Source organism: Chelonoidis abingdonii, chromosome 16 (assembly GCF_003597395.2).
Source record: "Chelonoidis abingdonii isolate Lonesome George chromosome 16, CheloAbing_2.0, whole genome shotgun sequence".
Lineage (NCBI taxonomy): Eukaryota > Metazoa > Chordata > Testudines > Testudinidae > Chelonoidis > Chelonoidis abingdonii.
Window position 1 is genome coordinate 13680705 of NC_133784.1, and position 136389 is coordinate 13817093.

A 136389-nucleotide genomic window follows, 5' to 3' on the forward strand; every position below is an offset into this window, starting at 1 on the left:
AACTTCTATTGAAGGAGCAGTGTGAGTCCTTGCAAAGTCCTTTCCCAAAGTGTCTTTGAAGCCAAGAACCCATTGAAAGGAAGAAAGGCCTGGAGAGGGGATTAGTTTGTTCAGCAGCTGTGAATTTCAGTGGGAGGCTGATGAACTCCAAAGTCTTTGTTTAAATTTTTTGTAAGCAGCTCGGCTGGAGTGAGAGACCCACACAGAGGCCGCGGCCTAAGACAAGAAGGAATCCGAGCAGCGGGGAGTTGAAAACGCCCCACAAGGACTTTTCCCAAACACTTTCGGAAAAGGTGTTGTGTGGAGAACGGCAGGGATTAGCATGTGAAATGGGGTTTCCATTGACTCCGCACAAGGGAGGGGAAAGGGGCTGGCTTGGGGAGTTATTAGCATTTGGTTCCCGTCTGTGCTTGCCCGTTAAGAGGTTGGGCCTGGAAGGCAGCTGTTTGTGTGTCATCTGGGCAGAGGTGACCACCTGGGAAGCCGAATGTAAATATTTCTCCTCGAAGGAATGCACCTTCATTAAAGCGCAATGAATACGGGGAAGCATCCAATACTGCAGCACAATGGTCTGCTGCCTTTGCCGCTGGGGCTTCTTGTGCCCGCCTCGCCCCTGGCCTGCTGCGTGGGTCAGTGCCCTTTGCAGCTGCTGGGCTGGCGTTTCGTTCCACAGAAAGGGGCAGGCGGAGGGGGCTGGACCTCCCGGCTGTGGCGCTCCCAGCAGGCCGCCCGCTCTGCCTTGGCGGGAGGGGGAGATGGGGCTACCCCTCGCCAACAGGTGTCACTGTGCTGAATGGCAGTCTCTGGGGAAGGCCAGAGCCTGGAGGCACCAATTGTGTGGGGAATAATACTGCCAGTGAAAGAGGGGTCCAGTTCCCTGTGGACTTGGCCTTGGTGCATTCCAAGGCAAGGGGGGAGGGGGGCGTGTAGCAGCTCTCACAGCGCCCCATTCTCCCCTCGCTGGTGGAGCAGCAGAGGAAATGGAGAGAGAGCTCCTGGCCAGGAGTGGGGAAAGCAGCCCTTTGGGCCTTGCAGACATGTGGGCTAGTCCTGAACCCTCCAGCTCCTTCGGGTGCACTTATGCAGCCAGCAGCAGGGAGCCTCTGTCCCCAGACTTGGGCTCGCGGGGCTCAGGCTCCCGTGTTAAAAACTGCTGTGTAGATGCTGCTGCCAGGTGTTCAGGCGCTGACCCCACCCTCCCCCAGGCCTGAGAGCCTGAGCCACGCGGTCAGCACAGTTGGTTTAACATGGCAGCCCGAGTCTGTCGTCCCAGGCTCGGGGCCTTGCTGCCGCAGGCTCTGTGGCCATCCCCGCAGGGGCCGGGAGAGTTCTGCAGGAGAGCAGCTGCTAAGGAGAGTGGGGCTGGAGCATGGGCTGCTAATGCAGAGCAATGATGTTGCAGCAAAGTGGGCAGGGGCCCTGACTATAAATGGGGCTGGGAAGTAGAAATATACTGATGGTGCTGGGAGGAATCCAGGGCGTTGTTTAAGGCTTTGGAATGGGAAATGCACAGGCCCAGTTGCTCAGCTGGTGGCAGTGGCCAGGGTTCATTGAGCTGAGTGGGATGCTGGCTACTGACACCAGCTCAGGGGCTGGCCCAAGGTATTTACTCTGTGAACTAACACCCCGGTGGGGGAGGGGAGCCATGGTGAGGGGGCCTGGAGGGTCCCAAGCCAGAAGGGCCCACTGTGATCATCTAGTCTGGCCTCCTGTATGATGCCAGCCATAAATGGAGGCCTGGGGAGGTTGCTTTGTCACACAGGGAGTCTGTGGCAGAGCCAGGAACTGGACCTGCTCTCCTGGGTCTGCTGGCCAGGCTTCCAGTCCAGCCAGGGCCTAAATCAGTGACCACGCTTGTCTCGTGACTTTTGGCTAGCAGAGGCCTGGGATGGGTTTGAAGCAGTGACTGGGCACTGAGGGTTACCACCTGGCTGGTATTTGACTGGCTTAGCTAGGTTTTTTACGGATTTGCCAGTGTCCAGAAAAATAATTTAATCTGCCGGGGAGATGGGGGTGTTACATGGGTCTGAAGATTTGCATTATTACCACAATACAGAGGGGTAGCTAATGGTAAAAGCTGCTGTGTCCAGCTAACGATGCTGCTGTGTTCCCACTGCCACCGTTCATGTGATAACAGATCAGAACTGTTAAACATACAGCAGCTGTCTGCCCACCAACATGCAATGCACCACGCATGTGAGAGAAAACGTATGAGTCTCAATCTTATTTATATGTGTTCTCTGGCTAGACACTGTCAGTGGCTGTTGAAGAGGGGGTTGCAGAGTTGCCTTGTGGCTGGGGGTTGGGGTTGTACTGGTGGGCTTGCTTTGGATGGCGGGCGGGGGGGGGGGCCATTTTTTTTTGCATTTCAAAGGTGGTAACCCTAGGGTCTGACCATCTGTATGCCACAGTCCCAGCCTCCAAACCAGCCAGCCCCCAGGAGGGGGGCGGGGGGAGCATGGTGGAAGCCATTTGGATACCATAGTGAGGAGCATGCTATAAATCTGAAGATTAGGTCAGGCTTTGACTAGAAGGGACCCTGTATGGTTTTGGAGGGGAGTACATGGGGGTGTTTGTCCATCTCTGTGAATGGGGCCGTCTGATGGAGTGAAAGCAGCTTCCTGGGGTGCTGCCTGCCTGCAGTGTGTAGGAGAGAGACAGGCCAGGACTTTACTGCCCCTGGCTCCCATGGCTCTGAGGCAATCTTGCTTCTTTGCATATTGGGCCTAAGCCCAAGGTCTTGCCGCTGTGTGCTTATCGCTGCAGGGTGCTATTGACCAGGATGGATGTTCCCTCCTGGTGGCTGAGAAATTATATTCTCCAGTTCCCTCCCCAGGACAATGCCTTGTGGAGCTGCTGTCGCGAGGTGGTTGCATTTGTGATGGCCGAGAGCTGCCTATGGCTAGTCTAGGACACCTCGGGGCCCCTCCCACTGAGAGGAGGCACCTAACAAGCAAAGGCGATGTTGCCAGTTCTGAAATGCAGCCGTGCTGGGCTCCGGGGACAGATCCAGGAGCAGAACGAACTCTTCTCCTCAGCCAACCAGCCCATCACAGTCCACCTCACTTTGCCCCCCTCGCCTCCTTCTCTGAGACGGAAGCTAGACCTTGCAGTCTAACTTGAAGAGCAGCAGGCCCAGGGTGTCGACGCCGAGGACCTCCCACTGGAACTGTTTCGGGGTGTGGGGAAGGGAAGGGTTTGAGCCACTTGAGCAGCCTCGTCTGCCCCTTGGACACATTGATTCTCCTTCGCTGTCAGCAGTGTGGGAGTCAGCTGCCCAATGGGATTGAATCCAAGGGACACTTGCACATGCAGACACACCCATGCTAGCTCACTAACAATACTGGCAAAGCTGCAACAGCCTAGGCAGTGGCATGCATGTGCTAGACAGCTGGGTCCATACCTAGTGTCTGGGGGGGGACTGTACGTGGGCGACTAGCCTGTCGTGCTACTCGTGCTAGGGTGGCTGCACCACTAGCGTTATTCAAGCAAGCTGTACCAAAGCTAACTCGGGTATGGGCACACACGCTGCAGTCACACCGCGGATTGCTCTGTAGCCCCTCCCTGGAAGATCACTGGGAGCAAAACCGCACCAGTCTCCAGGTCTCAGGCTGGGTTGCCTGGGAGCCAGGAACGCCAGATATTGGCCAAGATGCATTGGCACAACCTTCTCAATGACCTGGTCTCAAAACAGTGAGTTGCGACAGGACCATAGAGGGTGACATCGTCCATCTCACAGGTGGTTTCCTATGCCAAGGCCTGACCATTGCTTGAAGAGAGGCTGTCCCCTGACATCCCATCGCACAGCACTGGCAATCTCCTCCAGTACCAGACCCAGTTCCTTTCTACTGGCCTTCCCCAGGCACTGAGGACATTGAGCCAAGTCACAGGCTGCAGCTCAAAGCTCCCTCAGCGTCTCCAGAGCTCAGTGCGTGAGTCCAGCTGCAACTCATACCGGGAAGACTCGGTGTTTGTTTGCCCCCCTCTACCAGAGGGAATACTGCTGCCACAGAGACAGAGCTTGATCTGTATCCAAGTGATCTCTTCTGAGGTCACTTGGACACTCACGGCATGACCTGTAAGCAGCTGGAGGCTGCCTAGATTGCTCACCCCTGGCACGGTCTGTCCACTGCTGCTTGGCAGGTGCTGCATTGGAGGCAAAGGACCCATTTCATGCCTCCCGCTCAGCCATGTGCCCAGTTTTCAGTGTCTAAGCCACAGGTGGCACAGGAGTTCCCCTGCTCTTGCCACCTCCCATGGCAGCTGTTCCAGGCCATCTGTCTGCTGCGCTAGCTTGAGAGGCTGATGCCGGGGAAGAGGCTCATTAGGGACTATCATAGGGCTACACAACAGGGAATGGTGACATCATCCAGGCAGCTGCACCATGATTTTCCCTGGCATCTCCCACAGCCCAGCCAGGGCTGCTGCCTTCAGAGGGTGGATAATAGAAGGGTCTCCCCAGTGCCACCGGGAAACATATTCCTGGAGTCAGCCAGTTCCAGGCAGGGGTAACCCCCACCCATTCATTGCCCAGCCCAGCCCCCGAACCTCATTCTGCACGTGGGCAGCTCTAGGAGCTGAATGTGACAGACGTGCGCTAGCAAGTAAGCCCCAAAGAATCCTCATCCGCACTCTCCTAGGTTTCCCAGGTCAGGGATTTGCAGGGGGGGCAGGTGCTACCTGAAATAAGCTGGAGGGATTCCGTTGCTTTGTAAGTGTCCCTACCACAAGCCATGCCCATGCATACACACACACACATGCAGTGCAGGGGAGCCTGGAACTGGAGACTGAACTAGAAGAAGACTGAGAGACACTGGCAGGGTAGTGAGGAAGTGTCTTTACTCCCAGACAGCTTCCCAATGGCCCCCACAGGTGAGATGAGTTGTCAGGCCTCAGTCTGGATCCCTGTGTAACCACCTCGCAAATACCAGCAACGTCTGGCTCGCTGACAACAGAGGTCACAGCCTAACTTCTCATCCTCTCCGGGGCAGGGCTGAGGGACCGGGTGAGCAGTACGGAGGAAGCTTGTCCTCCTGCTGCTCATGGTATCTGCTGAGCAGGGCCAGACAGGGGACTTTGCTCTCCAGACCTCTAATCACCCAATTAACTGTACAGCTGCTAGTGAAAGAAAAGAACCCAACGACTTAAGACACACCAGTATTTTGCAAGCACTTGGCTACTGATTTATTGCATTGACTATTGGTTTACAAACATGGCTACAGGAGAGGGCTACTGGCCAGCAATTTATCTAGGCTGGCTCCTGATCAGTCTACAAGAGATTTCAGACAGAGGCCACTGCAGCAGAACAGGCGACAAAGGCACAGCCCCGCGGGAAAGCGTTCAATCGCGGTGCCGGTGCAGTGAACTCCCACGTCCCGCGGCTGACACAGCGTATCTCACCCCCGGCTAGGACCAGAGACATATCAGCCAACTCTTTATAGTGCGCACTCTGCCTGCAGCATATATACAATCAGTGTCAAGGCAAATTGTTATGTATACATCACAGTCACTGTGCAATAAATTAAACATCAAAGTGCTCAACTGTCCTATTTACACCACCATTAAATAGTTACCACCGGTGTTCTCAGCCTAAGGGGAAGGGGTTAGTAGTTAGTGTGAGGCATAAGAGTGCTTGGCAATTGCGGGGGGAGGGGGTGCTCGTCTGCTCAAACCCTCCTTTGAAGAGCCTTGGGAAGATGCGGCGGGGCTGGAAAGCGGCAGTCGAGGAGCCTCTGTGGGGCAGCATGTGAGAGCCGTAGGCGTGGCGGGGAGCCTTGATGCAGTGTGAGCATGAGAGCGTGAGTCATGGGATCCCTGGCTGGACGCAGCCAGACAGCAGCTGATTAGGCAGGTCAAATGGCACCCTGGAATCTCACCCCACTAAGGCGCTTACTTACATTGCGGTGCACCGTAAGGAATGGCAGAGCTGAGCCAAGGGGGAGGGGCGGAGCAGGGGCTGAAAGCAAGGGCCTTTCTCACCCGGGGCTGGCTGCACCCCTTCTGTCTCCCTTCACCCCTCATGGGAGAGGCAGTGGGTTTTTTTAAAATGCCTCTGACTGTTGAGAGTCCTGCACAGGGAGTATTAAACAAGGCCCGCAGACAGTTGCCGAGCCCTGATCTGCAGTCGCTGAGCCTGCGATGCTGCTACCCAAACTCAGCACTGGCAGCTTGACTGGCTCAAAGTTTGCAGGACTGCTTCCCAAACCCAGCTTTGATTGCTGCTCTCTCTAGTCTAGTAGTCTGGTGCACAGACCTGGCAAGCTTTGGGCACTAAGGCTCCCTGATGCCAACCTTGTGTTTGCCCCGGGACACTGACTGGAACAGCAGTGTTTCCATCTGGTGTTAACTAGCTAGTTCTTGGTGTTGCTAGTGTAAATCCAGAGTCACCCCCACCACATGGCAGGCCGGAGTGGTGTGGCTCTGGATTTAGGTGTGCAAATCCCAGCTGGCTTTGTCTGTGGTGGGGGTGTGGGCCACAGATTGCTGGAGGTGAGGTCCACTTCCCAGTGCAGGCAAGGCCCTGCCAGCAGCAGCCTGTGGCCTGCCATAGTCATCAGAGGCACCGTTTCAAGCACCAGCTGGACAGTGCCCAAGAGCCGACGCCTTCTTGGGGCTGTGCTGGGGAACAGAACAGAGCCAGGAGAGAATGCTGCTGGGGGGCAGGAGACAGGGCACCAGGATGGCATTAGGGTTTCCTCTTGAGTTTGCGAGTGGCCCTGCCACCCCCACTCCGTTCCCGCTTCTCCTTGCGGACGCAGAAGTACTTGGTGACCCTCTTGCGGCACTGCTCGCACCGCACGGCGCAGCACCAGTGGAACTTGCAGTTGCAGCTGGACACCATCTCGGCCCGCCTCTCCTCCACGACCAGCCCACAGTCCCCACACAGCCGCCGGCAGCTCCGCTTCTCCCACCGACTCAGGGCCTTGCCCCGCTTGAGGCACTCCCGGCCCTCGGTCCCCAGCAGCCCCAGGGTCTTGTTCTCCAGGCAGTAGTCGGGGGAGTCTTCCAAGTGGACCAGCTCCTTCTTGGAGATGGAGCTGAAGGTCTCAGCAATGGCCCCCCGGCTGGCCGCACTGTTGCCCACCCCTTGCAACAGATCCACTTTCAGGGCCTTGTGGTACTTCTCCTTCAGGTACGTGCCCACCTCCCGGAACTCGGGCAGCTGCAGCCAGCAAGTCTGGGTGGTGCAGCTGCCTGACACACCATGGCACTTGCAGGTCCGCTTCATGGTCCCCTTCACCGCCTAGGAGACAGAGAGGATGTAACAGCCCATCAGCCAGGACACTCCGGCATCCCCGGAGACACTGCACTCAGCGGCAGCTACCAGGAGAGCTTGCCATGGGCCCTTTTCTAGTGAAAGGGGCTTTGTCAAGATAAAATCACAGTGTGCAACTCCCCACACATTTACCCATGTCTCCACCCAGTGTCTGAATGGAGTGATTTGCAGTGCGCGTGTGTGTACATGCACAAACCCTCCTCATCCAGCCAGCAGATGATTAAAACCAAAAGGATTTGCAAAACCAAATGCAGAATTCAACTGTTGCTATTGCTGCTGCACGTTTTATGGTGACAATTCAGCACTTCCTGCAGTGAGGCCAGTGATGCTAGCCTGGGCCAGGTTCCCTCTACAGCTAGCAAGTGGGGTTTGCCTGCTAAGGCTGCACCAGGCTGCTGTGTTTGCATTGCAAACATGACAGGGCAGATTTACATTTCAAGAGCCAAGCTGAATGGATCAGTGTTTGTAAACTCTCTTCCCTCTCCTCTGTTTAAAGGCTGGACCTCAATTACTTGACAATCCTTTCTGAACCACAGAAGGGTTCCCTATACTTTGCAGCTGCTCCTACACATTGCTGCTGCTTCCAGAAAGGAAGCTTCCCCTCCAGCTTTCCTCAGTAGAGCTTCTCCAAAGTAGGGAGCTATTTTCACTGTCCACAGCTACACTGAGCCCTAATCCTGTAAATTCATCCACTGACTACACTGTGGTGCCATGCAGACGAAGTGCCAGGATCAGATCCCTAATCGGCACCCTTCTTCCCTTTCCTCCAGGGCTGTCAGCGCCTTGTCCCAAGAGACGGTTGTGAGCCAGTTACTGAACTCTTTCACCCTCTGGGGAGCGCCCAGAGGCCCCAGTGGGGAAACTCATCCTGTTGGAAAATGTGCTGCTAAGTGCATTTTAACCAGCCTGATGCTAGCCACCTCGCAGCGCCCAGTGTAGACACAGGCGAGTTGGGGTTAAAAACATGTTAGCCGGGTGGGGGGGAGCTGTCCTTGGGGTTCCCCACCAGCCGTCAACACCTTTTTGAAGCACGGCTGTCCTCCACCGTATTAAGGGCCAAATCCTGGCTCATCTCACGTTAGTCAAGACATGGTAGTGCCCCAACTCCTAACACAGTAGGTACAATCTGATCTGCCTGAAGCCAATGGGAAGTTTGCCATTGATGTCAGTGGGTCCAGGATTTCATGCAGTGTGTTTTCTCAGGATAGACAAGGCCAGAGGAGGGAGAGAGATGCTGCCCAAAGGGCCTGGGAGTTGCGTAGGGATGACTTGGATTGTACTGGCACCTTCAGGGACAAAAGAGTGCAATAATGTGGCTTAGTATATAACTCAGAGGCACACAAGCCACTCATCGGCCAGGGCGGACATTGAGCCTTTGCTCCTGGGGAGGCTGGCTCTTTAGACCTGCAGAATCATTGCACATGCCGTCCCAGCTATCAGATGCCAGCGATCACCAGTGAGACCGAACTGCACTGGTGCAATGCCCTGCGTGGCCTGGAAAAACACTAGAGCTCAACAGAGGTACAGCTACCTTGAGCACTAGCATCCGACAGCGGAGCAGGGGCTATTTCCAGCTGCATGCCCAGGCCCCCCAAAGCTGCCACCCCCCCATGCCCTCCTGGCTTCACAGGCCAAGACCTGCAGTCCCTTCATCTGCCTTTCTCTGGGGCAGCTGATCACTATTACAGAGAGATGCTGGGTACCAGAGGGCCCAGGGAAAACCCTCGCTTCCCAAGGGCCTGTTGGCGAGAAAAGGGCTCACCTTCCGGCCAGCTTCGTTGTTGTGCAGGTTCATGGCCGCTCTGGCATCCTGTCCCGTCTCCAGGGCATCCACAAACTGCTTGGAAATGGCCTCTCCAAAGCCCACGTTGTCGCTGCAGCCACCCCACAGCCAGCCTTGTCCCCCTGTGGAAAGACAAGAGATGGGCAGTTCCAGGGGCCTCCCACATGGCAGCCCCTGCCTGCCCAGCCCCAGGGGGTAAAGCATGGCATGGGTCCCTGGGTGAGATGACTCTACCAGGGGATGGGGAGCAGCTGCGGTGCCACCTCTGGGGTATAGCCAGCCCACAGCCTGGTCACACTTCCAGATTCTCTCCTCTCACAGCCTCACGCCATTTTCATCCAGGTTTGGACACTAAGTGAGCTGGAGAGAGATCTCCTTAGGGAAAACTTCTGTGAGCATCGGGGGTTGTGCTGGCCTTGGCTAGCCCAGAAATTGGAAGCTGTTAACTAACACATGTAAACAGCCTAATGTAGATGTCACCTCGAGCCTTTAACAAGTGTTAAATCCTTGCAACTGGCCCAGTTAAGGCACACTGCCAGAGGAGTAAAGAGTGGCGTCTCCGAAGGGCTTGCACTGGGACTTGTGCTGTTCAACATATTCATAAATGATCTGCCAAAAGGGGTACATAGTGAGGTGGCAAAGTTTGCACGATACAAAATTACTCATGATAGTTAAGTCAAAGCAGACTGCGAAGAGTTACAAAGGGAGCTCCCAAAACTGGGTGACTGGGCAACATAATGGCAGATGAAATTCAGTAATAAATGCAAAGTAATGCATATGGCAAAATATAATCCCAGCTATACATATAAAATGATGGTACCTAAATTAGCTGTTCCCATTCAAGAAAGAGAGCTTGGGCTCATTTTCAGTACTCTGGAAGCACTATGTTTCCAGAGCACTGCAAATTTAAAATAATTCTTCTCACTGTGCCTCTATCATCCTGAACTCATTCCCCAGCTTCAAAAGACTCAAAAATTATCTCCAGTCATCAGTGGGACAGACACAACTGAACAATGTAGTTGTCCTTAATGTGCATCCAGACAATATCAGGGAACCTAGATGTAAATAAGATTGCTGAGAGTTTTAGGGTGACCAGATTTCCTGATTTTATAGGGACAGTCTCGATTTTGAGATCTTTTTCTTATATAGGCTCCTATTATCCCCCACCCCTTGTCCCCATTCTTCACACTTGCTCTCTGGTCTCCCTAGACACTTTCATCCAGAACGCTACAGTGAGACATAATGTCTTTAAACTGGGACTTTAGTGAGGACAGCTTGTAGGTGATTGCAATGATTTTAATATACTGCAATTCATGATACTGTAATTACGTAGTTCATAACAATTGAATCATTATTAAATAGTAAACATACAAATGAGAGACACATTTAGTAACTAGAATATGAAAGAAGTGTATAAATATGCTGAAAATAGCCTCCCCCCAAACTGGCAGAGGTCCCCGGCCCCCAGCACACACACATACCTTTTGAAAAGCACCCACTGACAAAACCAAAACTCAGCACTTATGCTGCTGGGTCTACACTAGGCTGTTAGTGTGGGAGCTAACACTTTCCAAACCCAGCCTAGATAGGCACATATCTCCTCAGAACAGTTGGGGGTCTCGAGCCCTGCAGGGGAGAGCGCAGCCTGAACACCCAACTAGGTGGTCAGAGCAGAGGCGTCAGGCTCCCTCAGCATAGAGTGCGGCATCTTACTATGAATTACGGCTGTGATATAAGTGTAGGCATCAGGCTCCCCTCAGTACACAGCATCTCTCCCACCATTGCCTGGGGCACAAAGGCAAGGGCAGACCAGGGTTTTTATGCAGTAACTAAACTTGTCCTTATAATTCCTCATTCAGCGGTATACTGTCTCATTCAGCCTCATGCGGTGCGGAAATACTCTCCCCTTTGGGACCACTGCTACTCCAGCCCCTCATTTCACTTCCTTCAGCCCCCTTTCTGCTTCTTCCCCTTTCCCCCCTGACTCTGCAATGGGGTGTCTACCCTACACAGGGGTTCTCAGCAGCAGGAGAGCAAGCATCCCACCCTGGAGGGGTGTCAGGCTGGATTTGATATTAGACTCAGCTGGGGGGGAGCTGGGGTTTCTTCACAAAAGAAACCAGTGGAAACTAGGAAAAGGTCTGGTCCAGGGCAAGCCCTTGGGAGACAGAAGCTCACTCTCCCTGGGAAGGCAGACTGAAGAAAGCCACAGGGATCGAATTAATCCCGTGGTGGGCCCTGGAAAGGGGGCTGGGTGCACAGAGGCAGTCTTTGGGGTCGGCTTCCAGCACAGAAAGACGGAGCCGAGGGAGAAGCCAGAGGCCCAGGCACCAGAGGAGAGGCAGTGTTAAGCCAGGGGCGGCTCTAGATGTTTCGCCGCCCCCAGCAGGGCAGCGTGCCGCGGGGGTGCTCTGCCGGTCACTAGGAGGGCAGCAGGCGGCTCCGGTGGACCTCCCGCAGGCGTGCCTGCGGAGGGTCCGCTGGTCCTGCAGTCCGCTGGTCCCGTGGCTTTGGTGGACCTCCCGCAAGCATGCCTGCGAGAGGTCCACCGGAGCTGCCTGCCACTCTACTGGCAACCGGCAGAGCGCCCCCCCGTGGCAAGCCACCCCAAGAACATGCTTGGCGTGCTGGAACCTGGAGCCGCCCCTGTGTTAAGCACACGTGGCAGGGAACTGGCACATGTGGCTTGGTGCCCAGGCAAACACAGCCTGTCTGAAGGAGCAGGGATAGCTGCTTACTGCAGGGTACCTGGGCTGGAACCCAGAGCAGAGAATGGGGCTAGAGCAACCATCTAGGAGGTGCTAGAGGAACATGGCCAGTGATGCCACAACCACTGCCAGGCGGTGCTGCAGCTTCTGTACAGCATCCCTCATCTCTTCGCCCTGCAGTAACCCTGAGGCCCAGCTCCAAAAGCACAGTGCCCTACTCTCACCTGAACTAACGGAGAATCTCCATGAGTTGTCCTGGGGCTATGACATGTAAGTGAGCAGCACTGAGTCTATCAGGGGCAATGGTGCACAGTAATGCTAGCCAGCTCATTTCAATAATAAGCAGAAGTTATTCACAGATCAGGCTGTCCCAGGGTTATCTCTGTCTGAACCCCACCTGGGACTGATCACAATGTTACCAGTAAATGGGATCCATGTGTGGTACATAGAGTCTGGAGACACCCCACTAGGCAATCAGTAATGAGAAACTATTGAGAGTGGTGTGACTATCTGCTGCCTTTTAGCTGTTTGGCTTTTTAAAAACAGAATGCACTTGAATAAACAGTAGAAACCCCATGTACAGAGAAATCCTGCTCTGAAAAGGATACAGAAATGCTTCCTGACTCAGCCAGTCTGAGCCCTCTGTGTATTTGGGATCACATCTGCTGACTTCAATGAGTAGAATGACTGTACGTGACTCCCATCAGCCCTCCACAGCCAGCACATCTAAGAGGGAGGGAGCTGGAGTCATCCCAGCTGGGGCTTGATTACTAAGCTCCACTCAGTTACAGCTGGGCAAACCCTCTGAAGACAATCAGCTTGCACAGGTGCCACTGATCCCACAATTGGCCTGCTGAGCCTTTTTGATAGGGGGTGTGTGGGAGCTGGAGAGAGCCCACCTTGAAAAAACCCTGTTGTGCTTGTAAACAAGCCCCTATAAAGCTGAAGTCCCTGTGAGCGCTAATAACCACAGGACCACATGTTTTATGTACTGCAGAGTTGCACTTCCACAGCTTCCCGGATACACATGCTGGGAGGCTGGAGTTTGGCGTGGAAGGGAAGGTGCCTCTTGGGAAAGTTCCATAGTCTCTGACTAAGGGCTTAGATTTGTGGCCATTCGGTGTTGGGTGAGTAGCAGCCCTATGGTTTGTGTGGCATTTTGAGACTGTTTTGGCTGGAAGGTTCTTAATGAATGGAAAGGATTCCCATCAGCTGCCAGGTTGGGGACCAACTGGGGCACTCAGCAAACAGATGGGCTCCTCTCAGCTCAGTGCAGAATGGCACGTGTGTCTTGCTGGTGTGATTCACTCCCCCTGCGCTCTCATGCTGTGATCCCCCAAAAATCTGACGATAACCCTGGTGTCTTCCTACGGGTTAATTCCTGGAGCATGGGCACCCCATGGAACTGTCTGGCTTCTACTGCGATGATCTCCCTGGGCCCTCTGTGAGTGACTCTCCCACAGGGTTTTCCCACTGCGCTTTCTAAATAATGCCAGAGAGTGCACAATAACGGTCACAATTAATGCAGCAAATAACATGGACATTGAGGAATCCATGCTGATCCAAGGTGCATGTAACAGGGTTGAGTTGCAATGTACAGAGAGAGATGGTGGATTGCAGGAGTGAGAAAGACTAGAATAAAAGGAGAGAGGAGGATAACTAGAGCTGGTCAGAATTTTTCCCATGGAAAATTTTGAGTTTTGAGCAAAAAAATCAAAAACTGAAATATTTTATTCTGAAATGCCAGTGCAGTGCCTCATTGGAACTATAGTTCAGGAGCCTCATATGCCCATTCTTCTCTATGGTCTGGGCTCCGTGGTGGGACTACATCTCCCATGATGCATCACTCTCCCCCTTGATGAGGAGAAGCCATGTATCATGGCAGTCACATGGCATAAGGCATCATGGGAGACAAAGTTTATCTGAGGACCCTGGTCCATAGAGAAGAATGGGAACATGATGCTTCCAAACTACAACTCCTATGAGATATCGTGGTGGCATTTAGACTAGACATATTTTTGTTTTTGGCTGAAAATTGAAAGGTTTTTTTTACTTTTTCAGGCATTCAGTTTTTTCGACAAAAAGTTGAACTTTTCCATAGAAAAGTTCTTCGCAAAAAAATTTTTTTGCCAATTCTCCATCAAAAAACAATTTCAGTGTAAATTTTTTAACCAGCCCTAATAACAATAATTCCGCTCCAAGCATTAATATCCTATGTGCTCTGACACTGACTTGCTGAGTGATTTCCGGCAACCCCTTCAGCCAAAACTTTCAAAAGTGGCCATTGAAATTTGAGTACCTCAATTTCCAGATGTCAGTTGTCCTGAAGGCTGGTCATTCTACCACCCCAACATACTTAAAAATTTGTGGCCACTTTTAAATCTATTGGTCAATAAGGCCAAACTGGCAATGACTGGGCTGCCATGGTGAGTGTGTGAGGTGTCTGTGTCTGAGAGTTTGTGACTGGTTAGACTTGTAGAACTTGATTATCTCCTCATTTTTACACTGGTCTTGTTCCATTGGCTTCAATGAAATTATTCCTGATTTACACCAGTGTATGTGAGGAGAAAATCAGGTCAGTGTGTGTGTGTTTGTTTCTTTTGAGGGAGTTAAGAAAATTAAGCAAGGGTTGGGCAATGCTATAAATTCAGGGCTAGCTCCTGGGCTGGTCTGAATTGACTTGGCTCCATTGACTTCCACAGAACTACATCAGCTTACACCAGGTGAGGATTCAGCCCTGGAACACTTTCTTTCTGGAGCCTTTTTGCCACTAGGGGACCAAGGGAAGGAGCTGTTTCTCCAGGCTCAAGGGGAGAAGTGGAGAGACACCCAGTGTGGTAGAGGGTGAGACACTCAAATCACATCTGATCTGCTTCTTACCGAGCTGTCCATTGCGGGAGTCATCACAGCCGCAATTGTCGAAGTCCCCAAGGCTGCAGTTCCTCGTCAGCGTGTACATGACGCCCGCCGAGCTGATGGCATGGACAAAGGCTGTCTCTCGGTTTGCTGCCAGGCACAAACACATGGGGAGGGAAAGCGCTAAAGGTTTCACTATGGGCTGGGTGGAGCAGAGCCAGCTCCTGCTGTAGGGGAAGAGAAGATTCCAAGCGCAGGTCTCTATGGCTGAGGCTAGGTGGATTGGGTTAACCTATATCTTTTCACCCCTGCTTGGGGCCCTTTGGAGAGTGAAGGGCAGAATGCTGCCCTGCCTGAGCTATCCCATTGTAGACAATACGTCAGTGGATGTAGTGCTGGGGAAATGTGCTGGATGAGCAGCACTGCCATCCATCCCCAGACAGGGTACAGCATAGGCACCAGCAGGGCGAGCCTCACCCACGTGGCTGCGCCAATATGCTTCATCTTTGAGCTGCAGGGACTATCTCTAGGGTCGTTTCCGTGCAGAGTCATGGCCTCTGCTGGGATCAATAGCAAAGGGTGACCATTCAGGGCCCCTTGTGGTGCTGGGATCAGCCCACTAGGACCTGGGCTGAAATGATCAACTCATTTCCCTGGGGCCCCAGGTGATAATGACATGTGTTCATCTCCAGGACCAGCTGGGGCAGGATTTCAGCTGGCAAGCTAGAGAAAGGCCTGCTAGCTCATTGCCAATTTCCACACACAGACCCCCAGGCTCTAGCTCTCTAGCCTGCTACTGATCCCCCACGGTCTGGCCCTTGAGCCTAGTGCCAATCCCCAGGAGCCAGCTCTGTAGCCCATTCCCAGTCCCCTGGGGCCTGGCAGCCACCCCATGCGGAGGCAGTGAGCATGGGTATCTATGAGAGTCAGGTCTGGGGCAAAGGCGTTTCCTGCTGGTTGCTGGGGGGTAGGGTGAGGGGGGTGGAGTGGGGGAGCCATTTCCATGCTCACCCTGGAAGGCTCTGGCAGGCCCTAGCAACCCACCCGCCCTGCAGCCGTGCTGAGGTAGGAGAGCCGCACGGGGCAGCGATTGGACCTCCACCCTCTGGAAGCTGCACTAGGGAAGCCCCCACGTCGGCCTGTTGGCCCCAGAACCTGATCACCAGAGCAGAGCCGTGGAGAAACTTCTCTTTAGCCAGCTCCCACATCTGCTTTCCCAGAACTCCAGCCCTGTTTTCAGTCTCTGTATCCACTCACCGGGCCACCTCCCCATCCCTATGCGTGTCTCAAGGGCAGAGGCCAGGGCTGGCTCTAGCATCTCCTCCCACAGGGTCTTTCAGCTGATTTGTCTCAGTTCCTCCTCACAGGAAGTGGCAGGCACTGAGGGTGGAAAGCTGACCCAGCTGTGTGTGTGTCTGCTGAACCCAACCCCATCCTTGGCCAAGTGGGGGCTCAGCAGGCACACAGCCCTGGCGTGGTGATGTTTGCCATGACCTCGTGCTGCTGTGCCAGCCGTGGTCCAGACACACCTCCCCAGAGCAATGCCAGGGCCAGCCATGGGGGGAGCAGGAAGGACAGGGCCAGCCATGGGGAAAAGGGCCTGGGAATGATGTGCCCAGAGAGAAAAGGGAGACAAGGAGATCCCCAGGAAAAGCAGGGGCCTGTGGGCTCTAATCTGTGGCAAAGGGGTCCCATGAGCTGTAGCCAATGCTTTCCTTACCACTGCGCAGCCCGCCGTGGCTGGAGAGCTGCAGCGCTCTCTCGGGGCAGTTCCAGCGGTCCCATGCGAATTGGAACTTGCACTCCTCAATGCCGCTCTGAGCCCCGGCCGCCACGCTGCTGGAGTAGATGAGATACGCCTGCACGGGGAGGGCAGCGGGTCACAAGGAGCCACATGTCCTCGGGCAGCTGAACCCCTGGCACAGGTGTGTCCCCCACGGGCAGGGCTTGCTGTTGGGGGCAGAGCTCCAGCACAGCCCAGCAGTACCTGGGAACCACAGCTCCGTTTTGCTCCTGGATATTCACCGAGAGGCGGCGACTTCTGAACACAGGATCAGGAGCTAGGAACTGCACCATGCTATTCCCAGATGTGTGGGGCCATGGGCCAGTTATTTAACTGCCTGGTGCCTCAGAATCCCCCGGGGTAACAAGACAATGATAACCCAGACCCACCTCCCAGGGAGTCATAAGGCTAAGCAGCTGGTGGCATGACCGGGCGCTGACAGTGTGCAGTGCTGTGTGTTGCCTGTATTTCAGCTCTGGAGGTTATGTGGGAGGAGCTAAGTGGCAGGAAGAACCAGTAGGAGAGTCCCAGAGAGGACAGCTCTTGCCCTCTCCAGCCAAGAACAGGATGGGGTTTGCCCCCAATTGACACTTCCGGTGTTACTGAAACAGTGCCGAAAGGGACTGATGGGGAACTAACTTTCCCGTCTCCCCTGGGATCAGGGATCCTCAGAAGCAGAAGGACCAGACAGCATTGGCTTTGCTCTGACAGAACAGCCATATCCTCAGCTGGTGTCTAGTCCATGGAGCAACACTGATGTCCCCCAGCTGAGGATCTGTCCAACAGGATCTGACTGCCCTGCAATGGAAGCCCAGGGTTAGCAGAACTGGAGTGAGCAGCCCCTGGGTTTGCTAACCTACGGCTCAAGTGTCTACACTCCTTTGTAACCCCAGGTTAGTGACTGTTGAAACCTGGGTTCCAAGCTGGGGCTCCATTGTCTACACCATATTATGTGGGCCCAAGTCCAGCCACCCATATCCCAGACGTCCTAGTGCCCTCCCCAAACGTGGCCACTCTAACCCTTTGCCCGTTGTGCAGTCATGGGCGCCAACTTCCCCTCTGTCCAGTGGTTGCTTAACCCCCCTGCCCCCACCCCTGCACTGCTTCTTTCTGCCCCTGCACTACACTCGCCCCACCCCCATTCCACCCCTTCCCCAAAGTCCCTTTCCCACCCCCAGGGTCCGCTCCAGGCCCCAGCACACCAAGCTCGTGCTTGGGGCGGCAAATCGCAGGGGGATCTCTGCCAGCCTCACAAGGGCAGCAGGCAGGCTGCCTTCTGCGGCTTGCCTGCAGAGGGTCCACTGGTCCCGCAGCNCAAGAGCCTTTAAATCACTCTTATTGCTTCTCATGCTGCCCATCATATTGTAATCATCATATTGCAAGTCCCCGAGTCTGAACAGCTACCCTGCAGTTTCACCCCCCCCCGTCTCCCAAGTCCCTGCCCCTACCCTGCCTCTTCTCCGCCTCCTCCCCTGAGCATATTGCTCCTCCTGGAAAGTCCTAAGTGCTGGCAGACAGCTGTTAGGCAGCAGGGGGGCAGGAAGCACTGGGAGGGAGGAGGAGAAGCAGGGACAGCGCACTGTCAGGGGGAGAAGGAGGCAAGGAGGGGGAAGCTTGGCTGCTGGTGGGTGCGGAGCACCTCTTAATTTTTCCCCGTGGGTGCTCCAGCCCTGGAGCACCTATAGGTGCAGTGTTGGAAAACTTGACTGCCTGGAGCACAAAGGAAGACAGCCTGTGGGATAGTTTTGGCAGAATCCCAGAGCACATGTCCATGGGGCTGTGTCCACGCTGCACAGCAATAGGGCTTGAACCCTGGGTCCTGGCTTGACTCAGGCTTGGACCCTGGGTCTAAGGGTTAGCACGATGTGTGTGTGGATGGAAGGGGGGTTAGTGATTGAACCCTGGGTCTACCTGGCAGTGTAGACGTATCCAGAAAGACAGCCTGATATAACGTGCAGTCATTAGTGCAATGGGGCCTAGTGGATAGAACACAGCACTGGGACTCAGAAGACCTGGCTTCTATTCCCAGCAGAGTGCTACATGATCTTGGGCAAGTCACATCCCCCTCCCTGTGCCTCAGTTTCCCTCTGTGTAAAATTAGGGATCATGATACCGACCTCCTTTGTAACGTGCTTCGAGATCTGCAGACGAAAAGAGCTAGGTATTATTGTAACTTGCGACGTGCAAAGTGGGTGTCAAAATGCAGACATTCAGCACATGGCAGAGGGGTAAATGATCACACTGCCATACTTCACATGAGGAATCCAGGCTGGGATGGCTCTGCTCACGCTAGTGTCAAAGGCCTGATTCTCCCTAGCCTCATTTACATCCATGCAAAGCGAGTGTGAAACGCTACCTGTTGTGTGAGTGAGTGGAGGGCAGGGGTCTGGCCTAAAGGAATTATCTTCTCCACTCTCATCCATCCTGACCCCATCCCTATGCTGCTTCTGGGGCCACACGCTTAGCCTTGTGCTCGAGGCAAAGCCCTCACGTCATGCTGTTGTGATGCTGTGGGTCAGCGGGCTGTAACTCCAGTGTTACCAGGACCCATTTCCTTACAGGCCAGATTGCAACACCCTTCCTCCCAGGCCGATCTGAGCCTAAGGGACTGCCCCACCTGAGGATGGGTGTGTCCTTGCAGGGGGCACTATGGTGCCCCCCCGGGGGGGGGGGCTGTGCCTGATGTCCCTTAGCCCTCCATGGGGGAGCCTGGCATTGCAACAGTGGACAAATGGACCCTGTCTCTGCTGCAGGGTGGTGGGGGGCCTGTGGGAACAGCCAGCTAAGCTGGGTTATGTGGGAGCTAGAGGCCCCAGAGCCTGGTGTCAATGGGCACAGCTCTGGGATCCGGCTCCCAAGACAGACGCTGGTGTTCCCAGTGAGCAGAACCGATCACAGGCCAGAGCGCAGTGATGGGCACTGGACAAGCAGCCTCATCTCCTCCGCACCCTCCCCCAAGCTTCCTCCAGCTGGCACGCTGGGTGGGGAGGCCAGGGAGGCTGCTGGAGATGGAGGAAAGGAACGAGATGCCCTTGAGGGCTGAGTGGAATCCAAAGCGCAGATCAAAGGGATTTCTCTTACCTTCGGGCCAGTCATCAGGAAATTATTCACTGACCTGGAAGAGAGAGAACAGGCCTGAGTGGCGAGGAATCAGCACAGTGCCGACCACGGGAATGCCTGGAATTCTGCAGTGCCCTCACCAGCTCAGAGCCTCATTGACCTCCCAGCCCCTCCCCCCGGGGCAGAGAAGCCCCTTACCCCTCCTCAGAGCCGTTCCACATTGGGAAATCACCTGCTCACTGCTGGCCCATCTTGGGTGCAACAGCTGCCCCCACCCCAGAAGCTGTGACCCCTCACCCCTCTTCGCAGCCTGGGTCAGGGCCCTCCTCCCCTTCCTCATAATTGCCCCCACTTTAGGGCAATTCCCCTCTCCCCTTATCACCCCATCCCACCCTCGGGCAATTCCTGCCCTCCCATCCATGCCCTCATCCTCTCTCCTTCTTGCACTGTCAGTCTTTTTCCAGTCATGTGATTTCCATTTGCAGGTGTTTGCACAGCTGGTCCCAGTGGGAATGACCCTCCTGCGCATGACAGAGCCCAGCCCCTGCCCTGGGACCAGCCGCACATCCCCACTGCACAGCCCCTGGATGCTGCCACAGCATGCTCAGGATCTGGTCCCATGTGCGTTAGCGCCACCAAGGCAAACTGGAAGGTAGCGCACATCTAGCTCAGTAAGCGGACAGACAGGAAGGAGGAATTCCTGTGTTCTAGGCTTATGCCCTAACCACCTCCTTGTTATGTGGGACCCTGTGACCTCTAATCTAATCCAACTTGAACCAGGGTAAGTAGTTGCAGTGTTGTCAACTTCTATATATTATTCTGAGTCTGACGCTATTTAGTGGTTGTCTTAAGGCCCCAGCTCCTGGAGGCATGTGATTATGAGAATCTCAGCTCTCCTCCTGAGACAACAATAAGGCTCTAGCACTTGTGGTTACAGAGAAAAGCTTGAAAACAATGGCTATGAGGCCAGAAGGCAAATAAAAATAACATCAGTATTGGGTTTTTTTTTAAATCATGAGCTTTTCTTTAAGCCTCTTACTATCTTGGGCCAGACTTATGATTTTTGGAATCCTCTGGGGTGTCCTTACTGTGCTTGGGATCATTGCTCCCACTTCTAGCTGGAATGGGAATCAGACGTGATGAAAGACCATGAGAAAAGTTGTTCTCCCAGCTCATGTGGAAGGAGAAAGTAACTGCAATCTCGTAAAAACACTTTCCCCTGACACGGCTTTCATCTGACTCTCCCTGACTTGAGGCAGGCAAAGGATGTTCAGAGAAGTCCTGCCTGGCTTTTCCAAACGTAACCATCAGGCCTTTCAAGAGTCCTCCACTATTGCTCTGTTCCCTTTGCTACACCCACTGCTCCCAACTTGACCTAATCTCTCTCTCTCTCTCTCTCTCTCTCTCTCTCTCTCTCTCTCTCTCTCTATAGGACCAGGTCCCCATTGTGCTTGGCACTGTACGTAGCCATAGTGAGAGACAGCTGCTACCCTGCAGCACTTAGAGTTAAGACAGACAGGGAGTGGGAGCGGAAATAGATATGGTGCTTGCCACAGGAAATCCGGGCAGAGCCAGAAATTGAAGCCAGTTGTTTTGTCCTAGCTACTGGTGTTGTAGAGTTTGAGGCCAGAAAGGCCCACCAGATGATCCAGTCTAACTTCCCGTATCTCACAGGCCATCATCCCTACCCAGCACCCGCACGCTAAACCCAACAACCAAATGAGATCAAAGTATCACAGCCCCCAGGTGCAGCTTTCTCTGCTAGCATTTCTGAATCTTCTGAACACCCAGCAAATAAGGATCTTCTTCCATTTCATCCACTGCTGCTTTAACCACATGAGCCCTGAGCCACAGGAAATGAGGGAGGTGCACCCTAGTGTACAGGGGTCAGTCACACTCTGTCTAGTTGAGGTATCCCCATCATTGACCCCATCACTATTGTATCCAATCAACTCACAATCAGTTTATGTAGCCTTATAACAACCCTGTGAGACAGGGTAGAGCTGTTATCCCCGTGGTGCTGATGGAGAAACTGAGGCACAGCGTGAGACTAAGTGACTTGCCCAGGGAGTGTGTGGCTGAGCAGCAAATTGAAGTCCGGTCACCCAATTTCCAGGCTAGCACCCTAACCAGTGGCTCATCCTTCCTCTATGCTTCTGTATCTCAAGAAGTCTTTAAGAAATAACAACCTGCATGTTCTTTGGGGATAGATCAATGGAGCTATTTCACTGTGAAATAATATAGGAATTGCCAGACCAGATCAGACCAGGGGACCATCTGACAGTAGCCCGCTCCAGTCACTTCTAAAGAAGGTATAAGAAACCCTGTAATGGTCAATGACGAAATAACCTGCCCATAGGGGAAGTCCCTTCCTAACCCCTGTAAATTAGAGGTTGACATATGCCCTGAAGCATGGGGGTTTACATCTCTTATACATTTTTATTCTATTTAATATAATTGTGGTTGTGGTTGTTATCCACAGAAATGTCCAATCCTTTTCTGAATCTTACTCAGTTCTGGGTTTCAGCAATACCTTGTGGTAAGGGGTGCCACAGGATATAGATGCATGTATGAGAATGATCAGTATCCCTGCTACCTCAGTCTTAGCTTTGTATCTACTGAAATCTGGCATGTGTATCCTTTGGGCAGGCAATGCTCAGAGCCAGCTCTTCACCAGAACTCTGGTTGACTGAAGGGTCCAAGGGCTGGAGTTAGTGGTTTGAACATTTTCTCCTTCCCAAAAGTGGAACAGAGAGCCTGTTCTCCCAATGGCATCCACAGATACTGGCTGCTGTCAGTCCAGGGACAGCCTATAACACAGGTGCTGCTGCTGTGGAGCTGGCTATGGTGTATTGAAAACTGTAAAAATTGTGATCTATCACTTTAAAATTAAATTCTCAGAGGTTTTCCTGATTCTGCTTGCAGGCTAGTGGGCTCTGGGAAAGCATGGGATCAGAGTCAGTCTGCAGCCAGGCAGCCTAGAGTAAGGTGGGGTGAGTTGTGCCTCTCTGTTTTATGGAGCAGCCTGCTTTGTCTCTGTCTGTTTTGGGGCTCTTGTGTGTTTTTGTTCTAGATTCTAAGAAGTAAAGTAGTGTTACCTTGTAACCTTCCAGGAAGACTATTTGATGTTTTTATTTAAATTCTCTGTCTATGCTGTAAACATAACACTGCCAATCCTCAGTAAAAAGCTAGTAGGCCCCTACATCTAATGCCCTACTTTTGAACATGTTGGGCAAGTGGAATTTGGGGACGACTGAGGCAGGACTAGAGCTTTCAGCTCCATTGACAGGGTGGTGGTAGCAGAGTGATGGGTAGGAAGAAACACAAACCTGGCGGGTGTCCACCTGAAATGCACAAACAGCTCTCTCAGCAGTTTAGAGCAGAAGTTCCTGCTCTAATCAGATAGCAGAAGACATGGCTGGAGGCATTCATTGCTTCTAGAGGTTCAAGGGCTTCCTACCAGTAAGCTGCTCTGGAGACATACAGTAACCACATCTCATGTTTTTGAAGCACTTCAGTTCCTCCCATGTCATAAGTAGAAGAGGGGGAGAGTAGGAGGCACGTCTGCCTTCCTTGCCCCAACTCCCACGGGATTAGTTATTTGGATGTATATTACAGCTGCTTTTAGACCAAGATCAGGACCCCCTGGTGCTAGATGCTGTGCAAACACATACCCCAAGACAGCCCTGCCCCAAAGAGCTTACAGTTCACCTAAGGCAATAAAGAGAAGAAACGATCTGCCTAGGGTCACACAGCAGCTCGGGGAATAGCTCCACAAACTGAACCCCTGCCCTCAGCTGCTAATCCAACACGCTGTCCACCAGGCCACGAGAGAGCAGGACCCTCCGGGAGCATGTGACACTGAGGGGGGAGTTAATGAATGGCGGAGCGCTAGAGAGGCCCCAGCAGAGAGGAAGGGAGTGATAGTACAATGGAGAGAGACACACAAGAGAAAGTGAGAGAGGCAAAAACAGTGTGAAAACAACAGACAAAGAGATCACGCGTTAGACATTGGTGCATTCTACAGGCACAGGCTGAGCCCATGTCAGCTGTTCAGGTCGGGGGAGCATGGCTGTGAAATACCGTAGGGTTTTTATAGGGGCAGAGCGAAGAAACAGAGGGGCACAGAGACTATGTAACAGACCGATGCAAACTCATCTGTTATCCTCGTGAATCAGCAGCTCCATCCAACTGCCAGCGACATCAGTGGAAGCCCTCATTAGGTCACTCGAATCCACATGCCAAGGAACTGGAAATCCCAGGGCACAGCACAGCCTCCACTCGGCCTGGCCCGTGGTGGTATTTAATCATTATGATCATCTCAAAGTGACATGGTCTGATTCTCCTCTCTTTTAGTCTGGCAAACCAGGAACAACTCTGGGAGTCCCAGGGCCAGATCCTCAGCTGGTGCCAAGCTGCGCAGTACCATGAAAGACAACAGACCTATACGCACAACGTCTTCAGCTGAGGATCTGCATGAGGGAAAACCCTGTGGGAGTGAGAAATGAATCAGGCCCACAGCCTAAGCCTCAATGCAGACCTTACACCAGCCAAAGAAAGAGAACAAGGTGCCTCACAGGCTCAACAATTCTTACCTTATCAAAAAGATATGCATAGATCACTATCCTCATTTCTACTGTAGAAAGACAGACCCATAGATCCAGGCCCCCTTGGGCTAGACAGTGTACAGACCCATAGTTATTGACCATTCCTGCCCCAAAGAGCTTACACTCTAAGTAGACAAAGGGGGGCAGAAAGGAAGCATCCGAATCCTCATTTTATAGCCTGGGGACACTGAGGCACAGAAAGGTGGTGACGTGGCAGGAGTCAGAAATTGAATCCAGCTCTCCAAGTTGAGGGCCCCTCTAACTGGATTTGGCTGTTTGGGTTCTGATGCTCGCTGACCAAATTGTCTAGAAAAATAGGGAAAGTACTTTGGGGGATTTTTTTTCCTATTAAACCAAACAGTCACCCCTAGGAAATTCCATCGAGAAAACTCTGTTAAGAGCGTGCATGTTAATATTGCATGGTTAAGTACTCAATAGTCACAAGATAGCCCATGATTACAATCTAACCCCCGCGAAAAACGACATAACTCTTCCTGTGTCATTACACTCAAGGGGGGCAGCTATCCAATATCATCATGCACCTTGCTGTATGTGACTGCCTCAGAGGGGCAAGATACCCAGTACAACAGAGTATCTTGTGTTCTGCCTTTTTGCACTGAGATGAGACAGCATCCAGCACAACTTTGCAATTTGGTGTTACTGCTTCCAGCTAAACACAGATAGACTCTCTGTAAAGGTAAGAAATTACTAACGTGCTGTACCAACATAACCAGTGAATACACAGGAATCACCTAACCCTCCTGTGAAATGCAGCCAGCTCTGGGGTGGAATGTGGCAGCTGGTGAACGGCGCCTGACTACATTACACCGTGGTTTATGGCAGGGAATTAGGAATGCTGTTTCCAGCTGAAACTACAGGGGGGGATTTTAATATGACGAAAGCTGGGATTTCACCAGGAATCAGGGAGATTTGCCCTTCATTTTGCAACAGTTTCCATGTTACCTTTAATGAACACACAGTCAGGATTTTAACTTTAGGTCTCGTACCAGAGGCAGCCCCTCCAATGTACAGCTCTCCACGATGCCAGGTTGGGGTTAGGAAGAGCTCCCCTACTGAATCAGTAACACCACCATGGGTTTTCAGCACAGCACTGACCCAACCTGCCCTTGCTTTGCCTGGGAGAGCTAAGGGGCTCACAGCTGGACTACTGACTTTATGCAGAACATGCTCTTTATTAGGAGCACTGACAGGCCCCAGCTGAGCTCAAGGCTACATTGTGCTAGGTGCTGTATACATACAGATAAAGGAAATATAATTTCTATTTTGCTGATGGGAAAACTGAGGCAAGCTCAGAGTTAAAGATTTGCCTGAGGTCACAGCGAGATCATGTAGCAGAGCCAGACAGTGAACCCAGATCTTCTGAGTCCAAGTCTGTCCTTCCTCGCAGTAGCCATACAGCACTAGAAAGAGCTCCTTGTAGAGACAGAAGAGCAAAGGCTTGCTACCCCCTGAAGCATCCAGCTGCATGGGGTTTTTTCCAGGCTGCCGTAGCTGATCGTGGCTGAATTTTCCCAGCCTCCTTGGTGTTTGGGCTGTAGAACTCAGGGGGCCGCTTGCCTGTTTCAAGTAGCTTTGCGTGAGAAATGCTGGAATGCAGGAAAGTGACTGAAAACCCCTTCCCCGTGCAAACAGCATATTGCGCCAGGGTGCCAGGGAGGGCGAGCCGATCGGGCAGGCTGGGCGGGAAGGCAGCTACTGAGTGTTTGCCTGTCTCGTCTCGTGCCTTGAATACTGTCATCTCCCCTTTTCCGGGCCTGCATTCCAGTCTATTCAAAGGCTGCTTCTGGGTACATCCTTCTGCTTCTAGCTCTCCCCACCTCTGACTCCCTCTTCTCCACTGCCTCCAACACAAGCATCCCATCCTCCCCTTGGAGGCCCGTCCCTTCACCCCACCTTCCCAAGCCATTCCAGCCACTGACCCCTCTCTTTGCTCTGCCAGCCATGCCAGCCTCCATCTCCTGCTGGTCCACTTCTCCCGCCGTCTCCTGCACCCTTTCCCCCGGCCTCTCATGGTGGTGTGAGAAAAGTCACTACTTTACTCTGCTTGCCATCCCTCCTTCAGACTGACCTGGTCCCTACAAACTCTGCCAGCTGGTCCTAGGCTGAAATGACAGCCCGTGTCAATGCTACCTGTCTCACACCCACCTGCTGGGTCTTATCCTAAATCCAGCCTGGGCATTGTCAGGGGAAGGGACTGCTTTCGTATTGCTTGGCTGGACAGCGCCCACCAGGACTGGGTCCTGGGCCTTGATCGGTGCCCAGGGGAATGACTGTCATACCATAAATCCCACTAAGCAGCTGAGATTGGCCAGGATATGGGGCTGGTTTGGCTCTGGCACTGGTGTAAATCAGGCGTAACTCCAGCAGAGTCAGTGTTCTGTTGCTGATCAGAATCAGGCCTCATTTTATTAAAGTTATGTACGTGCTGCTGCAGCTGGGCTAGTGGTCTGAGGCCGTGCTGAGCTCTCAGTGCTCCCTGTGCTCATGCTCCACTGGCTAGTGGAAATACTGGTGCCACTGGCGACTTGGCGATTAATGAATTATTATTATTGAGGTAGTGCCTGAGTCCTCGACATGGCCCAGAACCCATTGCACCAGGTGCTGTATAAACACAGACCAGAAAGACTTCCTCTGCCCCAAAGAGCTGACAGTCTCAGTGCATCTGGCCAGATCTTTAGCTTGTGTGAACTGACGTGGCTCCATTAAAATCAATGAAACAATGCTGATTGGCACCAGCTGAGGAGCTAATGGCAAGTTTCTGGAAGAGATCTAACCTCTCCTGCTCCAGGGCATGAGCCAGCCTCAGATAACAGGGGCCAGAACTGCCTGCTGCAGGGGGTTCTTGCCCCTTCCACTGAAGCAGCTGGTGCCTGCTGACATCAGAGACAAGTCGCTGGGCTACACGGGCCATTGGTCTGATCCAGGCTGAAATTGTTCTGCTCCCAAGGATTTGCAAAATAATAATTCCAATCAGACCTACCACTGTCACCTTTTCACCAGCCAATCTCAAAGTGCTTTAGAAAGATGGGTAGCCATGATACTCTCCATTTTACAGGAGGAGAAACTGAGGCACTGAGCGGTCGACTTGACCAAAGCCACAGAGTGAGTCAGTGACAGAGCAAACCTGACAGCAGCGTTTTGTGCTGAGAGAAGCCAAAATGCCATCTCTTTCCTGCCAACCTCTTTGCTTCTGCTCAAGACTGAGTGCCCCTGGAGAGACATATATCCCTCCCCTGGGCAGGCAGGCAATCAAATTATTATAGATTGCTAGATTCCAAGTCCAGACATGACCACTGGGATCCTCTCAGACTTCCTGTATAACAGGCCAGAGACCCAGAAAAACATCCCATCTGGATTTTAAAATTGCCAGTGATGGAGAATCTGCCACACCCCTTGGTAAATTGTGAGAATGATCTTTAACTGCATGGATCCCACTCCTTTTAAAATAGAGCACTGTCCATTTTATGAATGATGCGGATATTGTGCAAAAGGCCGTACAACCCCACTTACGCCTACCCCTGTATTTTAGCAGCTAATGGACTCGGGCTGTGTCTCTCTCCATGGGCTAAGCCTGTGGCAGGGTTGAACTTGGCTGGAAAAAGCAGTGAGGTAGTAGGTGTGTCATCTTATCAATCTGCCTCTCGGGGACAACGTGGTTTTAGCAGTGCAGAGGGGAACAGGGCGTGGCTTGTGGACTCAGCAGATTCCCAAGAAGTCAGGTGGTCTAATCCCCCCACAACTCCCCTGACAGTGCAGATCCAGAGGCCGCCCTGCTGCTGTCCTGTGCTCCCCCAGCCCGATTACATGCCACGGCAGGGGCTCTCTGGCAGTTAATGCTGCTTTAAGCACCTGCTCAGATTTCAGCTTGGAGGCTCCTCGGGGAGCATGTCTTTGCCTATGTCCCAACCCTAGCCCTCAAAAACCCAGAGCACCCTGAAGGCTTGTGGGGTGGGGTCATGCATCTGTGAGGGGATGAGCCTGCAGTTTTGGCTGGCTTCCCACCCACTGCCTTTCATGGCTCTTCTCTCCTCATTCCTTTGCCCCCGTTTGGACCAAGTAACAGAGGGGAGCAGGGAGCTGCCCATAGCCAAGAGTGGGCTCTTGCCTCAGGGCAACTTGCAGAGATCTAGGGCTGCATTTGCAATGGAACTGGCAGGTGAGGTTCCCAGATGGCATAGAATTACCAGCGTAGCACTGCAGCCAGGCTAGCACACAGGTGTCTTGGGCTGGCTGCCGGAGCACATCCTTGGGTGACAGCCCGAGCCACCACCCATGCGACTCCAGGCATACTGCCATGGTTAGTACAGCTACGCCACCTGGGAACCTAACCTCCCAGCTCTGATGCAGATGGAGCCGATGCACCTCACTCCTCTGGCCTACCAGGTTCCACCTCGTCCATTAGCATTAGGTGCAGCCAGCAGCGTCGCTGACTCAGCAGAAGAAAAATGGCTATACAGGGCTGCTTTCCAGGTGTCACCATCTCTCTCCCTCACCCCACCACCCTCTACTTGGTGCTGGGCACCAGGGGCCAACCCTGCTGCTGAGCACCAACTCCCACTGGGTGTCAAGGGTGCTCAGCAGCTGGCGGGGTCAGGATCCAGGGGCTCAGTTCTTTCACTGTGTCTGGACTCCAGGAAAGCTGCTTGCCTCCCAACTTTTGAATGCAGAATTCAAAGGGCTTTAGCCAGAAACCCGGCAAAGTTCTTCTCCTCACTGATCCCCAAGCTCTGGCAGCAGTGAGGGAAAGTGGTCCCTGGAGAACTGGTGAACAAATCTCAGGGACAGAGCAGCTGCCTTGCCAGACTCTCAGTCATCCAGGGAATGGCTTGCACTTTCTGAAATATAGGCTATTTATCAGTGGGGTGGTGGGATCTGCATGGGGCAGCAGGATCAGGGAGATCTGTACTAAAGTGATCCGTGCTTGGAGCCCCGACTGGCCCTGCTGCTCCTGGGAGGTTAGTGTGAGAGCAATGGGTCTTTTCTCACGATGTGTTTGCAATTCAGATTGCCTGGCGCTGTGGCCTTGACGTGTGTGGAAATGCATGGGGTGATGTCCTGCCATGGGGAGGAAATGGAGCCTGCTGGGGGCCACCCTGGCTGGGCACCTTCTCAGGCTCCCAGAGAAACACCGCAAGAGGCAGCGCCATTCATCATAGCTGGGGGCAACCTCCTAACAATACCAGGCCAAATGTCACCCCAACCCTGGCAGCACAAGCCCCTGAGCGGGCCCCTGTCAAATAGAGCAGAGAGGATTCCAGTTTGGCTTCCACAGAGTAGGACGCGGCTGGTGTCAGTGGGCAAGGAGTCCTGCCCAAACCGCTCACCTAGGCCTCAATGACCAACCCCCAGGAACAGGCATTTCCTCCACCGAAATCAGGAACTCTGTCAGCTGGACTCGGATTTCACAAGCCAAAGACTTGGGTTCTGGTCTGGGAGTCCAGCAACCTGGGGTCTAGTCCCAGCTTCACCTGTTGCATGAGTGAATCGTGTCCTTTTCTCCTCCTGCCCTTTGTCCAGCTTGTCTGTAAACTCATTAAGGCAGGGACCTTTGCATACTATCTGCATATCCTGCACCAAGCACAACAGGGGTTTGGTCCCTGCTGGATGCTTCTATAATGTAACGAAAGCACATAGTCTTGCCAAGCAGTGGCTGGACAAGGGAGGAAGAGAGGAGAGGCCACAGGGTTTGCAAAAACTGCAGAGGGGTGAGTCTGGCTGAGCCCAGGTCTCGGTCTTATATTAAAGGCCTTCCATGTTTGCTGACTACAGCTCTGTGCCAGACTGCTTACCCTGTACCTTGCATGGCTTCTCTGTCACCGTACGGGGGGCGATGTCTCTTCACAAACCCCTGGGACTACTGGTCCTTCAGCAAGTCTAAGGCATAGATTGTGAAGGTTTTCGTGCATGGTTTTGTGTGTCAGATGGGGACACACAAACACAATGGAAAGCCCTAGTGGGCCTTCAGGGCAAACAACACCTTCCCTTTCCTTGTCTCCACTTCTTGAACAAGATTAGAGCTGTATTAAAATCGCCTACCACCAGCTTAACTCCAGCATTGCACTAGTGTAAATAGGGCACCACCCTCTCACCTAATCCTGCTCAGAGCACTTAGAGAGGACATGGGGAGAATGCTGGGCACACTCGTATTGACTTGTTCGAGCCAGGACTTCACCAGTCAGGAACAGAATGCAACACTAGCACACTCAGCCTGGCTCCCAGGGGTGAAGCTAATCGAATGGTAGCAACAGGGGGAATATTTAGGCAAAATTCCCTGGTGGAGGCAGACCTAGGAGAGGGAAGGAAGCCCGTCCTCTTCTGTCATCCTTTAGGATCAACAGAAGAGCTGCCTCCAGTCTGAAACTCCTCTCTGGCATTGCTAGATACTTTGCTTCCCATCTCCTTGGGAGGAAACCCCAAACGCTTCCTACTCAAGAGGCATCAGTTTCCGAGCAACCTGCAGTGATCTCTGTTTAGGGACCACCATCATCTGTGTCTGAACTGCAGTGGTGGTGGCTTTGGTCGAGGAGGATGGTATTGCACGAGTTCAGAGTTTATCTAAAACATAAAAGACCAGATCGTCAACTGGATCAATCAACATAGCTCCACTGGTGCTGAGGATCTGTCCCTTTAAGGAGCAAAGTCAGGGTTTGCTACAAAGGCTATATATTCCCATTCACCATCTGCAGCTGAGCAAACAGGAGAGTCCAAATGCTTTTATTAATTTAAAGGGACAGATTTTGTCTGTGTGTGTCTGTGCTGGCTGATCAGCAGTTCAAATGGCCTCAGTACAGGATCATAGCCATCAGGGATGGAACAGACCCATTATGATAATATACTCTCTAGTACCAGCAGCCTCTAGATGTAACTGTTAAAGCTGCGAAGGATTTGGTAGCAGGGCTATGGGACGGTTTGGTTATGAGGAAGATTGTTTTCTTCAGAATGGACAAATCTATGGGTGGGAGGGTAACTGGACACTCTTCATTGCTTAGTCTGAGAAGCAAATAAGGTTAATACCAGAGCCAAAATCTTTGTGCTTCTTCTTCGCCCGTATGATCTGATTAATGAGACCACATCTCTGTGCTGGCCACACGCTACAGGAAGGTATGTAGTCCATTTGCCAGTGGTGATGAAATGTGATGTGATATTGACAATACCCATTCAATAATTTCTTTATTGTTTGCAGATGCAAACTGCTGCAGATCTCATTCCCCGTTTGCATACATCTACGTTACACTGACTTCAGTTACTATTTATCCACACCCATTGTAAAGGAGAACAGAATGTGGCACTATGCCGGATCCTCAGCGGGTCTAAATTAGCACAGCTCCTCTGACTTTAATGGAGCTATGGCGCTTTACATTAGCTGAAGATCTGGCCTAGTGTACACAGAAAGGCAGGCTCCTGTAATCGCTCCTGTGCGGCAGCAAAGCTGTCGGCTGTTTCTAGATACCTCACACTCCTCCTTTCATTCCTCCTTCAAGTGCCAGGCAAGCATGCCTTGGAAAACGTATAATCAAAAGAGCTCAGGAGTTAGAAGGAGAAAAGTCCTATCTGGTATTTCAGTCCATGCCTGACCCCTTGCCTAGTACAAGTTGTTCCTCTAAATACTGCCATATTCATTTAGGTTAAAAAACAAAATCTGGATAAGGTGCAGGTGATGGTGCTTAGTTGCATCATGTTTTACAAAATTACAACATTAAAAAATAAATAAGTTCTGAAGTCCAGCTGCTCAGCTCGTATGATCTGATGCCGCCCAGTGGAAGCCAATGGCAATTTACACCAGCTGAGGATCTGGTCCAGCACATTTTACATGGCTATAACGCAAACAAGCCTTTGGTGCTTTCGTTGTGTTTACGCTCTATCTGACCAGACACATAGGCCCAGATCCTCAGGTGGTGCAAATCAGTACTGAGATCAATGGAGCTACACCAGCTGCAAATAGGGCCTGGGGACCAAGGGCGGTTCCAGGCACCAGCGCAGCAAGCATTCGGCAGTCCTGCGGCTTCAGCGGCAATTCGGCGGCGGGTACGCCAAAGGCGCGGGAATGGCAGATCACCCGCAGAAATGCCACCGAATCCGCGTGACCAGTGGACCGCCCGCAGGTGTGTCACTGAAGGCTGCCTGACTGCCATGCTTGGGGCAGCAAAAAACAAACATAGAGCCGCCCCTGCCGGGGATTCTGAGGCAATCTTGTTTTAAGGTATTTCTTTGATATCTGCTCCTCAAGTGACTCTCTTAGAAAATGGCTATAAATTATTTACTCATACTGATTTCTTATTTTACTTATTGCAAGAATAAAGAATGGACCCAATTCAGTCCCAAAGCCACTCACTTGCAAGAAACCTTCCTTCCACCTTCGGAATAATGTAAAACCAGCGACACTGGAAATTAGCGGCAAAAATCCTAATTTAAGAGTAAAGAGCAAGTTGCAATGCTAAAGACTGACACATTATTCCCAAAGGCTGCAAAAGGAGAAGTGACTTCTTAGCATTTGGGTCTTTACATTCACTTTTTTCCTTTTCCACTTTCCCTCCCTTACCGTATCTTAAAAAATAATTTAATCTCATTGTTTTGTTCTGACACAGGCACCGTCCAAAACAGCCATCTTAGCAACAGTGCCAGATGGGTCTGACCCACATCCAGATTGAGAAGAGAACATGGATTTAAAGGTTTTAAAAAATACACACACACACAACACCCCCACACCCACACGCACACAAAAAAAGCCCATCTGCTCTGATGATTAGAAAGAGGAATCTAGTTATTTTTAAAGTTACCAGATCAGGTGAAGAACAGCAACGGGGTAGAGGGATAATGTCCTTAGCAACTAAATTTGAAATAGTCCCTGAAAATCCCTGTCTCTTAGACTGTCAGTGAGCCCTTCAGTGAAGCAGGATGTTTCTGAGGCCACAACTTTTTCCATCAGATGGACACAGAGGGCATTTAGGCATGAAAGTCAACAGGGTATGAGCTCGTAACTCCCATTTGTTCCTTGATCTTTTCCTAACAAACCCTGATAATCTTCTTTAATGTCTTCTAAACCTGTTCAGATTGGATGATGAGGGATATGTACATACAAGGGCGGGGAGGGGGGAGAGAGAATTAGCCCCTATAAGAAGAGTCACTATGAAGCGTTACTACAGAATAACACCTCTTCCTGCTACCCTCTAGTTTGGCATAGGAAAGTATTTGTGAGTTTGCCGTGTGTGAGGGATGAGGGAAGGTTGGAGATGAAAGAGGATTCCCTCCTTGTTTGTAGCAGACCAGGAGTAACTCTCAGGTGGTGTATTCCTCAGTCCGGGTGGCTGTATGGTTCATATTCTTTCATTTATACACGAATAGCTCTGGAGCCCAGGCTGGGGCTCTGAAGGTAGGTTCTGACCGATCAATGGAAGAAGCCTTTCCTAGTGGGTAGGAATGAGCCTGTAACTCGCAGAGCATATTCCCCAGGAGGAGGAACAAACAGAGGGTCCGACAGAGACTTTGGCACCTGATAGGAATTTCAGATGGACAAGAACGCCCAAAACTAGGTCATGGGAATCCATCCCCCAGCCAGGGCCAGGCAGGTGCCTGTCATCTATGGAATGCTGCTGCATCCGTCTAGCTTTAGTCTTTGCATCCCTCTTTGGAACATTTCTGGAAATTAAACACAGACTGACAGGACCAGGCACTTGGCCCCGGTGACATGATTGCCTGTTCGTGTGATGAGAAATTGGGTTTGATTCGGCTGCCGGGTCCAGACAAGGGGGGATAATTAGTGACACAGAACATTTAATTATACCGTAAAGCTAAACTCCAGCAGGCTCTACAGTGAAATCTTCATCTTGGACAATCCAAATATGCTCATTTCAGACCATAAGCCCCCCTACCCGTTGCCAGCTGAGCCGCCTCTGGGTTTCATCATGTTCCTATGGCTGTATCTGTCTAGGCATTTATACCGCACTGTAGAACCTGAGCTCCTAGCCCTGGACTGTTCTACGGGGGAAAAAAAGAAGCCCTGGTTGATTAAGAAAAGAACCACACAGACTGTGAACCTCTGGCAAAGGAGAAGTTTCTGGCTCTCTGCTTAAGTCTTCTTCCCAGTTGGAAATGATGGGCTAGGTGCCCCTGGACTCTCCTCTGTGGAGCTGCGCTGCTTTACCCCCGCTGACAATGAGTTTTAGAAAGGGACAGAGTCTTTCTCTGCTAGATAAAACCTGCCCAGCAATGAGAGAGTTTGGACTCAGTCAGTATCAGACCTTAATAAAATGCCAGGGAAGGAAGGGCTGATTTCTCAGGAAGGCAAAAGGGAACATTATTAGCTGTCTCTTGAGATGCGTCCCAGCCACCTGCCCATGGCACAAAGCGAGATGCTCTACTTACCAGGCCTGGCAGAAGCAGAGGAAGGAAATGAGAAGGAAGATGCATAGATAAGGGTCCATGTGAAACATAATCCAAATGGCGAGGGGAGAAAGGAGATCCTAAAATACTGGGCTATTAAAAACAAAATAAGGAAGGGATAGGGCTATTTTCCACCCGGCACTCCCAGGACAATAAGAAGCTGCATGTCCCAACTTCTATGGAGGGTGACCAATCCCAAAGTGAGAGCTAAAGGGGGTGGTGAAATGGAGCTGCAGAACTGCCGAAGAAGAGATTATCTACTTAATTAAAGATTTTTTTTCCCTAAGTCCTTCAGCCAATCAGGACACAAGTGCCAGAGAGAGATTGAGCTGATCAAAAGAACACCCCAGGTTCCTCGAAGACAAATGCACCACGAAAGGGATAAGAGGGGGAAAAATAAAAAGAGAGAAAGAAAGAGACAAAGCAAATCCCTCAAAATAATCACTGGATGCAATCTCCACCAGCACCACCCCGCCTCTCCATCCCCCCAAAGGCAACTGGGAAGGGCTTGGATTGCACGCCTTGATCTCCTCCTGCCTTAGAGACTTCATTTGCAACCAGGAGTTGTGTGGGTGCGTATGCATGGGAGAGAGAGAGAGAGAATGTGCTCTGGTTCTGGGAGTGGGGGCCACTCAAATGGAGGTTGGAGTGGGGCACCCTGAGAGTCTGCGGGCCAGGCTGGGACACGGGTATATTAAAAATATCCCTGCTGAGCTAGGAGGAAATGGAGCCAATTCCTAGAGCCAGACGGCCTTCCTCTTTCAAGGGACCTGCCCTCAGATCTGCTTATCCCAGCTCCCCTTATGGAGCAGGCCCTCCTTTGATTGGCAAAGAGATGTCCCCTGGGGGTCACCACCGGGCTTGGCAGTCACCCATCTCACCGTCTTCCCTGCTATTTGTTTCTCTTCACGTCCTCCTGCAAAGTCCAGAAAGAGGGGATGTCACAACCCAGAAACATCAGAGCTTGGGCAAGGTACGGATCCCTTACTGAGGTACTGAGGGACAGCTGCGTGTCAGGGGCTGACAGAGTCCAAAATAGCTCACTCAGTAGCTGCTCTGAAATGCTTGTAACAACTCCCTGGCCTCCTAAAACATCACATATGTCAGTATGCCCTCATGACCACTCTGAGCTTCGCAGTGACTGTGGGGACAGAACTTTTCCTCCATTCTGCCCATCCACTGTGGCTAACATCTACCCTGGAGGATCCCCCTCTCGGGGCCAGGAGCTCGTCCAGGCCCCCTGGCTCTGGCCCTGCCGCAAGAAAGGATTTTGTAACTGTGGACCCCTGTCTGCAGGGAGCTGGACTGGGACCTGCCAAACTCATCCTGTAGTTACAGCAGTTGTCAGCAGCTCACTGCCCGGGCAGAACTGGAACCGGTGCCCGTGAGGCGAGGAGCACGACAAGAGCGTGAGAGCAGCGGGTGACTGTTCAGAGAAGGCTGGCTGGAAACTGGATTTTGCTAAGTGCCTCTTCAGAAAGACAAACCGTTCTTGGTTGGGTCCCGTGATCTCAGACAGAAGCATAAGCTCTGACCTAGGTCACTGGGTAGCAGTCATGCAGCCTTCCTGACCTCAGGGCTGAGGCCGCTGGCGTCTGCAGTGACGGGGAGATTCGATCTCCCTTCAGAAGGAGGATGCTGATTGGGAGCCTGCAAAGAGGTGCTCCGAGCTCCTGGTCCCGAGACCATCCCTGTCCTGCATCCCATGGACACAAGGGGAGTGTGCAGCCTCGTGGGGCCCTGCACTCTTGGGGCCTGACATGCAGAGTGCTGGAGCTGAGAGGGCCAGCCAGCCCAGGGAGCCCAGATCCTTCTCCCACTCCCCTATCCCAACAGACCAGCGCTCCCACTCCAGTGTGCTGCCTCTTCCAGTCCCAGCAGGTGGAATTCTCCCCTTACCCTGCACACCTGACACTCTGCAGCTCCCAGCAAATGCCCGGGGGCAGCCCAGCTCCCAGGTATCACACAAGAGCCCCTGGCTCACAGCATGGGGGCATATGTTTAGTTCTGTATAGCCAGCCAACCAGGAAGGAACCGATCAATAGAGCTACTGGCTCTTTATCTTTATCCCTGGGCCAGCATTGCAAGTTCTCATGATTTTTATCACTGGTCTCATGATATTTGGTGTTACTTAGTGCCGTAGCTCCTGGAGTCATGACATTAAGGGAAAGGCTCAGCTTTAAGAAAGAAGTATGTGTCTCACCCTCATGGCAGCAAAGAAAAGCCTAAAAACTTGGCCCAAGTGTGCCTTAAAGGCTCAGAACAGAGCAACAGAGAAAATAACCCCCAAACGTATTATTATTTGTAATAATCGCATGATTATCAAGCCAATCTCATGGTTTGGGGCGGGTCCAACATATGAATTTTAAATGTTTGAGGTCAGCCATATTGCACACTGAGTAGTGCTGCTGGGTGAGTAACTCCTGTTTTGGTTCCCTTGCCAGGGAACCAAAACAACAACAATACATTTGGGTCAAGCAGAAATGAAATTTTTTTGAAGTTTTTGGTGAACTGAAAAAGCCCAAAATATTTCATTTACTATTTGCCACCTTTTAAAAAGAAATACAATTAAATGAAAATTTCAAACAAAAAATAATTTCAAATTTAAAAAAATCAGAAGATTTCCTTTCAACCAAAACCATCTGGTGAAACCAACCCAAATTTGTACAATGTTTCAGTTGACCTACATCTGTATAATTATTATTATTCTTTTTTTTTTGGCCAAGAAAAAAAAAGTTTTGGCCAAAAATGTTGCCCTCACCCCCTTTCTCTCACTGAGGTGTAAATCAAGAGTCACACCACTGAAATCACTAACCTAAAATCAGTGTGAGAGACGAATCAGGCCCTGGGTCTTATTCTTCATGCTTCCCAAACGCCCACTGGCTGGAGTTTTGGGTGCACAGAGAATACAGGCTCTGTGCCTTAATGCGTTCAGTCAGCCAGCCACTACGTGCACTCATTCAAAGGTCCTAGTAACAGAGGCATATAATATGTAAGTATTTAAACTGAACCAAAGATATTGACTTCATGGGAAGTTAGGTGCCTAAATACCTCTGGGGAGCTGGGCCCGAAGCTTCTGAGACACATCGCAATCCAGAAGAGACCCACGTAAATTGCAATAGCAGCTCCTTTATAAGTAAATGCAACTTTAAGACCCAACAAGCCTGAGGCAAGGCCACACACAGAACAGTTCCCACCATGCCCCAAGACATAGAGAAATATTTCCCTCAAAGAGGGCAAACAGCTCTGAAAAGTGTCCAGTAAGTGCCTTAAAAAGCAACTAAAACGGATCTGGAGGGCCCAGGCACCGAGCAGGGTTCCAATTGTTTTTCAAGGGGTCTAAAAATGCTGCGAAAATTGTCAAAAAATGTGTCAAAAGAGTATGAAAAATCTCTTCACAGTGGCTGAGAAGGGCTCAGAAGGGCCTAAAATTGATAGATTGACAGAGTGGAAGGCCAGATGGAACCATTGACTGAGCTTGTCTGACCTCCTGTATCATACAGATGTGATGGGGTGTACGCCCCCACACAGGCAGCAAAAGGACTAACAGGAGCCTAATTATCCCCCAGGTGGCAACTGGAAGAGGGGAATCGATTCATTACCAGACCCAGCTGGGGAGGAAGGGAGCCTTCTTTGTAAGTGCTCCAGCTCTCACAGTACTGAAGAGGATCTAGGGAGCTCAGGGCTTGGGATCCCCATTAAGACAGGCAGGAGAAAGACTGGAAGCCACAGGGGTGAGGCAAGCTCTTGTGGATAGCCCTGGAAAGCTTTGCTTGGTATTAGAAGCCGGAAAGAGCTCTGCAGAGCGTGGGAAGGGGGTGGGGAGAAAGGGCCTAGAGGCAGGTCAGGATGAGGAGTAGTGCAGTGAGGCAGCCAGGAGTCTGATGGAGCAGAGCTTAGCTGCTCACTGCAGGGTCCCTGGGTGGAACCCAGGGTGTGGGAGAGTGGGGTTTTCCCCTGCCAGGCCCGAAGAAGATTGCATGACCCAAGCCCCCAGATGTAAGTGCTATTGAAAGCCCAGAGGACATGGGGGTCAGAATGTCAGGCCTGAAGAGTGGCTGAAGGTCCTGGGGCAATTGTTTGTAGGACTGACCATGACCTGGCTGAGTCATAAGAAGAGGCAGACCACAGCAAGTGGGAGCGGCTGTTGCCTGGGGCACCAGACTGGGAGAGCATGCTACACTCAGCCATGAGGGGGTGGCATCAGCTGGGGAGTCACTCTGCTACAACAGGCCTTAGAATTACACCCAGTTGTGATGGGTCTCCCCTGGAGTGCCACCTGGAACTGGGGTACCACTGAGCCCTCTGATGCATCAGCCTGGGTGGGCTCCCTCTTACACTGTACTGCTGTGACAAATTGCAAAGCCTTCCAGTCTGCACTTTCACCAGCATTCATACAGATAGGGACACACCCAGCTGCAGTTACATACAGACTCTCTGACCAGCCCCTGCATAGAAAGATTACAGCTAGGGCAACTACCAGCTCCTCAGGCATGCATCCCTTCTGGAGCATAAACTCAAAATTATTCCATCTTGCACTGCACATGGAACTGTACAGCATAAGCTCATAAAATTCACCCCCTCTCTCAGTGTGGAGAGGAATAAGCAACAGCCTTTTGCCCCTGAGTTATGATTCTCACACACTGGTTTAGATAAAGCAAAAACAAGTTTATTAACTATAAAAGCAAACAAATCAAAGCAGATTACTTCACAAATAAAAAAAAATGCAAACTAAACTTAATATACTAAATAGATTGGCTACGAATAGCAGATTCTCACCCTAAGAGATGATACATGCAGGCTGCAGATGGACAAGGTGCACTTGGTTATAGCTTGGAATCCCCAGGTGTTCCATTCACAGGCTAAAAATCCCTTTAGCCTGGGACCATCACTTCCCCCAGTTCAGTCTTTGTTCCCCAGGTGTTTCCAGGCGTGGTGTTGTAGAAAGAGTGAGGTACCATCATGATGTCATTTCCCCCTTTTATATCTTCTTCCCACTTGCTGGAAAGCTCTTTTGCTGTGACCTGGGTCAAACAGTTCCCACTGTGCAGTGCTATCTCTGAGAGGTTTCTATTGTACACAGTTCCTGGGGTAATCCTTGTGCTTGTGGGCATTTCCTCAACAAGCCATTAACATTGTTTGGCCTTTTTACTGTTGTACCTGAAAGGCTGCGTGTGGGTGTTTTCAGCCTCACCACATGTTTCAGTAATACACACATAGCCAAACTTCATAACTTCACATACGACGATAGCACATACAATCCAATGAAATATTCATATCTAGCAGATCAAGACTTTTAGAATGATACCTCACAGGGCATACTTTGCACAAAACATATCCTAATTACATGACAGTGGTGAATATTGGTGCGTCAGGGTGTCACACCAGTTACCCCACAGTGAGCTTATAACTGGTATTTGGCTAAAGCAGCTCTTCCAGAAAGGTATCTGAAAACATCGCGAGATGGAGAATCTACCGCTTCCTTTGGTAGTTTTTCACAGAGGCTAATCGCCCTCACTATTAAAAACCTGGGCCTTCATGAATTTGTTTTGAACTTCCAGGGTCCAGAAAAGTCCTAAACTTGCCCCAAACAGCTTATAAAAGGGATAAAAAATGGTGAGCTCTCAACGCTTCCCAACGTGCCCATTAAGTATGGAAAATGGGTCCAGAAAGTGTCCAGAAAACAAAAGTCAACAACTGACCCCAAATCATCTAAAAAGTGCCCCAAATGGTACAAAAGTCATAGTAAATTGTTCACAAGGGATTAAGATTTGCCCATTAAGTTATCTAAAAAGAGCCTTTAAAAAGTACAGCAGGGTATGAAATTGCACCACCAGCTATCAAATGTCTCTAGAAAGGTCCTGAAAGTGACCCAATGAGCTCTGGTAGCGTAAAAAGTGAAAACCAATAGCCCCCAAGTACCAAAGAAAGAATCAAGGGGGGCCAGATCCCCAGCTGGTGTAAATCAGCATAGTCCTTTTGACTCCAGCAGAGCTACATCTATCTATACCAGCTGAGGATCTGATCCAGTGTCTGAATAGGGCCCAAGAAGTGTCAAAGCTGCTTCAAAATGTCAAAAAGGGCTCAAAATACACTGAAATAGAAGAAAATTGTTAAATTAGGGCACAAAGTTCCCAACAAGTTTCCAAAAGGTCTAAAATATGCCCAAGAAGAGGCTAAAGCTTGCTTAGATTCAGTTTTAAAAGTATCAGAAAGAGGTCTCACAGGGTGCATTTTAGACTCCAAGTGCTTAAGTCTCATACACTGCAAAAGGCGAGGGGATGGGGAGGAATTTGTAGGACATCATAGAGACCCTACATAGGTGGAGCTAGCCAGGGGCATTTATGTAAGACAAGCAAGCTGAGTTTAATGGGAGGGCCCTAATCCAAGCTCCATGACCTCGAGGGCGGGCGATCAGGTGCTGGCAGAACATGGCACTTTTCAAAGTTCTCTCCTTTCCTTACAGCAAGGGTGGCACTGATGTGTCCGGCTCCCCGAGGACACCACAGGTCCAAACCCCTGGAAATCAATCAGCCAGTCTGAGTCAAACGAGAGCAAAGCACAAAGCACCGCCTGTGCCCCAAAAGAGAGGTGTGCCAGCCAGAGACCCCACAAAGTCCACAGGGACTTTGCTGTTGCTAGCAATTTTGATGGGGCAGGCACTCAGATGCTGCGGTGCTGAGATAAAGCCTTATGCTAGCCAGATCTGTCTGCTTTCTGCTGCTGGTCTAGCTACCTTTTCATGACCTTTCGCCTAAGGCCTTTCAGGGCAGTTCCCATAAGCTCAGCTGCTAGGCTTGGGAGGTGGGTTCTGTCTTTCCCTAGATATGCACATGGGCCCTGACAATACAGCAATCTAGCCTCTTCCTCCGCTTATGGAGTTGTCGCATTAGGGATCGCTTTTCCTTAAACGAAGTCCAGCTTTAATATGGTATTCCCTCCACACATGCCACACGTTAAACCTTTAAAACTTCATAGTAAAATTTTGGTGCAGATGAATTCCTCTGGGTATGGGCTAGATCCTCAGGGGTAGGCTGATTTACACCATCCCAGGATCAGGCTCTCCATGGGAGCGACTGCTGTCAGTGCCCCAGGGTGGTGGTCTGATGTCCATTATCTTCCCTGCCAGGGGTGAGGAGGGTTTGCACCATTGCAAACGGGAGGGGAGTTCTCCACAAGACAGTCTCCGTTAATCAAGACTGGATGGTTTAGTAACAGATCCGCTCCATGAATTATTGCGGGGCAGATCTCTGGCCTGTGCTGTGCAAGTCGGACTAGATCACAGTGCTCCCTTCTGGCCTTGGACTCTATGATCTATTACGATGTGCTCCCCTGACTCCTGGTTTAAGAGGGACAAAGCAGACAGCAGCAGCACAGGTCCAAGGATCTTGGCTCTAAAGGTGAGAGGTGGTCTAGGGTTCACAGCCCATTCAGTCTTCGGCATCTCTGGCGAGATACCTGTCCAGTAGGAAGTGGATTGCATCAAGAGACCATCAGACAGCTGTCAGATGGTATCTACTTCCAGGGTTTGGATTTGACTAGGCAGCCGAGAAGGGCAGAGCCCCAAGCCCCATGGCTAAGGCTGCGTTATTGATGTGGTTGGTCACGGATTGCATGAGAACTGTGACACTGCCTGCTTGCTGTGGGGAAAAAGCTTGGGTCTCTGTAGATGGCGGGAGGCAGCCTTGGAACCAGTTTTTCATTTCCTTACTGGGCATGTGGAGAAAAGCCTGAGCATGTGGCCTTACAACAGTAGGGCAGGAACGCAGGCACTGCCCCACTGGATCAGGCCGGGCCCTGGCTGCTCACCCTAGCTCTTATACAGCACTTTCCCCCTGCAGAGCTCAACACACTTTAGAAAAGATATAAGCATCACCTGCTTACAGATGGGGAAACTGAGGAACGGTAGGTACAAGGTAGCCTGGGAATAGAACTGAGGTCTTCTGAGTCCCAAACACTAACCTACCCCTAGGGTCCATTGTCTAGTCAAGCTCTGTGCCTATCCTGGCACTGACAGTGGCCAGCACCAGCTGCTTCAGAGGAAGGTGCAAGACCCCCCCTCACTTTTCTGGCAGTGCCCCCCAGACCCTGGGGTGCATGGGGTCTTTGTCCCCACACCTCTTTTTTCTACTGCAGGGGTAAGTTAGGGGGTAGCCTTCCCCCAAGGACCCTCAATAGTTAGAGTTCAGCTCCTGCCCTCAAACCAGAGGGTTTCGATCCCTTCCCAAACTCTAGGTTGTTTTTAATCCTAACCATGATAATTCTGGATGTTAATATTATCCTGATAACACTAAATCCCTGCTGAGCTCTTGACCTCAATGATACTTTGTGGCAATGAATTACACAGGCTAACTGTGTTGCGTGAAAGCCTTTTGGATTAGGACAATGGTTCCCAAACTGGGGTTCGTGAACCCCTGGAGGTTCATGAAATGTTACAGGGGGTTCTTGGGAAAAAATTCCCTAATGGCAGACAGAGCTGTCCATAGGGACCCCGGGCAGCATGGGCCAGCAGCCTGGAGCTTTGGGGACTTCCAACAGCTAAGCAGATCAAAGCAACCAGATCTATTACACTGAGGCGATCTAAACTTCAAGATTCCTTCTATGAAATAGAAAGGGAGGTGGATATGTTTTGCTGTTTTTTAAAATTAAATAGGCTGCTACTGTTGTTTTTAAATTATTATGAAAAACAAGTTTAAGCTTTGTTGTAACATGCATTGTTTGCCTGGACTGTTCAAGCCCTGAATGCTTGTGTAGGAGGAACTCTTTGAGTTGGCTTCTTAAACACCTTCATGCTGTTTCACATCAGATACTCCTTGATGAAACATAGGAGCCAGAAGCACCAGTATAGGGGGTGATGAGGGTCATGTGCCGCCCCCACATCAGGGCGCCTTCTGTTGGTCCCTGCCCTTTTTTCCAGAGGCCCCTGTGGGCCCCCTCACTTTTCTGGCAGTGCCCCCCAGCCCCTGGGGTGCATGGGGTCTTTGTCCCCACACCTCTTTTTTCTACTGGCACCTCTAATAGGAGCCTTGTCTTATAACAGGCTTAATCAAAAGTGATACAAGCTACAGAAGTGAGATCTTGGAAGAATGTTGCCATTTTCATAATGTAATAAAAATACTGTAGTGATAAATAATAATTAATAAATAATGTGTAATAAGCATGTCATAAAAACAAATTTTATATGTCCAAGATCAATGCTTTTAATTTATGCTGAGGTAAGGGAGAAAATCCATGGAAATTTTCATTTTTAGAAGGGGGTTCATGAGACTTGACATTTTGGTGAAAGGGGTTCGTGAGTTGTTAAAGTCTGGGAACCACTGGATTAGAATGATATAGTGAGAGGGTGTGGCCTCCCTCCAAGACTGGAAGCAGCAGGATGGGACAGGAAGTATAAAAGACGGGCCCTGTAGCTCAGCTGGGCTGGAGCCATCAAAGGAGACAGATGACTCCTGCCTGCTGCTGGGGCTTGAGCCCAACAGACACCTCTACAGCGCTGAGGACCTGCAGGAGCTACCAGAGCTGCCTGCTGCCAGGGATGCCAAGAAGCTTCTGGGACTGCCATTAGTGGTGTACCTACAGGAGACAGAAGATGACCCTGAGACACAGGTACACCATGAGGGGAGTGTAGGAAAGTAGCCTATAGAAACTATAGTCTGGTTGGGTTGTTGCCTGAATACAGGTCAGCGTGTTTTGACTGAATCTCCACTGACCCAGTGGCAGAATCATTTGCCACTGTTAGGGCCCAGGCTGGGACTCCCTACCCCCTGTGGCTGTCCCACCACCATGTTAGGCCAAGAGTACTGTGTTTGTCTGCCATCTGCCAGAGCTAGGACATAAGGTCCTAGGCTGTTTGGTGCTCCGCGCCCCGCCTGAGGGTCGGAGCCCCTAGACTAGGGGTGGGCAAACTTTTTGGCCTGAGGGCCACATCAGGGAACAGAAATTGTATGGTGGACCATGAATGCTCACAAAATTGGGGTTGCAGTGTGGGAGGGGGTGAGAGCTCTGGCTGGGGGTGCGGGCTCTGGTGTGGTGCTGGGGATGAGGGGTTGGGGGTGCAGGAGGGAGCTCCAGGCTGGGATTGAGGGGTTTGGAGAGTGGGAGGGGGATCAGGGCTGGGGCAGGGGGCTGGAGTGTGGGAAGAGGCTCAGGGGTGCAGGTCCCGAGCGGCACTTACCTCCCAGAAGCAGTGGCATGTCCCCTCTCCAGATCCTACACAGAAGCGCAGCCAGGTGTCTCTGCACACTACCCTATCCGCAGGCACCACCCCTGCAGCTCCTACTGAAGTGCTGGACTGGGCGATTGGAGCACGTAGGAGCCAGAGTGGGGCCATGCCATGCCCCCAACCCTGTGCCCTGGCTGGAGTGGGGCTGACCTGAGTGGTGCGGCCCCCGACCCAGCACCCAGGCTGGAGTGCCAGAGCAGGGCAAGCTCCAGACCCCATTTCCCAGTGGGAACTCGGGGGCTGGCTTAAAACGGCAGGCTGTAGTTTGCCCATCCCTGCCCTAGACTGTTTGGAGCTCCGCCCTACCTGAGGGCCTGAGAACACTAGACCGTTGGTTGCTCTGCTGTGCCTGAGGCCAGAGTCCTGGACTACTTGCTGCTTGGCCCTGCCTAGAGGGCCAGGGCCTTAGAGAGTCCTAGTTCCCCAATAACCCTTGCCTTTCTAGGGACCTAAGAGCAAGGGGCCGTAACCTCCCTCCAAGACTGACGGGGAGGGATGGCCACGCCCTCCTTCAAATGAGAGTCCAGGAGGCAGTTGGGGCTCTCAGACTGAGCCAACAGAGCAGAGCATGGAAGCAGTGAGCAGAGAAAGGAAAAGAAATTATAGGAGCTCAGGAGAAAGGGGACACAATTTGGTGTCAGACCCTTGCTCCACTCAGCACCTGCTGAAGAATCATGCCAAATAAAGTAGCACCATATAATTATGTGCCTGGCAGGATTTGCCAACAGGGGAAGAGCCACCATACTGGGTCAGACCACGGTCCTTCTTGCCCAGTATCCTGTCTCCAACCAAGGCCCATAGCAGAGCTTCATGGGGAGTGTAAACAACTGGGTGGTGATGGAGGGTTTTACCCTTCTCTTCTGCTCCCAGCTTCTGGCAGACAGAGGTTTAGGGCTGCCCCGAGCATGGGGTTACATCCCTGACCATTTTGGCGAATAGCCGTGGCAGAACCTATCCTCCATGGACTTCTCCAGTTCTTTTTTGGATCCAGTTGTGCTTTTGGCCACCATTTTGGCCAAATTGGAATTGTCTAGGAAATGGAAGCTAAGGTGTGCTCTGAGGGAGAGAGAGGAAATGCTCAGGGTGTGACAAGGGAGAGGTGGGATGAAATGTCTCAAAAGCATGTTCTAGGCCAACCAGCAGGAAACACTCCCAGTGGTGATGGTGGAATGTATCAGTAGATGGAAATGTCTCTTAGGGGAATGGCAGGAGCCCTGGTGCTAGGATATTTTAACCAGACTGGGAATAAGTGTAGGGCACCATCCTGCACTGGGACCTGGGCACCAGACTGAATGTCACCTCACAGGTCTGCAATGTGGTATATTCCTTATTTTGGTCCCGAGACGAGTCTGGACACTGGGTCTGGGGCCACCCAAGAAGAGTCCAGCTCTAAAACCTTCCTGCTGTGCTTGCTGGTGGACCTGGGGGCCAGGGAGGGAAGGGTGAAGGGTCTGGAGGTGTCAGGCAGCCAGGGCCAGCTGCTTAGGCCCCAGACAGGAAGGGGCAGCTGGGGCCACAGGGCTGGAGGAGCGGGAGCTGCAGTGCAGAGAGAAGAGAGCTGTTCGGCTTGGGGCTGGGTTTGTAACACAGAAGGGCAGAACTTCATCTGGGGCCGGGTTTGCTGCCGACAGGAGTGGCGGGAGGAACCCTGCTTGTGTCTAGGGATTTCCATTGTGAATGTTCATATTTATACAGTTGTGACTCTCCACCTTTCCAAACTGCTGTCCCCCTTTCAGGAGGCTCATTTGTCTTGTGTACCCCAAGTTTCACCTCACTTAAAAACTACTTGTTTACAAAATCAGACACAACAATACAGAAGTGTCACAGCACACTAGTACTGACACACTGCTGACTTTCTTGTTTTTACCATATAATTATAAAATAAATCAACTGGAACAAAAATATTGTCCTTACATGCCAGTGTATATAGAGCAGCATAAACAAGTCATTGTCTGTATGAAATTTCAGTTTGTACTGACTTGGCTAGTGCTTTTCCTGTCGCCTGTTGTAAAACTAGGCAAATACCTAGATGAGCTGATCTACTCCCTGGGAGACCTCTGCAGATCCCCGGGGATACGCACACCCCTGGGTGAGAACCACTGTTCTATAGGAACTGGCCTTTACAGGGATGTTAATATTTAGCATCACGCCGATTGCTATTGCAGCCACCAGAGGGCGCGCCAGGCCTGTGCTGCTCCAAGCAGCCACCATCCTCTCTGGCCAAAACTTTCTGATGCACCTGCTGACTTTTGCCTGTTGCTCTAGTTGAGGACTCCTGGGCGTGACTTTCAGGGGCGCTGCACCCCCGCTCCAGCTGAAGGCCCTGGGTTTTGCAGCTGCTCAGGGCTCCTGATATCCTGGCTTGTATCCAGGTGGGCACCCACCTCAAGCACTCGGAATTAGCAGGTGTAACCCACACTCACACAGGATGGCACTCAGTCCCATCTGGGGTGGAGGGACCTCAGAGGGGCTGATGAGCCTCTGATAGCCTTGGCTAACAGAGATGGGTCTTGTCCCAGGTTCAAATGCCTGCTGACTAAAAGGCAGCACTCCTGAAAACTTGTTTCTATGGGCTCAAATTGGGAGACTCTCCAAACGTTAGAAGCCAGAAGATGGTCCTGTGCTCAGTAGGTTGAAGAAAAGGACAGGGAACACAGTCTCTGTCCCTTCAAGATCACATTTCCTCCATGGATTTGGGTTTTCCATATAGACAAGGTCAGGGAGTCAATATCTTCTATTGGACCAACTTCTGCTGGTGAGAGAGACAAGCTCTCAAGCTTCCACAGAGCTCTTCTCCAGGTCCAGATTTTTCAGACAGACAGATCAAAGTCTCAGCTCTCCATCCCCGCGCAGCTGATACAATTGGGCTGTGTTTGCCACTTTCCCTGGTGTAACATCAGTGCAGTTCTTCCTGCTTTATCCCTCCCAGGGATGAGGAGTAGGGCCTGCCCGAAGCATTCAGATCCCAGGAGTCAGGCCCCAAAATCAGGAGGCTGACTTGACAATCATTATGTTTTGAAAATAATCATTTTTCCATTCTCACATCTTTTGGTTTTTGAGCCTCGAGGATGAACTCAGGTCCCATTTTCAGGCTTTTCTCTGCTCCCAGGAGGGTTAGAACCTGACTCTTTTAAATGAAAGCTGATGACTGGTGTGTGTGTGTTGCCTTCCTGCATATTGCTTCCTGCTCCTGTTTGTTGCCTGCTTCCTGAACTCAGTGTTCCAGTTCCTATTCCTGGCTCTGTGTGCATGTAGCACTGGGTGCGTGCCATGCCCAGGGCCTCCTGTTACATACCTACCATCTGGGCTGCTGTTATGTTTGGTTCAGACTGGTGCTGACTTAACTGGTTCATGGCTTTGCATGTTTTGATTGATCACCTGCCTGTGTGTCTTGCTTCCATTTCCTTGTGTTTTGGGATTGCTGTTCTGGGGTGCAGCAGAGCATAACATTATGGCAATGATTGCTTCTGTCCTGCACTCCATGCGGCCTGCACATCCTTTGGCTATTGACTGGTGATACTCTCCAGTGCTGCTAGGTTACCCTTGCTGCAGAGGTGCTTTGACCAGGATGGCACTGATATGTATGATGGACTCCTGGAGCCCAAGTCCTCCTTTGATGTGGCTGTGCAGCATCCCAACGAATATTTTGGAACTGGAGATTCTGGCCTGCTAAAGAGGAAAACATTTTTTGAAGCTCGCCAGCAGCCCAACAAAACCACACATGAGTTTGCATGTCCTTTGTAGTGGCTGCCCCAGGACTGTAAATTTGGGGACATTATGATGATTAGGCTCAGGGATGTTTTTGTGAATGGCATGGGTGAACGGTTACTGGCTGAAGATGCTAGAATTCGAACTTCTGATGCCTTGGTTGCTAAGAGTGAGGCATGTGAGAGGGCTCAGGCTGAAAGGGGTTCTGTGTCTCTGACTACTGCTATCTTTGTGTCTATACTTAAACTGTCCGCTGCTGCTCCTGCTTCCATCACCCAGAGTCACACGACTCAATCTACTCCCGCTCTACAGCCTTCGTGGCGAAAGTCTTCAGCTCCTCACTCTTTCCTCTGTGGTGGTGCGGGTCACTTGGCTAGTTTTGCTGTCTGCCCAGCCAGAGCTGCTATGCGTGAGTTTGTGGGACAGAAGGACACTTTGTTAGCATGCCGCGGTGCACTGGTTCACAGTGATGGGAGGCCAGAAGTGCATGCTGTAAATATGGAATTGCACGAGACCACCTTTACCAGAGGACCCCAATGTTTCCTTTGGTACAATCTCCTCATGTGACCAGGCACTGGAGCTGGTATCCCATAGTGCATAATTTAATAGCACACCCCTGAAGTGCATGGTGGATGCAGGGCTGAAGTTAATGTTATCTCCCAGGGTTAGGTCATAATCTGGAAATTTGCTCGATTACAGTGTTATGAAAGTTTGGGATTTGTACGCTTTGCAGACAGTGGATGAGGTTGTGTGCTCTGTGCTCTACAAAGGCATAGCCATGGCTGCACAGTTTTACATTGTTAAAGGCACTGCTGCCAGTGGTGTTCCATTATTGTCCTACAAACTGTGCTCACAGTTTGGCATTACGCATGAACTCGGGTGTGGTTCTATAGGCTAGAATAGAAGGGGATACTCAAAGTTTCATTCGGAGACATCGTGATTTATTTAACAGTGATGGTGTTCTGTCTATGGGATATGTGTTCTCTGCAGTTGAATTTGAATGCCAAGCCCTTTGCATTACCTGCATAGCATGTACCTCCTGCATCTGGAGACAAGATCCACACAGAATTGAAGCACATGAAAGATTGTGGTATCACTGGGGAGGTGGAAGGGCCTGCAGCTTGGGTCCTCGCCCATGGTGATTGTATACAAGAAGAATGGTGACCCTGGACTGTGCACAGATTTTAGGGAGACAAGGCAGATGAGGTAATGTCTTATTGGATAGAGTTCTGTTGGTGAGAGGGACAAGCTTTCGATCAACACAGAGCTCTTCTTCAGGTCTGGGCCTGATAGATATTACTTCACCCACCTTGTCTCTCTAATATCATGGGGCCGGCATGGCTACACTACCACTGCACGTGCAGATTTTAGGGCACTTAATAAATATAGGAAAAGTGGGTAGTTTCAATTGCCAGCCTTCAAAGAGGTGACATGCTGGGTAAATGGATCTTGGGTTTTCTCAGTGTTCGTTTACTGGTCCAGTTATTGGTACATACCTGTGGCTGAAAGTTCGCAGTTGTTACTGACTTTCAGCACACCATTTGGGAGGTACAGCTATCAATGACTCCCTTTTGGTTTAGTTTCTGCGCCTGAGATATTTCAGAGAGTGCTCTCTCAGCTCCTTGATAATATCCACCATGCATGGGCTCTTTGGTTGACATTTTCATCTTTTTGCTAAGACCCTTCTTGAGCATAATGCTATTCTGGACCAGGGCTAACCCAACTCCCACAAGATGGCATAAAGTTGAATGTGACCAAGTGCAGTTTTGCAAAAGATGCTGTAGAGTTTCTAGGACGTTCTTTGTCGGTCCATGGAGTGAAACCACCTGAATGGCTACAAGCTGGTGCTTCGCTACCATTACCCACTGATCATAGACATTTACACTCATTCCTTGGCCTAACTCAATACATAGGTGACCGTGCTCTGCCCCATTTTAGTGTCCTTGCCAAGTCACTGTGGGATTTAACTCAGGGCCAGAGACAGTTGGTTCAGACTAAAGAAGCAAAACCGGGTTTGAAACCCTGCGTCAAGCCCTCTGTCAGATCAAATCCCATGCTTGTTTTGATCCAAGGAAGCCCACAGTAATTCAGACTGATGCATATGATCGGGACCTGGGCGTAGCTCTGCCCCAGGAGGGATGGCTGGTTATATTTGAATCTCTTGCTCTCACCCCCAACAGATGCAAAGTATTCCCGCATTGAGCTAGAATACTTGGCAGTGTTTTTTGTGTTTTATATCTTTATGCTTCTTAGTGGGAAGACATTTTACATGGGCAACAGATCATTGCCTATTTGGGGCCTCTACCATAAAGCCATTGGCTTGCTGAGTGTGCGGCTGCAGCAGTGGACTGTTCAGCTGCAGCACGACTTTACCAATCAGAGGAAGGTGTAATTTACTTGCCAAGGCTCTTTTGAGAAATTCTGCTGGGCTGGCGCCCTCGTGTGCAGAAATGGCAGAGTACACAGTATGCTTTTTACTGAAATCACTAGACTTAGGGCAGGCCACTGATGTGTCTCTTCAAGGTGCTGAACTGTGCAAGGTGATCCGTGCTATACAAATGGATTGCATGGACCCCATCCTTAAGAGAACTTTGTCTGCACTCCACATTTGTTGCAAGCTCATGGTGAAAACATGCTACGTGATATATCTTATGCAGAGGGGCCTGGGAGTGATCGTTCCAGCAGTGTGGTGAGAAGCAGCGGCTGATGTGGCTTAGGAAGGACATTTGGGAGTTACAAAGATGAAGGAACTGCTGCGTAGTTATGTTTGGTGGTCAGGGCTGCACTCAGACACTGAGCATCAAGTGAAGGCAGGCTCAGCCTGCACAGTGCATAGAACTTCTGTTCCTCAGCCCCATTGAAACCGATCATCGCAGACAGGCCATGGCAGGGAATTACAGTGGGTATTGCTGGCCCCTCAGCTGCACTGTATGGCTACCCACTGGTGACTGTTAGGCCAGGTCTACACTGCGACTTTAAATCGGTTTAATGGCCGATATACCGATTTAACGCTGTATCCGTTCACACGACGTCGTCATTAATATCGAGTTAAACGGCTCCTTAAATCGATTTCGGAACTCCTCCCAAACGAGAGGAGTAGCGCTAAATTCGATAGTGATAACTCGGATTAGGGTTCATGTGGACGGAAATCGACGTTATTGGCCTCCGGGCGGCATCCCAGAGTGCAGCACTGACCGCTCTGGACAGCAATCTGAACTCGGATGCAGCGGGCAGGTAAACAGGAAAAGCCCCGCGAACTTTTGAATTACATTTCCTGCTTGCCCAGCGTGGAGCTCTGATCAGCACGGCTGGCGATGCAGTTTGAAATCGAAAAAGAGCTCCAGCATAGACCGTACAGGAGATACTAGGTCTGATCGCTGTATGGGGAGACAAATCTGTTGTATCCAGCTCCGTTACAGAACACGAAATGCCAAAGCGTTTGAATAAAAAACTCCAGGATACACAGCGCTGTGTGACAAGCGTAACGGGAAGCCAGAGACTCAAATGGACGCTCATGAAGGGAGGGAGGGGGTACTGAGGACTCCAGCTATCCCACAGTCCACAGCAGTCTCTGAAAATTATTTGCATTCTTGGCTGAGCTCCCAATGTCTGTAGGTTCAAACACAGTGTCTGGCGTGGTTCAGGGAACAGCTCCTCAGTTTATTTCCCCCCACCACCACGTGAAAAAAAAAAGGGAAAGATTGCTGTGCTATGGCGTTTGCTCAATGCACTCCGCGAAAAAGGCGCCAAAGGGTTGTCTGCTGCCTTCACAAAGGGAGGGGTGAGGCTGTACCCAGCACCACCCGGGGCAGTGTTTTCTGCCCCATCACGCACTGTGCTCTCAACACGGAAGTGGGAACTATGGGATAGCTGAGGAACAGCTACCCACAGTGCACCGCTCCTGAAATCGATGGTAGCTTTGGACCATGGACGCAAACAATCGATTTCGGGATCCCACTGTGGACGCGCTAAACCGATTTTATTAGATCTGTTTTGTAATATCGGTTTAAGCTAATTCGAAATAATCGTGCAGTGTAGACGTACCCTTACAGACTATTACTCACATTACCCCTTTACATTCACAGTTTCACAAGGCACCTTGCAGGAGCTCATTTCGTGCCTAAGCAGTTTATTTGCCATGTTTGGCCTAACAGGGAGGCTAGTTTCGGAACACAGGACATCTTTTGTATCAAGAGAGTTTGAAGGCTTTCTGAAGCATATCGGTGCAGCACATTATCAATCTGCTGTGTGTCATCCCCAAGGAAATGCGACAGTGGAGAGACTATGCAGGACTCTGAAGAAGCGTGTAGCTCGCATACTGAAGGAACTTCAAGATGCATCCTTCCCTATTGCATGTGAGTCATGCATTATATGATATTTAGAGTAAACCTCACGAAAAGACTGGAGAAACCCCATTCTGTCGGCTCTTCAGCCGACCTTGGAGGATCAACTTGTCCATGCTGATGGAAAAGCTTCATCCCACCCCTTCACCATCCTCAAAGCCAACTGATGTGACGAGGAAATATGTGAGTTTCAACAAGCAGATCCATGCAAGACTCCATGTGCCCTGTCATGCACAAGCAGTGTCTGTTAGGCCAGGGTCTGGGAGCACTTTCAATACTCACGGCATGATCTCAGATGTGTTGTTCACAGCAAGGTACGCTGCCTTCTGGAAGGATAGGGAATAGGGCACTCATTCTGCATATGATGATGATGTGTGACCAGCTGGGGAAGTTGTGCCACAGCAACAGCATCTATCCACTGAGCTGAATCAGAGGTACTGGGCTCACAGTATGGTCCTGGGCTCACCTGGTGCCTCCAGCAAGGTACCCCTGAATTTTGGAGGAAAAGAGAAGGAAATTGTGCTGACTGGTGTGTGTGTGTGGATGTGGGTGTTGCCTTCCTGCTTATTGCTTCTGGCTCCATGTTCCTGTTGAAGCCCTGAGCCCCAGCAGGTGCGCCTCACGGGACTGAAGCCCCGACACCCCCTGTCCACTGGGCAGAAGCCCTTATACCACCTTCCCACTGCAGGGCAGAAGCCCCGAGCTCCCCCCCACACACACACAATCTGGTAGGTGGAGAATGGGGGGAGGGGATGATGGACTCCAAGTTGCAGCTTAATTGTAAAAGAATCGAATGTGACTCGCGGTTTGGCTACCCCTGGACTAGAGCTTTGCCCTGCTGCTGTTGGCTTTACTCTCCTGTTGGTGTCACTAAGCATAACCCTAAGTAACTTAAAAAAGTGGAAGGCAATAAGAATATGGAGCCTTCCTGTTTAGGCCTCTGGCGAGCAAAAGTCCTTCCATGTTTGAACTCTAATCGACCTAAGAGGCTGGCAGTAGGAAAGCGCAGAGTAAAAGCGTTATAGTTGCAACAGTCTAATTGGTCTAAAGCAGAAATAATGAGCCGTGACCTTTAGCAGAAGACAAGATCACTTGCAGAAGGAAAACTTTCTAAGCGAGCTGCGCGGCAAGATTACCTAATTCACTGCGCTTACGTAATGCTACATGGGGGAGAAAGGAGGGGGGGGGGGAAGAAGAGAAAAAAAACTTATAAAAAGGGAAAACGCTGTATTAGGTGTGCTGGGATCGAGGCATGCTAATCTCCAGCACCGCTTTAGATCTCAAATAAACTTTGTTGCTTCCACCTGGTGTGGTTATTGGCGCTAAGCAATCGGGCACAACCATGTTGCTTGCCTTGGCAACTTCTGTGCTGCAACACATCCTCCCCATGAAAGTGGTCTTTTGTTGCGGTCGTGAGGGAGTAGCGGCATGATGTGCGCAGACTATAATGCCTGGAAGGACTTTGGGATTCACTGAATGCAGGCGAGTGCTATGATACATACCCTAATAAATCCATACTCAACCCAATAACACGTGCGTCATCACTTAAGCTCTCAAACTTCATACAACAATGGAATATTATTCAGCTGCCTCCTGTTCTACAAAGCAGTGGGCTCAATCATAAGTAAAGGAGATCTCTGGCTAACAGCGCAACAGGGATGCGTGAGCAGTCCTGCAATTTGTCTGAAGCAAAGGGCAGTGGCAACAAGCACAATAGCCTGCTAAGCACAATTATACACAGGGTTAATACGGTGCATGTTGTTAGAGAGTTGATCTTTACTTCTCCCTCCCCTGGTTCTCTCACATGAACAGAGAGAAAACCCCAAGTCCGAAGGGCAACATTCGATTTTAATTGGGGTGAGTTCAGCAAGCTTAATTCAAGTTCCTTTTCCTTATTTTTGCATCCCACTTACTTCCTGTTTGCCTCATTTTATAGTAGTAATATTTTCAGCTATGCCTTAATCATCATTTACTATAAAATTTACTAACAATCCTAATGTATTGAAATGATTAGCTAACCATATAATCTCACCACCTCATTAGTGTACACCAGCAAAATTAACTATACGCGGAGAGCAGAACAATCAAGACAACGAGGACATCAAATAACATACAAAACAATACCAGAAGTGAGGATTCACCAATAAATTATACAGACTAAGGGTCTCCAGCTGTGCTATTTGATAGTGAGTTCTTGCCAGACGAGGATGCAATCAAACTAAATTTCCTTTTACATTTTCTAGGGCTTTCCCTTCTCTGGAGGTGATTGATTCGAATTACCTTCCTAACAGCCCCAGATTGCATTATGTTAATAGACTAGTTTTTGGAATGTAGGAGGTGACATACATTTCCCAGTTTATGGCTGTTAAAGAACCAGGCCTCAGACTGTCACAGTAAGAGAAGGCCACTACACAGACAGTGATTTTTTTATTCTTTTTTTATACCTCTATAACTAGCTGAGTGATAAGAATACACCTAAAGTCTTAAAGTATAGGCCTTTGCAGACAGGCCTGAATATCTATATCCTAACACATGTAACCCCATGCAACAGAGCTTTTGTGAATTTGGGAGCCAGAAATTTGTGCTGCTGATAACATGAAGTTCAAGCGCTCACCGCTGTCATTCACACCAATCAGGACTGATGAGTCAGTCGATCTCTTCTGCCAAAAGTCCAGTCCAGTAATTTCCAATAAACCCAGCCAGTGAGGACTTTGACTGGTGTCTGGGTCACAGGCTGAGATGATGACACAGCAGCAATGCAGCCAAATTTAACATTCATTATGAAATACACTCTACAAATAGCACTGCTGGCAAAGCCAGAGCCAGTTTCCCTCTGATAGTCTGAGTGAGAGCCACAAAAGAGTCTGCTGTGAAAATGCTGAGGGGGCTCCCTGACCTCCTGTCAAGCTGAACAAACAGCCTGAGGCGACGAGGCCATTTTTGTGTGAACAATGAGCATGATTGGCCTAGGCCAGTTGTTGGGTACCAGGTCTAGCACAGCCTGATGCCAGCCTGATGCAGGTTTACCACAGCTGTGGGTTAGGTCATGCCAGGGAAGGCCTTACTGAGTGTAACGCTCACAGAGGGGGTGTTCTTAGGGTTGCCAGGTGACTGGTTTTCTACCAGAATGCCCAGTCGAAAAGGGACCCTGGCAGCTCCTATCAGCCCTGCTGACCAGGCTGCTAAAAGTCCAGTCGGCAGCGCAGCGGGGCTAAGGCAGGCTCCCTGCCTACCATGGCTCTGTGTGGCTCCCAGAAGCAGCAACATAGGGGCAGCCAGGGGGCTCCACGCACTGCCCCGTCCCAAGCACCAGCTCCACAACTCCCATTGGCCGGGAACCTCAGCCAATGGGAGCTGGGGGGTTGTGTCTGAGGATGGGGCAGAGCGCAGAGCCGCCTGGCCATGCCTCTGCATAGAAGCTGGAGAGGGGACATGATCCTGTTTCTGGGAGATACCTGAGGTAAGCACCTCCTGGAGCCTGCACTCCTGAACCCCTCCCACACTCCGAACCCCTCAGTCCCAGCCCAGAGCACCCTCCTGCACTCCAAACCCACCCCAGAATCTGCACCTCAGCTGCAGCCCTCACCCCCCCCGACCCCAACCCTCTCAGTCCCAGCCCTGATCCCCCCCATCCTCCAACCCCTTGCCCTCAGCCCGGAGCATCCTCCTGCACCCCAAACCTCTCATCCCCAGCACCATCCCAGTCTACACCCCCATCCAGAGCTCACAGACACCCCCTGCACCCAACCCCTTGCCTCAGCCCAGAGCCCCCTCCTGCACTCAACCCCTCAGCCCCAGCCTGGAACCCCCTCCTACACCCCAAAGCTTTCATCTCCAGCCCCACACTAGAGCCTGCATCTCCAGCCAAAGCCCTAACCCCTCCCCGCATCTCCACCTCCACCCCCTACCCCAGCCCAGAGCCCCTTCCCGCATCCTGAACCCTCCATTTCTGGCCCCCTCCTGGAACCTGCAACCCCAGCCCAGAGCCCTCACCCCCCTCTCACATTCCAACCCATTGCCTCAGCCCACACTGCCTCCTGCATTCCAACCCCCTGAGCCAGTGTGATGAAAATGAGCAAGTGAGTGAGGGTGGGGAGAGCGAGTGACATGGCGGGATTCGGGATGGGGTGAGTGGGGGCGGGGCCTCGGAGAAGGGGCAGGACAGAGGGCAGGGACAGGGCATTTGGTTTTGTGCGAGTAGAAAGCTGGCAACCCTAGGTGTTTTCCAGCCCAGAAGGAGCTGCCCTTACAGTCGGTCAGTCACTCAGAGGTGAACAGGAAGCTCAGAGAGTGGGAACACGCTAATGGCCTGAGCCAAAAGCCACTCAGACTCTAATAGAGAGGAGCACCCCACAGTGTATACACAAATAGACTTTCACTGCACACGTAATGAACCACACCTACTATAGAAGAGAGGGCTTTCTCCAGGCTAGGGTGCTGGTAAAAGAGTTTACGGATGACAACCTAGCTTATACAATTAGGGTCATTAATAGTAAACACCACAATCAAGCTGGCTTCATGTCAACAGCAGCTTGACAAAGCTGTTTGTATCTAGCCATCACCGTCAGACTGTTACTGATGGATTTTATTCTCCCCAGCCCCTCTGCTGTAGGGAAACATTATCCCTACTTTGCAGTGAAATACATAGTGTCACCCAGAGAGTCTGTGACTGGGACAGGCATTCAAGTCAGACCTTCTGCATCCTAGTCTATGTAAGGGCCAACAGGGCTTGAACCTGGGCTTGCAGTGCTGTTAGATAGCAAAACTGCCATGCTGACGCTCAGCAGCAGCAACCAGCTCGCCCTCCATTATCCATGACCCAATGTGGACACAGATCATGGACCATCCCATCTCAAGGGGTCAGACAGGCAGTAGCCTCATGGCTTTCTAGAACATAAGAACAGCCATACTGGGTCCGAGCAATGGTCCATCTAGCCCAGTATCCTGTCTTCTGACAGTGGCCAGGTGATTCAGAGGAAATTAACAGGACAGGTAATCATCAAGTGACCCACCCCCGATCACCCATTCCCAGCATCTGGCAAACAGAGGCGGAGGACACCCAGAGCATTGGGTTGCATCCTGCCCATCCTGGCTAATAGCCATTGATGGACCTATCCTCCATGAACTTATCTAGTTCTTTTTTGGACCTTGTTATAGTTTTGCTGTTCACAACATCCTCTGGCAATGAGTTCTACAGGTTGTCCATGTGTTGTGTGAAGAAGTACTTCCTTTGTTTGTTTTAAACCTGCTGCCTATTAATTTATTGGGTGACCCCTAGTTCTTATGTTATGAGGAGTAAATAATATTTCCTTATTCACTTTCTCCACACCAATCATCATTTTATTAGACCTCTATCATGTCCCCCCTTAGTTATCTGTTTTCCAAGCTGAAAAGTCCCAGTCTTTTTCATCTCTCCTCATACAAAAGCGTTCCATAGCCTTAAGAATTTTTGATGCCCTTCTCTGTATCTTTTCCAAATCTAATATCTCTTTTTTGAGCTGGGGTGACCAAATATGCATGCAGGTGTCCCTGCAGACATAAGACATAATTGCTAGATAAATTGTATGTGCAAGACTAGAACCTTGCTCCTCCAGCTCCAAAACCACAGACATTGCTTGACCTAAAGAAAAATCTTCCTATATATGGGCCCAACATCTCACCTACTCACACAGCCAGTAGATTACATATTCATCTCAGTCAGTGATAGCAAAACCAGGACATGACACACACACCCCTGACGGGCATGTTCCTCATTCGGAGAATAAAGTGGCCCAGAATTCTGATGCTGGAATTCCCAGGGGACTGTTCAGACATTCTTTATGAGAATGTGCCTTCAGATACTACTTGCTGCTGAAATATACACCCTACCCATCTGTTAAGAACGAGAAGTTCATTTAAAATGTGGTTACTATAGCCACTTCCCCCAGTCCCTTTGATTGTGTGTTCTCACTTCCACCAAGCTCAGCAAGGGAGTGCTGGAGATAGGATTAATGCAGAAGGACTGTCACCCCTTGAGCCAGCAGAGGGTGGAAAACCCTATCCCATAAAGCTCCAGTGAAGATAAATAGCCTAAAGCTACAAAAAGGGCATGAGTCCAACAAGGTTTAGGGATGATTGACCTGGGGGTGTAGGACTTCCAAAATGTAGCAAGCTGCCCCATACATCTGATTGCAAAGTGAACTGCAAGGGATTTTTTAAACATGGGGGGGGGGGTTAAATGTATGATTTATAAGTTAACCCCATTGGTATTACTCCAACCACCTTTGCGAGGGTGACTCTGCTGCCATGCAGAAGACCAGCAGAAGCTCTAAATGCCACTGATGTCCTCAGAATAGAACATAAGCTTTGCGTGCTCTCTGCACAGAGGGAAATTCACCCAGGCTGTTAAATTCCATTCCTGTACAGTGACGCTCTGACAGCATTTCTTACAGCTGTGTGAAAGCAGCGTCACCTGTGAAGAGTCCTCATTTAATTTCAGGCCATTTTGCAGCCCAAAAATTGTTGTTTGTGTGAAATGTATGTGGCCTGTGGCCATTTTCCTGGTGAAAATGTTTGGGATGTTGAAAGTGTGAAAGTACAGATTTTCTCCAACAAAAGTATGCACATCTTTTCCATGCAAGTTGATTTCCTCCACCACCACCCCTACAAAATATGTAGGGATTAATTTTCAATTAAAATGGAGTCATTTTCAAAGCCATCCTGTTGTTTGAGCAAAGAGCTGTGACCTGGCTTGGGTTATTTGTGTGTTTTGATTTCTTTGGAGGACGGAGGTTGTAGGAAATGCTGACCATGTACCCTCTGAAAATTGGGCCCTTTTGTGCTGAGTTTAGGTGTGGGAGGGGGTTCTGAGCTGGGGCAGGGGATTGGGGCATGGGAGGAAGTGCAGAGTGCAGGGTCCAGGTGGTGCTTACCTCAGGCGGCTCTTGGGAAGCGACATCAGGTTCCTCTGGCTCCTAGGGGAGGGACCATGGGGTTTTGCATGGCACTGCCCCAGCAGCTCCCCTTGGCCGTGGTTCCTGCCAATGGGAGCTACAGAGCTGGTGCTCAGGGCGGGGTCAGAGTGCAGAGCCCCGGGGCCGACCCCGTGCTGGAGGGACATACCGGCTGCTTCCTAGAAGCTGTGCGGAGCTGGCCAGGGAGCCTGCCAGCCCCGCTGTGTTGCCAGTCAGACTTTTAACGGCCCAGTCAGCAGTGCAAACTGGTGCTGCCAGGATCCCTTTTTGACTGGGTGTTCTGGTAAAAAACTGGACACTCTTCAACCTCACCCTTGACAGCCAGCTAAGCACACTGCAAAGTTCCCTTCAGGCCTTGCTAGAGAATTCTTTTGTTTCCTTCTAGTTTTCATAGGGGTAATACATAAATATTGTATCTGAATTGAAATCAATGGAAGTTTTTCCATTGACTTCAGTGGCTGGCTGTCACAGGGTGGGGAGTTGGACTCAGTCCCACCTGTGACTAGCCATCTGTGACCCAGCTGATGGATTTGGACCAGTGGTTGGGTCAGGTGACCAAGTATCAGATGATAGCAGCCTGGGCTTCCTATATGAAGCTGTCTCAGGAAGAGGAAAGGGCTGGGTGATTTTAGAGAGGGGGAATGGATACAAAGTTGGCGGGGGGAGAGAAAAGAGTAGAAGCAGAATCCAATGATATCAGCAAAAAAGCAAGGAAATAAACCAGGATATTATAATTGTAAGCTTCCTAGGCAAAGAAATAAGATTAGGTGATGTTAACATAGGCACCGACTCTGTGGGTGCTCCAGGGCTGGAGCACTCATGGGGAAAAAATGAGGGGTGCTGAGCAAGCGCTGGCAGCCCCCCATCAACTCCCCTCACCCCCAGCGCCTCCCAAATCCCTGCACCCCCGACTGCCTGCAATTCACCATGACTCTCAGCCAGCCAGTAAAACAGAAGGTTTATTTAGATGACAGGAACACAGTCCAAGACAGGTCTTGCAGGTACAGACAACAAGACCCCCTCAGTTAGGTCTGTCTTGTGGGGTCAGGGAGGCCAGAGTCCCGTTGGGAGGCCAGAGCCCCATCTGGGTTCCCCTCCATTTTCCCAGCCAGCTCCAAACCGAAACTCCCTCTAGTCGTCTCACCCAGCCCCCCCCTCCCGGCTCCTCCCCCAGTCTTTGTCCAGTTTCCCGGGCAGAGGTGTCACCTGGCCTCCAACCCCCCTTCTGGGTTCTCATGTTACATGCTCAGGTATCCTCCCTCAAGGAAAGTTTCCCATCCCCAATGCAGACAGTCCCAGAAAATGTCCCCTGCACCCTTCCCAGGTTAATACTCCCCACTCAGTATTCAAAGAACACATTAAGAACATTCCCACTTCGTCACATATCTACTTTTGTGGATCATTTGCATGGGTTTCATATTGAAATTCCTACTGCATGTTCCACCCTACCCGTATCATTTCTTTGCCCCATATAGTGTTAAATAATTGCAAGAGAACCCTCAAACTGCTTTCAGAGAGAAGTTTCAACATTATCTTACATCTATTATTTTTATCGGGAGATATACTCTTGCCGACATCTGTTGCTTTCTCAAGTTCCCACATACAAAATCATTCATTCAGTGTAGCACCTTCCTCTTTACTCCAACTACATAATAGATCATGACTTTCTTCAATGAATTGTCTTTTAATCTGGTGGAAAATTTTGCTAAGATTTTCATCATTACTCACCCCTCAGAAAGTTTCTGCTAAAACTTCTGTTTTCTCATTATCAAAGCTTCTAACTATGTTATCAGTCCCAGTAAGACCTGGGATGTGGGAGGAGTGGGGATGCAGCACGCTCTGGGGAGGGGGCAGGGGGAGCTTGGCTGCTGCACTGATTTTTCCTCGCAGGTGCTCCAGCCCTGCAGCACCCACAGAGTCTGCGCCTATGCATGTATCAGAATATCAAAGAAGGTTGGGCTGATACTTCCCTGTGGTGTACCATTTTTAATATTATACAGGGAAGTATCAGCCCAACCTCATTTGATATTATGATACGTGATCGCCCAGAACAAATACATGCCCAGGTAGGTGTCACTCTTATTCGCAGATGATTGTGCTCTGTGCTCTGATTGTGCCTTGTGGGTTAGCAGCAGGAATATTGAGATGGAGGAAAAGATCATCAACAACATGTTACGAGAGACCTCTAGAGAAATGCCTGGGGTTTCAGGGTTTCCATTGCCAAAGCTAAAGCGTTGATCTTTATAAAAAGAAAAGTGGCAAAGGAACATAAACTGTATCTGTATGGAAAACAGATCGAGTTAAGGTTCAAATCCTTAGGGATAATATTTGATTCTAAATTACTTTAGAAATATCGTATAAACTGTGTTAAAGATAAATGTACAGAAATGATTAACCTGCTTAAAAGTCTTGCTGGGACTAACTGGGGGCGGCTAAGAAAGCACTACCGATGGTATATAGAGCCTTAATCAGACCAGTTATTGACTATGGCTGCTAAGCTTTTAGCTCAGCATCAAAATCAGAATTTACAAAATTAGATTTAATACAAGCCCAGGCACTACGAATTGCATGCAGTGCAGTTATTATATGCAGGCTACACATAGCTTCTAGCAAAATGCCAGTTATGCTGCAAATGAAACTAATGGACCTGATCATTCTGGGTCAAAGTTAACAGGAACCACAATGATGGAAGTACCAAACAAAGATGTGGGAATGGTCGGGTATTCGATAGGTGAACTATAACATGCAATGTTAGAACTCCACATGCCATTTCAGTTAAAATGTGGATGCAGAAGTTGAAAAACAAGGAAAAGCAGAATGAAATCAAAACTTTTAGTCATGGGAAAATTAGTAATGGATGGAAAGTTGCATGTTCAAGTGTGGATTTAGACTTATTTTATAAAAAGAAGGGTAAAAAAGAGACAGAAGTATACCACTATACAGATGTAAAATGGAGATGGTTTTGTCAAATACATACAGATGGCTCCAAAAAAGAAAAAAACAGGAAAAGTAGAGATGGCATATTGTACACCAAAATTGGGAACTGGGAATCTAAAACAATATGACTATGTAGCAGTCATGACAGTCAAACTACTAGCAATAATGCTAGAATTAAATTGGACCTGAGGTGGGCACCCAGCAGCAGCTGTCATCTTGTCTGATTCAGTCTCAGACCTTATGGCAATAAAAAAGGGTGTCTCAGCATGTAGAAGTGATTTAATCAATGAAGTTATGTTTTCAATAACACAGTTAGTACAGATGGAGGTTAATGTAGCATTAGTCTGAATCCCAGCCCATACTGGGGAATAGGGAACAAAATGTCAGACAAAGCCGCTAAAAGCGCTGTAAGGCCTGGTCTACACTACGAGTTTATATCGAATTTAGCAGCGTTAAATCACATTAACCCTGCACCTGTCCACACAACGAAGCCCTTTATACCGATATAAAGGGCTCTTAATACCGATATCTGTACTCCTCCCCGACGAGGGGAGTAGCGCTGAAATCGCTATTGCCATTTCGGATTAGGGTTAGTGTGGCCGCAATTCAACGGTATTGGCCTTCGGGCTGTAGCTCATGAAAGCTTATGCTCAAATAAATTTGTTAGTCTGGTGCCACAAGTACTCCTGTTCTTTTTGCAAACATTACATTGTTCTTTAACAAAAACCTCAGGGAAATGGAGTATTATTAGAAAGGCCTTGTTACATTACTGAAAGACACAGGGTAAAGCAAGAGAATATAAACTGCTGAGTACTGAGGAATTAGAGTCAGTGGCAGATATGGACTATTCAGTCAACTCTGCTTCACCACAAAAAAGAGAAATGGGGGGAGGGGCTAGGAAAGACAGGAGAAATCTTATAGGAGCCCAAAGTGGGCCTGGCACCAGGAGGCACCTGCCAGGGACCCAGATGGGCCCCTGGGTAAGAAGTTCTCCCTACCAGCCGGAGGGAGAGGTCTAACTGGAGCCACCCGCACTGAGGGGCAGACGCAAAACCATTGAGGGACTGCTGAGCCTGGAGAAAAAGGCAGGGAATGGAGGGTTGGAGCTTTATCTTTAAACTGGTGACATTAGTAACTCAGGTCTTGGAAGGGTAGAGCAATGTGAAAGTGGCACTTCCCTTGGCAAAGAATGGGGAAAGTCAGGCAGCAGCAGGGTCTGACACCAGATATGGGGATTCTCTGTTACAGGGGACTATTGTTGTTGGGAGGAGGGGGCTGTTTGTTTTTATTTCACTCTGGGTTAGCCTGGGTATTTGGCCATGTTGTGGTATAATGATGGGGTAACAGGAGGGGCAGCATTCAGAGGCCTCTGGAGCCTACATTACACACTCCAAAGCCACCCTTAGACCTGGATCCTGCAGGCGCTTAGCAGGTGCTTATGTGCTTTGCTGATTCAGGGCCCGAGTGGCTGTATTGTCAGAAGTGGCTAGTGCCGGCCAGCTCCCACTGACCTCCACTTGCTCAGCATCTGGAAATCTGGGCCCTTCCAGGTGACCAAGGGCGATAGTGGTCCCAGTCCATTCGGGTTGACAACACTGTTAGTGTCTGTCGGCTGCTGGGACCACCTCACTGGCCGATGCAGCAAACAAAGCTCCTAACAGCAGCAGGATGCCTGTCCCTTTTTGCACAGAGAGAGGCGTTCATTTCTCAAAACCCAAATCAGTCCAACACTGAGCAGGCAAAGCAGGTCCGTTCCCCTGGGCAAGAGGGAGGAGGGGAATCTGATCCCTACCTGATCCCTGCAGGGAGCAGTGGAAACAAGGTTTTTTCAGGTATATTAGCAACAAGAAGAAAGTCAAGGAAAGTGTGGGCCCTTACTGGATGAGGGAGGCAACCAAGTGACAGAGGATGTGAAAAAAGCTAATGTATTCAATGCTTTTTTTGCCTCTTTCTTCACGAACAAGGTCAGCTCCCAGACTGTTGCACTGGGTAGCACAGCACGGGGAGGTGATGACCAGCCCTCTGTGGACAAAGAAGTGGTTCGGGACTATTTAGAAAAGCTGGATGAGCACAAATCCATGGGTTTGCACTGCATCTGAGGGTGCTAAAGGAGTTGGTGGATGTGATTGCAGAGCCATTGGCTATTATCTTTGAAAACTCATGGCGATCGGGGGAGGACCCAGATGACTGGAAAAAAGGCTAATGTAGTGCCCAACTTTAAAAAAAAGGAAGGAGGATTCAGGGAACTACAGACCAGTCAGCCTCACCTCAGTCCCTGGAGAAATCATGGAGCAGGTCCTCAAGGAATCAATTCTGAAACACTTAGAGGAGAGGAAAGTGATCAGGAACAGTCAGCATGGATTCACCAAGGGCAAGTCATGCCTGACTAACCTAATTACCTTCTATGAGGAGATAACTGGATCTGTGGATGAGGGGAAAGCAGTGGATGTGCTATTCCTTGACTTTAGCAAAGCTTATTTAGATACTAAATGGTTTCCAATTTCTCCACATGTATTCTTGCCGGCACTTAAAGAAGTATGCCGGGCTGGCATGAATGGACTTAAGGTTGGAATAGAAGGTGGCTGATCATCCTCAACGGGTACTGATCAATGGCTCCATTGTCTAGTTGGCAGCCAGTTTCAAGCGGAGTGCCGTCCAAGGTCATTCCTGGGCCATTTTTGTTCAGTTATCTTCATTAATATCTGGGAGAACGGTGCTTGGACTGCACTCTCAGCAAGTTTGCAGATGACACTAAACTGCCGAAAGAGTGGGTAGATACGCTGGCAGTGTTAGTAGCGGACGAGTGACTGCGGGCAGAACCATAGGACAAATTAGAGGATTGAGCCAAAATTAAACTGATGAAGCCGCTTTCAACAAGACAAGGCAGCGTCCTGGCACTTATGAACTCGAGAAGAATCTTACTGCACTGCTACAGACTAGCCGAGATGGGCTACAGAGACCTCAGTGAAAACGACTTGTCTACACCTATGAGCCCAATGTGAGTTCATCAGGTTTAAATGTTACCCAGCTGATTCTAACTGGAATGGCAGTCTTCCTATATATAGACCTAGGGGTATTTACAGTGGCGAGAAGCTGGATATGATCAACAGTCTGCCCTTGTGCCAAGAAGACTAACGGCATTTTGGGCTGTATAAGTAGCGGGGTATTGCCAGCAATTTGAGAGACAAGATTCATTCTCCTTCCTATTCGACATTGGTGAGGCCTCACCTTAGCCGAGTACTGTGTCCCAGTTTTGGCGCCCCACCACTACAAGAGGGATTGTGGAAAAAATTGGAAGGTCCAGCAGAGTGTGGCAACAAAAATGATGAGGGGGCTGAAGCAATTGATATGACTGAGTCTGCGGATACTGGGATTGTTTAGTCTGCAGAAAGAGAGGAATGAGGGGGGATTTTGATAGCTGCTTTCAACTACTTGAAATGGGGGGTTCCAGAAAAAGGATGGAAGATTACAAGAGAGTAATGGTCTCAAGTGCCTTGGAATATTAGGAAAAACTTTTTCAGTAGGAGGGTGGTGGAGCACTGGAATGGGTTACCTAGGGAGGTGGTGGAATCTCCTTCCTTAGAGGTTTTTAAGCTCAGGCTTGATAAAGCCCTGGCTGGGATGATTTATTTGGGGGTTTGGTCTTGCTTTGAGCAGGGGATTGGACTAGATGACCTCCTGAGGTCCCTTCCAACCCTGATATTCTATGATTCTAAGGTACAGTCAGGCCTCGATATACGTGGTATTTTTTTGCATGATTTCAGTTATGCACGGTCAATAAATTGTGACCCTTTTTTTTTGTACACGGTATAGATTCACTTTTACACGATGCAGTGTGATCACCAAGATGTACAGATCAATGGCATGGTCAGGATGGGACACTTGGGTGGGCTGCAACTTCAGGTGGGTGGGCAATGGCAGGGGAGGAGAGGCAGGAGGAATGGGGCAGAAGGGGTCAGAGCTGCCTCCTTTCACTCCCTCCAGTTGGCCTTGCGGGGGACAATGGATACTCAGGCCAGGGGCCCCCGAGCCCCAGGTGCGGGCTCGGAGATTGGGGTCAGGGTGTGGAGGCTCACCTGGTGAGTGGAGTCAGGGGCTCGCCCCACCCGGCACTCTAGCTGGGGAGCGGGGTTGGGGCTTGCCCACTCCCAGGCTAGAGCACCAGGCAGGCAGGTGGAGCAGGGCGAGCAGGCAGAGTGGGACAAGTGCCCATGCCCCGACTCTGCTCCAGAGTGGAGCACTGGCCAGGTGGAGCGGGGCAAACCCCAACAGCCTGACCCCGCTCCCTATGTGCACACCTGGGGCTGGGAGGCCCCTGGCCAGATTGTCCATCTCCCCCTGCAAGGTCAGCTGGAGCAGGTGAGGGGAGGCAGCCCCAATTCCTCCTGCTTCCATGCTCCCCAACCTCCCCAGACACCCCAGATGAACCCTCAGAGTTCTGACTTCAACAACATCAGCATTATCATCATGTCAAGTTCATCTATGATACTCTATGATCTTCAACATCAGTAAAGGTTAGTAGCAAATATAAATTTAACTAAATTTTTTAAATAAAACCTATATTGGATTGTAGTGGGCTGGCGTGGCTCCCCTCCTCCCTGGAGAGGGTCGAGCCCCGGCAGGGGCCAGAGTGGGTGGAGCTACGGAGCTCTGAGCCCACCCCTCAAAGGGTCAGGTGGCAACCCGGAACTATAAAAGCCGGCCCTCAGAGCTCAGTCAGGCCCCAGCGGCCGGAGAGAACAGACGTCCCTCTGGGAGCTCGAAACTGGGAGCTGCCGGCGACCCAGGGGAGCCGCCCGAACTAGCCTGAGATTCCCCGCGCTCGCTACCAGGAGGAGCTGCCTGAGCTTCCCCGCACTCGCTACCAGGAGGAGCTGCCTGAGCTTCCCTGCGCTCGCTACCAGGAGGAGCCGCCTGAGCTTCCCCGCTCCTGCTGCTACCTGGAGGAGCCGCCGGCGTTACCGTGGCCCAAGTATCCCGAGGAGCTCCCGGACCTACCACCCAGCCCCGGTCGTGATGAGCCTATGCTCCTGGACCCTGCTGAGGCCGACATTAGGACCCAGGTAGGTCCCAAAGGGGAGTACGGAAGCAGCCCAGGGGCAGCCGACCCCAGTCAGGCCGCGGAATTGCCAGAGCCTATGTCAGAGTGTTGCAGCCAGGAACCCCACTGACTGACCAGCGGAGTGACAGCCGCTGTTAGGGCCCAAGGCTGGGATGCAGTGGAGTGGGAGGGCGTGCGTCCCCTCTGCCCCCCCACTCCGGGCTAACTTCCCGGGCTGACTTCCTGGGCCAACCGGAGCAGAGTGGGCCGGCGTGGCTCTCTTCCTCCCCGGAGAGGGTCGAGCCCCAGCACCCCCACGTTTATATGGATAAATTAGGGAGGTCATCTTGTGAACCTGGAACCTAAATCCTTATTTCCCATAGATCCTTGGTATCTTTTTGCACAATTTTTATTCAAACACTGTGCAGATCAAGGTTTGATTGTGAAGGATATGCTTATGTTCATTTTGGATAAAATGTGGTTTGCACAGTGCTTATGCATAGGGAAGCATGCTGTGGCTCACCAGCCTAGGAATATTCCAGAGAAGGCCAGGGGAAGGAGGGTGAGCTCAGCATGTGGAATGGAGAACTATGACCATGTGATAAACAAATCCATATATGGAAAGGTTAACTCAGATTGGTTAGAGGGTCATGTTATGTAAGTTGTTATGTAACTTGCTATGTAAGTGCCATGTGCTATAAAATAGCAAGGGGAGGGGCTCCTTGCTGGAGGGATTCTGCCTGATTTTTGTACCAGGGGCTCTCCTTTTGTACATATTGAATAAAGCCTTGCTGAATTGAATCGAATCAAATTGAATCACATCGAATCAAAGTCCCTTGATTCTGCCCAGCATCACACTCATCGGGAACCACAAAATCCCAACAACTGTATTTGTGGCCTTTTAGCCTGAAGATCAGCTAGGCCTCAGATAACAGGCCATCACTGAATGCCAGAGATTTCCATGCCCTCCCTTTCCAGAGCCTTCTCCACTTTGCACCTATGTATTACAGAAGCCCTGTAGTGAGGCAGTGTGGCTCCCTGCCGCCCCAGAGCAGGACAAGTCCATCCGCAGGCCGGAGTGGGTGGAGCTAGGGAGCACTAAGCTCACCCCTCAGAGGGTCAGGCAGTGACCTGGAAGTATAAAGGCCAACCCTCAGAGCTCACTAGAGGTTATTAGACACTCAGACTGGACAACATAGTTGGTTAGCTAGCACCCTGGGATGCAAGTCAGGAGATCTGGATTCTAATCCTGGCTCTCCTGTGTCACCTAGCATACTTTAGCTCTGTTTTGCGGGCCAAGGTCTGTCTCTTAATCTCTGTGTGTGTGTGTGTGTGTGTGTACAGCACCTTGCACAACGGGACCCTGAGCTTGGTTTGGGGCCCAAGATGCTCTTGCCATACAAATCATAATATACTTGGGGGTACGAGCCTGGGGTGCCAGCAGTTTGGGGGCCTGTTGTGCCCAGAAACACTGGAGGGTCGATGTAGAAAGGCCCAACTGCTGAGATCGCAGGCAGAGCAGGAGAAAATGAGATGAGGGATCCTTTGACTGAGGCAGCGAGTTTTTTTTCGTCCAGGCCGGTGGCTGACTTGTTTCAGGGACAGGCAAGAGTGGGGGAAGGGAGAGGAGGGTCCCCACTGTCAAGCTTGCAGCAGCTACAATGATGCAGGGCTCCTGAGCTCCCTTTCCCTAGGATATTTGCCCTTGGGATGAGGAGGGAGGTCCCTGGTGTTGGCAGGGATGAGAGGCCCACGCAGTTGGAAACCCTGGATTCGCTGTTGTGGCTCTGATCACTGTTTGTTGATCAAACCCCTCACCACCAACGCACTTGGGACCCAGTTGGTGCTGACAGCGGAGCAGAGGCTCTGTCTGCCTGGGCATACGGGTGTCAAGGGCAGGAAGTAGCCTGCCTTGGAATCAGTTGTTCACTGAACTTTATGGGCGATAGGATCTCTGCCAAGTGATGGGAGGACTGCCCAGCTGGAGCACCCTATGATCTGTGGGCTCCAAGCACCGGCCTGCGGTGTGTACTCGGGTTCACAGGGGAGGAGTTTCCTGTCCCAAGGGGGTTATTAAAGTTAATGGAATTATTTGCAAGGCACTGCAAGTGAATGAGGCCTCTTCCCGCCTTCCTGCTTGAGATCATCACCAGGAACATCTTTTTGATAGGCCTTGTCATAGGGTGAGCTGGCCCTCTTAGGGAGGGGGCTTAGCCCCCTCTCTCACTGTGACCCATTAGTTGTCTCCCAGGTAATGGGGTGGGGGCAGGGATCAGGTAAGAGCCAGCAGGTCAGCTGGTCCTCAGATGAAAGTAGCCAACCATGCAGGGAGCAAGCAGGCTCCTGCAGGAGGCCCCTGCTCTGGGGAACAGACCTAGCTTAGTTGTCTGTCTGATGCTAGACTATTGCAATTTTGAGAAATAAACCATCCATGCATAACAGGACTGAAATTCTGCTGTCATTGGGAGCTTTATTTGCTGCCCTCGCTGGTGATCTGCTTCCAGCCCTTAATGGCATTGTAATGAATGGATTGGGACCACAATTCTCAAAATAACTATAGCCATATGCAGTCCCCTGGAAGGGGCCAGACTTTTGAAAGAGCATCTAACAGCTCCCCTGGAGGTCAGCGGGAGCTGCTTGCCATTGGTGACTCCTGATAATAGAACCACGTGATCTCTGAGCTGCCAAAGCACAGACATACATGTGGAGCATGGGTGTGGCTTTTAGTTACCTGATTCAAGCTCATTTTTATCTTTATTCTGTTTACACTGCATTTAATTCAATCTCCACTGCAATGGGCTTTACCGTTCCAATTCCTTCTGGCTGCTGTGGGGCAAGTGCACTGATACGGCCACAGACAATTTTCTAACTAAACCCTTTGTGTCTTCTTAGACATCACCAGGCCAGATCGGACAGTTAGTTCATCCACTCCATTATTTCTTCTCTTATAGCAGCCAACACCTGATGTTTCACAGGACTGTAAATCAGTCTCCTCAAGCACCTACTCACTTATGCAATGCTGGAGTGGGGAGGAAATATCTCCTGATCCAGGAGGTGATTAGCTTTTGCCCTGAAGCATGAGGATTGGATAACACTGGTGTTACAGTAGAACATTACAAAGGGATCTGTCAGCTTAAGCCTGTTGGCATCCAAATGTCCCTGTTTGCCTTTAAGTTTTAGTAAAGCTGAATTAATCGAAGGTAAAGTTTTCAGAAATGTTTGTCCTGTCATCATCAGACTTTCTAACCCCATGAAAAAGCATTTCACATGTCTGGGTAATGCAAGTTGGAAAAAGATAAGTAGTTAACCCTTATACAACTTTGCTATAACATCTAGTAAAATGACATTAAATAAGATAAAACACAGTTGGGGCTAACTTTTCCCTCCAGGCTCCAGTCCAGAGCCAGTGTGGGTTTATGAACTCAGAATGGGGATCCTAACGCTGCACCCACACTTATCTGTGTGGCACAAATGCTTGCACTTTAATATCTGCCTGAATTGCAGGGAAATCAGTCAGCTGTCTAAAGGCTAACATTTGCACCCAACAGTTCATTTATGCAGGTACAAGCTGGCACTCAACAGAGGGTGCTTTCAAATTGAGGATTATGCTGTGAGGACAATGGTGGGGGGGAAAAGTTACTAGAAATCTACATTATACATTACATTATAGCACCTGTTCACTGTGGTTATAAGAGCTCCAGTGTATGATAACGGAGGAAAAACTTCATTGGGTGCAGGTAATGCTGAGAGTATATATCAGTAACTGAAGGCACAAAATCCTCCCAAGAAGAAAGTATATATATTTATATAATCGTCAGTGAACAGGGAAAATAACCCAAAATTGAGAGTTGAGCTTCAGCTGTCAACATTTTTTGTCTGGGAATATCCTTCGTTTTTAAAAACATTTGAACTAGTTCTGACTGCTCTGGAGGGATGGCCCTGTAGGGGTGACTCAGGAAATCTGTGCTGAATTCACAGCTTTGTCATAGACTCCCTGGGAGGCATCTTGCAAATCATGTGAACTTTCTGAGCCTCTTTCACTGCATAGACAAGGGAATTAGTAATACTTTCTTTGTCTATTGTGACTGTAAACTCCTTGGGGCAGGGGCTGTCTTATTATATGCAGGTCCCTGTGTTTTTTACTTTCAGTGGCATTCAGTATTGATGTTACATCTTTCATCCAAAGACCTCAGCATGCTTTTCAGAGGCGGGTTATCCCTCTTATTACACAATTGATGCACTGAGATGCTGTGGTGACTTTTGCCATAGAAAGATGGGGAGGCAGAACAAGCTGAGGCAGAGAAAGGTAGAGGCCTCCATATTAAAATGTGCTTCTTAATTTTGGGCTGGTCAATGTGAGACACCTGGCACCTGATCTTTCTTAGAGGCTCTGAGTCCCTGCAGCGGCTTTAAGAGTCAGATGGAGCCTGAGGCATCTTAGGATGAGACACCCCAAAATGGGCACTTTTAATAACGATACTGACCTGCTTCGTAAGGTGCTTTGGAGACCTGCCAGTGCAAAGTGCTAGACCAGAGCCGGGCGTTATTATTATTGTTGTCCTATTTTGAAAGTGTGGGCCCAAGTGGCTGGCTGAAGGTCACAGAGTCAGTGGCAGAGTTGGGGAAGGATCCAAGGTCTCTTGTCTCCCAGCCCCCTGCTGTAACTGTTAAAGGTTGTTACATGGAGAAGGGAGAAAAATTGTTCTCCTTAACCTCTGAGGATAGAACAAGAAACAATGGGTTTAAATTGCAACAAGGGTGGTTTAGATTGGATGTTAGGAAGAACTTCCTAACTATCAGGGTGGTTAAGCACAGGAATAAATTGCTTAGGGAGGTTGTGGAATCTTCATCAGTGGAGATTTTTAAGAGCAAGTTAGACCACCACCTGTCAGGGATGGTCTAGATCAGGGGTGGGCAAACTACGGCCTGCAGGATGGATCCGGGCCACGAGCCATTTTAAGCCAGCCCGCGAGCCGCACCACATGGCTCGGTCCCACTCCAACTGGGGCGCTGGGTCAGGGCCGCACCACTTGGCTTGGCCCTACTCCACCGGGGGCTCAGGGTCAGGGCTGCACTATGTGACTCCCAGAAGCCGCGACAGGGCCCCGCTCCAGCTCCGACACGCTCCAATGGGAGCTGCAGGGACGGTGCCTGCAGATGGAGCAGCGTGCAGAGCTGTCTGGCCATGCCTCCATGTAGAAGCCAGAGAAGGGACATGCCACGGCTTCGAGGAGCCACTTGAGGTAAGCGCCGCTCGGAGCCTGCACCCCCTGAGCCTCTCCCCATGTTCCAATCCCCTGCCCCAGCCCTGATCCCCCTCCCACTCTCCAAACCCCTCAATCCAAGCCTGGAGCACCCTCCTGCACCCCAAACCTCTCATCACCAGTCCCACCCCAGAGCCCGTACCCCCAGCCGGAACCTGCACCCCTTCCTGCACCCATATCCCAGCCCTGATCCCCCTCCTGCCCTCCAAATCCCTCTATCCCAGCCCAGAACACCTTCCTACACCCCAAACTCCTCATCCTCAGCCCCACTCCAGAGCCCGCACCCCTTCTTGCAGCCCAACCCCAATTTTGTGAGCATTCATGGTCCACCATACAATTTCTATTCCCCAATGTGGCCCTTGGGCCAAAAAGTTTCCCCACCCCTGGTCTAGGTAGTACTTAGTCCTGCCATGAGTGCAGGAGACTGGACTAGATGAGCTCTCAATCCGATCATACAATTCTATGATTTCTGGGGCTTCCAAGCTGAATGCCAAGGAGGTTCCATTGAATCTTAGTCAAAGCCATTTCAGTTTCCTTTAGAAATCTAGATGCTTACAGCCAGACTCTGCCCTCAGATACGGGCATGCAACTCCTGCTGAAGTTGAGGGCAGAATTTGGCTCATAACATGGGAAGAGAACCAGAGATCTCCCATGCCCAGTACACGCAGGCACACTTCAGACACAGAAGCACAGTCAGTGTGCAGGGCAGGGGACCTCTGGGATTTCATTTGGTTTTGGACAGACTGTTCCAGGAGCCAGTGACCTGTTTGGCGGAAGAAGCTGTTCTGTACTGATGCTATGTATATGGCCCTGTTACCATAGCATCTGAGCATCTGACAGTCCTTAATGCATTTTCTTTCATAACACCCTAGGAAGCAGGGCACTGCTATTAACCCCTTTGTACAGAGGGGGGACTGAAGCCCAGAGAGACTGCGACCTGCCCAAGCTCACACAGGATGCCTGTGGCAAAACCAGGAGTACAGCTCAGGTCCCAGGCTAGCACCCTAACCACTGGGCCATCCTTCCTCTCTAAGGAGTCACTGTATGCTGTTCTTGGTTACACTTGGTACAGCACAGCAGTCACTCTGCCATTGGAGGCTCTTTCCTACATCAGCAGGGAGATGGGGTGGTGGCTGATCTTCCTGGTCATTTTTAGAGGTGATTTTAAATGTAATCCTTTCTCTGCATCGGAGGCCTGTCCAGTTGGGCTAATGCCAATCAGGCACCTGGTTTAGAGACAGACAAGAAATCACCCAAAGATGTTGGATCATTTGCCAGCCAGAGATTCCCTTGGCTCATGTGACCTGTACGCGGTGCAATGGTAGAAGGGTTTTAAGCAATATTTGCTGAGGACATGCCGCATGGCTGTCTCCTGCCCCCATTGTTCCAAACTCATGCCCACACAACCTTTATGTCCATGGATTCTTATCTATTGACTTGGTCCATCCTGGACACGGTTTGGGGGACTCTGTTGTGTTTCAGAATGATCAAAGGGCCTCTCTGACTCTCCCCTCATCCAGTGAGAAGCAGTCTGTCTCCATCACTCACTCCTCAGAGCTCAGAGGCTCTTGTTGTGCAGGCATTGCTGTTGCGCTCCACTTCCCACATTTGGTGCTGTAATGCCCTTCCTAGGCTGAAGCACCCAGGTGGGCTGTAAGGGCTATACCCAGCTGCAGCATTACTCTCAGGAGGGTATTAATTTCCTCCCTGCAATACAGGGACCACCCCCCCCATGGAGATGGCGTGAGAGTCCCAGAAGGGTCTCAGTACAGGGCATGTCTGTACTGCAGGCAGGCCTCTTCGCACAGGCCTCTTCACACAAACCTCAACATGTGTTGGATGGTGGCTGACAGCAAGGGGACAAGAGCTGGGGTAGAAGGATGGGCTAGTGGTTCACTAGACAGTCTCAGGAGATCTGAGTTCCAGGCTCAGCCACAGGCTCTATGTGCATGTGGCTTTATCTACCTTGTGTCTCAGTTTCTTCTCTGTAAATCAGGGACAATACATCCCTGCCTTCCAGGGGAGCTGTGCTGAATTGATAAATCCAGTGGATGGTTGTGGAGGGGCCTACATACTGCTGTCATGAGGGTAGATAAATGGAAGCAGTGTTAGATTAGCACCTGAGTGGGTCTGGTTGCTCAGGCACTACTCCACACATGCCCTGTGGGGATCAGACTCCTGGGGTTTTAGAAGGCAGGGCTGGAATGGAAAGGGGCAGCTGTTCACGCTACCCAACCCTTCCTAGCTAGTGAACATTCAAGCAGGTATCTGCAACCACGTTAATGCGGCTTGCTTGGACAGGCTTAAGTCAGACTCTGGGCCTCCAGCCCCACCACTGTGGAGACCTCCATCTCTAGGTGCAGACAGAAAGGTGCTTCCTTTTATTGCAGCAGAGAAACCGAGCGTCCCCAAAGCTGAGCCAAGAAAAGTCACCCTTGGGCCATTGTAGCAGGAGCCAGGCTAGCTGAGACCTGCCAGGGGAGGAGGGAGGCAGATTAGCTGGGTAAAGCCATAACCAGCCTGTTGATGTGCCAGCCCATAAGTAACCAACAGCATAACCTGTGAAAGAAGGAAAGAACAGTAAGAACTCTCTGGCTGAGGGTTTGAAGGCTTGGCATTTCCAGGTCTAGCTACCAGTGCTTGCTGCCTCCTGTGCTGAATTATCACACAGTGTTTGGAGTGCTCACCATGGCCCTTCTGACCCCCAGGGTCTGTGAGTAAATCTGTTAGTTAGCATCAGCCAGCCTGAGTATCAGCAACCTGCCAGAGGGGCTTCCAGGAAAAGGTTGTTGCTGTGCGAAGATGCCTGGATGCCCTGTACTGAGACGCTTCTGGGACGCTCACAACGTAATTCAATAAGGTGTTTGCCAGAAGCTGGGAATGGGCGACAGGGGATGGATCACTTGATAACCTGTCTGGGGCACCTGACATTGGCCACTGGCAGGACAGGATACTGGGCTAGATGGACCTTTGGTCTGACCCAGTATGGCCGTTCTTATGTTCTTATATGTTCTTAAGGTCTGTCCATGTCTGTCACAATTATACCTTAAGGACATCAGATACATTGCAGCTAGTTACAAATGTACCCAGAAAGGAACCTCAGAGCAGTCACAGGTCACAAGAGAAGCTATGCACATATCTTTTTGGTACTTTGCACTGCATGCACTTCGCTCTGTAGCAGAGCCTGGAGTCCCCATCGACATCCTCCAGATCGGTGCAAGAGCCTTCTCCCCTGCAGTGCCTGCCATCTGGAACAGCCATCCTGCATTTCCCCACCACCTCCATTTAATCTGAAAGCATCCCTTTGCCCATGCCTCTGAATTTCTCTCACCTTCTCTCGCTTTATTTGCATTTGATCTCTGTAAAGCATGGTGTGACAAAGTGGAAATTTTCCCTTATGTTGTATGTGAGCCTATGTGAGTCTTACTGTTTTGCATGATGCTGTGTTTTCCTCAGTTTCCATGTGTATTGCACCAATATCTAACTGGTGGGAATAAGGGTGTGTGACTTTTGCGGGGGTTGCTCCAGCTGCCTGCACGGATTTTATGGCTGCCCCTTTGTAACCTGAGACCCAGGAGGGGGATGCGACCAGGTGACTCTTGATCCAGGAAGCGAGACAGAGGCCACAGGAGGAGCAACAGGCAGGGCAGGGCAGGGGCCAGGCAGCTGGAAGTGAGTGAGTCTCAGCTGGCTTGAGGTGCAGGGGGAGGATCAGAGCCCTGGCTCTGGGCTCCCTTCCCCGCCAAGATGGACTTAGCTGAAAGTCACTGATTTCTGTGCTAACAAGTTCTGTCCTACGCTGTGTTCCTGTCGACTAATAAACCTTCTGTTTTACTGGCTGGCTGAGAGTCACATCTGACTGCAGAGTTGGGGTGCAGGGCCTTCTGGCTTCCCAGGAGCCCCATCTGGGCAGACTCATTGCGTGAAGTGCATGGTGTGGAAGGGGATGCTGAATGCTCTGAGGTCAGACCCAGGAAGGTCAAAACCGTGTTAGCTTCTTACCCTGGAGACAGTATGCTCAGAGAGAAGAGGCTCCCCCAGAGTCCTCATTGGCTTCGTATGGAGTAGTTCCAGAGCATCACCCCAGTGACTCCGTGACACATAGTGACAAAGGGGCTGCTTAGGAAATGTTTTATGCAAAATAACTACTTGATTCTGAAAATATTCACTACTAGCTGTACCGCGAGTAGTCCCATTGGTTAAACAGTAATAAGGATATTGTTAGTATCTTCAGGATCAGTTTGTATTCTTTTATATTTAGTCTGTGTATTAATTTTGGAAAGAAGCCATTTACAAGGATATAGCCAAGCCCAAGTGTTCAAAACTCCTGTGTCTCACCGCCCTGCAAACATGAAGTTGGCTTAAAAATCAAGAATAACAAGTAAGTGCTGGGTTTGTTCTCTTTGCCTTGAAGAGGTCACATTTTCAAGCTTTTCACAAGGCCAGAGACTTTGTTGAAAAAACCCAAAGCCAAGATTCTCTCCTGTACACCTGACTCAGGAGCTAGAGGTCTGAGAAAGGCACTAATAGTGTGAGATGATAAAACCCTGAGAGTGACAAACACTGATCCAAAAGGGCAGAGGAAAGTCAGCTGAGTCAAAATGGCTGGTGCAGACACAGGAGGCTATGGGCAATCCCTGCCCTATGCAGCGCAATGGGAGGTGGAGGAGGGAGCAGCAATACCTCTGCTAGCAGATAATCAATAACCAGGATCTCTGAGAAGCTCCCATGGCCCCAACATGCCTAACAAAACCATACTGTTATTAGCCCAGGCCAAGATGCTCTGATGAGAACCCACGCAGGGAATAACGCAGGCAGAGGAAGCTCCTATATCTCAGCTCATCAATGATTCAAATGCATTAAATATTTACACTTGCAATTGCAACTGATTTGAGTCATTTATGGGAGAACTGGCAGAGCCCCGCTGCAAGGGGCGTCTCGGGATGATTCGGTTTCATTGTTCACAGATGTCCCCGCCGGCTGGCTGGGAAGTCCGGGCTGCTCCTTTACTGTGGGTGTTCGCTGGGTGCAGAGCAATTCACAAACTGCTGTGCGGATGCCCACACCATGCGCTGTGCTCGGGCTTGGGGTGTTTGCAGGCTGCCTGCCGCCCTGGGTCCCACACCACTGGGCCACCGTGTCTCTCTCTGGCCCAAGGGCTACTCCCGGCGGATCGATGCTTAACTAGGCCCGGGGCCAGCGCTGAGACTGGCTCTCTAGCGCAGTGCGGAGAGAGGCAGGGCGGGCACCCCGGGGAAGTGGGGGGCTCGCTGCCCGGCTGGAGCGGCACCAGGGCAGGACCGAGCCCGCACTAGGGAGGGCTCCGCACTAGCTCGGCGCAGCGCAGGGAGCTCGCGGCGAGGAGACACCCCCACCCCGCTCCAGGTGCAGCGTATCTGCCCCCTGCCGCGAGAAGGGTTAACCCGCAACCCGCCCTGCCAGGTCATGCACAGAAGGGGAGGGAGCAGCCGCCCTGGGCTCTGATTGGCGGAGCTCGGATCAGACAAGGAGCTGGGCTGCGGATTGGTCGCGGCGCGGTCAGGCGCTGTAGGCTGTTGCAGAGGGCGCAGGTCGCGTGCGCGCTGAGCGAGGCGGTGAATGACCGGCAGTAACCTCTGCTTCTCCGGGGCACAGAGGGGCCGCGTGCCAGCCAATGCACTGCTGGCCCCGCCGGCCCTCGCTGCTCTGCCTGGCGCCGTGCTCGCCTTGTGGGCGCGGTGCTGGAGGAGGAGGGGAGCTTGCCAAAGCCATCTCCTCTTGGGGAGGGGCGCCAGGCGCTGCTGTGGGGGGGATATACAGGCCTGGGTCCGCCTGCTCGTGGTTTGGAGGTGCACAGCGTGCTGGCGTTTGTAGGGGAGCCTGGTGAAACCTGCCCACCACTGCGAACTGCCCAATAGTTGCGGGGAGGGGACGCTAGACCCTATGTCACCACTAAAGCCTGTGGCTGAGATTCCCAAAAGGGATGAGAGGAATCAGGCACCCAAATACCATTAACCACGAATAGGGTTTGGTTCCCTAGTTCCCTAAGCCCGTTTAAAACAATCCAGTCTTTGCCTCTTTGTGCAGAAACTGCTGCCACACACTCCTATCTCCAAAAATGGATCCACCCCAGATACCTACAACTCCTGCCGCACTGGGTGGCTGGGGCTGGACTGCCTCCTCTAAGTGAAATCAATGCAAGATCCATATGGAGGCAGCACAGGGAGCCACAAGCACCTGTACTGATGGGTGCATGGGATCAGTGGTGGGGCCCCACTGCTGGGAGAGGAGAGTATCGGCCATTAGGGCTATCCTGGCCTGGTCACAGTATTAGTCATTCCCCTTCTTGTGCTCAATGGTCTCTTAGTGCATTAGTCTGTGGCTTCAGCCCCCTTCCTAGGGGACAGGTGCACACATTGCAATGAGCACCAGCCAAAGCACATGCCATGGGCTGTGGAGAACGACCTGCCCTGTTACCTGCTGGAGGAAATCCCTGTTGGGCAGGCACATCCCAGGCTGCCAGTTCTGCTGACAGGTGCTTTCCCTCTGGAATCCAGCACCTTCTGGTGCTCATGCTGTTGTGATGTGCCTCTGACTCCATCCATTCTCTGGATGCATGCCGCAAGCCTTCTCATTTGTCCCCTGTGCTGGTCCATTTTGGTTCCTCCCCTTTCCTGTGGGGGCAGCCAATCTCATATCTGGGTGGACCCCACTGGAGATAAGACTAGGCCAGCATAGGGTGACCAGATGTCCCAATTTTATAGGGACAGTCTCAATTTTGGGGTCTTTTTCTTATATAGGCTCCTATTACCCTCCCACCCCTGTCCCGATTTTTCACACTTGCTGTCTGGTCCCCCTAGGCCAGCACTGTCCACTGCTGGGTCCCTTCTTGTTGTTCCTCTGACCCCAGTCCTGGCCTTGCACTGTCAATTTGGCCCCAGTAATCAGCTTACTCTGGCTGCTTCATGGCAGTTCCCCTCTCCTGAGGAGGTGGCTATTGGCACTTCTGTGGTGGGACCCCCCTGTCTTGCACCAAACCCCCCTGCCTTCCATAATCCATCACCATAAAAGTGGCATATGCAACTCATCTACTCAGCCCAGATTTATGGGGAGGAGGCTGGATTGTGCCCTCACTGTGATGTGCTCGTTGTATGGCACCAGGGTAGGGTGACACACTAAAAATTCCTCCAGCCCCAGTGAAATCTGTGCAGTTACTGTGGTGTGTCCTATACTTGCTCCATTAGGTAGAGTCTAAGTTGAAGACTGAATTTCCACTGTGGATTCCTTGGCAGTTCCCTTGCATTTTGTCCAGTACTAGTGTACATAGCAAACCCATTAACCTGACTGCTTGGCTTACACTGTTGCTGGTTTTCACAGGCTGTGCCCTGCCGGAAGGACATCAGGTGAGAACCTTTAACAAGCATGGGCGTGTGTGCTAGCAACTTCTTTCAAATGTTGTTGTGTTCTGCAGCTTAAATATTCCTTTCCCTGGTGGGAGGAAATGGGGGGAGATTTCAGCGTTACAGTGGACTGCTAGGCACACAGGAATTGGGGACCCTAAATCCCATTTGTGCCTTTGAAAATCTCCCCCTCTGGCAATATTTTAAAGCTCTAGTAGTATTAACACAGGAATCAACTTGAGGGAAGAGGGTGAACTGCTGATTTGGCACTGTGGGGAGAGATTCCATTGTTTGAGAAAGGAATTTGGACAGAGAATTAAATAATCTTAACCTGGAGGGAGTGCAGGCAATCTGAGTTCAACACTGACGAATCGATGCAGGGTGATCATTATTACCAAATGGCTAATGCGAGGCTTTGAAATTTGCCATCACAGCCTCTTGTTTCATCTCAAGTGGAAGGGGATGCACGCGGTGTCCTGTTCTGACACATGGGTATATGCTGCAAAGCCTGGACAAAAGAAGCATCAGATTATCAGACAGGCGTTGCCAGGTCTCTTCCACTTCAAACCTTGTTTGGAGACTGGCATGCATAGCCCCATGGCTGAAGAACGGAAGCCCTTTGATAGCTCAGAGCAGCCTTGTGGCACATGGGCCTGGTTGTCATGTACAAGGGAGAGAACAATGAAAACCTCAGAAATGAGATGAAACTGCTCCTCTCCCACACACAGTCTATACCAATGGCCCTCCTGCAGAGCCAGATTTTTCAGAAGAGATCAACATGTTTGAAAATCTGACAGCATTCATGAGCTCTTTGGGAAATCTGGCCCATCATGTGTATCTAGGAGCCACATCTGGTAGTTAACAGTGGCTACAAGAATGACAGCAGAGATCATAAAAGATAAGGGTTGGAAGGGACCTCAGGAGGTCATCTAGTCCAGGGGTCAGCAACCTTTCAGAAGTGGTGTGTTGAGTCTCCATTTATTCACTCTGATTTAAGGTTTTGTGTGCCAGTAATATATTTAAACGTTTTTAGAAGGTCTCTTTCTATAAGTCTATAATATATAACGAAACTGTTGTTATTTAAAGTAAATAAGGTTTTTAAAATACTTAAGAAGTTTCATTTAAAATTAGATTAAAATGCAGAGCCCTGCAGTGTAAGTGCCACTGAAAATCAGTTTGTGTGCTGCCTTCAGCACATGTGCTATAGGTTGCCTATCCCAATCTAGTCCAACCCCCAGATTTTTGCCCAGATCCCTAAATGGCCCCCTCAAGGATTGAACTCACAACCTTGGGTTTAATAGGCTAATGCTCAAACCACTGAGCTATCCCTCCCCAACATCTAGAGAATCTGGACAGTGCTGTCTAAAGATGGTCCAGCCCTACTACGGTTTCTGAGACAACTGAAGTGATGGGGGGGTGGGGGGGAAGTCTATAGACCTCTATTAAATGGGGCTGTCCCTGCCCTGACCAGTTTCTGCCCAGCTGTGGGAGGAGAGGGGACAGGACCACTCTCCAGTGATGCTCTATCACAGAAGGAAAATTCCTCCTCTCTCCTCTGCAGCATGGAGTTATTGAAGTCCTGTGCCCCGCTCAGCCATGCCCAGAGCTGAGCTGCTGGCATCGTGTTTTGCTGCATGCATATCAGTCAGCTGCTGCAGTGTTTCGGTGAGAGGCTTTGAGTGGAATTTAAACTGAAGTAACCCCTAGTGGAAGGGACAGCTAGCCTCCCGCAGCCAGGGGTGTGACTGCACAGTACGTGCTTAAGAGTGAGTGCCCTCAAACCAGCTTATTCACCAGATTTAAAAAGACAGGTTCCCTCCCTGCACCAATAGGAGGAAATATCTGCAGGAACAGTAGCCTCTGAAGGCTCTAGCCCGCCCAACCCTTTGTCGTCAGGCAGTCAAGTTTTAAAGTAAACTTTTATTATGAACAAATACCAGTTCAGATCAGCACAACCAGCCGCCTGATTCCAAATTAGTAGAAATTATTTCAAAAAGTTTTTCAGTAGACAAAACATAGAGATCTTAGAATGCAGAAACCGAACCAGGAAAATTGTATCCCACTCACATTTCAATAGCAACAGAGCTTAGACAATGCACAGATTCAACCTTCCAGTCCTTCACTACTTATCCAACACTTGCACGTCCCGTCTCCAGGATACCAGGGGAGCTGAGAACACTGTTTGCAATTCAGTCATTTACTACCATTGCCACCACTAGCATGTATATTGGGCCTTCCACACCCTGATCTCACTTTACAAGTATTAATTATACCTCACAACACCCTGTGAGGTAGGGTGCTATCCCTATTTTACAGAGAGGGAAACTGAGGCATGAAGTTAACTGACTTGCCCTAGATCTCTCACTGAGTCAGTGGCAAAGCTGGGAATAGAGCTCAGGAGGCCTGGTGCTCTAGCCACTTGACACACTGGTACTTTGTCTATGTCCATCTCTCACTCTGACTCACTTTAACTAAACTCACAGAGAACACACTTAGGATACAAACATGCCACCAAAGAAAGAAATACAAAGCAAACAAGGTTCTATTTAAAATGATGCATCTGTTCCTTAATCTAACAAATTCTAACTCAATACATTCAAAATCACCTGCACCCACAATTTGATGATGGCAATTAAATAATTAATTACATTTCCATAATTCATGAAAGAAAAAACCATCCTGCAAATAGCTGTCAATACTCCTATGTGTATTATAGACTTAAGGCACCCAGAGATGTATGCCAATCTACCAACAAAGTGACTGGGCAAACACTGACGCTGTTTGACTACTTCCACTCCGCTTCCCCACTGCGTCAGGATTTTTGGATGTGATCAATACTCTTGGGATTTAGAGGCAATGCTCGAATCAACCCCTTGCTTTTCTCCTGAGAGGATGGTGGATGCCGTAGCATGTTGTGTGATGCAACCTACCATTCAGATACATGACACAACATGTCCAGATCATGAGGTGAGGGAAGAACTATTGGGGGAGGTGAAATTCACCCAGGGTGTAGACTCCAGTCAGTGGGGTTTGGACCAGGGATGCCTCTGGCCCAGGATTATGACATGCAGGTTTCTTTGTATCCAGTTGGATAAAACTATCCACAGCTACCCTCTGAGCAGGTATAAATCTCAGCCATGGGGAATCCCACCCAGTCATCCACCTCGCAGGTTTAGAGCCCAGGAATTAAAAGCTTCCTGACTGCTTATCTGCTGGTGGCCCGCTCCTGAGCCTGTTCATCTTGCTAGCTCAGTCAGAGGGCAGGCTGCTCTGCTGGGCTGCAAAGCTGGACAATTCTGGCCACGACAATGCACAGGAACAAGGCCAGGGACAACTTCTTGGCTGACAGCAAGAGCTCTGCGACCACAGGAAGACATCAGCAGTGCTGTGCTCACCTTGGCCTGCGTGGGAAGGCTGGAGCCTGCCCTTGAGGATACACAGCACAGCTCAGGCAGGGGAAGGAGCATCTCAGCATCATTCCTCCACCCCAGCCCAGTCTTTCCCAGCTCTGCCCCAGGATCCAGCAGCCTGGGCACCTCGCTAGCTTTCACCCAGGACTGTCTGGTGAGTGGCTGATGGGAATGGGGCCTCATCCCACCAAGCCTATCCGTGGCATCTGCAAGATCTATGGGGTGAAACGCACAAGGGTTTTAACCCTTCCCCCAGTGTCTTGAGGCCTCAGACAGCGCTGTCTGCCTGGCATTAGCCTTCACTGTCAGTGCTGCCAAGGAGTGAAACAGGCACCTTCCGTGCTCAGGCGCTGTGTGGCGACCCCACCTCGCCAGAGCGAAGGCCCTGTCTGCAGGGGACAAATTACACACGGCCCAGCAGCCAGTACCCTGCTCTAGCACTGTGTGTTGGGGGGAGTTATGGGAACGGCCGCCATCAGCAATGGCTGCACCAGCACTTCCCACCACAATGCGTGCAACAGGCAGTCACTGTCCCCCGGGTATCTCTGATTTGCTTTAGAAGGGGCTGGGAGCTGATCAAGGGCACCCTAACATGGTTTCCTGCCCCCGGCACAGTGGGGCAATTCAGTCCCATCTCCAGCCTGGATCTGCTCAGTAGCCATGGCTCTACCCCCTGGATTCAGAGGGGCTGTGCTGGGAAGGGGTCACACAGAGCAGAGACCCTGTAACTTTCTCATGCTTTAACCCTCTCAGCGTCCCCTGCTTTGGTGTCAGTTTCTATCAGGTCCTTGTTAATTGGCTGCAGGAAGCCCATCTGTGCAGACACAAGGCTCCCCTGAGTCACTGACATAGCAGCATCCCTGCTTTCTAGCTGGTCATACACAGGATCAATTTGCTTGGATGTGGCCACATCAGCTGCCCTTCGTCTCCCCATTTCAACCATGGTCAGTAACAAGAATCCATATGACGCAGACACACGCTAGGACCTCATTCTCCATAAAAATGGGACTTCATTCCTCCAACACACAAAGCAGCTTAACACAGAGATGGGGCTTTGTGTCACTTCCTTCTGGCTTCTCCTGCTGTCGTTCTTCCGGAAGAGTCTCTTCTTGGGAAATACTGTCCACAGTTCCAATCTGTCCCATCCCAAGCCAGTGTATTTCAGTGGCATCAACCCCCTCGTTTCCCCAGATGTCCTTGTCTGCAGCTTTCCCACGCAGGCAGCTAGGAGCCCAGCTTGAGTTGTTCCAGGCAATTCTAGCACAGAGGCGCTGCAGGGCGGCAAGAGGAGCCATTGCGACACTCAAGCGAGGTGAGAAGGCAGCTGACATGCCCCATGCCACCATGTTCTGCAGCTGATGCTACCCCTCCAGAAGACGCTTTCAGGGGTCTCCTCTCCCCATCCCCAGCATCACCTTCCCTCAGGCTACAGGAGCAAAGGAGGCCCAGCACCAACGAGACAACATCATGCTCTCTCATTGATAACAAGCAAGGGGACAGGGCTGCTATTCCTTCTGGGAAAGGCCTTGCCGCTGTTTTCCTAGAGAGACACTCATTCATATCCTGAGTCAGCAGCCCTAGGAGGGCAGGAGAACCAGAGGCAGGAAAGGGGGATTTCTAGGGAAAGAGTCCCTGACTTTGGCTCAACTCTTCAGCCAGCTGGTACAGACTCCCCTCCACTCCCACTCTCCAGCCAGCGGCACGATCTGCCCCAGACAGGCTTTTGACCAGTTCCCCGCCAAGGAGAGGCATTGGCAAGGAGAGAATGAAGCATGGAGGGATTAGAGGGAATGGAAGAGATCTTGCCAGAGAGAGACAAAAGAAGAACAAAAAGAAGAAAGAGAGAAGAGAGGGATGGAGCTGATGAGCATTAGAGAGACAAAGTTATAGGTCTTAAATACATCATTTAAAATACATTGTGCAGGAGAGGGTTAAAATCATCATCATCTGAAGCAACCTGGTAGCATTATTCAATGGTTAGTAAATAGAACATAAAATAGTGTGCCCAGCTTGCTTGGGGTGAGTGAAGAGGTTGTGGGGGGATGACACAGGCCCTCAGCCACTCTTGTGGCTGCCATCACCAGTCCGAATTTTCCGAGCCAGGATGGTCTCCTTGGAGACCGTCTTGCGGTCGCTGGCCAGCCCCAGGAGGCACATAAGATCGATGAAGGCCGTGGTGAAGTTGTAGTGCCAGCCGAACTCGCTGGTGGAGTAATCGTAGGGGAAGGTGTGGTGGTAATTGTGGAAGCCTTCGCCTGGAACGGAAGAGCACGGACAAGACACTGTAAATGCACCTGAACCTGGGTTTGAAACCATCACGCTCTAGAAGCTCCTTCCCCATGCTCAGGCAGGGACAGCCTCCGATCCTCCCCACTTGCAGCCCACAGACTTCACTGGGAGCTGGCCCAGGCCCTGGGCTCTGCGTGCCGAGGCTGTGCCTGCACGAGGGTTTCTAGAAAGTCTCCCAGCATTTGTCTATCCCTGGCACTGCTCCAACAGTGGAAGCGCCAGCATGGGGTGAGCCTGAGCACTGCTACCACTGGGCCATCAACCTTGCTTTGAGCAGGGTGCGACAAGGTGGTGGTGGAAGCGCTGGCCACGTGCGCACTTCCCCATCGACAAGCTGGTGGTGATACACCGGTGAGAGGCCAAGGCGGGAAGAATGTCAATGGGACCTGCCTGCAAACAGCCAGTCACAAAGGGACAGTGCTCGGAGCCAGGCACGCAGCACTCTGAGTGGAAGGGGAAAGGCAGGGGGGAGTAGGGGCTGAGCAGCCCCTGGTGGCTGGCTGTCCTGCTGCTCTTCCCTCTTCCAACACTTGGTGTGCAAGTTACACCAGCTCAGACTCCTCAGCCTCAGCTGCCCATGTGTAACATTGCCCACCAGCCCTGTCTCCTCTGCACCAAGCTCAATACCGGAGGAGGACCAGGATGGTGCTAAGGCATGTGAGGAGGCCAGAGCAGGCTGGAGGGGAGAAAGAGTGAGGGCTAGTTAATCTCAGCACAGGTCCAGCCAGAACTTGGTTGGCTCTTTACCTGACCCTCTTGAAGCTGTCAAACTGGGTGAGAAAACTCAGGATATTTCCAGCACTTCTGCTTGTGCCTGGGCCTCTCCTTATTAAAGCGCTTAAAATAGGCCCCCTCAGAGAGCCTAGTGCGGCTTGTGGGGGGTTCTGATTCCTCCTCCATCTCCCAGAGAGAAGCCGTCTAGCTTTGGCTGAGCTCCTGGTGAGATCTGAAGTGAGTCCTGGCTCTTCTTGATGGCTCCGTCCATCCATCTTCCATCCCCAGAATCTGAGACGCTCAGATCCAGATGGGAACTGTGCAGCTCCGACTCTCGCCAGTGAAAGTCTGGGGCCACATCCCCAGCTCATGTAAATCAGTGCAGTGCTGCCAAAGTCCACAGAGCTACGATACACACGAGCTGAGAATCTGGCCCAGGAAAGCAGTACAAAGCTAATGGTGATTCTGGGCTCATTTTTCCCAGGTCCTCAGCACCTCTGAAAATCAGGACTTGGCTTCTCAATTCTAGCACCCAGAAACTACTGGTGCTTCTGGCTGTGTGTGTCCAGCTATTTCAGAAGCATCATTTCCCAGAAGTGAAAAAAAGAGAGCGGGGGGCAATTGTCATCATAAAAAACAGGTAGTGAGACCTTCAGGCAGGGCAAATAAATCTCATTGTGAGATAAAGAGGTGCTATATGCAGGACACTGGAGAAGATAACCCCACTGCCCTACGTACCCACTGACTAGAGCATGAGACACACCAGTGAATGTGCAGGTTTGCAGGTGCGTGGGCAAGATCACCCAAATGGAGTCTACGTGCTTCTGGCTTTCCCATATGCGAGTGCAGGAACACTGGGGTTCCTAGCGTCAGATCCTGATGTAAATCAGGATAGCTGTATGGACTTCAAAGCAATGCAGATTTACACCAGCTGAGGATCTGGTCCATTTTATGTAATTATGCACCTAAAATCTCCCCAGTCTCACAGTTTTATAAATGGACGTTATTCTTCTTCCCTTCTCTCCCAGACTCTTGTGCACTGTTGCTATGCACTACTGAACAGCTGCTGTGTTCCTCCCCAGACACAGCTGCATTTCAGTGGCAGGCACAGTGATTTCTGCTTGTCTCATTCACAGTCAGTTTGTGGAGTGTTTTGGAATTAAAAGGCGCCACCAACGTACCTAAGGCTCCAAATGTGACCAAGCGGTTCTCCCGGGGGCTGATGTTTCGATCATAGGGCCGGTTGCCAAACATATGTGCAGCGCTGTTCACAAGCCAGGTGGCGTTGAGCACCACCACGTAGCGCAGGATGGTGGGGAGGAAGAAGCTGTTGCGAAGAGATTCCCCCCAGAAGCACCAGGGCACTAGGGTGGGGAACAGGAAGCACATGGCCACCACAGAAAGCTTGTAAAACCTGCCAGGACACAGATAATGGGGAGAGAGTTAGTGGGCAGGCGCATCCCATGGAAGAGCATTGAGGGGCACAGACAGTTCAGGTCATCTACACGGCTGAATCTCCGGGGCGGGGGAGAGGTGCTAATTTTAACTATACAAAGAAAACAGCACAGAACCAGCCCACCTCTGCCCCGGTTTTACCTCTGGAGAAAAAGGAAAACAAGGGCAGCGACAAAGTGGGCGCAGAAGAATAAAGAGGATAGGCTCGGCACACAACGAGAGCCACACCCCCGCTGGCAAGGGTAAGAAAGACCCAGCAGATGAGCTGGGAACGGAGTACAGGTGCTATGAAGCAGAGCTGCCAGGCTTCCTGGGGCTCCATTTATCATTACTGCTGCCAGGTCACATTTGTACGGAGGTGAGGGCGACAGCTGCCATCTTGGCTGACGTACCTGGGATTAAACCAGAGACCTCCAGATCTCAGGGCATGTGCTGCTGCAGCTCGAGCTCCGGCTCCTTACCTGTGGGCTGCAGCAGACTCCTCTCCTCTATCTGTCAAGGAACCTGTCACTCACACTGGGGGAGGCATGGTGCGGGAACAGGGCTGTGCGTGTGCAGTGGGGGAGGGGATAGAAGGAGGGAAATCCAATCCTAGCAAATGAAAGATTCCGCAGGGGAGACACCAGATGGTGGAGTCTAAGTGCAGCTGGGGTGTGTGGTGGTGGTGGGGGGAATCTTGTGCCTTTTCCATTTCCATGGGGATATGGGGGTTGGGCAAGAGGCAGGTCCTGAGATACAAGCAGAAGCCTCTCCTCTCACCCACCTACTAGGAACTATTGTTCCTCACAGGCTGCCCGGGGCTTTACCCCTGCTAAGGCTGCAGCAGCAGTGGGATATGTTCTATACAAGAGGGATTCAGCCAGTGGGCACTGGGACCTCTGTGCCAGCAACGTTCCCAGTGAGGCTGGAGCCCTGCCTTTTCTGACCCCATTTCCTCCTGTCCCACAAACAAAGCAAAACATGTCATATATTCCACTGCTGTGCTGGACGGAACTTGTTCCTCGTGGATTTCCGACCAGGTTCCCAAACAATGGCCCCGATACTCCAAACACTTACACCTGAGCCATGCCAAGAGGGTTAGTTTTGCTCTGGAGCAGGGATAGTCAATTATTTTTGTCAAGGTCCAAATGTCTTGGTCAAGGTCTAGTCAAGGTCCAGATTCCAGAGAAAATAATGATAATAAGTAAATAAAAGATTTTGAAGTCCATTCAAATGTGTCTGGCGGTCCGGATTTGGCCTGCGGTCCGCCTATTGATTACCCCTGTGAAAGATTCCTGTAGCCGGATGCCATGCCTCAGAGCCCCTTTGGTTCCCCAGGGATACATTTGCCCCAACACCTTGCACCACAATCACCCTATTTTCTTCCCCTACCCTGGCTGCACGCAGCTTACCTCCTCTGGAACATCACCACCTTGTCGGCCTTCAGGTCAGCCAGGTCTAGCTTCTGGCCCTTCTCAATGACGTCAGGGTGTTTGCGCACCAGCAGCCAGCCAACGTGGGAGAAGAAGAAGCCCCGCGTGGCGTTATGAGGGTCGGCGTCGGTCTCGGAGAACTTGTGGTGGGCGCGGTGATCTCGGGCCCACTCGTAGATGTCATTCTGGAATGAACATGGCTGGATAACTCACCGGATCAGCAAGGGTTAGAGTTAGGCCTATATATACACAACGTAGTCCGGTGTCTAAGGAAGCAAAATGGCACCTAGTGGAATTTACCAAAATCCCTTAACTGGTTTAGGTGCCTAAATCGCATTGATTTTAAGTCCATATTTTTTATGGGTTTTATTTGATTTTTGTTTTGAAAAAATTTTTGGCCATTTTTTCAAAACCAGAAGTTTTTGCTCAGAACATTTAAGTTTTCCTCAAAAGCTTTTATTGTTTGTTAATTCACCTTTTTTAATTGATCATTTGGGGAATTTGGTTAGCCCTGTCTCTGCTGCTTTGCCAATACTGATTCATCAGCTTAGCCCCATGGTGAATTCCGCCCCCCTAAAATTGGATGTTCTCAAAAATGAAAATTTTCCATTTTGAAATGGGAAAAAATAGTTTTTCAAACATTTCCCCAAAAAAAACATTTGAAGAAAGTTCTGTTGACTTTTTTTAAAGCCAAAATATCAGTCCATTTCAAAAACCTGTGGGAACGCACCCAGATTTGAAAACATTGAAATGTTCATGATTCTATGTAAAAAGTTCATTTTGACCAGCTGTAATAAAACCAGTTCACATTTACATTATCCCTCTTACAGCACTTTTGAAAAGCTGGGTAAATATCATTCGGTGACAGTCCACAGCTGGGAAACTGAAGCACTATGCAGGCACATTTGTAGCATTGTGATAGGATGTATAAACCCCACACTGGCTATGGTTAACCATGGGTTAACAGGAGCCTGAGCCCCATTAGGCCAGTGGGTGGCACTTGGAGGCGTATTGCACACTGGTCATCAAACCCACTTGGGAAGGAACTGAGTCTTCCTAACGGAGGGGGCATAGGGCAGTAAGAAAAGAAGACCCGGGGGAGGCGCAGGAGACAGGTAGCTGGGAACTTCCTGGACTAAATGCAGAAGGAAGCCTAGAGCCAGAACTGGAAGGTCCAGAGCCAGGAGGAAGCCTGGGACCAGAGGTGGGTCACCCTGATCCAGGAGGAAGCTGGAGGCAGGGAAGCCCACAAGGTGTTTGGACAAGTCTGAGCAGCTGCAGGGAAGGACTCTGCAGCACTCAGGCATCTCGGGAAGACACCGGCTTGGAGCGAGCTGCGGTGCCTGACCCTGCCATGAGAGCAGGACCCAGACCTCAGAGGAGAAATCCATGGAGATGTGGCTCATTACAAAGAGCCCAGGAAGGGGCTGGCGAGAAGGCTGAGGAATACCAATGGGAGGAAGGGGTTCTGGGAGGCAGCAGCAAGATGTATGACAGAACAGATCTTGGTGGCTCGTCCTCAGGTCCCTGGACTGGGACCCGTGAAGAGGGTGGGCCTGGGTTCTCCACCCCCGCCACTGGGAAGGTGGCGTGAAGCACTGACGTGAGGCGATAAGGACTAATCAGAGCCTGGAGAGAGGCTGTAAGAGCCACTTGTCCCAGAGGCTGGAAACCTCACAAAGACCTTGAAACTATTTGCTGGAATTTCTTACCCCAGAAGGGGGGAGGCTTAAAGTGACCTGGCCAGAGGGCTGACTGCCATGAAGAGGCCAGCCATCACAGGGCTGGGGTGCCCATCAGCCGGGAGCACTAAACAGGAAAGCGCTGCCATGCCCAGCCTCGAGGGGGGCACTGGTGGTGAGTCAACTCCTCTATGGGCACCTGTCACTTAAATATCAGAGCTCCTCCTTCATCTCAGAAGCACGGGGAATTTCTCCTCATCACCCTTTGGGGTGGGAAGGGTGAGGCCTGGAGCAACTAAAGACCAGATTTGTAATTGTATTTAGGGTCTGCAAAACCTAAGTGATTTAGAAGCCATCTGTGTCTACAAAGCTTTTGAAATGAGGTTTAAGCTCCTAAATCAGTTAGGCATCGCAACTCCTACTTACCTTTAAAAATCTGAGCCAAAAACTGAATCCAGACTTCCTGTATCCCTGTCTAGCGCTTTAACCACAAGACCATCCTTCTTGTATTGAGAATGTGATTTACCTCTGGGTCACCCAACATGTTCGTGGTAGAGCTGGAGTGCCAGGCCTCAATTCCCAGTTCCAACCACTGGGCACCTAAAGCCCCGTCCTGTGCCGTGCCGAGTATCCTCAGCTCCCCCAGAAGTCAGTTGGAGTTTGGGGCAGTCAGCACCTTGCGAGAACAGGCTCTCGAAGTGGTGGCAGAGCCTGGCTCCCTATACAAGCAGTGGTGGAACATGTACCATGCCAGTGCTGGAAATGCACTTTGGGAGGGGCAGGGCACAGCTGGGGTAGGTTCTCTTGTTTCCACCTTTAACTCCAAACTCAGTAATAATGGGTGAACCTCGGACAGTTCTTGTCTGGATATGAGCCAACAGTTTGCCCTTGTTGCCAAGAAGGCTAATGGCATTTTGGGCTTTATAAGTAGGGGCATTGCCAGCAGATCAAGGGACGTGATCATTCCTCTCTATTCGACATTGGTGAGGCCTCATCTAGAGTACTGTGTCCAGTTTTGGGCCCCACACTACAAGAAGGATGTGGAAAAATTGGAAAGAGTCCAGCAGAGGACAACAAAAATGATGAGGGGGCTGCAGCACATGACATGACTGAGTCTGAGAGAACTGGGATTGTTTAGTCTGCAGAAGAGAAGAATGAGGGGGGATTTGATAGCTACTTTTAACTACCTGAAAGGCGGTTCCAAAGAGGATGGATCTAGACTGTTCTCAGTGGTACCAGATGACAGAACAAGAAGTAATGGTCTCAAGTTGCAGTGGGGAGGTTTAAGCTGGATATTAGGAAAAACTTTTTCACGAGGGTGGTGGAGCACTGGAATGGGTTACCTAGGGAGGTGGTGGAATCTCCTTCCTTAGAGGTTTTTAAGCTCAGGCTTGACAAAGCCCTGGCTGGGATGATTTAGTTGGGGGTTTGGTCCTGCTTTGAGCATGGGGTTGGACTAGATGACCTCCTGAGATCCCTTCCAACCTTAATATTCTATGATTTAAGCACCCATCACCCTGATTGCCTCTGACGGCTGCTAGCCGGTACGTTAACCATCAGAGCAAAGGAAGCTCCTAAAGAGCTTGACTCGTGAACCTATTGTGTTTGCTAGCAGCTCCAGGCAGTAATGGGCAGGGCCAAGGAGGAGATAATCCATTTGCCAGAGAGAGAAAAGATTCTGGAGAGTCAGAGACACAGCAATTCTGCCTGCAAGGAACTGCCAGATCTGAGTAGACCCAAGACTAATATCCTGTATCTGACAGTGGCCAGCACTAGCTGCTTCAGAAGGTGTAAGAACCCCACAGAAACAGATGTGGGATGATCTGCCCTCCATTAGGGTAGATGTGGTCTCTAACAGTTATTGCCTGGCTTATGCCCTTAGTGGGAGGTCTGGCAGAAGATTTGTTGTCATTAATTATGATGGTAATTCTGGATATTCTTGTTATCTGTATAAATGTCCAATCTGTTTTCGAATCTTGATAAATTCTCTGCCTCAATGACTTCCTGTGGTAGTGAGTTCCACAGCCTAATTACACGCTGGGTTAAAGTATTTCCTTTTAGCAACTTTCTAAGGAAGAGAAAAGTTAGGCCCATATGTCAGCACTTTCTAATTCTACCAAGTCCTTCATGGGAATCAGACACAACTGTCAAGAGGAGAAGAGCCCCTGGAGGGAGAGCGAAATCCTCCTGGTTTGGGGTGATTTCCTATTGGTGTATTTCCTTAGCCATTCTCCCACTCCCAATACCCCTCACCCATCCCAGCAGCAGTATTACTCAGTGAGTCTCCCCTTTATGTGAAAGGTGAAGATCTCTGATCTCAGTAATAACTTTGGAGATACAGCTGTCAGAGGGGAATGGGAGAAAAGAAGGGACTGTGACTTCAACCTGCTTCCCTGTTGTATGTGTGGATACAGTTTAGGACTCATTGCTTCCCCGTGGACAGGCAAGCTGACAACCAGTGAGAGGGGTCCCTACCTGAAAAGCCATGGAGTTGCCAATGGCCAGAAAGATCCTGAGGGGCAAGCCAGCTTTGTAGGACCGATGGCTCCAGAGACGATGCGCTCCAGCTGTGATCCCAAGAGCACTCATCAGGAAACACAGGGACCCTGGACATAAAAAAAGGGGGGGAAGGCAATGAGTCAGATAAGTTAGACCATGTTGTCCAGCTGGAAATTTTCCATTGAATCATAGAATACGAGGGTTGGAAGGGACCTCGAGAGGTCATCTAGTCCAACCCCCAACACAAGAGCAGAACTTTCTTCTGAAGATGCACAAGCAAAAGAGACACTTGTGCTTTGATGCCATAATGATGGACACTCAGTGAATAAAACTGCTGCTTCCAGTACAGCCATGTGGCAACAACTCTAACAGATCTCGCTCTTTGGGAATTTCCCCTAATAATCTGGATAAATTCTCCTCTTTCTAGTTCACTTCATCGTATTTCTCCTAGTCAGACTTCTTTGGCATTTACACCTTTCTGTGGTAGATGGCGTAAGCCCAGATAGCTATCCTGCATAGTTACCGAGGGGCCCCCCTATAGGTTTAAGCCCTTAAGATTTCCCTATAGATATGCTTATTTCCCAGCCCCCAGACACACTACAATGTTAGACATCACACTGACTGGCAGGTGTTTTTAGATGTTACAGAAAGTGAACTACATACAGGGTCATCTTCTCTCCCTCACCCTTTTGAATACCCAAGCAGGAGCGAGCTGGGGGAAGTGGTTGTCTGATCAGATCCTAGACCATACCTTCAGCTCCATCATCGACTGGAGACTACTCAGCTTCCCCCTTCCCACCCGTCTCCTCTCCCTACTTCTCAGTTCTCCTCTCTGCTCGGCTTCTAGATTCATTGCCAAGTCGTAGGCAGGCCACAGGTGATTGGCGGTGGATTGGAAGAGTGTCAAGTTGACTTTTTTTGTTTGCTCCCCTGTGGTGCTGTCATGAGTCAGTCAGGTGGAGTTCCATCCCTTAAGGCAGGGGTTCTCAGACTTTTGTACTGGTGACCCCTTTCACACAGAAAGCCTCTGAGTGCAACCCCCCTTATTCTTTAAAAACATCTTTGTATCTATTTAACACCATTATAAATGCTGGCTCCCAGGAGCAGCAATAAGGGTACCACGTATGCATCATTTCCAAAGGCCAGTGTTCAGAAAGAGTAATTGTGGATAGAATTAGATGACAGCTCTGTCCAGAAATATCCTGCCTCCTCCCTGAGCTGGAGGAGAGGTGACTGGCACATTTATTAAATCTGCAGAGGATACTAAATTAGGAGGTGTTGCCAACAACTTTGAGGAAAGAGTAACAAAGGAGCGTCTATAGAGAGGTTAGATAATATGGGCCAGATCCCCAGGTAGAGTAGAGCTGATTTGTACTGCGCCGCCAGGGCTCTTTGGCTGCCAGCTCTGCCTAACTGGCCCAGGGAGGCGTCACCATAGTGCAAGGACGATCCCACAACACCACAGAACAAATGTCCCACATGTTCTCCATTGCTGGCATTGCAGGAAATGGGCATTGTTAAAACACCCCTGCACCATGCTAATCCATGTATAGCCCCTTTTTGGCCATTACAGGCCAGTGTAAATCAAAGCTACCCCCAGGCTGCTCCACCACTGCACAAGGAGGACAGCATGCACAGAATAGTCCCCAGTGCAGGGCCTTGAGGGTATACCACCCTCCCTGACTTCCCCTTTGTGTGTTTTGGCCACAACAGAGGGCCACAGTCAGGACATAAAAGAATCCAGAGTCAGGCTTGTCAAATGCAGGTAGTGCCTCCGGGGGAAGAGAATCCCTGGCTGGACAGTAGTGATAGGGGAGATGCACAGAAAGCAGCAATGCTGAGAGACCAAAGGGATCTCACAGACACTGCTGTGGAGGGATATTGCCTGACTAGCAATACTATGTAGTTCTGGGGAACTCTGGTCCAGAAAGAGATTGTGTGATATAACGCGGGCAGGAACTGAGAAGGGCAAACATCAGCAAAGGGCTGGAGAGCTTGAAAAGCAATGAGAACTTAGTATGTAGAACCTGGCAAGATGGAAATTAAAGGGGATAGAACCAGAGAGTCTATAGGACTCTGAGAGATGTGAACCTCAAACCAACAGAAGAGTGGTTTAGGATGGTATAACTATGAGTAATATAAGAGGCTATTGGTCCCAGACTCTGCAGCTTACAGTAGTGGTAGAGCATAGACTGAAGCTACGACTGTGGTATATATTCTGAATAAGGGATGCTCATCTGTCCCAGGTGGTAGGGCACTGCTAAACTGAAATTAAAGTCCAGAAAGATCAACCTGAAACAGAAAACAGCAAAGAAAAGCAACAGTACAGAACTGAGAACACAAGTGTGCTGTGAGGAACGGCCAAAGACAGAGGAAGGTGAGACACAGACTGGGGGGTGGGGGCATGGAGCAAAATGGGATGAGAACAGAGGGGGCAGATGTGCTTAGGGATGCATCAGAAATGCTGTAGAGTGGGGAAGAGTAAGAAGGACAGACATCATTTAATTCCCACACAGACCCCAGCTCATCCCATTTCTGGACCCCATGGTTGTCCCATTTCCCTGGAAGAAACCCACCAAACCAATCCCCTTCCTCCTCACCCCACCCTAACTTAATTCTGAGGGTATCTGGCTGCCTTGCTGCATGCTGAGGTGCAGGCCCGTCTCTAGGGTGCAGCCAGACACTCCATTGGAGCAGGTCTGTGAGGCTCCCAGAACTCTGCGTGCAAGGCTGGAGCTGGTGCTTTCAGAACAGATAATGCTGCACCAGAGAGCAGTGGGGCCCGAAGAGCAAGGCTTTCTGCTGCACAAAACAGTGTCAAGGGCCTTGAAAGTTTTCCCCAAGGACACACTGATGCTGCATATTCTCCCCAGCGAGGTCAGCCCCTGGGACAGCATGCGCAGTTCCCAGATTATCAGGGATGCAGGGGAAGACGCTGTCCTTGGAGCGTGTCAGTTTCACAGGGTAAAAGCCCAACATGATTCTTTTGTAAAGGGACCATTGTGTGCATGGAAGCATTCTGAGTGACACTGGCTTCACACTGGTGCCTTCGCCACTGCCTTTCGGCAGACTGTGAACCATGCCTGTGGCACCCCACCAGCCACTGCCTGCTACAGTCACGGGAGCAGAGAGTCAAACCAGCAGGTCTTGGAAATCCAAGGGGTAACAATTAAGCCTCCTGCCTTGTTCTGGAAGGAGATCTCTCTTCCCAGCTCTGGCTGTGATCCCCCCAGCCTCTAGCCAGGTCCAGAGGCCCAAGCATCTGAAAGTAGACCAGCCCAAGCCTGGCAGTGGCATGAAAAGACAGCAAGGGAGATCCCAGCCAGATCTCACAAGGGACTGTCCAGCAGCCTGGTTTGCCAGATTGTTACCTAGGGAGCATCTGGCTGGAAATATCTAAACTGGAGGGCCTGACTCCACTTTCTTACCCAGCCATGTAAATCAGACATGAATGAGACCCCCATCTCTACTTTAAAATGCTCCATTTCTGTAATAGTCAGAGGCTGGGATCGGAGAAGCAGTCAGAACTTCAGGCACATTTCGCCACACCTCGTCATCTGAACTAACCAAACTGCTCAAGTCTTCAAAATAGGTCAGAAAAAGTTTTGTGAAAGACAGGGTCTTTGGTGAGAGCCTGCACCTCCCATCCTGATTCCAGCTGCAGCTCAGCCTTGCATTTCAGAAGATGAGTTTGGTTCTAACACTGGCCAGAGGGTCTGAGTCGGGAGAATATATCTGACCCCAGTGGGTTCGCTCTAGTCATCTTTCATCCATTGCAGCCTTGACTGGAACTGGTTGCACGTGAAACAGCCTCATGAAGTTGTACAAGGTTGCCTTAGTGTCTAACTTAAAGTTTCAATTTTTATCTGTGTGTTTAGGAAAGTGATACAAGAATTAGCTCCAGCTTTAACTCATTCCTGTGCCTTCACTCACATGAGACACCTCGTTCTGCAAGCCTGGCTTCTTGTGCTCCTGGAAGACCCCGAGACAGTTTCTGCAACCTCTACTCTTTATTACCCTCAGGCACTGGCCTCATCCCCTTTTGGGTGATCATATTCTTCTGCCCCCTGCAGTTTCACACTCAGACATGGAAGATGGGAGAGTCCCCTCCACTTACCCCATGCCAAGGTGGCAGGTTTTGCTGCAGGTATCAGCCACAACCCGTACAAGCTCCCTAAGTGCAGCAGGCTCATGAGGATGATGTTCCTCCAGACGTATCTCTTGGCAGGCTTGGGGCCCTCCTTCTCACAGTAGCTCTCATCAAAGATATCGTCTGTCATGCCCCGGTCTCCTCCCAAGTCCTCTTGGTTGGATAGGGCCTTCTCCATGCCTGCTCCCCCATTCCTCATCACCCTGGCGGTGACTGTGGGGGAGAGGAGATCCTTGGAGAGCTGGCATTGGGAGGGGACATTAAAAACAAACAACATTGTGTTGGTTACAATCTGGTCCACCCCACAAGGATCAAGAGGGGCTGGGTCTGGGCTGCTGATCCACCATCACACCCATCTCCAAGGACAGAGGGGCATTAGGAGCCAGGGCTGGCTGTCTCTTCATCACAGCCCTCCTCCCCCCCCCCCGCCATCCCCCACATCATATTCTGAGGGGGAGGCGGGGGGAGGTTACTAAAGCAGCTTCTGAGTGGTAACAGGAGTCTGTCTGGGGTTCTCCAGCCAGGCCCAGTAGCACACAGACAATGGCATGTTGTTCTCTTGTGGTGCAACCCACCTCTCACCCTGGGTCAGTGTTAAGCCTAGACACCACTTCATCCCTAGGCACCACTCAGGATCTGTGGTGCCCTATACAGGGGTGGATCTCAGCCCTGAGGCTTTGGGGGGCATGGAGAGTGCGAACGAAGGTGTTCAAAGACATCCCACCACCAGCAGCAGCAGAGATCCCCTTCAGGGCACAGGGAATCACTCTTCATGGGTGTTTTACATCGATTACTCAAGGGTCCCTAAGAGCTTGGACTGAGCTCATTTCTTTCAGCCACCAATAAATTACATTGTGCAAACCAGCAACAGAGGGAATGAGATTCACACTTTGTTCCCAGGGCTTCTCCTAATACCAATCCTTTCCCTTCCACAGCCTCTTCCATGGAGGATCTCAGGGCAGTTCAGATATTACTGGGTTAAGCCTCACAATCTATTTGTGATACCTTTTCACTCTCTCTGACTTACTTTCCTTCTCTGTCCAGTGGGGAGAGCGATACTGGCTGACTTGTGCCAAGTGCTTTGAGATCTCTGGGTGAGGAGTGATAGGGATAAGGATAGTGTTGCATGCTCCTAGCTAAAACCTTAGAGTTGGCACCTCATGGTTACCGATCAGTATCAGTATCTCCCACACTCAGAGATGGGGAAGTCAAGGCACCGAGAGAAGTAACTTGCCTGAAGTCACCCAGTGAGTCAGTGGCACAGTTAAGAATAGACCTTAGAAGTCTTGGCTCCCAGTTCCCCTGATGCAAGCATGACCCAACATTCATTCTTCACATGCCCTACCCCTCTGTATTAGCAGGAGTGCCAGATCACATGTGCATGATGAAAGGATCATGCATGAGTGACCTCACTAGGCAGGATCCTTTCATTAAATCTGGAGTAACTGATCCTCCTCTCAGCCAGGTGTGGTCACTTCATGGCTGCACACCAGGGTGCCCATCTCAGGTCTGAAGGGCATGATGGGCTTGATTTTCAGAGGGGCCAGGCACTTGTTGGAGCGTCTGACCCCTGAGAATCAGCCCAAATGGGCCTCAGCGGTCCTATGCCTTGCTCAGCCATTTCTACTTGTACAAACGGGTGTACAGACACTACCCAATTGGAATGTCAGAATCAGGCCTGATCCTTCTGGACATGCTGAGGAAGCCTGGACAGGTGTCTGTGCCTCTCCAACAGCTATTTGGTATCTTTGGTGGCAGGGCATTAGAAGCTGGCTCACACATATGTTCTTCCCAGTGGTAGGGCACCCTCTGGAGCCAGGGCTCCACTGTGGCCCAGTTTCTTGAGGGAGGCATTAAAAGCAATCCATGCTGTTTATGTGGCCACCCAACTCCTCCCTTTCCCAGGGGCAGAATCTACAGCCTCAGCAATACCTCCCCACAGTGACTATTATAGAGGCAGAGAAATTCCCCTTCGAGGATCCGCAGGCACCTTACAGGTTCTCTTGCAGACATCTGGAATCAAACATATTTCTATTTAAAAGGAAGAGCCTAGGCAAATCCATGCTGCCAGACAGCTTTGTTGCTGGAGAGTTGTCTTCTTTGCATCCCAGCTTGGGGACCCTGTCTCCCAACAACTCTCTTCTAGTCAATGTCACTTTGATAAGGTCCCTCACCAAAGGCTTTTAAGCAAAGTAAACTGCCATGGGATAACAGGGAAGGTCCTTTCATGGATTGGTAACTGGTTAAAAGACAGTAAACAAAGGGTAGGAATAAATGGTCATTTTTCAGAATGGAGAGAGGTAAATAGTGATGTCCCTCAGTGGTTAGTGCTGGGCCCAGTCCTATTCAACATATGATCTGGAAAAAGGGGTAAACAGTGAGGTGGCAAAATTTACAGATGATACAAAACTACTCCAGATAGTTAAGTCCCAGGCAGATTGGGAAGAGCTACAAAGAATCTCACAAAACTGAGTGACTGGGCAACAAAATGGCAGATGAAATTCAGTGTGATAAATGCAAAGTAATGCACATTGGAAAACATAATCCTAACTATACATATAAAATGATGGAGTCCAAGTTAACTGTTGCCACTCAAGAAAGAGATCTTGGAGTATTTCTAGATAGTTCTCTGAAAACATCCACTCAATGTGCAGAAGCAGTCAAAAAAGGAAACAGGCTGTTGGGAATCATTAAGAAAGGATAGATAATAAGACAGAAAATATCATGTTGCCTCTATATAAATCCATGGTACACCCACACCTTGAATACTGCATGCAGATGTGATCGCCTCATCTCAAAAAAGATTTATTGGAATTGGAAATAGTTCAGAAAAGGGCAACAAAAATTATTAGGGGATGGAACGGCTTCCATATGAGCAGAGATTAATAAGGCTGGGACTTTTCAGCTTGGAAAAGAGATGAGTAAAGGGGGGACATGACTGAGGTCTATAAAAGTGTGACTGGTGTGGAGAAAGTAAATAAGGAAGTGTTATTTACTCCTCATAACACAAGAACTAGGGGTCATCGAATGAAATTAATAGGCAACAGGTTTAAAATAAACAAAAGGCAGTATTTCTTCACACAACTCACAGTTAACCTGTGGAACGCCTTGCCAGAGGATGTTGTGAAGGCCAAGACTATAAGAGGGTTCAAAAAAGAACTAGATAAATTCACGTAGGATAGGTCCATCAATCGCTATTAGCCAGGATGGGCAGGGATGGTGTCCCTAGCCTTTGTTTGTCAGAAGCAGGGAATGGGCGACACGGGATGGATCACTTGATGATTACCTGCTCTGTTCATTCCCTCTGGGGCACCTGGCATTGGCCACTGTCGGAAGACAGGATGTTGGGCTAGATGGGGATCTTTTGTCTGACCCAGTATGGCTGTTCTTATGTTCATAATAATGATACATCCAGAGGTTTTGGGGACAGACTAAAGTGTCTGTGAAATATGTTATAATCCAGATATTAGGCATGTTAGGGTTCTCCCCAGCCCAAATGTCAGATATACCCATATGACTTCCTATCAGGAGGTCGTATATACTTCCCTGGCTGCATGATAATTGACCGAGAGGGCTCAGGGCTTGTCTATATTGGGGAAATTACCAGCATAGCTATGCCTGTAAAATTACACCCGCATTGATGCTCTTATCCCAGATTGACTCCACAGGGAACTTTACTAACATTGATATAATTATAGCAGCACAGTATGCTGGTCATCTTCCCTGCGTAGGCCTTCGAGAGGCCATATGGCCCACAGACAGCTCTGAAATCCAGCTGAGAGACATGACAGGAGGACTCACTTGGCTGGAGACTAATGGGGTGGGGAGGAGAGAGGGGGGAGTTATCTCCTGGCCTAAGGGCTATGCTGGCTCCTCTTGCCTCTGCCCCGAGAGAAGGACGGGGATTGAACAGGGCTGCTTTGGGGTCTAGAGGTGGGGGAGTAGCCAGATCATTTACATGAGTGCCCCCTCATTCATGAATGACTCTGCAGCTCCCATGTGCAGAACAGATGTTCCCCCCACCACTCTCTGCCAACATTAAGCACCCAGTAGTGAACCTGGTATACAGCCAGCACAGACAGCCTACTAGAGTTTATGTGCCCCCTAGAGCTGGACTCAGGACCAAATCCCAGTAATACAATCTCAGGCCAGTATACGGCAGCACCCCACAAGCAACATAGCACAGGGTCATTCACAACCTTGAGAAAAAGAGAGAAGGCAGCAGATGTGTCAATTAAGTCTAGTCCCTAAATAAATATTAAAAAATGAAAGGAAAATATCAGTCCTGGCATGCATTTCTGCTGGAGAGAGGGCAGGCTCTCCACATCCCTGCACCTCGTGTAGTCCTTTATACTCCTGAAAAGGGGCGGGAATACCCTGCCATTCTGAGCTGGGAGCATTTCCCTCCCACTTTGCATAAACGTGCTGTGGATAGGAGGCGTTAGATGGGGAAATCAGCTAAATCCGTCTAGAACGGAAACTGCCCGGAGATCATTCATTTTTAAAAGGCTAATTTCGGCCCACCCCAGGTTATTATTAAGAGATGAGGATGACTGAACACTGGATATTTGCAACCTCTCATTTACTCTTGCCTTGTTCACAGCATAATCAATTTCACTTTGGTTTCTAGTCAATTTCACCTTGAGTGTCCTAGGCTAGCACGGTGCGCAATGTTTGGGTTACAAACACTGCAGGAGAACGGCGGTTTAAAAACTGGAAAAGATTTCCATTGGGAGTTTTAATAAAAACCATCGGCCATCTGCCCAACAGACTCGCATGGAACCGCTTCTATGGCGCAGAAGGCTTTGCTCAAAAAAATTCCTCGCAAAACCAGCAGTTAATGATTCACTCCTCTCTCCACACACCCCCTTCCTCAAGGAGATTTCAGCAGCGTACTTAACCAGTTAAGATCTTGCTCCCCCTCTGTGGGCTCAGTCTGCCTCAGGTTAGCAGCAAATTGCGTTTGCTAATGCTTTGAGAATAACAAAAAAGCAACGAGATTTTAACACCCCCCCCACCCCGAATTTCCCAGTTCTAGTTAACTAAACCCCCTGTGAAAAAGAAATGGTTCGAGCTGGTGGCATCAGGGATCTATTCAGCAGAGCTCACGTAGCAGGTCTCTAGAAGTTACTACCTAGGCAGTGCTTCCATTTAGGCAGCCTAGGCAATGGCCACGATTATTGGGGGGCGGCATTTTGCGAGGGGGGGAGGTAGGCGGCTCCGGTTGACCTGCCGCAGTCGTGCCTGCAGACGGTCCGCTGGTCCCGCGGCTCCCGTGGAGCTGCCGCAGGCATTTCTGCGGAAGGTCCCTGGCTCGGTGGACTTCCCGCAGGCATGACTGCGGCACGTCCACCGAAGCCGCGGGACCAGCGCGCGGAGCGGCCAAATGGCCGTGCGCCTAGCGCGCTAAAAATACTAGCGCCGGTCCTGTACCCAGGGCTCTGCTTACCTCCTCTTGGAGCAAGCTGGCAGGCATCTGGGGACTGCGCGTGTGTGTGCAGAGCTCTATGGACAGCTACTGCCGGCGGCTTCCTCTGCGGAGATCCGCTGTGACCCCCGAGGGAGGGAGAGCTGCGTGCTGCTCCTGGCAGATGCTCTGCGCTTCAGTGAAGACGCCGCCTGTGGCGGTGCCCGTGGTAATGGGATCCCGGGAGATGGATCGTGCTTTGCCGCGGGGAGCCCTCGCAGCACTTCAGCGGCGTCCCCGCTCCTTGGCTTAGTAGGCGACAGCTGCCAGGGCTGAGGCAGTGAAGCTTTCCGGTGCCCTACGCTTGCTGCTGTTGTTATTGTTTTCTTGGGACTGGCAGACCGATGCCAGGTGAGGGGAAGGATGCTGATGAAGAGGACGAGGATGGGAGAATCGCTAATGATGCCTTTAGACTTGCCGAGGGGATCCTATTGGTTGACGGAAATTTGGTGCCACCTAAGGCTGCCCTCGCCATTGGCTGTCAGCAATCTGCTGTTCGCGTTGCTGTTGGACTGTAGCGCTCTGTCCTAGGCTAAGCTGCGCTGCCATCTCAGCCACGCGCCCCGCACGGGGCCCTCCCCCCAATGGGAAGAGAAACGCGCAGCTGCCAGCCTCAACCGAGCGAGAAGGCGATGACCTAGAGTTACCTTGCTCTGGAAAGTGGGTCAGGAGGTCTCGCCTGCGCTGGGTCCTAGGACTGAACCCTCTGCATTCCTCTGCTTGTGGCTGGTGGGGGAGTGGGTTGCTGGGGTGGGGGGCGGCGAGTGGCTCGTACGAGGGGGCTTCCCTGGGGGGCTTCCCAGGAAACAGCTGCCAGTGAAATGCCATAAGTCGCCTGGGGGTGTTCTTCGTGCTAACCCTGCTAGGTAGCTGGGATCTCGATATCTCCCACCGCCCTTCTTCTAGCGCCTGGGCAGCATACCTCAGCCGCCTTCGCTGACAAAGCCCAGCCGGGGGGATCCGGTTTGCATCCTCTCTGATGCGCCATCCTTTCTAGCTGGTTTGCAAAGAGCTGCCTCCCGCTAAGAGGGCCGCTGCTAAAGGCTTCCTGCGCCCCTGAAGGGGCCACCTGGGGAGCAATGGACACAACCTAGGCAAGGGCAGCTGGCGGCGTGGGGCTAGCTCAGACAGGGGCAATGGGTGGGCATGTAGTTGGAAGCCTTGGGTCTGATCAGGTTGCAAAGCTGGCTAGGACAGTTGGAGCCAAATTTTCCATAGAGTCCATCTGCATTTAGTCACCTGATGCCTTTCCCAAACTATGAGTCACGCCTCCAAATCGCGAGATTGGCTCTAAAATCATGAGAGGCTTTTAAATGTTATATTTGGATTTCTTTGTATCTGTCTCTGGTGTTTAAGCCTTGGGGGTCCCATTTCTAAGCTTTCCTCAGCAATCACGAGGGCTGGACAAGTTCTTTTACAGAGGAAGTCTGGGATTTTTTTGAAATCACCTGACTCCAGGAGCTGGGGCTGTAGGAGAAAACCCAAACATCATGACATTTGCAGTGGAATCACAAGTGTCAGCAATGATGAGAAATTAAAAGCCTGCTCTGCATCCAGAAGCTCCCACTCATCAGGTTTCTCAGCTGCTGTCAGCAGGTGCTGCGAGCGAGGAATAGAGCGGGGCAGAAAGGGAGTTGGAAAGCAGTCTGCTGAAAACACCAACTTTGCCTCAACAAGCAAAACAAAAAAAAAATACCCAAAAGTTCTTTTGGCTGAAAACTGGAAATTTTTCTTTTTTCAACAACGAATCAAAATGTTCCATGAAAAGGAGACACGTTTTGTGAAAAGTTTTGTTTAATCCAAAAATACAGTTTCCAGGAGAAACTGTCAACCAACCCTAGTATATAACAATGCACTGCTTTTATCTAGCATGTGTCATCTCTAGATCTCAAAGTACTTTACACAGGATGTCAGTATCATTATCCCCATTTTACAGGTGGGAAACAGAGGCACTCTCACCCATCAGCAGAGCTGGGAGTATAACCCAGGTCTCCTGAGTCCTCAGCTTCCCCAGGCAGAATAGCCCTGGGCAGGGGGCCTGGCAGCTCTGTGTCCCCTATGCAACCACCTCCAACCCCCTCCCAACACAGGGGCATTCCGGGAGCAGTCCGGTGTGGGACAGTCATTCGGAGCGAGTGACCCTGCACCCCAGTGATTCTGTACCCCTGCAACATTGGCCAATAGAGGCCATTGCAACAGGGGCAAAAATTAGTGTCACCTTTTGGGGTGCAGCCCTCAGCATCCCCCAGAAGGGGGTGCAGCCATGTCCCCTGTGCCAGCACCCCAGAACAGTGGAATTCATCACTTGACATGAGTGATGACACAAGTACAGGGTGACGGTCAATTGGGCCCACCCAGGATCTGTCTCTGCCTTATCTAATCAATGGTGCTGGTTCCTAGAAAGACAAAAACAGATTCTCTTCCCATGTCCTCCAAAGATGACCTGTACTTGTTCTGCTGGGATAGGCCCCATAACCCACAGGGAGCTGTTTGTCTGATGTCACAGGGAGCTGTATTACCCAGATTTCCTTTTGGGAATGAGAAGCGAATCACAGTGTGTATCTCCTGACTTCTAGCCCTCTCTCCTGACTCCTCTGGGCAAACTGATCAGACAGTCTATGTCTGGTGACTCCTGCCTGGGGTTTTACACAACAGGGCCTGATGCAATCTTCTGGGTTGTGTGGCAGTGAACAGATGTGCTGTTGCTGAGGGGCAAGGACAAAGTGGCCACGCAACAGAGAGCTGCTCATCCCAGCTTTCAGCATCCACTTTCCTCCACTTAGAAATGTGTCCAAGCTTATTGAAGGCTGGCCAAAGCTGCCCTGAGTGGGCCCAGCCTGGGCAGCTCCAGGACAACAGTAATAATAATCTGTAGCACTTCTATAGCACCTGTCAGCAGTAGCTCTCAAAGCACTTTATAAAGGAGGTCAGTAGCATTACCTCTATTTAACACATGGGGAAACTGAGGCACAAAGAGGCAAAGTGTCTTGCCCAAAGTCACCCGCCAGGCCAGTGGCAGAGACAGGAATAGGAATTAGGTCTTCTGAGATCCAGTCCAGTGCTTCATCCACACTGCCCCCATGCTGCCCCAGCAACATGCCCCACCTCTGCCCTGGAGGGACTCATCTAGGTTTGGTTGAAAAATTTTCATCAAAAAATGCATTTAATGAAACCAAAATTTTTGCAGGAATGTTTTAATTTGCATTGACATTTTTTGGCATTTTCAATGACCCTTCTCCCACAAACACTGAAATAGCTAAGAACTGAAATTATGTTGGTTGTCGAGGTTAGTTTTTCATTGTTTGGGCCCTCCACCTGACTCCTTTTCTCTCCTCCTTTCTCCTTTTTTCCCATCTTTTCTAGTTTCCATTTTGTCAGTGGAAATGGGAAAAAGGCAAGGGGAAAAGTCGGGAAGGGGAGAGGGAACTGAAAACCCAAAAATAACAAATTATTTTGTTGAAAAAACAAAAATCTCTGCAGAAAATTTTCAACTTTTTTTTTCTTTCTGCTGAAATGCACCCTTGTTTTCACCACGCCCAGAAGCCATCTTGAGGAAAAAAGGTAAACAGTGAGATGGCAAAATTTGTAGATGATGCAAAATTACTCAAGATAGCTAAGTCCCAGGCAGACTGCGAAGAGCTACAAAAGGATCTCTCAGAACTGGGTGACTGGGAAACAAAATGGCAGATGACATTCAATGGTGATAAATCCCAACTGTACAGATAAAATGATGGGGTCTAAATTAGCTGTTACCACTGAAGAAAGATCTTGGAGTCATTGAGGATAGTTCTCTGAAAACGTCCACTCAATGTGCAGCTGCAGTCAAAAAAGCAAACAGAATGTTGGGAATCATTAAGAAAGGGATAGATAATAAGACAGAAAATATCCTATTCCCTCTATATAAATCCATAGTATGCCCACATCTTGAATAATGTGTGCAGAAGTGGTTGCCCCATCTCAAAAAAGATATATTGGAATTGGAAAAGGTTCAGAAGGGCAACAAAAATGATTAGGGGTATAGAACGGCTTCCATATGAGGAGAGATTAATGAGACTGGGACTTTTCAGCTTGGAAAAGAGATGACTAAGGGGGGTTATGATAGAGGTGTATAAAATCATGACTGGTGTGGAGAAAGTAATTAAGGAAGTGTTTTTTACTCATTCTCATAACACAAGAACTAAGGGTCATCAAATGAAATTAATAGGCAGCAGGTTTAAAACAAACAAAAGGAAGTATTTCTTCACACAATTCACAATCACCTGTGGAACTCTTTACCAGAGGAAGTTGTGAAGGCCAAGACTATAACAGGGTTCAAAAAAGAACTAGATAAGTTAATGGAGGATAGGTCCATCAATGGCTATTAGCCTGGATTAGCAGGCATGGTGTCCCTAGGCTCTGTTTGCCAGAAGGTGGGAATGAGCGATAGGGCATGGATCACTGGATGATTACCTGTTCTGTTCCAGGGCCGCCCAGAGGATTCCGGAGGCGTGGGGTCTTCGGCGGCGGGGGGCCCCTGTTTTGGTGGTAATTTGGAGGTGGGGGGTCCTTCCGCTTCGGGACCCGCTGCCAAAGTGCCCCGAAGACCCACAGCAGGGGCCCCCCGCTGCCGAATTACCGCCGAAACGAGACCCGCCGCCAAAGTGCAGCCGGGTCTTCGGTGATAATTCCGCAGCAGGGGGCCCCCGCAGCAGGTCTTCGGGGCACTTCAGCGGCGGGTCCCGGAATGGAAGGACCCTCCGCCACTGAATTACTGCCGAAGACTTGGTTGCACTTTGGCGACGGGTCCCGCCTCGGCAGTAATTCAGCGGTGGGGGGTCGTTCCGCCCCGGAGAGGAAGAATCCCCCGCCGGCGAAGACCGGGAGCAGAAGCAGCTCCGGGGGCCCGGGCTCCACGAGAGTTTTCTGGGGCCCCTGGAGAGAGTGAAGGACCCCACTCCAGAGCCCCTGAAAAACTCTCATGGGGGCTGCTGCGGGACCCTGGCCTGGGGCAAATTGCCCCATTGTCCTCCCCTATGGGCGACCCCATTCTGTTCATTCCCTCTGGGGTACCTGGCATTGGTCACTGTCAGAAGATAGGATGCTGGGCTAGGTGGCCCTTTGATCTGACCCAGTATGGCCATTTTTGTGTTCTTACGTTATATTCAGTCTTCATGGGCCAGTCAATCCACCCAGCTGCAATGGTGGTTTCTGTGATGTGGATACTTACCCACTAAGACAGGGCTGGGCAAACTATGGCCCAGGAGCAGCATCCGGCCCTTCAGATGTTTTAATCCGGCCCTTGAGCTCCAGCCGAGGAGCAGGGTCTTGCTGTGCTCCATGCGTGCCATGGCTCCACATGGCTCCTGGAAGCAGTGGCATATCCCCTCTCCGGCTCCTACATGTAGGGGCACGGGGCTCTGCACACTTCCCCCGCCCCAAGTGCAGCTCCCACAGCTCCCATTGGCCAGGAACTGTGGCCAAAGGGAGCTGCAGGGGCGGCACCTGTGGACAGGGCAGCACTCAGAGCCATCTGGCCATGCCTCTGCATAGGAGCCAGAGAGGGGACATGCCGCTGTTTCCGGGAGCTGCTTTAGGTAAGTGCTGCCCAGATCCTGCACCTCTGACCCCTTCCCGCACCCCAACCTTCTGCTCTACCTCTGATCCCCCTCCTGCCGTCTGAACCCATTGGTCCCAGCTCGGAGCACCCTCCTGCACTCCCAACCCCTCAGCTCCACCCCAGAGCCCGCATCCCCGGCCAGAGCCTCACCCCACACCTGCACCCGAACTCTATTGCCCAGCCCAGAGCCCCCTCCCACACCCTGAACTTCTCATTTCTGGTCCCACCCCAGAGCCCACACTCCCAGCCGGAGCTCTCAACCCCTTCCACACCCCAACCCCCAATTTCATGAGCATTCATGGCCCACCATACAATTTCCATACCCAGATGTGGCCTTTGGGCCAAAAAGTTTGCCTACCCCCTGCACTAAGAGATGTGCCGAGACCCACTGAATCATTTTACCCAACCCTCCAAGCAGCCGTCCTACAGCATCTATCTATCCTGGGTACATCCTGCCATCCCCACGGCATCTGAATGCCCCTTGGGTCCATCATTCTGCTCACATACCAGCAGTTTAGAGTTTATTGACTATGTGGTTTTCAAAGGGGTTGATTTTTTGCAAAGTTCCCCACTGTATACGGCCTATTCCTGATGCCTCTTTTCACAGGTGAGGAAACTGAGGCATGGAGTGGTGAAGTGATTTGCCCAAGGCTGCACAGTGAGTCAGTGGCAGAACTGGCCTCAGACCCCAAAAGTTCCTGGCTCCCTGTCTGATGTTTCATGCACTACTCAATACTGTCACTCAATAAACTGTCCATTCCACGAGCAATAGATACCTATGCACACACCATGGATGTATCTCCACGGACATAGATGCACATCCACTGGTATGGCCAACCTACCCGTTCACACATCATGAGCCAGGTCCCACAAAATCATGAGCTTATTAAACACAATACAATGCTGGGGGCTTTTCATGGGCTTTCTGGATTTTGAGTCTTTGGGTTGGACCCGGGTCCCATTTTTCCAGATTTTATCTGCAGCCACGAGGGCTAGAAACTGGCTTTTTAATGAGAGCTGAGATTCTCCAGGCTTTTGTGACACCAGGGGCTGGGGCTTTAAGAGAAACACCAGATATCATGAGATTTCCTATCAAATCGCCGGAGTTGGCAACACGGCTCCTGCCGCTGTCTCCCATATCACGTGTGTGCTTCCCCATTAGACAGAACAAACAGCTGCCCTATTAACGCCCTGGGTCCCATAGCACAGGGCTCCCATGAGCCAGCATCTCTCTGGCAGGATGGCTGCACTGGAGTTGTGTTACCAGGGCTTCCCCCGCAGACGCCATCTCCAGGGACCACCCTTAGTGGAAGCTTCCCGAGCAGAGGCTGCCTGTGAGGGGCTTTGCAGAACTGGTGCAGGGGAAGGAGCTGGTTCCCATCTCCCCCAGCCTGCCCACTCCTCTGCAGGATCCCAAGGCCGCAGACTGGCTGGGATGCAGCCCAAGGCTCTACAGGTCTCTGGCGGAGAGCTGCCAGGTTTGCAGCTAGATAAGGGATGACTTAGAGCAGATGAAATCATCAGTCTCACCTTGCAGGGCCCTGGGGGAGTAGCTCTGACCCAGGTGCCAGGCTGACCCTAGCCAATGTGCCCGATGTGGCGAAAGTCCCCACGATCCACCCTGTTATCTTATCAGCACCTATAATGTGCTGCACTAACAGGCGGGTTATCAGAAAAGACCTTTATCTCTCTGCTTTCCCCTGGCTCATTCCAGTCCCCGCTGCCTGACTCACTTCCAAGCCTCCCGCCCTCACTGGCCCCGCTCCCAGCCCCGTTCTGGGAGCAGAAATAATCCAGCCACGGTGGGCAAGCACAGCTCTACAATGGGTGGCATTGTTGACACTGCATTTCTGCTCTCATTAAGGATGACCTCACAAGCCGCCCTTGGCCGCTTCGCCCAGCCCTGCTGTCTTTTGACTTGGGCCCATGAATCTGAGGGGGAACAGTGCGCTCATTGTAGAGCCTGGCTCTGTCCCTCTGTCCGGTGTCTTTCTACCCCCAGCACACACATCAGGATGCTGCCAAGGGCCCAGCGTGCTGGGCAACCACCAACAAGTGCCTTTGGCCTTCGCTGGGAACCAGCATTGCATTGACTGCTCTAGGGCAGGGTCCTGGAGCTCTGTGAAGATGCTCACGGGGCGGAGACTGGCCACCCCAGCTGGTGGCCAGGTGGGGCAGGGAGCACCTCAACACACACCCAGACTATCTCTTAGGGAGGGGTCTGCCCTTGCTGTCTGGCTGAGCAGCACGTCCCTCCATGTGGGCCCATAGATTTCAAGGGGGCTAAACACAACTCCAGGAAGGGGTAGGAAGAATGGGGCTCCAAGTGCCTAGGACCATAGGAGCTCCCTGGGTGGATCGGAGCCAGGGTCAGCTCATCCAGTGTTCTGCCACCACGAGTGACCAGTGCCAGCTGTTCTAGAGGAAAGGGCAAGACCCCCTGTAGAGCCCGGTTATGGGGCAATCTGCTCCCAGGGATGGTGCCTGAGCACATTTCCACCAGCCCCGTCCCAGCCTCCGGTTCTCTCTCCACTCTGAGATTGGAGCGGTCTTTCCCCTGACAGCCCGGTGATGGTGCGCAGAGCTGTGGGGGAGCATTGGCTGAAGCCCCTTGGGGTGGGGTGGGTCTTACAGGGGGTGAACTTGCAAAGGCGATTTTGGCCATCATTGCATTTGCACCTGCAGCACCAGCACATCCTCCCCACAGTGAGTAACAGTCCCTAGGACATCTGGATTCCGGCTAACTGCCAGGGCGGTGCCCATGAAACTGCCTCCTGCCCCAGTTGGGCACAGGAGAGGGGAGCATGAAATTAATCTGACAGGTCTATTTCACAGGCTATGCTCTTATGCAATTGTACTCAGATTCTTTTTTCCACTCTGGTAAAGCAATACCCTACCTCCATCCCAGCTGGAGTCGGGGGGAGAGGTGGAAGTGAGGGGAAGAGAGAAAGGGGCTGGTAGAGAAGAAGAGAGAGGGGCCTTCCCCAGCCCTAGAGATGCTCCACTGAGCGCTCGCTGTAGCAGCAGCCCTGGCTGACACCAAGCCACACAACCTGCTATGCCATCTCAAGGCTGCAGGGCTGACATGGGGGAATTGAGGTGTTTCTAACTCCAGCCTGACCAGACGTGTTCTAGTGGGATCCTGCTCATTGTCAGGCATCCACCCCTCCCTCAGTCGCCCTTGAGAGGAGCTCCCTGGGAGAACAAGTCCCAGCACAGCATGGGTGGCAAGTGGGCAGGGAACCTGCTGTCACACACAGAGGAAGCTGTTGAATGTTGTATGTGACAGGCTCACCTGCCTGCTCTCCCTGCAGGGATCATGTGTCATGGATTCATCAGGGTCTGTGCTACACCCCAGCCTTTAAACAGTCTCCTGGGAGTAGCCTTTAGTGCACCAGACAGACACACAAGGGAGCATGCTGCTCCACGAGGGGAGGCCATGCAGTCTCAGTGTCTCTGAAACTGGGCCTTCAGCCTGCCACACACCTGTGTCACACCCTGAGCAGCGAGTCGGAGACTGACCCCTTCTTGCAGGGCATATGTACAAGGGCCCCAGGCAGCCCTTACAAGACAGAAGATCTCAATAGGCCCCAGGGCTACAGTGCTGGAAGCCCCAGGGTAGCACAGTGAAAGATTCAGAATGGCAGTAGCTGGGGTGCCACCAGCCACACTGCTGTTGGAGCCACCTCGTCTTTCTCTCTCCGTCCCTGAGTGAGATCTCGTGTGTCTGTGAGCCCTGCTCTGCTCCCAGGCCCCTCTGGTCTATGGGCACGTCTACACTGCAGACCCCACCCATGGCAGCAAGTTGCAGAGCCTGGCGCAGCTATCTCCGGCTCACAGTACAGGGCTAAAACTAGCAGTATAAGACATCTGGGTTCGGGCTGGGACCCCTGCTTCCAGCCCCCCGTCCCCTTCACCGGGGTTCAGCGCCTGGGCTCTTAGCCCCTCCCCTTCACTGGGGTTCAGTGCTTGGGCTCCCACCCCCCGCCTTCGCCGGGGTTCAGCACTCTGGCTTCAGTACCCGCCCCCACCGAGGTTCAGCACCCTGGCTTCAGCCCCTCCCCCCTCGCCTGGGTTCAGCACCCTGGTTTCAGCCCAAGCCCCAACCTCTACACTGCGATTTTTTAGCCCCGTAGCGCGAGCCCAAGTCAGCTGACACAGGCTGTGAGACTTGCTGCCAGGGGGGTTCTGCAGTGGAGACATACCCTGGGCTCTGCAGACACAGCCCTGCTGCGTTCACAAGTTCAGCCTGTCTGAGCTCCTGCTGGGAAGCAGTGCAATTCGGGTGCAGGGATTCCAATTGTCTTTGCCAGATCCTTCCCTGCCAGGCCTTCATTCCATTTCATCCCTAGCACTCCGGGACCCAAATGCCTCCTGCTCTGGCCAGGAGAAGCATTTGAACCCTGCTCCATCGAGCAGGTAACAACACTCAGGTCTGTCTACACTACCACTTATGTCAGCAAAACTTATGTCATTCCAGGGTGTGAACAAAACACATAGGTGATAGTGTGCACAGTGCTATGTCAGTGGCCAAGCTTCTCCCACTGACATAGCTACCATCACTCATTGGGGTGGTTTAATTAGGCCAATGGGAGAGCTCTCTTCCGTCATCACAGAGCATTTACATGAGAGATCTTACAGTGGCGCAGCTGCATCGGTACAGCTGTGCCTGCTGTAAGCTTGGTGGAGTTGACATGGCCTAAAGTGAGGGTGTCGTAGCTTCCTACTCAGATTTGAACCTTAGCGTTCATAACCTGAGAAGCTAGCATGAACCCTCTAAGCTTAATTACCAGCTTAGATCTGATATCGCTGCCACCACCAGGAATTCAAGGGCCTGACTCCTTCTCGGTCCAAAACCTTCTCTGGGGACCCAAGACTCAGAAGTCCTGATGCTTACCAAAGGAAATATCCCCCCTCCCCTTGTCTTCTTTACTCCTCCAGGCTCCCTCTGTGGGTATCGGAAGATTTACTGTACTTAAATCTTGCTAATTACAAACAGAGAGGGCAAATTTCTCCCCGCCTTCTCCCGAGGTGCACAGATTCCCTCCAATACAATCCTAAACAAAGAGATTCCCTCCTTCGTTCTTAGCTACAGAGAAACTCAAACAGTCTTACAAGAAAGCTTTATATAAAAAAAAGAAAAACAATTTTCTAAACATAGTCTCAGTATCAAGTTGATAATTACAGGCGGCTATTGCCCTTAAAAGAACATATATAAACAGCCTTATTCAAAGAATACAATTTAATCATTCCACAAACTATCACACATGTAAAATACAAAAAACAATAAAAGCTACTGCTTTCTACCTTTGTACTCACAACTTGGAAACTGAAGATTAGAAGCTTGAAGATAGAAAGATCCTTCTCATAGCTGAGAGACAGACAAAAGACACAGACCCAAACATTCCCTCCCTGAGCTTTGAAAAATCCAGTTTCCTGATTGGTCCTCTGGTCAGGTGTTTGGTTCCCTTTGTTAACCCTTTACACGTGAAAGAAACATTAACCCTTAGCTATCTGTTTATGACAGAGGGGGAGGGACCAGCTTCTGGAGGAGCCGTGAAACCAAGTCACTCACCACTTGTGATCATTACGGATCCCTAGGCAGACCCATGAGAGAAGGGGTGTGTGGCCAAACCCTAACTTCCCAGTGTAGAAATTCCCCCTTCGCTATCAGGACACGCTCTTCCTTTTCACATCCCACTCCAAGTTGTTACAGCATGTTGCTGTGTGTTACCAAACAGCTGCCATGTTCTTCCCCAGGACTGGCTGCAGGATGGTGGGCTCAGGCTTGCTTCCTGGTGGCTGCAAACGGAGCATCAGGCTTTTGGACATGGGCTCTGGAACTGGCACACACAGGCCATTCCACTCCTGTTCTGGTGCACACAGGCCAAGCCAGCAGCTCCTGGCACCCACTGCATGGAGAAAGCAGGCAAGAGGGAGATGGGGATCAAGCCGATCAGCAGCTCAGACCCTTGATTTAAGTAGATAACGAACCTTTAGAGCTTCTCACCTCTTTGTAACCCTTACGATTCCCTAGTCTGCCCACTTGCCAACTGAACTAATGTAGGAGGCAGATCATGTCCAGCCTCCCTGGTGCCCTGCCTGGGAATCTGTGAGGGCCACACACCAGGGATTGGACAGGAAGCCCCAGAGCTAGCAGCATGACCTGCTACAGCATGAGCTAAGCTATGTAGCTGGGGCAGTGACAGACCCTCGCCTATGTGGATCGGCAGAGGGGCCCTGTAACATGCCCACCAGGGGGTCACAAGTTCACAGCCAGGGGGACTGTGGTTGGCTGTGCCTCAGTTCCCTGGGTGGCATCACCCCAGCAGCACCTGCCAGGAAGGAGAGAAGGGATGTCTCTGAGAGGACTGGGAAGCAGCTAAAGGCGTGAACCCTCAGTCAGGGAGTGGGCAGCTCCCACACTGCAGAGCCCTCCAGCACTGGGGAAGGGACTGGCCCCTGGTGACAGGGAGCTGATTAGGGTGACCAGATGTCCCGATTTTATGGGGACCGTCCCGATATTTGGGTCTTTTTCTTATACAGACATCGATTACCCACCTCGCCCTGTTCACATTTGCCATCTGGTCACCCTAGAGCTAATGAAAGCAAGATTTGGTATTAATGAGGCTCACAGCCAAGAATGTTATTGCTCACATCTGCACAGCATGGATCCAGACCTGACTCTGTTCCCATAGTCCTGTCCCATCATGCACTGGGCTCATCTGTCATGACCGCTTCCTGGTTGTTCCAAAGTCCTGGGGGCGGGGTGGCCCCACAGCGCTGCACCCTCATTGGCAACTCACTAGGAAGGTCAAGGAGTGACTGAATCATGAATTATAGAATCATAGGACTGGAAGGGACCTGGAGACAGGGCCGGCTTTAGGAAGTGTGGGGCCCAATTCGAACTCTTTTGGCGGGGCCCTGGCAGGGATGACTTAAAAAGAAAAAAGTGTAAAAAAAAGCCTTCCATTTCTTCCATGTATTATTTACTTTCTATAAGTATATAAATAATAAAATTGTATATTATGTACATTGCATCATATATGCTGTTGATTAGTTATTAGGACTGCCATTTCACATGTGTGGGTCCCCGCCACTCCCTGGGGGTGTGCACATGTGTGGGTCCCTGCTGCTTCCTGCTTCCCTCATTGAAGCAGGTGTGCAGGTTACTGGCCTGGGAACTCACAAACACTGCTACATCACTTAATGCGATTTTTAGTCCCTCTGAGCGATCGCAGAACCCAAGATCAGACTTGACACAGCACGTGAGTACTCTGCTGCCAGTGGGGTTCTGGCAGGGAGACATACCCTGGCTCTGCAGCACAGCCCTGCTGCGTTCACAAGTTCAGCCTGTCTGAGCTCCATGCTGGGAAGCAGTGCCATTCGGTGCAGGAATTCCAATGTCTTTGCCAGATCCTTCCTGCGGCTTCATTCCATTTCATCCTGAGCACTCCGGACCCACAAATGCCTCCTGCTCTGGCCGGAGAAGCATTTGAACCTGCTAACATCGAGCAGGTACAACACTCAGGTCTGTCTACACTACCACTTATGTCAGCAAAACTTATGTCATTCCAGGGTGTGAACAAAACACATAGGTGATAGTGTGCACAGTGCTATGTCAGTGGCAAGCTTCTCCCACTGACATAGCTACCATCACTCATTGGTGGTTTAATTAGGCCAATGGAGAGTCTCTTCCGTCACAACAAGAGCATTTACATGAAGAGATCTTACAGTGGCGCAGCTGCATCGGTACAGCTGTGCCTGCTGTAAGCTTGGTGAGTGACATGGCTAAAGTGAGGGTGTCGTAGCTTCCTACTCAGATTTGAACTTAGCGTTCATAACCTGAGAAGCGCATGACCTCTCTCCTTTACCACTTAGATCTGATATCGCTGCCACCAGCCAGGAATTTCCAGGGCCTGACTCCCTCTCTGCCCAAAACCTTCTCTGGGGACCCCAAGACTCAGAAGCTGAGTCTACCACAAAGGAAAATACCCCCCTCCCTTGTCTTCTCTTTACTCCTCCAGCTTCCCTCTGTGGGTATCCTGGAAGATTACTGTACTTAAACTCTTGAATTACAAAACAGAGAGGGCAATTACTTCCCCTCCTTCTCCCCTGAGGCTGCACAGATTCCACTCCATAAATCTAACACAAGGAATTCCCTTCCCTTCGTTCTTAGCTCACCCAGAGAAACTCAAACAGGTCTACAAGAAAGCTTATATAAAAAGAAGAAAAACACATAAAATAGTCTCTGTATCAAGTTGATAATACACAGGCTATTGCTTAAAAGAAAATTATGAATAAACAGCCTATTCAAAAGAAATACAATTTAAACATCCAGCAAACTACACACATGTAAATACAAAAAAACAATAAAAGCTTACTGTCTTTCTACCTTTGTACTCACAATTTGGAAACTGAAGATTAGAGCTTGAAGATAGAAAGATCCTCTCATAGCTGAGAGACAGACAAAGACACAGACCCAAACATCCCTCCCGGAGCTTTGAAAAAATCCAGTTCTGATTGGTCTCTGTCAGGTTGGTTCCCTTTGTAACCCTTACACGTGAAGAAACATTAACCCTAGCTATCTGTTTATGACAGAGGGGGGGACCAGCTTCTGGGGAGCCGTGAAACAAGTCACTCACCACTTGTGATCATTACGGATCCTAGGCAGACCCATGAGAGAAGGGGTGTGTGCAAACCCTAACTTCCCGTTGTAGAAATTCCCCTCGCTATCGGCCACGCTCTTTTTCCTTCACATCCCACTCAAGTTGTACAAGCATGTTGCTGTGTGTACAACAGCTGCCAGTTCTTCCCCAGGACTGGCTGCAGGATGTGGGCTCAGGCTTGCTTCCTGGTGCGTCGCAAACGGAGCATCAGGCTTTTGGACATGGGCTCTGGAACTGGCACACACAGCACATTCCACTCCTGTTCTGGCGACACAGCCAGCCAGCCAGCGCTCCTGGCACAACCAAATGAACATGGCGAGAGAGCGAGAGCAGAGGAGATGGATCAAAGCCGATATCACAAGCCACTCTACGTATTCGCCAATACTGCGATTTAGACTAGTTGTAGCCCATAGAATCAGGAGCTGATCGGGTCCTTGTCGCAGCTTTTACACTCTCGAAACCCCTTATCAGGCACTGTCGATCAGCTCCACACTCGTCGGGATTGGAATTCTAGTTAGAGCCACTGCAACTGAACAATGTGGCAGGATATGTAGCCCGCTGAGGCATGCCTGGGCACAGCGAGGACACTTGTCGAGGCTATGAGGATGCCGATGTCGCTAGCGACCAAGCTACACTGCTAGCTAGGCTATGAGTCGGTGGCAGTGAACCCTCGCAGCAGATATGTGGATCCGGCCGCAGAGCAGAAGGGCCCTGTACTGCCCACCAGGGGTCACAAGTTCCAGCCAGGGGATGTGGTTGGCTGTGCTCAGTTCCTGGGTGGCATACAACCGCACTGCCAGGAGGAGAGAAGGGATGTCTCTGAGAGGACTGGGAAGCAGCTAAAGGCGTGAACCGCCTCAGTCAGGACATGTGGGCAGCTCCCACTGCAGACCTCCAGACTGGGAAAGGTACTGGCCCCTGGTGACAGGGAGCTGATTAGGGTGACCAGATGTCCGCTTTTTGGGGACCGTCCCGACTATTTTGGGTCTTTTTCTTTACAGACATCGATTACCCACCTCGCCCTGTTCAACATTTGGCCATCTGTCACCCTAGAGCTTATTGAAAGCAAGATATTGGTATTAATGAGGCTCACGCAAGATGTTATTGACTCACATCTGCACAGCATGATCAGACCTGATCTGTTCCAATAGTCCTGTCCCATCATGCACTGCTGGCCATACTCGTCGATGGCCGCCTCCTGTTGTTCCAAGTCCTGGGGGGGGTGGCCCCACAGGCTGCACCCTCATTGGCAAACCCACTAGGAAAGGTCAAGGAGTGACTGATATTGATATAGAATCATAGGACTGGAAGGCCTGGAGAAGGGCCGGCTTTAGGAAGTGTGGCCAATTCGAACATTTTTGGCGGGGCCTGAGGGTGACTTTAAGAAAGAAAAAAGTGGTAAAAGAAACGCTTCATTTCTTCCATGTATTTATTTTATTTCTATAAGTTATAAATATAAAATTGTATATAGTAATTCCCTCATTATGCGTGCTTGGTATTCTGACTGCCATTTTCACAGTGGTGGGTCCCCACCATCCCTGGGGGTGTGCACATGTTGGGGTCCCTGCTCTTCCTGCTCCTCTGAGCAGTTGCAGGTTACTGGCTTGGAATTCTTGGGATGAGGGCGCAGTGGCATGGGGCTGATTCGAGGCAGGGCAGGGCTGACTGGAGGTAGGGTTGGGCTGCAGGCAGGGCCAGGGGGTGCAGCAGGGTGGCAGGGCTGGAGACAGGATATGAGACTGGCTGGCTTCAGGCAGGGGGGTTGCAGCAGGGTTGCTGGAGACAGGGCAGGCGGGGGCCAGTGGCAGGGTGTGCGGGCAGAGGTGTGTGGCAGGGGGCTGGAGACAGTCAGGGGGGTTGGTAGGGGCTGGCTGTGGGCAGGGGATGCAGAGCTGGCTGCAGGCAGTGGGGGCGGGGCTGGTGCAGACAGGGCAGGGGTGCAGCAGAGGCAGCTGGAGCCCCGGCCCTTTATATAGCCCCCAGCCCTCCGCTATCCCAGGCTCTGGGGCTATTTAAAGGCCCAGGGCTCCCTGCTTCTACCCGCCCTGGACCTTTTAATGAGCAGCGGGAGCCCTGGGGAATGCATGGGGCGGCGGGCTCGGCAGCTATTTAAGGACGGGGTGGCAGAGGCAGCTGGAGCCTGGCCCTTTAATAGTCCCCTGAGCCCCCCGCTACCCAGTTGAGGGCTATTTAAAGGGCCCGGAGTCCAGCAGGGTGGACCGGGCTTGCCGCACTCAGCCACAGTCAGCCCAGGCCGACGGGCGCACAGGTTTGTGGCGCTTGCGGAGCCAGCTGGGGCCACGGGACTTATCGCACTCCGGCGAGCTCAACACGCACTGCAGGGCTTGTCGCGTTCCGACAAGCTCCGCGGCGCCGCGTGCTTCGCGCTCGGCCAGCGCTCCAGCCGCGCCGGGCTGTCCGTCGCAGAGCTCCAGCCGGCGCCAGGGGCTTGTCGCGCTCGGCCAGGCTCCAGCGGGCAGTGGGCTTGCGGTGCTGTGCTCAGAGCTCCAGCTGAGAGTGAGGCTGTGGGGCAGCCGCATTCCCGCGGCGCTTTGGTCAGGGAGCGGGGCATGGAAGACCCCAGAGCAGCGCAGCGGGGTAAGTAAAAAATTAAAAGTGCTAAAGCGCGGGGGCCTTAGGCGCGGGGCCGATTCCCAGGAATTGGATGAATCGGCCTAAATGCCCTGCTGGAGAGGGTATCTAGTCCAGTCCCCTGCACTCATGGCAAACTAAGTATTATCTTGACCATCCCGGACAGGTGTTTTGTCCAACCTGCTCTTAAATTTCCAATGATGGAGATTCACAACTTCCCTAGGCAATTTATATCAGGCTTAACCACCCTGACAGTTCGGAACTTTTTCCTAACAATTTTTCTCCCTCCTCCATGTAACAACTTTTTATGTACTTGAAAATTATTATGTTCCCCTCAGTCTTCTCTTTTCCAGACTAAACAAACCCATTTTTTTCCATCTTCCCTCATAGGTCATGTTTTCTAGACCTTTGATCATTTTTGTTGCTCTTTTCTGGACTTTCTCCAATTTGTCCACATCTTTGCTGATATGTGGTGCCCAGAACTGAACACAATACTCCAGTTGAGGCCCAATCAGCACAGAGAAGAGCGGAAGAATTACTTCTTGTGTCTTGCTTACAACACTCCTGTTAATATATCCCAGAATGATGTTCACTTTTTTGCAATGGTGTTCCACTGTTGACTCATATTTAGCTTGTGATCCACTATGACCCGCTGATCCCTTTCCACAGTACTCCTTCCTAGGCAGTCATTTCCCATTTTGTATGTGTGCAACTGATTGATCCTTCCTAAGTGGAGCCCTTTGCATTTGTCCTTATTGAATTTTGTCTATTTACTTCAGACCATTTCTTCAGTTTGTCCAGATCATTTTGAATTTTAATCCTATCCTCCAAAGCACTTGCAACCCCTCCCTGCTTGCCATTGTCCAAAAACTTTATAAGTGAATTCTCTATGCCATTATCTAAATCACAGATGAAGATATCGAACAGAACCAGACCCAGAGCCAATCCCTGAGGGATCCCACACATTATGCCCTTCCAGCGTGACTGTGAACCACTGATAACTACTCCCTGGGACTGGTTTTCCAACCAGTTATGCACCCACCTTATAGTACGTACATCTAGATTGCATTTCCCGAGTTTGTTTATAGAAGGTCATGCGAGACAGTATCAAAAGCTTTACTAAAGTCAAGATATACCATGTCTACTGCTTCCCCCCATCCACAAGGTTTGTTACCTCATCAAAGAAAGCTATCAGGTTGGTTTGACATAATTTGTTCTTGACAAATCCACGCTGCCTGTTACTTATCACCTTATTATCTTCTAGATGTTTGCAAATCGATTGCTTAATTATTTGCTCCATTATCTTTCTGGGCAGAGAAGTTAAGCTGACTGGTCTGTTATTCCCTGAGTTGCACTAGTTTCCCTTTTAATTGATTGGCACTATATTTACCCTTTTCCAGTCTTCTGGAATGTCTCCTATTATCCAGGACTTGTAAAAGATAATCGCTAATGGCTCAGATATCTCCTCAGTCAACTCCTTGAGTATTCTAGGATGCATTTCATCAGACCCCGGTGACTTGAAGACATCTAACTTGACTAAGTAATTTTAAACTTGTTCTTTTTCTATTTGATCCTACCTCATTTTCACTGATATTCACTATGTTAGACATCCAGTCGCCACCAACCCTCTTGGTGAAAACTGAAACAAAGAAGTCATTAAGCACCTCTGCCATTTCCGCATTTTCTGTTATTGTTTACCCCCCCCACACACACACATTGAGTAATGGGCCTACCCTGTCCTTGGTCTTCGTCTTCCTTCTAATGTATTTGTAGACTGTTTTCTTGTTACCCTTTGTCTCTAACTAGTTTGATCTCGTTTTGTGCCTTGGCCTTTCTACTTTTGTCCCTACATACTTGTGGGTTTTTTTATATTCATCTTTTGTAATTTGACCTAGTTTCCACTTTTTGTAGGACTCTCTTTTTGAGTTCCAGATCACTGAAGATCTCCTGGTTAAGCCAGGGTGGTCTCTCGCCATGCTTCATATATCCCTTTGAAAAACTGCCCAACTGTCTTCAATTGTTTTTCCCCTTAGACTTGCTTCCCATGGGAATTTACCTACCAGCTCCCTGAGTTTGCTAAAGTCTGCCTTCTTCTGAAGACAGACACCACGGTGATGGGTACGGGCAGAGAAGCAGAGCAAACTGCTGGCCCCAACAGGCCCCTTCTAGGTCAGGGTTGAGGTGTGCTGGAAGCTCCTCCTGGCACTATCTGCACTGTACTGTGTCTGTGCGGAAAGCTTTGGGCACTGGGGCTGCCAGGCCAGTGACATGTCCTTGCTCCCCTAGCAGCAGGCCCCCCTACAATGCTTGAATTCAGCACAGACAAACACAGGACGATGGGACCCAGCCACGAAGGCTTTACAGCCTCACGCTACAAAGAGGTGCAATCTGCACTGGTCAGCACAGGGAATGTGTGGGCATTAGGGTGCCCTGGCCTGGCGGCTCTAGCACTTTCCTTTCATCAGGAATCTCTAGTACAGTCTATGAATGAGGGGTTTGGAAAGGACAGAGGAAAGGCTTCTAGTAAGGGTTGCTAGGAAGGGTGTCTCAAGCTTGGAAGTGCTAAGGAAAGAAACATGGGGCCAGGACAATAGAGGGTTGGGCAGACACTGGGAAGAAGTGAGCTCAGAGGGAATGGCACGGCTTAGCAAATACAGAGTGTAATTTATAGAAGGTCACCAGCTGGAGCTGTTTGAGATGTGTTTACAAATTGTGCTGGACTGAGTGTGTAGGCAGTTAGATCTTGAAGGAATGCTGGGTTCATTGTAGCTCTTTAGAGAAGCAGTTCTGTAGACAGCAGTAAAAGTTTGTTCACTGCCTGAGGCTCTGTGACTGGATCATTACATAGCTAGAAAGCTGTTGGCTACCAAATACAATCACATGGTGTCAGCAGCATCCTGCACAGTGTTTTATAGCACTCCAAACATTCCCTTATGAATCATCCCATGCACCCAGGAGTGGGCTCAGGATTATCTTCCCCATTTTGTGGGCTCAGGATTATCCTTCCCATTTCCTTATCCCTGTCTGGCTGTCATTGGCTCTCAGCTAGGTGGATCCAACATTTCGGTAATAGGGCAAATGAGGCAGAGAGCAGCAAAGTGACTTGTCCAGGGCTCTAGAAGAAGTCAGAATCACAGCCATGATTACACCATAGGAGTTCTTGGCTTCCAGACCTTGCCCTCAGTTAAAGGGAAGCTTGACCTGACGGAGAGAGAGGGGGAACAGCCAGTGCCCTGGGCATTGGCAATGGAAGGACTGACGATAAGAGTAACTCACGCATATGTGGCATCCTTCAGCCAGCATCCACCCCGGACCTTCACAAACCGCGCCCTACCTGTGTGAGAGTAAGAATTAACAGATGGGCATATGGAGGGTAAGGCCCAACTTTTCACAAGTGGCTCCTGATTTTGAGTTCCTGGCTTTGGCCACCCTCTGCTGGATTTTCAGAGGTGACAATGTTTGTGAGAGCTACAGGAGATCAGCACTTCCTGCAAACCAGGCTCCAAGAGTCTCCTCTCAAGCCCACAGAATTAGAGGCTACTTGTGAAAATGTGAGCCTGATCGATGTACTACCAGGTGAGTGCACAACTGATTGAAACACCATATCCAAAGAGTAATTATCAAACTGGGAGAGTATGTCTAGTGGGGTCCTGCAGGGGTCAGTCCTGGGTCTGGGACTATTCAACATTTTCATTAATGACATGGATAACACAGTGGAAAGCCCGTTTATAAAACCTGCAAATGACCTCAAAATGGGAGGGGTTGCAGTACACTGAAGGACAGGATTAGAATTCAAAACAACCTGCAGCACTTTAGAGGACAGGATTAAAATTCAAAACAACCTTGACAAATTGGAAATTTGGTTTGAAATTAACAAGATGAAATTCAATAAAGACAAGTGCAAAGTACTTCACCAAGAAATGAAAAACCAAATGCACAACTACAAAAAGGGAAATAACTGGCTAAGTGGTCGTACTGCTGCAAAGTTGATCAAAAGCTGAATATGAGCCAACCACGGGATGCAGCTGCAGAAAAGGCTCATATCATTCTGGGGTGTACTAACAGGAGTGTCGTATGTAAGACACAGGAGATAATTGGCCTGCTCTGCTGGGCACTGGTGAGGCCCAAGCTGGAGTCCTGGGTCCAAGTCTGAGCACCTCGCTTTAGGAAAGATGTGGACAAGTTGGAGAGGGTCCAGGAGACAGCAACAGATTTAGAAAACCTGACCGCTGAGGAAATGTTAGAGAAAATGGGCATGTTTAGACTTGAGAAAAGGAGGCTGAGAATATCTGAAGGGCTGTTATACAGAGGACGGTGATCAATTGTTCTCCATGTCCACGGAAGGCAGGACAAGAAGTAATGAGCTTCATCTGCAGCAAGGGAGATTTAGGTGAGACATTAAGAGAAGCTTTCTAGCTATACTGATCGTTAAGTAGTGGAATAGGTTACCAAAGGAGGTTCTGGAATCCCCGTCCTTGGGGGATTTTAAAAACAGGTTGGACAAACATACATCAGGGACAGTCTTGGTATGTTTGGTCCTGCCTCAGTGTGGGGACGGGGGAGAATGGACTAGATGACCTCTCGAGGTCCCTTCCAGCCTTACAAGTCTATGATTTTGCAAGCCAGTGGGAGATCCAGTAAGAGAACCCAGGAGTCCTGGCTTCCAGGCCTCTGTTCTAACCACTAGGCAACATACAGAAGGAAACAAACAACAAACCCAAATGACTATTTTGAAACTCTGGGCACAGTTTATTCCTGGTGTAACTCCTTGGAGCTTCACCAAGGATGGATTTAGCTTTGGGTATTACTGCAACAACTAAACTACAGGGAGTGGTGAGGAAAGTAAGGATTATTTCCCTGTTTCCAAGTATCTTTCACAGTACCTGACACCTCTCACAAGCTGCTCTTTAACTTTTATCACACATTGTAAATCCATTAATCTCCTGGCAGGCAGCTGAGTGACTTTCATTAACCCCAAGACTAAGTCATTTGCTCAAGGCCATGGAGGGGACATGACAGCACCCGGGCCCCTGGCTCCCAGGCCCGTGCTCAGATCCCTAAGGCACTGCTGCCAAATTCCCAGCACTGGAGAGTGTGAACTGCAAACCACCGAGCAGCCGGAGAACTTGAGTGGCTAGGAATGAGCGGACCATGGCACTGAGGGGTTGAAAGGCAGCCAGGGAAAGATCGCAGCAGCAAAGGAATGTCAGTGTGTGCCCTAAGCGCTGGTCATTCCCCAGTTCCATGCAAGCAGGTGGGCGTCCTGTCTCTGCTCTCTTGTAATCCCACGTCTGGCAGCCTGTAGAAGAGATTCTACAGCATGTTGGGGCAGCTGATTGATTGGACATTCTGTGGGGCACTATGGGTCTGCACAGTCCCTAGCACAGTGGGCCCCTGATCTTGGCTGGGGCTTGTCATAGGGTGGCACCTGGCCCTTTAAGAAGCCAGTGCACCTGTGACCTGTAGCTGATCCCCCCAGTTGGGGTTAAGGGAGGGCAGCTGCCCCTGTTAGGCTGGAGTCAGCAGAATTGTCTGAGGGAAGTAGCCAAAAGAGAACAGCAAGTGGGTGCTGTGGGGAAGAACTGACCCAAGCTAGGGAGCCCTGATGAGTGCAAGGCTCAAGCAGTGACCCCTAGGGGCAGGGGTGAACCAGCTGAGTCAGGGGCTAGAGGGTTGTTTTGGGAGGGTGGACCACCATAAGCGGAGGCTGGGAGAGCGGGACCTTGGCTCCAGGGCCAGGGGATCTGGGATTGCAGTGCTGCTATTGACTCTTGGGTGGTGTCTTGGGGGTGGGGGGTGTCCCTGGAGAAGGGAATAGGAAAAGCCTGCTGTTACTCTCGGTGTGTATTGTAGGAATGGGAGAGGTGCTTTACCACAAGGCTTTTGGGGCAGCACAGAATAAATTATGCCCAGAGATGGGCTTTTTATCAGACACTTCCTTTTGTGGTTGGAAGAGAGGGGAAACTGAGGCAGGTACACCTGGGTTCTTCTAGAGTCTGCCTAGGGTGGTGGCTTGTCATGGGCCCCATTGGAAAGGCTGCATCCCTCTGCTGGTGGCGGATCCATCGGTAGAACTGGCTTTGCGTTTGTCTCCTCACACAGAGAGAAGCTCACACCCTTTCCCTGAAACAGGACTTTCAGTTGAGGGTTTGGGGAGAAGGGCAGTAACCCCCCAGGGAGAGCGCAAGATGTGCATCATCTGTAGCAGCTCTGAGCATCCAGTGGCTGTTGACCACATGCTCAGACCTTCAAAGGGAAGAGCCCAGAAAGGAATAAAAGGCCCCACTGGCCAGGAGAAAACTGCTGACTGTTGCAGTTGTTATGTGACAAAGGAGCCGGTGACATTTATCTTGGCAATGGCCAGACCTGGAGTCAGGAAGGGCTGTCCCTCTAGAGCACCGTGTATCAGAGGGGTAGCCATGTTAGTATGGATCTGTAAAAGCAGCAAAGAGTCCTGTGGCTCCTTATAGACTAACAGACATACTGGAGCATGAGCTTTCGTAGGTGAATACATGCATCCAACGAAGTGGGTATTCACCCACGAAAGCTCATGCTCCAGTATGTCTGTTAGTCTATAAGGTGCCACAGGACTCTTTGCTCCTCTAGAGCACATGGGCAGGGACTGCGAGGGGCTGGCCTCCCTTATCTCTCTTCACTGTGGGGGATGATCCACCCCCCAAGCCACCCATATTGTCTCTTAGGGCTGAGCTGAACCTCCCTCCATATGGGCCCACAGATTTCAAGGGGCTAAACACAACTCCAGGTAGGGGTAGGCAGAAGAGGGCTCCAAGCAACTGGGAGCACAGTAGCTGCCCGACTGGATCAGAGCTGGGGTCCAGCTCATCCAGTATCCTGCCACCATGAGTGACCAATACCATCTGCTCTAGAGGAAGGGGCAAGACCCCCTGTAGAGCCCGGTTATGGGGCAGTCTGCTCCCAGAGATGGTGCCTGAGCACATTTCCACCAGCCCTGTCCCAGCCCCCGGTTCTCTTTCCGCTCTGAGATCCAAGCGGCCTTTCCCCTGACAGCCCGGTGATGGTGCGCAGAGCTGTGGGGAAGCATTGGCGAAGCCCCTTGGGATGGGTTGGGTCTCACGGGGGGTCAACTTGCAAAGGCGATTTTGGCCACTGTTTCATTTACACCTGCAGCGCCAGCACATCCTCACCGCAGTGAGTCACAGTCCCTATCTGTTAGGCTTCTGTGTGGGTAACCCCCACAATCAATGCCTGCAATGGGGCTGCTGGGGTCACAGAGAGGCTGGCAGGGGGCTGGCAGAGCGGGAGGCCCTGCTGGATAATCTGTTCTTTTTCTCTTTCTGTGTCCTTTGGTCTGTATTCACAGCTGAGGGCACATGTGGCTTGTGCAAACCAAGGAATGCCCCTGCCAACCACTGCAAGCCTTGCCCGCATCTGTATCCGCATGGCAGGGACTCACTCAGGGTCAGGGTATCCCCTAGGGACCTTTGTTCCTCAGTTGCTCTTTGGGCAATGATGGTGGCAGTGCAGAGCTGCCCTTGTACTTCCACCAGGGCTGGCCTGCCACTCCTCTTCACCTCTTTTTTCATCCCACTGCACACACCAGCTGAGGAGCTTCCAGGGAAGGCATCTGCAAGGCATGAGTTTAACTGGTGCTGCTAAGTCCAGAGACTGTGCCACACAGGCTTGAGCACCATCTACTGGCATGTTATCTATGAGCTGACAGTTTACATATCTTCAGCCTCTCTGGTAGCAGGAATCAGGTCACATGGCAGATGAGATGGTTTGTATCAGCCATGCAGAGTCTGGTTCATTGCACTGTAGAACCTAGCCAGAGCTGGCCTGCTCCTGGCCCTGGCCAAAGAAGATGGGCATGCAGCTCTCTGGTCCCTGGACGTACTGTGGCTGCTTTGCTGCATGGAGCCATGGGTCTCCATGCTATGCAAACTGAGCAGCAAGCTGCACTATCACCACAACCCCACTATGCCCCTGCGAGCCAGGGGCCCCAAATCTTTGTGTTTCGGGGGGTGCTTGTCGGAGCCTGTGTAAGGTCCCACTCCCTGCTCCACAACCCTCACCACTCGTGAACAGCCCTCCACTAAGCAGGCCCAGGTTTCCATCCTGTAGCTCATGTCTCCTGCTAAACATAGCAAAAGGACCAGCCCGTGGCCGGGGCCATCTCAGCCAAAGCAGCTAATCACCCGAGGCCTTAAAACTAAATCCAAGCGAGAAACCATCATTGCCTCCTCTATATCACCATCTTGGTCAGCCCTGCACCCACCTGGCCAGTGCAGCAAACAGTTTGATCCCAGGCCACAACATGCTCAGCAGTCTAGGCCAGCACCTACAACACTGATATATGTGTCATTGGGAGGAACAGATCCAAACCAACACCCCTCCAGAGAGCCCTGCACAGAGATCCCAGTTGTGTGGTGCACTGGGTTGGGACTCAGGAGACCTGGGTTCTGGAGCTAGCTCTGCCACTGTCCTGCTGGGTAACCTTGGGCAAGTCACGTTGCTGGTCTGTGCCTGAGTTTCCTCCCTGACATCCTTTGTAAAGTGTGTGGTGCACAGCAGCTGAAAGGGGCTCAGTATTAGTCTCACACTAGCACATAGCCTCACCACAGCGATGTCCACAGCTAAGGCAGAATCAACGGCCCTAGGCACAAAGCACAGTCCACCCCCAAGGGGAGTGACTGTGTGATCGTGGGGAGACAAAAGCCATTTCTACGCCAGTGACTGAAATGCTAGGGAGTGCAGGGAGGAGGCTGCCTCGGCTGATCAGTCTTTCCATGGGAGGGGATGGTCCCAGCCGGTTTATCAGACACACCACCCACTTTCCAAACTCTGGGCTGGTGTCTCCTCATGCTGCCTCCTCCACCTCTTCTCCTTCTGGGGTCATGCTGCGCTTGCCAGAAGACCTGGGCTTCCTGGGCCTCCCCACTTAGGAACTGCTGGATGCACCCCAGCCTGACTCTGGGGGAAGGAGAAAAATAGCCCCGATGGCATCATGTTTTAGTTTCTGAGAGTCACAGACTCATAGATTAGAAGGGACCATTGTGATCATCTAGTCCGACATCCTGCCCTTCGCAGGTGTCATAAACAGATGGTTAAGGATTAATGCCTCTTTTACCTGAAAAGGGTTAAGAAGCTCAGTAAACCTGGCTGACACCTGACCAAAGGACCAATAAGGGGACAAGATACTTTCAAATCTTGGTGGGGGGAAGTCTTTGTTTGTGCTTTTGTTTTGGGTGTTGTTCGTCTTGGGACTTAAGAGGGACCAGATTCAATCAAGGCCTCCAAACCTTTCTGAACACTCTCTCATGTTTTAAAATTGTAAGTAACAGCCAGGAAGGGGTGGATAGTTTTTAATTTTTTGTTTTTCCTCAACTTAGTAAGTACCTTTTTTGCTGAGGAGGATTTTACTCTGTTTTGCTGTAACTTTGAACCTAAGGTTAGAGGGTTCCTACTGGGCTTTAGATTTGATTATACCTTGTAAAGTATTTTCCATCCTTATTTTACAGAGATGATTTTTACCTTTCTTCTTTATTAGAAAGCTTTCTTTTTAAGCAACCTGATGATTTTTTCCTTGTTTTAGATCGAAGATCTGGACTCACCAGGGATTGGTGGGGAAAGTCGAGGATGGTAATTTCTCTTGTGTTTAAGATCCAAGGGGTTTGGATCTGTGTTCACCAGGGAATTGGTGAAGTCCCTCAAGGCCACCCAGGAAGGGGAGAGTTTTGGGGGGACAGGAAGTGCTCCAGACACTGACTTCTGGATGGTGGCAGTGTACCAGATCTAAGCTAATAATTAAGCTTAGAAGTATCCATGCAGGTCCCCACATTTGTACCCTGAAGTTCAGAGTGGGGAAGGAACCTTGACAGCAGGCCACAGAACCTCACCCACGCTTCTGTAACAGACCCTTAACTCTGGCTGAGTTACTGACTGTCCTCACATCATGGGTTAAAGATTTCAAGTTACAGAGAATCCACCATTTACCCTAGTTTAAACCTGCAAGTGATTCATGCCCCACGCTGCAGAGGAAGGTGAAAACCCCACAAGGTCTCTGCCAATCTGACCTGAGGAAAAATTCCTTTCCGACCCCAAATACGGCAATCGGTTAGATTCTGAGCATGTGGGTGAGACCCACCAGGAAGACACCTCGGGAAGAATTCTCTGTAGTAACTCAGAGTCCCCCATCCAGTGTCCCATCACTGGCTATGGATTAGTCACCTGTCACCAGGCAGGAGAGGCCATTGCTGAGACAGGAGTCCTCACCGATCACAGTGTGCAAGCAGTGCTGGGTGGGTCGTCCCTGCCTCTGTTGTATACCTGGGGGCTCAGTCCCATTTTTACAGCCCCCACACCTACGTTGCTGTGCTAATAAAGGCCTAGGAACTGACTAGAATCGGGCTCTGCCTGGAGGTATCAGACTGTTGCTCTTTGCTGCCACTGTGAGGATAGAGTGGGGACAACGGTGTGGGTGCAGAGTAGTAAGGCAAGAAAGGACTTGACTGCCACCTGCTGGGAAACACGTCTGTGTTGTTTTAAGCCAGGAAGCGCTGACCATCAGCTGCATCTCAGGGAATAGGAACACTACAAGCGCTATGGCAGAACGGCAGCACTGCGGCGCTCTGGAGTAGACACACACTCGCTACAGCAATGGAAGAGGTTTTCCAATCAATGTAGTTAACCCACATCTTCAAGAGGTGGTAGCTAGATCGCTGGAAGAATTATTCCCTTGACCGAGGGGTGTCTACGCTGGGGCTTAGGTCAGCTTAGCAACCTCTCACAGGGTTGTGAATGTTTCACACTCTGAGCAATGTAGCTAACTCAACTTAAGTTTTAGGTGCAGACCAGACCATAGTAACTTCTTGGGATAAGAAAGAAAAATTCAAAGTTAAGGCTACCTGGAAAAGCCCAAACAAACCTCCATTGTCAACTGATGATGCAGTGCTAATGCTCCCCAGATAACCTTAACGCTGACCTCTTCACCCTGGCAGAAAGAGCAGAGGGGACGGGCAGCATCTCTCTGCAGTGTAATAGATTTTGGGGACTCCTGTGAGAAATTCACTGACTGTAGGTGTAGCTGAGCACAGAGTCGAGCCTATGAACTCCAGTGACCGTGCACAAGTACAGCTTACAGCAGAGTCAGAAGACTCTGATCCTGAAGAATCCCAAGAACCTGCAGCTGCCAGGTTGACCCCTGGGGCGTGAGGAGATATTTAAAGGTACGGCTGCTCTGCAGCTGGGGGTGAAATTTCCAGCTTGGGTGAAGGTACAAGCGCTAGTCTGGTCAAGCTAGTGTGCTAGAAAGATCAGTGTAGCCCCAGAAACATGGGCAGAAAGACGGGCTAGGCCTACATACCTAGAGTATCCGAGGGGTTTGCATGTGTGGGAGTAGCCCTAGCCGCCTCAGCACTGCTGCAGTTTCTTTGCTATTTCTAATAGACTAGGTCAATCGGAGCTGGTGTGTGTATGTCTATCTGAGCTGGCCATTACCCCTGCAGCTGCAATGTGACCCTACCCTAAGATACATGGGACCCAAACCGTAATGGGCTTTGTAGCTCATTGGGCTCTGGAGTCTTGTAATGCTCTCAGAAACCAACAGGAAGTGGGAGCAACCCATGGAGCTCTATGTGTGAAACCCCACAGAGCCAGGCAGCATGGAGAGGTCAAGGCCTAGTCTCCAGGGGCTCCTCAGGTTAGTGCACAGCAGTTATCTAAACCAAGGAGAGCGAGGCCTATTTCCCCATTTCCATGTGACATACACAATTCCCTACCCCTCTCACAAGCTGCTCTTTAAACTTTATCACACATTGTAAATCCATTAATCTCCCGGCAGGCAGCTGAGTGACTTTCATTAACCCCAAGACTAAGTCATTTGCTCAAGGCCATGGAGGGGGTGTGACAGCACCCAGGCCCCTGGCTCCCAGGCCCGTACTCAGATCACTAAGGCACTGCTGCCAAATTCCCAGCACTGGAGAGTGTGAACTGCAAACCGCAGAGCAGCCGGAGAACACGAGTGGCTAGGGATGAGTGGAGTATGGCACTGAGGGGTTGAAAGGCAGCCAGGAAAAGATCGCAGCAGCAAAGGAGTGCCAGTTGGGGCAGCTGATTGATTGGTAGCTCTGTGGGGAACTATGGGTCTGCACAGCACCTAGCACAGTGGGGCTGTGATCTTGGCTGGGGCTTGTCACAAGGTGGCACCTGGCCCTTTAAGAGGGAAGAGGCTAGGGTCCCTGTGACTAAATTTGTTGACCCCCCAATTGGGATTAAGGAAGGGCAGCTGGGTGAGAACTGCCTGAGATTAGAGGTGATGGGGAGCAGCTGGAGACAGAGGAGTAGCAGAGAGCTGGTGAGAAGTGCTTGGCAGAGACACTAGGGTAGTACAGGGAACCTGGGAGAGAAAGTGGGGACCTGGTGGGAGCTGGAAGGGAATGGTTGGCTGGACCTGACCAAAGCTGGGCCCTCCTGAGGAGCAGATGGCTTGGGAGAAGGTTCTGGGAAAAGGGGAAGAGCCAGCTTGGACTAGGGAGGCTGGGACAGATACCAGAAGCAAGAGGGTTGTGGCTGGAGAGTAGATCCCCTGATGCAGGTGTAGGGCTGGCAGGCAGAGAGGGCTGGGAACTGGAATGCAGACCTGACTTGGGGCTGTGGGAGAAGAGCCCTGAGACCTGTCTCCCTTGGCTGGAGGGGGGGATAGTGGTGCCCTGGGACAGGGTCAAATGGAGTGCTGGTAGGCGCTCACATGGTTGACCTGGAAGTGACCCCACCCTTCACAGCATGGGAAACTGCTGTGGTTCAGGTTACTGTGGGAATTGGAGACTGGTTTTACTACAAGGGCTTGGGGAAACTACTGTGCTGGTGGAGATGAATAAGTTGTGCCCAAAGGTGGGAGGTTGTACTAGATGCTGTGAGACTTTTCTCATTCATGGGTGAATGGAGGGAAAGCTGAGGCAGACACACCTGTTCTGCTGTAGCTTGCCACAGGAGGGCACTCAAGGAGGAGCCACTGATGGCAGGGCCTCCTATGTACTGTAACACAGCTAATAACTTTGGCCTGGGTCTCTGGCAGACCATTAAATAGCAGTCTTGTCTTTTTAGCCTCCTGCACAGCTGCATAGAATGAAAGCTACCTGCAGATCTTACACACATGCTTCCTGACTTTAGGTAGCACAGATGATTAGCTAGACAAGGGCTTGTGGCTCAGGGGAGGGATCCATTCACGCAGTTGCTTAAAAACAAACCAATATTTCTCTTCCAGGGTTTAAAAAAAAAAAAAAGATGCATTAGGGGAAATAAATGGCTGGCTCCTCCCATCTAACCTCAGTTGTCCTGCTGGCATTATACAGTCAGCAATCCTCCTGTACCAGCCAGATAGCTGGGCTGGGGAAAAGAGCCCCAGTTGCTGACTCGCTCTTTGTATTGTGAGGGGGAGCTGCCAGATGTTTGCAGTCGATACGCTGGGGTCTGGTGTACATATACAATGGGCATCACAGCCCTTATGGCTGCGATAAAGCCTGTTGGAAAGGAATGGCAGCACGGTGTGTGGGCAGAGGGCTGGGGTGCAGATCAGTCACTGGACAGGGGTCTGGCCTAGTGACACTGCTGAACTGAGCACTTCTTTGGAAGCAGCTCCGAGATTTTCCAGTACCTGTTTGCTAACAGCATGGCAAAACCCTGCCCTGGAGGTTGGGCTGCCTGGTGGTGAATCACGAGGTTACCTACCAAAGCCTTCCTGCTAGCAGAGGGCAGGAGGGCTCCAGATGGGCATCGGGCAGGGGCATGTTGCTGCCCTAAGACAGCAGCAGTGGCATGTGCTGGCTGGAGGGGATGGCAGACCATGCTCCTTGAGGCATGGTGGTCCAGCCAGCTTGGTGCCCATCCCTAGAGGCGTCTTGAGCACTCGGCTGGATTCCTCCTTTGCTGGAGCAGAGGACAGGAGGGACAGAGTCTCTCTCCCCACCAACTCATTGAGGCAGGGTTGGCACAGATCCAAAAGGCAAGGCAGTGGTTCACCGGGGCTGATTCCTGCTCTACCAGGGTAAATCAGGACTAAATGCACCAAAGTCTATGAGTTACACTTCAGTGGGAGCGAGAGGACAGCCAGGCCCAGGTTTAGAGAGGGAGTGGGTTTGGGGGGAAGACCCATGGAAAACAAACTCCTCTATGTGGTGCTGAAGTCACAGAGGGGGTGCTCAGTGCTGGCCTCACTCTGCTCCCATTGAAGTCAATGGTTAAAACTTCCCTTGCTGTCCATGGCAGCCATGCTAGACAAATGCTGAGAACCCCACCCTATTGTTAAACCAGAGCCATCTCTCCTGCTCATGGGGCCTGGTCCAGCCCTGCCTCCCCACCCCCTGGGAACTAGGAGAACCTGCAGAAGTTGTGAAAGTTTGTGGCTCCCAGGGAAGGGGCACCTCTTATGCACTGATGAGCCCAGCTCCCTTGAGACTCCCTGCACCTTAGGGCGTGGGACTGGTGGCTCTATGCCAGTGCACACCACTGCGAAATCCCTGCAGGGCCAGTCTTACACAAACTAGCTAGTTCCACTCTCCACTGTGGAGCTAGTGGGATCTCTGGAGACATGAAATGGGTTAACCCTTTGGAGCCTGGACACCCAACAAAGCACTGACTTGCCTGGAAAACCCAGGTGTTTCTATGGTTGTGGGCAGTGCTGTAGCCACGTCAGCCCCAGAATATTAGAGATACAAGGTGGGAGAGGTAATATCTTTTCTTGAACCAACTTCTGTTAGTGAGAGAGACAAGCTTTTGAGCTAAACAAAGCTCTTCCTGAGGAATCATTTTGACTTTCTCATTTCATTTCAATAAGCTAAAAATGTTTTGACTTTATCTCTTTAATTTCATTTTGACTCTTGTATGATAGTAATTGTAATACATTATGCTGCTTATATTCAGTATTTTATACTGGAATATTCATTTTAATGCTATCTCTGTATCGTATGTTGAAGTGTAAATACAATCTGTAGACGGCTTCAAAACAAAATGATTCAATGTTATTTAAACAAAATGGTTCTGAATTATCCAAATTAAACTTTTCAGTGTTTCTGAATCAAAATTTTTTGGGGAGGATTCTGTCCTGTGAAAACTTTCCAAACTTTGACTTTTTGTTCCAATTCAGAGTGAAAACAAATGTTAGCATTTCCTGCAGATGGAAGTTCTGGTTTTCAGCCAGTTCTACTAAGCGTGTTATTCTGGGGGATTGACCAAATTCCTGTCACAGCCAATTCCATGATCATTTCATCAGTCACGGGAATCATTCCCTGGCCTATGTTCTCAGGCCCTTGTGGAGGGGGCACGCAGTTGGAATAGGAGCATGTGTCCATGGAGCCGGACAGCTGATTGCATGGGGGACTGGCCCATCCCTGGATCCCCAAATGGGTTAGTGCCAGTGCTTGGAAGGTTACAGCGGGGAGCAGCTAAACAGTGGCCTGTGTTAGGGGAAATGCTCCCTGCCAACTTCAGCTCTGCGCTTGACCGGCTTTGTCAGAAATAAATAATGAAAGGGGAAGTAAAGTATCAGGAATCAGACTGCGCTCGATACGGAGAATCCCTTGATCAAAACGTCCAGGTTGCTTTGTCAGCAGCTCTGCCATTGCAGTGTGAGAGGATGCCTTGTGGCATTGTGTTGCTGTGCATGAGGAGACAGATTTGCTTTTATGTCTCTAACATCACAAACTAATGGCCCATCAGTGTTTCACAGCCTGCCCAATAAATCAATTCTTGCACTTTTAGGCACTCTTTGAGCAACTTTAGTCTCGGGGAGGGTCTGGGGCTATTTGCCTTATTAAACAGGAGACTCCTGCAATGTGTCTGACACCAGATGATTTGTTTGCTTGTGTGGATATTACCTGCAGGTAGCAGATTTGCACCTAAGGCATGATTCAGCCAGGACTTTTACACTAGAAAGCTGTGCTACTGAGATAATATAACCCCTTACATGACACAGTAATATCAGTATAAAGGTGTTTCATACTGGTAAAGCTATTCCAGTATATGTCACTCTATACCAATATGACTGCATCCCCATTAGGACTTTTACCAGTATAACTGTTTCAGTAAAAAAAACAAATCACATTAGTAACTGATATATCTATGCCAATAAAACTTTCAGATATAGATTAGACCTTAGG

At 50.7% G+C, this 136389-nt stretch overlaps 2 protein-coding genes across 2 annotated transcripts; both read right to left on the minus strand.

The window, feature by feature from the left end:
• Positions 1 to 6480: 6480 nt before the first annotated feature.
• Positions 6481 to 79577, minus strand: WNT8B (Wnt family member 8B). Its single transcript, XM_075072911.1, has 6 exons — positions 79399 to 79577; positions 19488 to 19521; positions 16344 to 16482; positions 14648 to 14773; positions 9039 to 9181; positions 6481 to 7243 (listed from the first exon to the last, which is right to left on the minus strand). The coding sequence occupies exons 1-6, from the start codon at positions 79575 to 79577 to the stop codon at positions 6686 to 6688; spliced, it is 1179 nt and encodes a 392-aa protein (XP_074929012.1). The 3' UTR covers positions 6481 to 6685.
• A 2644-nt stretch (positions 79578 to 82221) lies between these two features.
• Positions 82222 to 103942, minus strand: SCD (stearoyl-CoA desaturase). Its single transcript, XM_032778260.2, has 6 exons — positions 103382 to 103942; positions 97900 to 98173; positions 93759 to 93889; positions 89581 to 89786; positions 87916 to 88148; positions 82222 to 85986 (listed from the first exon to the last, which is right to left on the minus strand). The coding sequence occupies exons 1-6, from the start codon at positions 103406 to 103408 to the stop codon at positions 85787 to 85789; spliced, it is 1071 nt and encodes a 356-aa protein (XP_032634151.1). The 5' UTR covers positions 103409 to 103942; the 3' UTR covers positions 82222 to 85786.
• Between the last annotated feature and the right edge of the window lie 32447 nt (positions 103943 to 136389).

Coding starts and splice junctions, on each gene's coding strand:
- WNT8B (XM_075072911.1), bottom strand. CDS start 79,577: ATGGACCAGCACAGGGGACAAATGAGAAGGCTTGCGGCATGCATCCAG. Junction 14,774..16,343: donor CCACGGCGGGCTGCGCAGTG/GTAAGGAAAGCA, acceptor TGTGCCTGGCAG/CAAACCGAGAGACAGCCTTT. Junction 7,244..9,038: donor ACAACGAAGCTGGCCGGAAG/GTGAGCCCTTTT, acceptor TCTGTCTCCTAG/GCGGTGAAGGGGACCATGAA.
- SCD (XM_032778260.2), bottom strand. CDS start 103,408: ATGCCTGCCAGCTTGCTCCAAGAGGAG. Junction 98,174..103,381: donor CCAGCTTGCTCCAAGAGGAG/GTAAGCAGAGCC, acceptor TCCCAATGCCAG/CTCTCCAAGGATCTCCTCTC. Junction 88,149..89,580: donor GTGGTGATGTTCCAGAGGAG/GTAAGCTGCGTG, acceptor GTGTCCTGGCAG/GTTTTACAAGCTTTCTGTGG.